General features: G+C 60.3%; 7 protein-coding genes and 1 pseudogene across 15 annotated transcripts; 2 read left to right on the plus strand and 6 right to left on the minus strand.

The window, feature by feature from the left end:
- Nucleotides 1-3,744: 3,744 nt before the first annotated feature.
- On the minus strand, nt 3,745-15,437 carry LOC140902202 (BAR/IMD domain-containing adapter protein 2). Of its 5 annotated transcripts, none has more exons than XM_078850181.1 (14): nt 15,329-15,437; nt 12,511-12,586; nt 12,231-12,317; nt 10,976-11,037; nt 10,517-10,588; nt 9,795-9,932; nt 7,808-7,960; nt 7,181-7,339; nt 6,565-6,802; nt 5,670-5,853; nt 5,311-5,382; nt 4,819-4,993; nt 4,198-4,241; nt 3,745-4,062 (listed from the first exon to the last, which is right to left on the minus strand). In XM_078850181.1, exons 1-14 carry the CDS (start codon nt 15,374-15,376, stop codon nt 3,990-3,992), a joined length of 1,581 nt encoding a protein of 526 aa, XP_078706307.1. In that variant the 5' UTR covers nt 15,377-15,437; the 3' UTR covers nt 3,745-3,989. The 5 variants fall into 5 exon arrangements, with proteins under 5 accessions (XP_078706307.1, XP_073178137.1, XP_073178140.1 ...); XM_073322036.1 differs by having other exon boundaries at nt 7,127-7,339; XM_073322039.1 differs by lacking the exon at nt 12,231-12,317 and having other exon boundaries at nt 7,127-7,339.
- Nucleotides 15,438-18,858: 3,421 nt separating this feature from the next.
- LOC140902183 (uncharacterized) lies at nt 18,859-23,086 on the plus strand. The gene is made up of 2 exons (XM_073321988.2): nt 18,859-21,688; nt 22,721-23,086. Exons 1-2 carry the CDS (start codon nt 19,005-19,007, stop codon nt 22,881-22,883), a joined length of 2,847 nt encoding a protein of 948 aa, XP_073178089.2. The 5' UTR covers nt 18,859-19,004; the 3' UTR covers nt 22,884-23,086.
- A 900-nt stretch (nt 23,087-23,986) lies between these two features.
- On the plus strand, nt 23,987-34,062 carry LOC140902211 (neuronal pentraxin-1-like; annotated as a pseudogene). The gene is made up of 5 exons (XR_013634936.1): nt 23,987-24,606; nt 31,899-32,112; nt 33,016-33,263; nt 33,479-33,658; nt 33,780-34,062. The product of XR_013634936.1 is annotated as a neuronal pentraxin-1-like (transcript).
- Nucleotides 34,063-35,452: 1,390 nt separating this feature from the next.
- On the minus strand, nt 35,453-45,328 carry CYTH2 (cytohesin 2). The gene is made up of 12 exons (XM_073322077.1): nt 45,193-45,328; nt 43,722-43,869; nt 43,450-43,516; nt 43,086-43,204; nt 42,726-42,806; nt 42,195-42,307; nt 41,794-41,942; nt 41,454-41,565; nt 39,138-39,214; nt 38,702-38,773; nt 37,479-37,633; nt 35,453-37,142 (listed from the first exon to the last, which is right to left on the minus strand). Exons 1-12 carry the CDS (start codon nt 45,209-45,211, stop codon nt 37,055-37,057), a joined length of 1,200 nt encoding a protein of 399 aa, XP_073178178.1. The 5' UTR covers nt 45,212-45,328; the 3' UTR covers nt 35,453-37,054.
- Nucleotides 45,329-53,907: 8,579 nt separating this feature from the next.
- On the minus strand, nt 53,908-61,972 carry KCNJ14 (potassium inwardly rectifying channel subfamily J member 14). Its single transcript, XM_078850370.1, has 3 exons — nt 61,913-61,972; nt 54,995-55,720; nt 53,908-54,435 (listed from the first exon to the last, which is right to left on the minus strand). The coding sequence occupies exons 2-3, from the start codon at nt 55,619-55,621 to the stop codon at nt 53,908-53,910; spliced, it is 1,155 nt and encodes a 384-aa protein (XP_078706496.1). The 5' UTR covers nt 55,622-55,720; nt 61,913-61,972.
- Nucleotides 61,973-64,689: 2,717 nt separating this feature from the next.
- LOC144929742 (uncharacterized) lies at nt 64,690-76,092 on the minus strand. 4 transcript variants are annotated; one of them, XM_078850206.1, is made up of 6 exons: nt 75,915-76,092; nt 69,182-69,300; nt 68,678-68,796; nt 68,329-68,356; nt 68,053-68,142; nt 64,690-67,878 (listed from the first exon to the last, which is right to left on the minus strand). In XM_078850206.1, the coding sequence occupies exons 2-6, from the start codon at nt 69,264-69,266 to the stop codon at nt 67,823-67,825; spliced, it is 378 nt and encodes a 125-aa protein (XP_078706332.1). In that variant the 5' UTR covers nt 69,267-69,300; nt 75,915-76,092; the 3' UTR covers nt 64,690-67,822. The 4 variants fall into 4 exon arrangements, with proteins under 4 accessions (XP_078706332.1, XP_078706331.1, XP_078706333.1 ...); XM_078850205.1 differs by lacking the exon at nt 75,915-76,092 and adding an exon at nt 73,439-73,789; XM_078850207.1 differs by lacking the exon at nt 69,182-69,300.
- A 195-nt stretch (nt 76,093-76,287) lies between these two features.
- LOC144929796 (osteoclast-associated immunoglobulin-like receptor) lies at nt 76,288-86,916 on the minus strand. Its single transcript, XM_078850371.1, has 8 exons — nt 86,801-86,916; nt 83,590-83,625; nt 82,891-83,175; nt 78,563-78,844; nt 78,095-78,181; nt 77,812-77,926; nt 76,841-77,316; nt 76,288-76,307 (listed from the first exon to the last, which is right to left on the minus strand). Exons 1-8 carry the CDS (start codon nt 86,832-86,834, stop codon nt 76,288-76,290), a joined length of 1,335 nt encoding a protein of 444 aa, XP_078706497.1. The 5' UTR covers nt 86,835-86,916.
- Nucleotides 86,917-89,182: 2,266 nt separating this feature from the next.
- On the minus strand, nt 89,183-97,189 carry LOC140901874 (alpha-1B-glycoprotein). Its single transcript, XM_078850190.1, has 10 exons — nt 97,099-97,189; nt 96,435-96,470; nt 95,134-95,424; nt 93,598-93,888; nt 91,942-92,232; nt 91,400-91,504; nt 90,804-90,831; nt 90,425-90,474; nt 89,860-89,897; nt 89,183-89,636 (listed from the first exon to the last, which is right to left on the minus strand). The coding sequence occupies exons 1-10, from the start codon at nt 97,127-97,129 to the stop codon at nt 89,487-89,489; spliced, it is 1,311 nt and encodes a 436-aa protein (XP_078706316.1). The 5' UTR covers nt 97,130-97,189; the 3' UTR covers nt 89,183-89,486.
- Nucleotides 97,190-128,031: the final 30,842 nt, after the last annotated feature.

Genomic DNA, 128,031 nt, shown 5'->3' on the forward strand with positions numbered 1-128,031 from the left:
GTTCAGCGAGGACTTGGGGAGGGATTTAAATTAAACTTTATTAATGGTGGGGTCAGAGGCAGCATTGTCCAAGCTACTGAAGGGCTTGCTCCAGCATCATCCCCCCCACCCCAGTGCAGGGCCCGGCCCTCCAGCAGGGGGCGCCAGGGACACACACGGCGCAGGACCCAGCCCCTCCAGCAGGGGGCACCAGGGACACACACACACACAGAGCGCAGGACCCGGCCCCTCCAGCAGGGGGCGCCAGGGACACACACACAGCACAGGACCCGGCCCCTCCAGCAGGGGGCACCAGGGACAGACACACACACACACACACACAGAGCACAGGAGCCGGCCCCTCCAGCAGGGGGCGCCAGGGACACACACAGAGCACAGGAGCCGGCCCCTCCAGCAGGGGGCGCCAGGGACACACACAGAGCACAGGAGCCGGCCCCTCCAGCAGGGGGCGCCAGGGACAGCCAGACGCACATGCAGTTTAATATCAGTCTAGGTGTAATTCCCACAGTAGCATCAAGGCTCTAACAGCCACCACCCCCCGCCCCAGCTCACAGCCTGGTGCTGCCCCCCCATGTGCCCAGCAGGGGGTGCTGCCCTCCCCCCAGGAGCGGGGGTCATCCATGGTTCCGTTTGATGCAGTTCTGAATACAGCATTCTCCAGCCATAGTCTTGGGGCGGGGGAGAAGAAGAGGGGTTATAGGGCTCAGCACCCCCCCCCCCAGCTGTGGGGCTAGGAACGGACAAGGCACTTTTCAGGGTGTCATGGGTTGTTCCCACCCCAGGCAACTTGTGTCAGCTGGAGAGGGCTGGACATAGAGCGGGGTGTGCTGGGATGGATGGATAGAGGGGGCAGGGGATGGACAGAGGGGGTGTGGAAGAAGGGATGGATGGATACAAGGGTGTGGGGGATGGATGAATAAGGGAGTAGGGGGGAAGATGGATGGATAGATAGATACAGGGGTGGGGGTGGATGAATAGAGGGGTTGGGGGATGTATGGATAGATACAGGGGTGGGGGATGGATGAATAGATAGAGGGGTTGGGGAGGGATGGATGGATGGATACAGGGGTGGGGGGAAAATGGATGGATGAATAGATAGAGGGGTTGGGGGATGGATGGATACATACAGGGGTGGGGGGAAGATGGATGGATGAATAGAGGGGTTGGAGGATGGATACAGGGGGGTGGGGATGAATAAGGGAGTGGGGGGAAGATGGATGGATAGATACGGGGTTGGGGGATGAATAGAGGGGTTGGGGGATGGATACAGGGGGTGGGGGATGGATGATTGAGGGAGTGGGGGAAAGATGGATGGATAGATACAGGAGTGGGGGATGGATGAATTAGGGGGTTGGGGGCAAAGATGGATGGATAGATACAGGGGCGGGGGATGGATGAATAAGGGAGTGGGGGGAAGATGGATAGATAGATACAGGGGTGGGGGATGGATGGATAGAGGGGTTGGGGGAAGATGGATGGATGAATAGATAGAGGGGTTGGGGGATGGATACAGGGGGGTGGGGGATGGATGAATAAGGGGGTGGGGGGGAAACAGATGGATAGAGACAGGGATGGATGGATAGAGGGGGTGTGGGGCGGAAGACGGAAACATACCTATGATCATATTGATGGATGGCATGAGGAAATGGGAATTTGCTGTAATATTTTTGAGGCCCATGTTTCCCTCTGTGCTTCGCGCTGCTCCCCTGTGGGGGCCGAAGGGTTACAGAGCCGGCGCCATGGGGGTGGGGCCACGGACCGCAGAGGGTGGGGTGAACGGGGTGTTAAAAGGGCAGCTGGAAGCGACCCCGATCGATGGAGGAACCACATAGCCAACGGGCCCCCGCAGAAGAACAGCAGCGCTGGGGCCAACAAAAGGTCCCGCTGGCCCAGTGGCTTGTTGCCACCAGTGGCCAGAGCCTGGTGCGTCACGGAGAAGGAACAGAACAAGGTGTCGCGTAAGCACCCCATCGACCGCTCCTGGCTTCGGGCAGGCAGAGGTTTAGGGACACCCAGAGCCTGGGTTGCCTCCCTGCCCCACCAGTGCTGGACCCACTCTCGAACCCTGTTCAACTTGTGCCCTTCCCAGCATCCCCCGGCAGGGAGTTCCCCAGGTTGACGGGGCTGCCCTTGGTTTGTTTTCAACCTGCTGCTTGGTCATTTCATCCGCTAAGCCCTGGTTCTCGCCTCATGTGAAGGGGTAAATAGCACGTCCCTGTTCCCCAGCTCCATCCCCGTCACGATTTCACAGCCCTCTCTCACATCCCCCCTTCGCCGTGTCTCCCCCAACCTGAACAGTGCCCGTCCTTTTCATCTCTCCTCAGCCAGAAGCTGTGCCAGCCCCACATCATTTCTCTGACCTTCTCCACACCTTTCCCAACGCTAACAGATCTCCTTGGAGCTGGGGCGACCCGAACTGCCTGCCGAATTCAAGGGCTGGGCGCGCCCTCAGTTTATAGAGCGGCATTAGGGTATTGTCGGTCCGATTCTCCCCCCTTTCCTCGTGGTCCCCAGCCTCCTCTTACATGGCGTTTGCTGAGACCGATCCTGACTCCACCATCTCTGCCTCGGCAACTCTAGAGCCCTTCCTCACGTGGGTACGGCTGGGACAACAGTTTCCCACGTCGCATTTATCAACGCCCCGTCCCCCTGTCTGTGAGATCTTTTGGGGGGCTCTTCACCGGGCGCTTTGGACTTAATGATCCGGAGTCATTTTCTCTCGTCTGCACGTGTTCGCTCAGCGTTCGCCCCTTTTGCCTTTTGCACAGCGCAGACTCCTGGGGGACCCCCCCGCTCGACTGTGCTCCGGTCTGAAAACGGCCCCTTTCCCCTTTGTCTCCTGTCTTTTCACCAGCCACTGCATCACCAGCCCCCTTCCCCCTGGGCCCGGCCTGCTTTGCTTCAGAGCCTTGTCCAAGGACGCTAGACCCACCCGCCCCCTTGGCCACATGTCAGGTGCCCCCCTCGGATTCCAGCCGCTGGGCGAGAGAGGGATTTCCCTTCCCCACTGACCCGCCTTCCCCTACCTCTCAGCGCCTTCTGCTCTGCCCTCGAGTTTCACCCCGTGGGCCTGGCATTGATGCTGGGCTTAAAAACCAGCCTCCCATTAGCCACCTGCCCCAGTTACATGTTGGACAATTAACCCCCAAGGAGGGGACGCTCCAGCCTGGAGCCCTGCAGGGACAATGGGCCGAGGCGGCGGTGGGTGGCGAACCTTGGGGCTCCCCACATCCGGGCAGCGCTGCCAGGGGGCACTGCAGAGGGTGAGGGTCTCCCCCCAGTGGCTGGCTTGGGCGGGCCGGCTGGGCAGGGCTCCTGGGAGGAAGCAGGGGGGCTGGAGCCCAGGGGCTCAGTCTCTGAACGGGGGAAGGGCACGGGGCCTGGCACTGACGGGTTGCTCCGAAGGACTGGCGAAAAGCTAGGGCACAGCAGCCCCCCTGGGGGAGCTGGGACCGATGGATAGGTGGGAGGGCAGGGGGGCGGATGTGTGCACAGGAGGACAGACAGATGGATGGGCGCATGGGGGGTAGACAGAGGGGATGGATGTGTGTAGGCGGATGATAGAGGGGTGCACGGGGGGATGGACAGATACACACCTAGCCCATAGAAGTGGTCGCTTTAGGGCAGGCAGAGCCCTCAGGAGGCATTTCTGTCTTGGGGGGAAGCCTCTCCCCCTCCCTTCTCTCTCCCTTCCCCCACCCCCACACACACACTGGCTCCCCAGGGCCCAGCTCCGTTCCTGCCTCCCCCTCCAGGCATCGCCGGCGGGATTCGAACCCCGACCCCCTCCCCTCCCTGGCCGCTGCGCAATACGGGGCCCGGCTTTTGGGATGCTCTTCTGCAAAGCAGCCACTAGAGAGAGCTGCAGGCTGCATTTGGGGGGGAGGCCCCCGCCAGCTCCCGAGTCCTTCCTGAGCGGGGGAGGGGGGGGCTCCTGGCATCTCTCCCCCAGGGGGCTGTCGGCGGGCGAGGCGGGCGCCCTCAGGGCCTCACTGGATCAGCGGGGCCGAGCGGTCATTGGTCACAGTCCGCTTCAGCCTGACGTGAGCGAAGGGGTTAGACCTGGGGGGGAAGGGGGGAGAGAGAGAGAGAGGGCAGGGGTCATGGGGCCTCCATGGCAGTTGTAGGGGGGATAAATCCAGGTGCTAGTTCCCACGGGGGGGGATCCTGATGGGTGGGGGGCCTCGCTGCTCTCACCTGGACGGGGAGGAGTTCAGGGGGCTCCCAAATTCGTTCGCTAACTGGGAAGAGGAAGGAGAGAATCACATTAGCCGGAAGGTGAGGTTGGAGGGGGGTGGTTGCAGGGGGCAGGGCACGTGGCAGTCACCAGGCTGGCCCTGCAATACACACACTTGCCCCCAGGTGGCAGCTGGCAAAGGGGCCTGCAGAAGAAATGTGGGGGGGGTTCCTCAGTGGGGCCCCCTTGGTGGCAATTTGGTGGCACTGGACAACCGACCAATTCGCTCCCTGCCTCGGTGCCATGCTGCCGGCCCCCTGCGCCCCCGGCCTGGCTGGCACCCTGGGGGCGGGCAGGCCAAGCGCCACCCACGGAGGGTCATCGAGGCGAAGTGCCCGGCCATTGCAATGGAGCGGCTCAGGAGGCTCCGGTGAGCTACTGCCCCTGGAGCGGTGGCTGGGTGCCGGGGAGGGGAGCGGGGGGGGGTCTCAAGGGTTGGGGCACGCTCAAGGCTGGGCAGCAGGCTTCAGGGGGGAGGAGACTGGGGGGAGGAGCTGTGCCCCGAGAGGAGCCGAGGGACCCCAGGTCCAGCAAGTGGCCAGCAGGGGGGCACTCACCTGGAAGCTCCTCCCCCAACTCACCTGTGACAGGTCAGGGTTCATCATGCTGTAGGGGCGCTGGCGGAAGGTGCTGGGGCGGGGGGAGGGGGTGTAGCGCAAGGCGTCCCCCCCATGGCCCCCCTCCGGGCTGGGGGCCACACACCCCGCTTTGTCCAGGGTCCCCGTGCTGCAGCTGTTGAGTTTGCTCAGGGGAAAACTGGGGGGGCAAGGGGGAGGAGAGGTGGGGGTTAAAACGAGGCCCTGGAGCTGCACAGGTCCCCCCAAAATACTTCCCCCCAGCCCCAATCTCCCCCTCTCTGTGCCCCGCATCCTGCCACCAGCTCAGCACCACCCTCTCCCCATCCCGCTCTGCCCCCTCTCGTCCCCCAGCTCAGTACCACTGCCAGCCCCCCATTTCCCCCCATCCCCTCCAAGCCCCCTGCCTCCCCAGTCCCAACCCCAGCCTCCTCCATCTGTCACCCCCTACTCCTCCTCTCCCCTCCCACCACGTGGCACACCCAGCCCCCAGCTCACCTGCCATGGGGTTTCTCAGGGGTCTCGGCAGGGGGGACAGGACGGGTGTACGAGAAGGGGAACCAGCCTTTCCTGGGGGTGGGGGGAGCAGAGGTCAGGCAGGACGGAGACACGCCCAGACCCTCCCCACAAAGGGCGGCTGAGGTCACAGCCCCACAGAGGCCGGCAAGGGCCCCGCTGGGACCCGGATCTGGGACTTAGAACCCAGGAGCCCGGATCCATCATCCCCGGGTCTGGGAGGGGAGTGGGGGCTAGTGGTGAGGGGGGGCTGGGAGCCAGGATTCCTGGGTTCTCTCCCCAGCTGTGGGAGGAGGGGAGGGGAGAGGGCTAATGGTTAACAAGGGGAGGGGAGCACTCACATGTGCGTGGCCTCGTTCTCCCCGTAATGCCAGCCGTCCCGGGCCTCGGCCACCAGCAGCGCAATGACGTCGCCCTCCTGGAAGTTGAGCAGGGTGCTGCTCTCACCGGGTGCGTGGGAGAACACGGCCTGCACCCGGCGCCGCTCGACCCACACCCCACTCCGCGGCAGGGTCCTGTTCTCTGCTGGGGGGTGGGAAAAGTGGGGGAGGTCAGGCTGGGGATTCCTTGCCTTCCTGCCTCTGGAGAGGGGCCAAGAGACTGAGAAAGGGGCACACGGGGGATATATGGTGGGGGTCTTATAGGGGGGCATCGGGTGGGGCTTGGGGTGTCCCAGGGTACACACAAGGAGCCTGGGGGGGGCACCAGCGGATAGAGATAAAAGCTGGATTGGGGGGAGAGGAGAACTCGGGGGGGGGCGCGTTGTGTGTAACTGGCCAGGAACCCGCAGAGCCCCCCACACAGCCCCAATCTCCCTCCCAGCCCCGGCCGGGTCAGCCCAGGGTATGAAATCTGAACAAGCCGCTCAGCGCTGGACTGTTAATTGGCTTAGTCTGGGCAAAGCGCCCAGACCTGGGGGGTGGGGGTGGGGCAGTTTCCCCCCAGAATGGGGTCACCCTCCCCCCCCCAACAACCCCCCACGGAGCCTGCATCATGTGCCAGGGAGGCTGGAAACCAGTGGGGGCTGGGACACCCCCATCTGGGGGCACATGTGAGACGAGCCGGTCAGGCTCAGCTCCAGTAGCAAATGTATCTGAGCTGGCCAGCTCAGACCAGGGCTGGGCTAGCAGGGGGCTGCGGGTCGGGAGTGAGGGGCACCGGCAGGGCTCGGGGGGGGGAAGGGGTGGGCTAGCAGGTGCTGCGGGTCGGCAGAGAGGGGCACCAACGGGCACTTACTCAGCGTGGCGAGGCGGGTCTCCGCAGAGGCTTTGCGGGGGATGGGCAGGGTACAGGAGTAGCTGTCGCTGGCCCTGGGCGGCGGGGGGGTCTGCGTGGCTGGTGCGGGCTGTGGGGCCGGCAGGCCTAGCGGGACAGTGAGGGGCTCTCTGGCAGGCGGGGGCCCCAGGTCACGGGAGCCCCGGGTGCGGTGAGAGTCGCCGTTGGGGAGCGGAGTCGCTTCCTGCAGTGAGACGCGCTGCGGAAGGAGAGACGGGGGGCAGGGGGAGGGGCTCTGCTCACTGGGGATCAGGGACACCCACCCAGCTGGGCTTGGGGACCCAGGAGTCCGAGTCACCCTCCCAGGGGCTCTGCCCTTGCAGAATGAACCCAGGAGTCCGGGTCACTGACCTAGCTGGGGATGAGGACCCAGGACACAAGGTCACTGCCAGGGGGACCCTACCCCTCTCCCGTAGTCCCCAAGTCACCATCCCTGTTCGGAAGGGGACCCAGGAGTCCGGGTCTCTCCCGAGGGGCCCCACCCCCTGGCGACAGCGGCCCTCCCCCGTGGGCAGAGACATACGTGGTTGAGGGCCAGCCCCCCACCCCCCAGCAGGGGCGCCAGCTCCGCGGGCACCTCCAGGGGCTGGGGGGCAGGCAGCGGGTCGGAGACGGCGGGCGCGGCGGGGCTGTTGGCCGTCTGCTTCACCAGGGCCAGAGCGCGGTCGGGCAGGCGGGTGGGCTGGACACAGGACTGCTGCCAGCCGGGCAGCTTGGCCCCCAGCAGCTCCTTCACCTGCGGGGTGGGGGGCAGAGATGAGTGAGGGGGGGCAGAATGGGGGGGCCTACACTGCCCCTCGTGCCCCACCCAGGGGACCCCCCACCCTCTACGGGGCTCCCACTCCCCCCCCACCCAGCCCACAGCGCGACCCCCAACCAGGGCCCCGTAGGAACTACACCACTCCCCCCCTCCGTCCCCCTAACATGGGGCCTGTGGGGGCGGAGGGATACGGGGCGGAAGGATATGGGGAGTGCGTGACCGCACCCCAGCGGGTGGAAGGATACAGAGAGTGCGTGACCTCTCCCCAGTGGGTGGAGGGATACGGGGCGGAAGGATATGGGGTGGAAAGCCCCCTCCCCAGCAGGCGGAGGGATACGGGGCGTGCGGCCCCCTCCCCAGCGGGTGGAAGGATACGGAGCGGAGGGATACGGCGTGTGCGTGCCCCGCCCCTGGGGGCGGAGGGATACGTGGAGGGCGGCTCACCTTGGCGTGGTAGGCACCGAAGTGCTTGGACACAGCGCACTGGCGATCCACCAGGAACGAGTACCGGCGGCGCTCCTCGGTCAGGGCACCCTTGTATCCCTCCGCCACAAAGCAGTCCAGCTCGCTCTGCTTGGCGCTCATCACCTCCACATACTGGGAGCGGGGGGAGAAAAGAGTCCCAAGGGGGTATCAGAGAATGGGGGGGCTGAATCACCCCTATATCAGACCTCACCACCTCAGAGTTGGGCCTAGATATCAACCCTGCATCTGACCACAGATAATCCCCCCCATATTGGCCTGACACCCCATATCAAACCCCATATAGCCCCCCACATCAGACCCTGACACCCCACATTGGACCCCAAATAACCCCCCACATCAGACTTGGACACCCCATATCAGACCCCAAAACCCCCCCACATCAGACCCTGACACCCCACATTGGACCCCAAATAACACCCCCCATCAGACTTGGACACCCCATATCAGACCCCAAAACCCCCCCACATCAGACCCCAAAACCCCCCCACATCAGACCCTGACACCCCATATTGGACCCCAAATAACCCCCCACATCAGACTTGGACACCCCATATCAGAACCCAACCCCCGCCCCACATCAGACCCTGACACCCCACATTGGACCCCAAATAACACCCCCCATCAGGCCCTGACTGGATTCGGTGGGGGAAGGGTTAACACCCCCCACACACTCCTCTGCCCCCCCCTCCCCGTAGCAGGCCCTGGTGGGGGGAAGGGTTACCACCATCCCCCCTTTGCCCGCCCCACTTCCCCCTCCTCCCCCTGGCAGCCTGTAGAATGGGGGCCGTGACCCCGAAGTAATGGTTCCCCAGGCAATGGGTGTCGACAAAGGGGGGCCTTCCGGAGCCAAGGCGGGGAGTGGGCAGGGGGGAGGGGAGGGAGCAGGCGCCTGACATGCTAATGAGGGGGGGAGGGGAGTGAGGGGGGGGACCCTTGAGCAGAGGCGAGGGGGGGCAGAGAACTACCGGGGGGGGGGGGCCCAGGAGACACTTGCCAGAAACTCTTCCACTCTGCATCCCCCAATTGTGTCTCCTCCCGCCCCCCATGTGGGCGCCCTCCCCAGCGTTCCCCCCCCCCCGTGTGCGTTCCACCCCCCACCCTCCCGAGTCCATCCACCCAAAGCCCCTTATGGAGATTAGGGTCCCAGGCACCAGCTGGCCAAAGAATGTTAAAACCCTTCGGAGCCGCGAGCCCCTCAGGTCCCCGATCCCACCCGCGCCCCGAGCCACCGTTCCCAAGACAGCAACGCCCGCCTCTGCCCGCCGGGGGCGCCAGAGAGAGCGGGGTGGGGGAGCTCCTGGCCTCCCCCCGCCTCCAGCGGGACATCCTGCTGCGGCTTCCGGCCGGACGTGACGGCCCCGTGTCTCCTGCGGGAGCCTGGCCGATCCCATTGTTTTCCCAAGCTCTGCCCCTAGCTGCCAGGGGCCCCTTGGGGGGCTGAGGGAGAGGGGGGGTTGAGGCCTGGGGTCCTTTCTGCCCCCCCCAAATCAGCCAGCCCTGGAGGTATCGAGGCTTTGGCCAGTGTCTGTGTGCCCAGGCATGTGCCCGCGGGTGGGTGTGGGTGTCTGTCACGTGTGTACCGTTCGTGACATTCCAGCCCGGGGACACCGTGTGTGCCACGTGTGTTAGCATTTCCCCGTGTTTGAGCGTGTCGGGCTCACGTGTGGGCGTGTTCGGGGCGTCTCCGCTACTGTCTAGCCCGGGCCGAGCACGCCGTGCGTGCGACTGGGCAGGAACATCACCACGTGGGGGGAAGGGGAGGGTCTCGGCCCTGTGGGGCAGACCCCTATCCCAGACCTTGCTCCCAGATTAAGTGCCCCCCCAACCAGATTTACAATCCCCAGCACCTCCTGGTTCCCACCCCCCTGAGAGCCCCTCCCCCTGCAGTCCCCCCCTCCCCTGCACCTCATGGTCCCCCCCACCCCAGCCCTACTCCCCCCCTCACCTGCACCTCGCGGTCCCCATATTTCTGGGGGTTCTTGCTGCTCTGGCATTTCTTGCGCAGTTTCTTCAGCTCAGCTTGACACTTCTCAATGGCCTCCACCTTGGCCCGGTGCTCGCTCTGGTACTTCTTCAGGGTAGCCTGCGGGGGCGCCGGAGAGCGGGGCGGGGGGGGGGGGAGTCAGCTCGCCCCAGGGATGGGGCAGGATGGGGGTGGGGAGAGAGGGAACGGGACTTCCCAGGACCCTCAGCAGGGCCAGCTCGGTCTGCACAGCGCCCGGTATGATAGAGACCCCCCCCACAGATCTCAGTCAGAGCGGTTCTATGCACCATGATGGGGACCTCCCCCAGTCCCGAGTCACTGGGGGGGGGGGGAGTACGGGTGAGTGCAGTAACCAGTGTGACAGGGACCCCAATCTGTGTCTGAACTTATGAATGGTGCAACTGGAGAAACTGAGGCAGGGAGAGGGCAAACGCCTTTCACGGCCACAATGGGCAGAACCCTTTGGTGGGGGTGGGAAATTGAAAAGGGGAAAATGGGGGGCACATGGGGGGGCTGGGTGGATTGGGGTGCAGGGAGGGGCAGATGCCGGGCTGGGGGGGAGTCAGGGGCACCGGGGTGGGTGCAGGGGGGCTGGCGGGCACGGGGGGAGCAGGAAGGGGCAGGCACCGACCTGGGGGGGCCCTGCAGGGCTGGGGGGAACCCTATGCTGGGGGGACTCTTACCAGCAGGTACTTGACATCCAGCTCCAGTTTCTGCTCCAGCTGGGCCAGCAGCTCCGAGTGAAAAAGTTTCAGCTACAAGCGGGCGGCGGGGGCACGGGGGGGGGGGGCAAGAGGGGGACAGTGAACGAGGGATCCCCTCCCCCTCAGTACATCTCCCCCATTATATCCCCCCCATGTCATCCCAACCCCCTTGATATCCCCCTCCTCCCCTGGTATCCCACCCCCCTACCCCGGCCTCGGCTGAGAATGCAGGGTCCCATCCCCGCCCCCAACTGTTCTCCGGGAATGAAAAGTTCTGGGTGCAGGGGGGGTCTCGTGTGTGGGGGGGGACTGAGAAGGCAGCAGGGCTGGAGGGGGAGGCGCCCCAGGGCTTTGGGGAGGTGGGGAGCTAGCTGGGGAGGGGAACCGATGGAGGGGGGGAAGAGATAACACGATGGGGGGCGGGAGGGAGATACTCACAGTTTCCTCCAGCTGCACCTGGATCTGCCGATGCACCTCAGCCATCTGGAACAGGGTGTCTCCTGCGGGACGGGGAAACGACAGGTGTGTGTATATGGGGGGGTGGGGGAGCGTTAATCCATCCCATAATCCCCCACGTGGCGAAAGGGCCCATCCCCGTCTGCCCCCCACACCCGAGGCCTCGTGCGCCATTTCCACACGTGTGTGAGCAGGGCCCCCCACCCGTTAACACACATGCCCGGTGCTCACACGCTAGCCGTGGCGAGTGGGGCCGGCTCCCTCCCCCACCGGGTCACACAATGTGGAGGCTCCCCGCGGTCACCCCCACGCTGCCCTACAACTCGCAGTCTGCCCGTTGGTGCACGCCCGCCTCCCGGTTCCTGCCCTCTGCGCGCACCCTCACACCCACAACCTGTGCACACCTGCCACGATTTGCACACACACAATCCCCTCTCCAAATTCCCAGACACTCCCCACTGGCTACACCCCCGCACGCCCCTCTTCACACGCTGCTCACCAGCCGCACACACCCCTGCTTGCACCCCCCCCTATTGTGCACACAACCCCCCATGCATGACACATGCCCCTCAGTGTGCACCCCATGGGCCCACGCCCCCAATGTGCCCCATGGCCCCCTCCCCCAGAGGCAGAGGGACACAATCCCCCCTTCAGCCCCCCTCACTCCACCCCACCACCTATTTGAGCCCCCCCTCCTCTCAACTCCCCCTTCCCTCCGCCCAGGCAGGTCACACCCTGGGGGAGGGGGAATTTGGGCTCTGGCAGCAAAGTGTGTGTGGGGGTTGAAAGGTGTGTGGGGGGAGCTGGCCCCCCAGGCCGTGAAGGGTTAAAACTGGAACCTTGGGCGGGGGGGGGGGGTTGCTAGGCAAGGCGAAGGGAGAGGAAAGGGGATGGCTGGGCCTTGAGCTATGGTAGTGGGGGGGGGGCATTTCTCAGGACACATATCTCCCCCCCCCACCCAGTCTGCAAGGCTGGCCCAGCCCCGGACAGGGGAGGGGAGACAGGAGGAAATCACAGCTTCCAGCAAGAAAACAGCAGCTTCCTGCAGCAGGAAGTCCCCAGCACGGAGACCTGGGGGGTGGGGTGGGATGCCAGGGGCGATGGGCCCATAGTTCTGATCCAGGCGGGCAGGGAGGAGGCACGACACCGGGGTAGATGGGCCTGTGGGTCTGACCTGGAGCAGACGGCCCAGCCCTCTCCCCCCGCCCCACAGCCATGTCCCCCAGGTATCACCTACCCAGTTCCTTGGACCCTTGGCTGTCGCTGGCCAATTCCCCCAGCTTCACCAGGGCGTCGAAATAACCCTTGGCCGCTACGGTCACCCCTGCTGGGACAGAGAGAGCAGGAGGGAGTGAATGACACGGGGCCTTTCCCCTCTAGGGGGTGCCGGCTCCCACCCGGCCCTAGGGCAGGGACCGGCTGGCACAGGGGAGCAGGGAATGGGGCATGGGGCCTTTCCCCTCTGGGGGGCGCTGGCTGGATGGGCTGGGGAGGTCCGTGGGAAAATCGCAGTTTACCTGAGAGCGCTCGTTGGTAACTCTTCCCCATTGTGACAAAACTCCTCAGGCCGGGGTTGAACTGGTCCAGAATCACCTGCACCAAACAGAGTGGTGATCACAGCTCGTGCTGTCACCAAGCGCTGGGATGTGGCCCCTCTGGGGTGGGGCGCAAGGGCTGGGTATACAGGGACCCCTCGCCTGGTGCTGGGATGCAACCCCTCTGGGGTGGGGCGCGGGGGTTGGGTATCCTGGGTGGGGGGGTGGCACAGGATTTACATTGCACTTGCATCTGAAGAAGTGGGGTATTCACCACGAAAGCTTAGGCCCAAATAAATCTGTTCGTCTTTAAGGTGCCAGCGGGCTCCTCGTTTTTGAAGATTTACATTGTTAGACACCAAGGTATTATATTCCTAAGCAAAGTGACACTTGGAGGGGTGAGTGGGGGGCTAGGAGGAGGAGCGAGGAACGGATCTGGGGAGTGTGTGGAGAGGGATGGATGGGGATGGACGGAGGAGCACATATGGGGATGGACAGATGGACAGGTGGGTGGAGGGGTGAGTGTGGGGATGGACAGGTGGGTGAATGGATGGATAGAGGGACAAATGAGGAGCTGTGTGGGCATGGATGGATAGAAGGGTGGAGGTACAGATGGATAGAGGGATGGATGGACGCATAGAGGGGTGGACGGACGGATGGAGAGAAGGATGTGTGTGAAGATGGATGGACAGATGGATGATGTGAGGGGGGGACAGACACCGTACTGAGCCCCAGGACTCTGGCACCCCTAATCCCCAGCAGGCGGCAGACGGGGGCCAGCTGAGGGCCGATCAGCACCAGGCCCAGCCCAGCAGGAGGGCGGCTGGCTGGGCGAAGGCTCCTGGGCGCTGGGCCGCGGCCGACTGCCCACCCTTCCCCGCCCGGCACACGGGAGCCCAGCACCAGCTCAGCCCGGATCAGTCGGCTCAGCCCGATGGCTTTGGGGTCAGCGGGTCGGGCGCAAAGACACTGTCCCCCGGGGCGGGGCGGTGGAGCCAGGACCCCTGGGTTCTCTCCCTGTCTCGGGGAGGGGAGGGGGAGGACTAGTGCTTAGAGCGGGGGGCAGAGAGGCTGGGAGCCAGGACTCCTGGGTTCCCAAGCAACCCTACAATGGTAAAGCAGCCTACAATAATGAAGCAGGACATGTAGCTATCGCTAGACATGTAGACGCGGACAGATGGACTGATACCCCTCATGGAAACACTGGAGCCAGAGGGGTGTAGCCGGGGGGCCCTGAGCTGGGGCTGTTCCCTGGCCCCCAGGCCCTGTGGGGGGAGGATCCAAGAGGCAGCTGGAGCCCAGCCCGATTTCTCTCGGCTCCCACAGGCTGTTTCCCCGGGAACGAGTTAGCCTTTTAAAAGAATCTGATCCAGCCAGAAATTGCAGTCCCCCCCTGCCCCCGCACATTTAATCCCCAGTCAGCTGGGACAGGGGGCTGGGAATCCACACAAGATGCAGCCCCCCCGCAACAGTGCTCTGCACCCTGGCCCTTTGGGGGGGTCACATCCCATCCTGGGGGGGACCCCCGATTGGGGGCTGCATGGAGGGGAATGGAACGAGGGGTCCCAGGGCCGGAGCCGTGGCTGGCATAACTGGGGGGAGGACAGAGTGATTAGATTGGGGGATGGAGAGGTGCAGACAGGGATGGAAGGGTGCATGGGAGGATGGATGGATGGATAGAAAGGAGCCGAGACCCCAGCGCCCGACCCTCCCCACGGATGCCAGATGAACCCCTCAGCGACATGGGCAGGAAACCATCCCCCCGACCCCCTCCCGCGCCCCAGCATTTGCGGGTTCATTTTTCCCCTTCGCTCCCTGCTGAGCAGGAACGAGTCCAAGCTCCTGGGGGAATCCTCCGGGCGGAGCTGGGTGACTGAGATCAGAACCTGGCCCTGCTGCAAACAGGGGTGACTCCGGATTGACCCTGAGAGGGAGCTGGGATCAGAACCCGGTGCCATTGCAATCAGGGTTCACTCCGGATTGACACCAGAGGGTCTGAGATCAGAATCCGGCCGCGCTGCAATCAGGGGTGACTCCAGTTTGACGCTGGGATCAGAACCTGGCCCTGTTGCAATCAGGGGTGACTCCAGATTGACCCCACCCCCTCAGGGCTGCCCCATGGGCTGGGGTTAAAACCCATAGCCCCAGAAAGAGCCAGAAGCTGAGGGGACCAGACCCTGGCAACCGACCCATCCCCATCGCTCAGTGGAAGTCTGGGTGAGCGGCAGGGCCCCCAGCACCCCAACCCCCACGGGGAGGCGGAGCAAACGGGGGACAACGGAATCTCAGGCCCCCCACCCCCTCAGGCCCCACTCCCCCCTCACCATCTACCTCCACACATGCACCCTCCACCGCAACCCCCCTCCCCAAAACACTTCCCCAGACGTTTCCCTGCCAGGCTAACAAAGGGGCTCCAGACTCCAGGGGGAGTATAGAGAAAAGCTCCAGGCCAGGGAGATGGAGGGAATGCGGGGGGGGGGGGGTATGGCCGGGGCCAGGGAGTAGAATAACTGCGCAGGCAAGGGGGCGCAGAGGAGGCGGGGGGAGCAGGGAAGGGACTAGAGGAGTGGGGGGGACCGACGGGGGGAGCAGGGAAGGGACCGGCGCGGGGGGGGGGGGCGGGAGCCGGCGGTGGAGCAGGGAAGGTGCCGGGAAGGGACCGGCAGGGGAGACCCGGAGGGGGAAACTGGTGGGGGGAGCAGAGAAGGGACCTGCAAGGGGGGGGGAGCCGGCGGGAGGAGGAGAGAAGGGACCGGCGGGGGAAGGGGGGAGACCGACGGGGGGGGCCGGTAGGGCTCACCCTATAGACACTCTCCGTGAGCCGGTTGACCTCGTCCGAGCGGGACATGCTGGCGCCGGGGACCGGCCGGGAGCTGGGACGCAGCGAGCCCCGAGGCAGGGACCGGAGGGCGGGGTGGGCAGCACCAGCGGGTGGGGGAGGGCGGAGTTGGGGCTGGGGGGCCAGGGGCTGGGGGGGGCAGAGTTTATGGGGGAGGTGTGGGAGGGATTCTAGGAGGGGGAGGAGGAGTTGCGGGGAAGAGGGGGCTTCTGGGGGGCGGGGTGCTGCGGGGGAGGAGTTATGGGGGGTGCGGTGGGGGGCCACTGAGAGAGACAGACAGGAAAAGGTCCTGCCAAAACGCCAGCCTGAAAATAAACTTTCCAGCCAATCAGGAGTCGCCCGTGACCGCCCCATCCTTCCCCTCCCCTCGAAATCTGGGCCACTTTAGCATGAATGGGCGTGGCCTCTTTGGCTCATTTCCATATTTAAAGAGACAGGCTAACGCGCCCCCTCCCCCCACCCCGTGAAATACGCCCCGCCCCGGACGAGGCGCGTTGGCTTCACTGGAACCAGCTCCATAGTTGGACCCAGCGGCGCTGGGCTGCGGGGAGCGGGGAGGGGGGCTCTGCAGGGGGCGCTGGGCTGCGGGGAGGGGGGCTCTGCAGGGGGCGCTGGTGAGCGGGGTGGGGGGGTAGTAGGGGGCGCTGGGCTGCGGGCTCTGCAGGGGGCGCTGATCTGCGGGGAGCGGGGCGGGGGAGCAGCAGGGGGCGCTGGGCTGTGGGGAGCGGGGCGGGGGGGCTCTGCAGGGGGCGCTCTGCCTTCTAAGTACTAAGGTCAGTGGCCAAATATGAATGGTCATTGTAACATATGTCTCAGATGTGCAATGGGGACTGGGGGTCAGGAGTGACGGGCACCGCCAGGACTGGGGTGGGGGAGCCCAGGGCTGGGCTGGCAGGGGGCTGCGGGTCGGGAGTGAGGGGCACGGGCAGGGCTCTGCCCTCACCCTCTCTTCCCCCATCTCCACTCCCTGGGTTCCCTGACCCGGTTCCAGACGCCAAGACGTGTCTGCTGAAGCCTCCACTTCCCTGGATTCCTGGTGCCCACCTCACCCCCAGGTCTGCGTGACCCCCCCCCCCCGGACCTGGCGTTAGCAGCATCTCCCCTCCCTCTCCCCCCCGGGGCTGGCTGGGCTCCCAGGCACGTCCACGGTGCTCTGGGCTTCCCGTTCCCATGGGACTGCGGCCAGCATCTCTCCGGCACCGCAATCTCACAGCCCGGATTTGGATGGTCTCGGGCTCAGCCCGGAGCCTGGGCTCAGACTGCCCCCTGCTGCCCACCCCCTGCCACTGCAGCTCCCCAGCAGTCAGGGTTGGCCTCAATGCCCCAGCATGGTGCGAGGGGCCACTGGGCTGAAGGGAGCAGGGCAGGGGGCTCAGCAGGGGGCGCTGGGTTGCGGGGAGCGGGGCGGGGGACTCAGCGGGGGGCGCTGGGCTGAGGGGAGCAGGGCGGGTGGCTCAGCAGGGGGCGCTGGGTTGCGGGGAGCAGGGCGGGGGGCTCAGCGGGGGGCGCTGGGCTGCGGGGAGCGGGGCGGGGGGCTCAGCGGGGGGCGCTGGGCTGCGGGGAGCGGGGCGGGGGGCTCAGCGGGGGGCGCTGGGCTGCGGGGAGCGGGGCGGGGGGGCGCTGGGCTGCGGGGAGCGGGGCCGGGGGCTCAGCAGGGGGCGCTGGGCTGCGGGGAGCGGGGCGGGGGGCTCAGCGGGGGGCGCAGGGCTGCGGGGAGCGGGGCGGGGGGCTCAGCGGGGGGCGCTGGGCTGCGGGGAGCGGGGCGGGGGGCTCTGCAGGGGGCGCAGGGCTGCGGGGAGCGGGGCGGGGGGCAGCAGGGCGGGGAGAGGCTCAGTGGGGGTCAGTGACCCCTGTGGGGGAGGGCGCCCCCTTTTGCACACCCTGCGCATACGCCTGGGTGCTGCAATTTCCGCAGCAAGTTTCTGATGGTGTCGGCGCGTTGCACAGGGAGGAAGTAGCGGCCAGCGACGCCCGAAGACAAGTTTTGACTCATCCCAGGAGTCGGGACAGGTGGTGCCGAAAGTCTGAGCTCTGAGACAGCAGGTGAGAGAGAGGCAGGAGGCTGCGGGTCGGGAGTGAGGGGCACCAGCAGAGCTGGGGGGGGGGGGCTGGGGGGGGGCAGGAGCTCAGGGCTGGGCTAGCAGGGGGCTGCGGGTCGGGAGTGAGGGGCACCAGCCAAGTTGGGGGTCTGGTCACATAGACATCCCCCCTCCCACCATGCACTTGCAGGCCCCTAGATGCTCCCAATCCCCCCGGCAGCCCTCAGCAAGGATGGGACAGCTTCAACCCAGACCACGAAGGCCCCTGGGGAGCCCATCCCCCAGCTGAGACACCCCCCCCGACTCACTCCCCCCGACGGCATCCCGGCTGACAGTGTCCCTCGGGGTGCTGGGTCAGAGCCCTGGCGGCAGGGGGGGGGGGGGGTGACGGCTCAGTTCCCAGAGCTGGTTTCATTTGCAACCACAAGAAAGGTAGAGCGAAGAGTGGCGGGGGGGGGGATCAGCAGCTGCGATTTCCTGCCACTAGGGGGCACAATTGCATCCAAAGACACCCCCCCCCCCGAACCCCTCCAGCCTGGCCAGGAGGCAACCATTATCTATGCCCCCCCCCCCAACAGCCCCTGCTCTGGGACCGGATGGGAGCCGGTGCCCCCTAGAGGGAAAGGCCCCGTGCCCCATTCCCCACCCGCCTGAGCCAGCCAGTCCCCGCCCTGGGGCGGCTGCCAATACTGCCCCTGCTTAGCCCGGATTTAAGCCCTTTCCGGTCATTAGCTCCCTGAGTCCACGGACCTCCGGGCTGCAGAGCGAATTTCCTGTGCCCGGCTTTGCAGAAGGGAAGTGAAATGGAGAAATTACGTCTGACCCCGTGAGGTCACATACAGTTGGTGTTAGCTGAGGGAACAGGACCCAGTCCCCCTCTAACCACTAGCCCACCCCTCCTCTCCCTGAGCTGGGGAGAGAACCCAGGAGTCCGGGCTCCCAGCCTCCCCCCTCTAATCACTAGACCCCCACTCTCCTCCCTGAGCTGGGGAGAGAACCCAGGAGTCCGGGCTCCCAGCCTCCCCCCTCTAATCACTAGACCCCACTCTCCTCCCTGAGCTGGGGAGAGAACCCAGGAGTCCGGGCTCCCAGCCTCCCCCCTCTAATCACTAGACCCCACTCTCCTCCCTGAGCTGGGGAGAGAACCCAGGAGTCAGGGCTTCCAGCCTCCCCCCTCTAATCACTAGACCCCACTCTCCTCCCTGAGCTGGGGAGAGAACCCAGGAGTCCGGGCTTCCAGCCCCCCCCCCCCCCGCACAACTCTAACCACTAGTGACGGGAGTGCAATTTGTTTTTCTCGTTGCAGGTGTCTGTGTGCCGGGTCGCTCGGCTCAGCCCCAGCCGGGGCAGGAAACGGGGGCTCTTTTAAGGCGCCTGCCATCGGATAGGGGAGGCAATCCTTGGGAGTGGGGGGGGGGTGTAGCTAGAAGCCCCGGCCCCAGGTCACTCGCTGCCGGGAGTGGGTGGAGGTCACTGGGTGCGGGGGTCAGCGGGTGGGGTGGGGGGCGTAAGCGGGGCGTGTTCTGTGCTGTGCCAGTCCCAGGCGTGCACACACACAACCAGCAGAGGGCAGCACACACAGCCCCCCCCCCCCCGCCATGCCCCTGGCTCTGCCCCTCTGGCTCCTTGCAGCCGTCCTCTGTGCCCGCCATGCCAGTGCCTTCGGCTTTGCCTGGTGCCAGCTGCCCTACGAGCTGCCAGGCTACGCCAGCTGCGCCGGGCACGGCATCACCCAGCTGGGCCCGGCCATCGCCCCGCTGCCCAACTCCACCCTCTGGCTCAACGCCTCCCAGAACGCCCTGCAGGACCTGGCGCCCGCCACCTTCGCCCACCTGCCCCGCCTGCGGGAGCTGCGGCTCGACCTCAACCGCCTCCGCGCCCTGCAGATCGGCGCCTTCCAGGGCCTGCAGGAGCTGGAGCTGCTGGACCTCAGCCAGAACCGGCTGGCGGCCCTGGGCCCCGCGGCGCTGGCGGGGCTGACGGGCCTGCGGGTCCTGCTTCTGAGGGGCAACGCCCTGGCCGCCCTCCACCCTGCCGCCCTGGCGGCCCAGCCCGGTCTGCAGGAGCTCCATCTGCCCCACAATCGGCTCTCCCGGCTCCAGGAGGTGGCCGCGGTCGCCAGCGGCTTGGCCAACCTCTCCCTCCTCGACCTGGACTCCAACCGGATCTCCGCCCCGTGCCCTGGGCCCGGCCTGCTCTCTATGCCCTTCCTGCGGGACCTCAACCTGCGGAATAACAGCATCGCCTGGCTGGACCTCGCCCACTGCTCCCTGCCCGGCCTGCGCTCTCTCAACCTGACCCACAACAACATGAGTCGGCTGGAGGCCGCTTCCTTCGGCGCCGTGCCCGGCCTGGAGGAGCTGAGTTTGGACGAAAACCCCCTCAACATCTCCTACCTCCTGGACCTGCCGCTGCCCAACCTCACAGCCCTGCACTGGTCCAGCATGCGCCCGGTGCTGGACGCGGACCTCGGGCTGGCCTGCCAGGTCTTGGGGAGCCTGCCGGCGCTGACCACCCTGGACATCAAACACTCCAAGCTCCCGCCGTCCCGGCTGGGCCAACTGGGCGCTTGCACCAACCTGACCTGGCTGGACCTGTCCACCACCCCGCTGAGCCAGCTGGAGGGGGGCGTCTTCCGCTCGTTCCCCCGCCTGGAGTCCCTCTCGCTGGACAAGTGCAAGGTCAAGCGGCTGAAGCAGAGTGCCTGGGGCGGGTCGCTGCCCTGGCTCCGGGTCCTCGTCCTGCGACGCAACCACCTCACCAAGCTGGAAGACCGCGTCTTCCGGCCCCTCGGCAGCTTGGCCCACCTGGACCTGTCCAGGAACCGCCTGACCTACGTCTACAAGGGGTCCTTTCTGGGCATGACCTCCCTGAGGACCTTGCTTCTGCAGGGCTGCCAGCTGGCGGCCGTCACCCGCGACACCTTCGCCTACACCCGCAAGCTGGAGACCCTGGACCTGAGCGACAACAACCTCCAGTACATCAAGACCTCTGCCTTCCTGAGCCTCCACCGTCTCCGCACCCTGCTGCTCTCCGGCAACCGCATCCTCACCCTCCAGAAAGGGGCCTTCAAGGGCCTCACCTCCCTCCGCCACCTCTCGCTGGCCCAGAACGGCCTCTACAAACTCTCCCAGGGCTCCTTCCTGGGCCTGAAGGCCCTGGAGACCCTGGACCTCAGCCGCAACCGCCTCCTGGCCTACTGCAAGTACGACTCGCCTGCCCCCTTTGCCGGCCTGCCGGCCCTGCGGGGCCTGGATCTCAGCTCGCAGGAGGCCCGGCCCCCCGTCCGGCTGCCCTCCAATCTCTTCCAAGGGCTGGGGAACCTCCAGGAGCTCAGCCTGAGGGACAACCCCAGCGGCGTCTTCCTCAACCTCTCGCTGGCTCCCTTGGCCAGCCTCCACTCCCTGGATCTCTCCGACATCTACCCGGGCCGGGAAGGGCTCTTCAGCCTCCGCCCGGGGCTCTTCCGAGGCCTGGGCGGCCTGCGGCGGCTCCGGCTGGACGGCAGCTCCCTCCGGGACCTGCCCGGCGAGGTCTTCTCCAGCCTGGCCTCCCTGGAGTGGCTCTCGCTGCGGGAGAACGGGCTGCGGAACGTGAGCCGGGCCCCGCTGGCCCACCTGCCCGCGCTGCGCTACCTGGACGTGGCCGGCAACCCCTTGGCCTGCTGCTGCGAGAACGTCTGGTTCCAGAACTGGTCGGCGGCGGAGCCGGGGGTCCAGGTGGCCCTGCTGGGCTCCTACCTCTGCCTGGGGCCCGGCGTGAGCCAGGGGCTCTTCCAAGCCCACGATCTCGCCTTCTGCTGGGCGGACCTGGGCGCGGTCTTCTTCGCGGGGTCGTTCGCCGCCACCTTCCTGGCGCTGGCGGGGTCCCTGGCCGGGGCCAAGCTGGGCTGGACCCTGCGCTACGGCTACTACCTGCTGCGGGCCTGGGGCCGGGGCCGGCTGCGGCGGGGCCGGCGGGGCTACCAGTATGACGCCTACGTCTCCTGCTGCCCCGAGGACGAGGCCTGGGCGGTGCGCACGCTGCTGGCCAAGCTGGAGGAGGAAGGGCGGCCCCGGCTCCGGCTCTGCTTCGGGCCCCGCGACTTCGCCCCCGGGGCCTATTACCTGGACAACGTGCAGCAGGGCGTGAGCAGCAGCCGCAAGGCCCTGTGCCTGCTGAGTGCCCGCGCCCTGGAGAGTGAGTGGTGCTCGCTGGAGATCCAGCTGGCCTGCGCCCGCACCTACGACCAGGGCCACGACCCGCTGGTCGTCGTCTTCCTCGAGGACATCCCCAACTACCGGTGAGGCTCCCCCGGCGGGGGGCACGCGGCTAGCCTGGCCCCGCCTCTCCCAGCTGGGGGCGCTGTGGGGAGCCGGGAGGGGGGAGCTGGCTGCGGGGGGAGCTCCCGGGGGCGCTGTGGGGAGTGGGAGGGGGGTTGGCTGTGGGGGGAGCTCCCGGGGGTGCTGTGGGGAATAGGGGGGAGCTGGCTGTGGGGGGAGCTCCCGGGGGCGCTGTGGGGAGTGGGAGGGGGGTTGGCTGTGGGGGGAGCTCCCGGGGGTGCTGTGGGGAATAGGGGGGAGCTGGCTGCGGGGGGAGCTCCCGGGGGTGCTGTGGGGAACAGGGGGAGCTGGCTGTGGGGGGAGCTCCCGGGGGTGCTGTGGGGAGTGGGAGGGGGGTTGGCTGCGGGGGGAGCTCCCAGGGGTGCTGTGGGGAGCCGTGGGGGGGGGCTGGCTGTGGGGGAGCTCCTGGGGGCGCGTGGGGAACGGGAGGGGTGCTGGCTGCGGGGGAGCTGTGGGGAGTGGGAGAGAGCTGGCTGCGGGGGGAGCTCCCGGGGGAGCTGTGAGGAGCCGGGGCGGGGGGGTGCTGGCTGTGGGGGGAGCTCCCGGGGGCGCTGTGGGGAACGGGAGGGAGCTGGTTGTGGGGGGAGCTCCTGGACTCTGAGATAGCGCGTTCCAGGGGGGGGCGCCGGCTGCGGGGAGAGCTCCCGCGGGCGCTGTGGGGAGCAGGAGGGGGCACTGGCCTGCGGGGGGAGCTCCTGTGGGCACCGTGGGGAGCGGGAGGGGCACTGGCTGTGGGGGGAGCTCCCGGTGGCGCTGTGGGGAGCGGGAGGGGGGGCTGGCTGCGGGGGGAGCACCTGCAGGCGCCGTGGGGGAGCGGGGGGGGCGCTGGCCTTGGGGAGCAGGAGGGTGGGCGCTGGCTGCGGGGGGAGCTCCCGGGGGCACTGTGGGGAGCAGGAGAGTGGGCGCTGGCTGCGGGGTTTGCTCCTGGGGGCGCCGTGGGGAGCGGGTGCCATGGGCCCTGGGGCTCAGATCTCGGCCTCTTGCCCCCGCAGCCTCTCCCCCTACCACCGCCTGCGGAGGCTGGTGAAGCAGGGCAGCTACCTGCACTGGCCGGAGCAGCCCGAGGCCCAGGACGTCTTCTGGACCCAGCTGCGGGAGGCCCTGGGGGCCAGCGAGGAAGCCGGGGGGATGGTGCAGTTCAACCTGGCCGAGTAACCCCAGCCGGGGGCTGTGGGGAGAGAACCACACCCCAGCCTCTGCAGCCGGTGCAGTCTGAGACTCCCCCTCAGCCTGGAGCGGTACGAGGACGATGACACAGCGGCGTGCGGGGCTTGTTCCAGCCAGCAGGAGGCAGCGACCCCCACCACAATGTATGTAGGCGCTCTACAGAATAAAGCTGGATTGTTTCCTGTGTTATAGCCAACAGCCCATGGCTTGGGGGGGGCATGGGGGGAGGGCTTAACTGGCCCATGGCCCCCTGGTGCAAATCTGGACTACCTCCAGTGCAGTCAGGGGTGACTCTGGATTGACTCCAGGGGGCTGAGAGCAGAACCCAACCCTGCCCCCCGTGCAGTCAGGTGTGACTCCGGATCGACCCTGGGATAGCAGAGATCAGAACCCGGTGCTGTCCCCACTGCAATCGGGGTGACAATGGATCGACCCCCAGGGGGCTGAGATCAGAACCCGACCCTGCATCCTGTGCAGTAAGGGGTGACTCCGGATCGACCCTGGGATAGCAGAGATCAGAACCCGGTGCTGTCCCCACTGCAATCGGGGTGACAATGGATCGACTCCAGGGGGCTGAGATCAGAACCCGACCCTGCCCCCCTTTGCAGTCAGGGGTGACTCCGGATCGACCCTGGGATAGCAGAGATCAGAACCCGGTGCCGTCCCCACTGCAGTCAGGGGTGACTCCAGATCGATCCCCGGGAAGCTGCGCTTGAGTCTGGGCGTGCACCCCCTCCCGCGCCGTGCTGGGGGCTCATCCCCGCTGTCCCGGCGTGTCACTTCCCCTCCCTAAATCCCTCCCAGTTCGTTAGCATCCTTTGAGCTGCCAAAAGCCCCTGACCCCTGCCAGCTTGGCTGTAGGACGCCTGGGTCCCGTTGCCAGAGGCGGAGGGGTGGGGGGAGCTTTGCCACGACTCCTTAAGCCCATTAACCTGCCTGTCTAATTCCCCCGTCTCCGGGGAGACGGGCACCCTCCGCCCATCACCAGGGGATTTGGGAAATCAAGGCGGACGGGACAGTAGCGGGGGGGGGGGGGGGTGGCGAGAAAAAGAAAAGTCCCAGCTGCTCGCCGAGCCAAGTGGCTGCAGGCACAGATCGTCCGGGCGCCTCCGTGGGAGGAAGGCTGGGGCGGTGGCGAGGGGTCCGGCGGGTGCCGGGATGCGGCTGGCCTGGGCTCTCCTCTGGGCCCTCTGCTGGGTGCCCGGCGGCAGGGGGGAGTATGCCCTGCCCAAATTCGTCTGCAGCCCCATGCCCCTGGAGCCGGAGACGGGCTGCCAGCAGGCCCCGCAGCCGCGGGCCGGGGGGCACTGGCGGGCACGCTGGAGGAGGCCAAAGAGACCATCCTGCACCTGCGGGAGACGGTGGTGCACCAGAAGGAGACCATCCTGGACCAGCGGGAGACGGTGCGGGAGCTGACGGCCAAGCTGAGCCGGTGCGAGGGCCGGGCGGGCGGGGGAGCCCGGGCTGGATGGGCACGAGGACAACCTGAGCCACGGGCACCGGGAGGGGGCCGGCCGGGAGAACGAGTACCCCCCACTTCGGGCCCCGTGAGCACCCCGAGTCCCTGGGTGGTGCCGGGAGCGAGGCCGCCTTCCGCAAGGCCAGCGCCACCCCCAACACCATGGAGGACCCCCCCCGGGAGGTGCCCGCCGGCCCCCCCCAGCTGGAACGCATGCTGGAGTCGCTCAAGGAGAGGCTGGAGCACCTCCAGGTAAGGGGGGGATTGGCCCCCCCCCAGCCAACAACCCCCCCGCTAACCCCCACCAACCCAACCCTCCCATCAACCCCCTCCTCGCTGACCCCCAGCCCCCCCACCATCGATCCCCCTCCTCACTGACCCCCGCCCCCAACCCTCTCATCCACCCCCCTCCTCACTGACCCCCAGGCCCCCCAACCCTCTCTTCAACCCTTCTCCTCACTGACCGCCAGCACCCCCAGCCATTGACTCCCCCTCCTCACTGACCCCCAGTCCCCTCTCCCATTTACCCCCTCCTCCCAACCCTCCCATCAACCCCCCTCCTGACTGACCCCCAGCCCTCCCGACCACTCCCACTGACCCTCACTGACCCCCAGCTCCCCCCACACCCCAACCATTGACCCCCATCCCCTTCCCATGGACCCATCCCACCTCTTTGCCTCCCCCTCTTACCTTCCCCAGCGACCCCAGGCCCTGCCTATTAACCTCTCCCCTTTGCCCACTGACCCCTATCATCTGCCCCCCCCACCAGTGCCCCCCCTCCACACCCCTGGACTCATTCTAGGAGGGCTGGAGCATCAGCAGATACTGTGGGGCCCCATTCACCCCACGCCCCAGCCACCTCCTCCCTAAATGCTGCAGTGCTCAATGAGCAGCCCCCTCCCCCCCACCCCACCCTACCCTACCCTATCAGTCCCCAGCTGTCACCCCCATAACCTCCCTTCTCACCCTGCGGCAGGATCACCCCCTATGATAGGGTAGGGTCAGCCCCCTACCCCATCCCCCTGCATCCTTGGCCATTGCTTGCCCAGCCCCTCCCCCATTACCTCAGTTTACACCCCCCACCCCTTCCTCCATCTCAACCTCTCTTATCCCTCCCCCAATTAGGAACCTCATGGCCTGCTGCCCCCACCCCCCTGTGATCACTAGCCCCCACCCCCCTCCCAGAGCCAGAGATAGAACCCAGGAGTCCAGGCTCCCAGCCCCCTGCCTCCGCTTTAACTAATTAAGTAGAAACAGCCCCCAAATCCGAGCCCGGAGGAATTACCTGATTGATCCTATTTCAAGACCATCTGCCAAGACCCCAGTTAAGACCCCTTTGCCCTTGAATTACTGGGACCGTTCTGGAAGACTAACGTATTCCATGGGGTCCTGGGATGCAGCCAGCCAGTCCCTGCCCTGGGGCCGGGTGGGAGCCGGCGCCCCCTAGAGGGGACGGGCCCCAAGCCCCATTCCCCGCCCCCCCCTGAGCCAGCCCACCTGCCCTGGAGCAAATCAGAGCTGGCGCCCCCAGAGGGCAAAGGCCCCGTGCCCCATTCCTCAAGGCGCAAGAGACGGGAGTGGGGTCTAGTGGTTAGAGTCGTAGCTCCAAGGCCAGCAGGGACTGTTGTGGTCAGGTGGTCTGAACTCCTGCACAGCACAGGCCCGAGGCCCGGCCCCCAGCTGTTCCCAGGGCCAGCGTTCAGAGGAACAGCCCAACGCTGCCGGTGAGGGAGAATCCACCGCCCGCCCGGCCCGTCGTCCCGCTGGTTAATGCCTCTCCCCGTGAGAAATGTGCACATTGTTTCCCGCGGAATGTGTCTCGCTTCAACATCCAGCCCTGGGATCAGGCTCGACCTTCCTCTGCTACAGGGGAGAGTCCGTTACTGAATATTCATGCCCCACGTAGAGGAAGGGCAGCTGGGAGTCAGGACTCCTGGGGTCTCTCCTTGGCTCTGGGAGGGGAGTAGGGTCTAAATGAGGATCAGGCTGCCTGCCCCCCAGCACCGTACAAAGGCTGCTCAGGGGGCATCAGTGGGTTTGGGGCATCTGCGTGGGAGGAGGGGGATGGATTAGCGGGAGCAGCTCGGGTCCCAGACGGAGCATTCAGCTAAATATAAACCCCCTTGGCTTCTTCCTTCCTGCTTGTCCCTTCTTAGCGCGTCTGGGAAACGTAAACAGCCTGGCTCGTGGGGGGTAGGGGTCAGATCCCCCCCCCATGACAGGGGTGTTGGGGGAGGAGATCAGGGCCTCAGCTGGGCACTGGGCCTAAATACCAGGCCAGGCGGGTCTGGGGGGGTCTCCCTTAATGTTGCGTCCAGCTGGGTTAGATCTCGGCTTGACGGCTCTGGCCGGCCTGCCCCCCACAGCATGGTGGGAGGGGGAGTGGGGCCTAGCGGAGGAGCTTCTCCCAAAATCAGGATTCTGAGGGAAAAAATAATGAAGCAAAGGCTGTGAGGGGAGAAAAAGCCTTGAGTTGCCTGTATAGCAAAGCTCGGCGCCTGGGTAACAACCAAGAGGCTTTGGCCTTGCTCGCATGTGGGTAATCTAGCTGGTATCACTGAAACCTGGTGGATGAAAGGGAAATCCACGCCACCAATGGCACGCCCTGTTTCCGCCTCAACACGGAAGGAAATGATCTACGCTTTGGGATCAATGGCCTAACAGATAAAGAACAAGAAGGGTTATTAGTTGGAGTCTGCTACAGGCCCCTCAAATCACACTAGGGACCAGAGTGAACAACAACTTATGCCCCCTATAATGTATAGGAACAAAAGCTGCATGATCACTGGGGCTTCAATTTGGGTAATATACTTTGGAGGCCATGTGCTGCCAACACAAAATCATTCTGGGAATTTCTCAACATCTTAGTTGACAATTTCCTATCTCAAATGCTGTAGCCACTGACATGGGGGAATTCTGGATAAAATTTCATCCTAACAGAGAATGAGGAACTGATCACGACATTAATGATGGCTCTGGTACAAGGGACCCAGGCTTTATGGTATTCATAATGTGCAAACAGAGTAAAGTCCAGAGTCCAAAGCTGAATATAATTATAAGCCAAATGAGCTGGAAGGAAGAATTTAATCAGAAAAATGTGAATGATCATTGGAAATTGCCTAAGAACACTAAATCAGAAGGCCAAAAACCACAGCTGAGAAAGAAGGCTGTGCTGGTTAACAACACAACCTTAGAGCGGAAGTGAAGGCAGATAGCGAGATTGATAGGTATAACAACTAGAAGATAGGGGAAGCTCATAGTAATGAATATAAATCAGAAGCAACGGGGAAGTTGATAGTAATGAATATAAATCAGAAGCAACGGGGAAGTTGATAGTAATGAATATAAATCAGAAGCAAAGGAGAAGCTGACAGTAATGAATATAAATCAGAAACTATGAATTGTAGAAAATTGATAAGGGAAGCAAAGAGACAGAAGTAGCTGTCTATGTCCAGCAGAGTTAGGTGCAAAAAGAAGGAAGGTTTTTTTAAGTATATTAAATATAAAAAGAATCCTGGCAATGGAATTGGTCCATTTCTAGATGGAAATGGTAGAATTATGAACAATAAAGCAGAAAAGGTAGAATTGTTCAACAAATATTTCTGTTGTGTATTTGAGGAAAAATAGATGATGGCCTATCATATGATACCATACTTTCCATTCCACTAGTATCTCAGGAGGATGGTAAACAGCAGCAACTACAGTTAGACTTTTAAAATCAGCAGGTCCAGATAACTTGCAACCAAGAGTTTTAAAAGAGCTAGCTGAGGTGCTCTCTGCGCCATTAATGTTGATTTCCAGTAAGTCTTGGAGCACTGGGAAAGTTGCATAAGACTGGAAGAAACCTAATGTGCCACTATTTAAAAAGCATAAAGCATATGACCCCGGGCAGTTCCAGGCCTGTCGATCTGACATCAATCCCTAGCAAGTTAATGGAGTCAAGTATCAGAGGGGTAGCTATGTTAGTCTGGATCTGTAAAAGCGGCAAAGAGTCCTGTGGCACCTTATAGACTAATAGACATATTGGAGCATAAGCTTTTATGGGTGAATACCCACTTCGTCAGATGCATGTAGTGGAAATTTCCAGAGGCAGCTATAAATATGCAAGCAAGACTCAGGCGAGGGATAACGAGGTTAGTTCAATCAGGGAGGATGAGGCCCTCTTCTAGCAGTTGAGGTGTGAATACCAAGGGAGGAGAAACTGCTTTTGTAGTTGGCGAGCCAGTCACCGTCTTTGTTTAATCCTGATCTGATGGTGTCAAGTTAATGGAGTGACTGATACAAGACTCAATAAAGAATTGAAGGAGGGCAATGTACTTAAAGCCAATCAGCACGGGTTTATGGGAAATAGATCCTGTCAAACTGACTTGATCTCGCTTTTGGCTGAGCCGACAAGTTTGGGTGCTAACGATAACCGAGTTGCTGTAATATACCGCCACTGCTGGGCGGCGTTTCGCGCGGGAGCACACGGCATTTTGATTAAAAACTCCAGACCGCTATAAACCCGCACGGCCCACACAGACGTGGACTAAAAACCGGCCAACGCTAGGTCTCAAAACATGACTGCAAACAGGGCGTCGCCATCGAGCGGGCGTGTTTCTACTGGAGTCATAGAATCATAGAATCATAGAATATCAGGGTTGGAAGGGACCCCTGAAGGTCATCTAGTCCAACCCCCTGCTCAAAGCAGGACCAATTCCCAGTTAAATCATCCCAGCCAGGGCTTTGTCAAGCCTGACCTTAAAAACCTCTAAGGAAGGAGATTCTACCACCTCCCTAGGTAACGCATTCCAGTGTTTCACCACCCTCTTAGTGAAAAAGTTTTTCCTAATATCCAATCTAAACCTCCCCCACTGCAACTTGAGACCATTACTCCTCGTTCTGTCATCTGCTACCATTGAGAACAGTCTAGAGCCATCCTCTTTGGAACCCCCTTTCAGGTAGTTGAAAGCAGCTATCAAATCCCCCCTCATTCTTCTCTTCTGCAGGCTAAACAATCCCAGCTCCCTCAGCCTCTCCTCATAACTCATGTGTTCCAGACCCCTAATCATTTTTGTTGCCCTTCGCTGGACTCTCTCCAATTTATCCACATCCTTCTTGAAGTGTGGGGCCCAAAACTGGACACAGTACTCCAGATGAGGCCTCACCAATGTCGAATAGAGGGGAACGATCACGTCCCTCGATCTGCTCGCTATGCCCCTACTTATACATCCCAAAATGCCATTGGCCTTCTTGGCAACAAGGGCACACTGCTGACTCATATCCAGCTTCTCGTCCACTGTCACCCCTAGGTCCTTTTCTGCAGAACTGCTGCCTAGCCATTCGGTCCCTAGTCTGTAGCTGTGCATTGGGTTCTTCCGTCCTAAGTGCAGGACCCTGCACTTATCCTTATTGAACCTCATCAGATTCCTTTTGGCCCAATCTTCCAATTGGTCTAGGTCCTTCTGTATCCTATCCCTCCCCTCCAGCGTATCTACCACTCCTCCCAGTTTAGTATCATCCGCAAATTTGCTGAGAGTGCAATCCACACCATCCTCCAGATCATTTATGAAGATATTGAATAAAACCGGCCCCAGGACCGACCCTTGGGGCACTCCACTTGATACCGGCTGCCAACTAGACATGGAGCCATTGATCACTACCCGTTGAGCCCGACAATTTAGCCAGCTTTCTACCCACCTTATAGTGCATTCTTCCAGCCCATACTTCCTTAACTTGCTGACAAGAATACTATGGGAGACCGTGTCAAAAGCTTTGCTAAAGTCAAGAAACAATACATCCACTGCTTTCCCTTCATCCACAGAACCAGTAATCTCATCATAAAAGGCGATTAGATTAGTCAGGCATGACCTTCCCTTGGTGAATCCATGCTGGCTGTTCCTGATCACTTTCCTCTCATGCAAGTGCTTCAGGATTGATTCTTTGAGGACCTGCTCCATGATTTTTCCAGGGACTGAGGTGAGGCTGACTGGTCTGTAGTTCCCAGGATCTTCCTTCTTCCCTTTTTTAAAGATTGGCACTACATTAGCCTTTTTCCAGTCATCCGGGACTTCCCCGGTTCGCCACGAGTTTTCAAAGATAATGGCCAGTGGCTCTGCAATCACAGCCGCCAATTCCTTCAGCACTCTCGGATGCAACTCGTCCGGCCCCATGGACTTGTGCACGTCCAGCTTTTCTAAATAGTCCCTAACCGCCTCTATCTCCACAGAGGGCTGGCCATCTCTTCCGCATTTTGTGATGCCCAGCGCAAGGATTGGCCCTGGTCCTGAGGCGAGTTAACGTTTTCGACCTGGAAGAAAATGTGAAATTGTCACTGGTGACTTTTACACAGGACACGACAGCTGAGGATGGGGGTTAACTTCGTAAAGGACAGGGCGCAGCTACAGAGCTGGCTGGATTACTTGGTAAACTGGCCGCAAGCAATGTGGGTTTTCACATGGCTCAATGTCCCTGTATCCATCTAGGAACAAATGCTGGCCGGACTCCCAGGATGGGGCAGGGGGCTCTCTTCTGGGAAGCAGGAACTCTGGAAAAGATTTGGGGGTGGGTCGTAGCAGCCAATCAGTTGAACCTGAGCTACCCTGTGTGATGCAAAGGTTAAAAGGGCTAATGGGAACCTGGGAAGCATCCCCAGGGGAATCTCGAGTAGGAGCAGAGAGGTGGTTTGGCCCTGGGGCGATGCTGCGGGGCTCCTGCATCCGGTTCTGGTGCCCCCCCCGTCCAAGGAGAGCGTTGCTCGGTTGGCGAGGGGGCAGAGAAGAGCCACGGGGGTGATTAAAGGATTAGAAAACCCGCCTTAGAGCAAGAGGCGCCAGGAGTTCCAGCTATTTAGCTCGACAACGAGAAGGGGAAGGCGGGACTTGATCCCAATATGGAGGGGGAACAAATATTTAATAATGGGCTCTTCCATCTAGCTGAGGACCCGATCTGTTGGCTGGAGGTTGAACCAAGACCCAATTGGACTGGAAATAAGGTGACAGTGAGCGCCATTTACCCAGGAGCGTGGTGGTTTCTCCATCACGGCCACGTTTTCAGTCGAGCGGGGCAATTTCTCTGAAAGGTCTTCCATAGGAATTATTGCAGGGCAGGTCTCTGGCCTGTATGATACAGGTCAGACTAGGTGAGCACACTGGCCCTTCCTGGCTTTGGGATTTATGACTCTATGATCCAGGAGGGTGGCAGGGGGTGGGATGCTGGGCTAGATGGGCCTATGGGGCTAATCCAGGGTAGCAGGGACGGGGCGGGATACCAGGGTAGATGGGCCCACGGGGCTGATCCAGGGTAGCAGGTATGGGTGGGATACCAAGGTGGATGGGCCCATGGGGCTGATCCAGAGTAGCAGGGATGGGGCGGGATACCAGGGTAGATGGGCCCATGGGGATGATCCAGAGTAGCAGGGATGGGGCAGGATACCAGGGTAGATGGGCCCACGGGGATGATCCAGGGTAGCAGGGATGGGGCGGGATACCAAGGTAGATGGGCACCGAGAGGATGATGGGTCTTGCTCACAGTCCCCTCCTCCCACCCCCACCCCCACCCCCCAGCGCAGCCGCAACAGTTCCCTGTTCTCCATCTCCCTGCGTGACGCCCTGCAGAAGAAAATCAGCATTTTGGAGCATCAGATCCAAGAGAAACTCAACGCCACCAAGCACCATCACCACAGCCACGAGGAGCCGCACCATGGCCACGGGGAGCCGCACCATGGTCACGAGGAGCTGCGGTGGCACAAGAACAGGGTCCACGGGCCTCATGAGAAGGGTGAGGGGCAGGGTTGCAGGGGCATCGACAGATGGATAGCGGGTGGTGGTGGGCAGCAAAGGATCCAGACTGCAGCTGTGGATGGATGAATAGGACTCGCGGCAGGGATGGACGGGGGATAACGGAATAGACAGATGGGTGGAATTGTAGCTACAAAGCGAGATAGTTGCATGGATGGACTTATGGATGGCTGAATTGATAATTGAATGGATGGATGGAATCACTGATGGGTGAAGCTATGGATGGAGTGTTGAATGGATGGAGGAAATGGTACCTGGATGGATGGATGGATGGAGCATTGAATGGGTGGATGAAATGGTACATGGATGGATGGATGGATGGAGGAAATGAGGGATGGATCGATGGATGGAGCACTGAATGGATGGATGAACTGGTACCTGGATGGATGGATGGAAGGAGGAAATGAGGAATGGATCAATGGATGGATGGAGGAAATGAGGGATGGGTCGATGGATGGAGCGTTGAATGGATGGATGAACTGGTACCTGGATGGATGGATGGAGCATTGAATGGGTGAATGAAATGATACATGGATGGATGGATGGAGGAAATGAGGGATGGATCGATGGATGGAGCGTTGAATGGGTGGATTAAATGGTACATGGATGGATGGATGGATGGAGGAAATGAGGGATGGATCAATGGATGGAGCACTGAATGCATGGATGAAATGGTACCTGGATAGATGGATGGATGGATGGATGGATGGATGGATGGATGGATGAAATGAGGGCTGGCTACTTGAAGGAACAGCTGGAAGGAATGATGATTTGATGGATGTAGCAGTGCATGGGGAGATGACTGACTGGCTATTGGCCAGAGTCCCCTCTCCCCCGGGGCTGGTTGTGTCTGGCCGCCCTGGCACTGACCTTGTCCCTCTAGGGCACAAGGCGGAGAAGCCAGACGAGGTTTTCCGTGTGGGCTTCCCCCTCCGCACCAACTACATGTACGTCAAGGTGAAGAGGACACTGCATCACGAGATCTTCGCCTTCACTGTCTGCCTCTGGCTCAAGTCCAGCTCGGCGCCTGGTGTTGGCACTCCCTTCTCCTACTCCGTGCCTGGCCAGGCCAACGAGCTGGTGCTCATTGAGTGGGGCAATAACCCCATGGAGCTGCTCATCAATGACAAGGTGTGGGGCTGGGGACTGCCATGGTCAGCAGAGGATGCGATGCTGCAGGGAGCTCAGCAGGGGGGCACTGGGCTGTAGGGAGCAGGACAGGGGGTTCAGCAGGGAGTGCTCAGCTGCAGGGAGCTGGGCGGGGGGGGCTCCCATCGTGGGTGGGGTTGGTGGGGGAGAGGCGAGCACTGCCCTTAACCCTTTCCCCCCCACGCCCCAACCCCCAGGCTGCCACCTTGCCCCTGGCCATCCACGACGCCAAGTGGCATCACATCTGCGTGACCTGGTCGACGCGGGACGGCGTCTGGGAGAGCTACCAGGACGGGGTGCGACGGGGCAGCGGCGAGAACCTGGCCCCCTGGCACCCCATCAAGCCAGGGGGCATCTTCATCCTGGGGCAGGAGCAGGTAAGAGACCCCCCCACACACACCCCAGGGCAAGAGCATCCGCTCCAGGGTTAGCCCCCTTGTTGGGTGGCTTGTGCCCTCCCTAATCTACCCCTGGCCTCTCTGCTCTCCCCCTCCCCAGGACACGCTGGGCGGCCGGTTCGATGCCACGCAGGCTTTCATCGGGGAGCTGGCAGACTTCCACGTGTGGAGCCACGTCCTGGCGCCGGGCGAGGTCTACAGGCTGGCCACCTGCGCTGGCCACGCCCATGGGGACATTGTGGCCTGGGCTGAGGGCACCATGGAGCTGCACGGGGGGGTGGCCAAGCTGCCCTTCAATGCCTGCCACTGAGCCCTGGCCCACAGGGGGCTGGAGGCCCGGATGCCTGGGTTCTCTTCAGCTCAGGAAGAGGAGTGGGGGCGAGTGATGACAGCGGGGGAAGGATGGGGGGCTGGAAGCCAGGGCTCCTGGGTTCTATCCTTGCCTTTGGGAGAGAGGGGAGTGGAGTCTAGTTGTGTGAGGGGCTGGGAGGACGCCTGGGTTCTTTCCCCAAGTCTGGGAGAGGAGTGGGGTCTAGTGGTTAGAGCAGGGGGGCTGGGAGACCCCCTTCCTCTCCTGTTGTATATAGCTGTGGCTGTTGGCCTGCGGCTGGCGGTACATACGCGGTGTCCCGTGTCGCGTAGCTCGGCGCTGTTTTATGTAGGATTCGATGCTATTTTCTTCCTCGGAAAGGACAGAATAAACCTGCCAAGGGAGCAGCAGCCGCCCCAGCGCTGTGAGTCAGTGCTTTGTCTGAGTGCGCCAAATACCCAACACGCCCCACCCCAGAAGTGGCCGCATCCCACCAGCGGGCAAGGGGTCCCCCAGTGTTCCCTCTACTTTTTTACCTCAATCTGCAGAATGAACTACAAAACTCATGCGGCAGGGGTGGGCCTGAAGGGTTTGGAGCATGGTGGGAGGCTCAGGGCTGGGGCAGAGGGTTGGAGTGTGTGGGGGGTGCAGGCTCTGGGGTGGGGCCAGGGATGAAGGGGTTGGGGTGCAGGAGGGAGCTCAGGGCTGGAGTGCTGCAGGCTCCAGGAGCGAGTTTAGGTGCAGGAGGGGGCTCCAGGCTGGAGCCGGGGGTTAGGTGGGGCATGAAGGCTCCAGTTGGGGGTGCAGGATTTGGGGTGGGGCCGGAGATGAGGGGTTTGGGGTATAGGAGGGGCCTCAGGGCTGGGGGTGTGTGAGGGCTCCAGGCTGGGGCAGGGGGTGTGAGGGCTCCAGCTGGGACTGCAGACTCTGTGGTGGGGCCAGGGATGAGGGATTTGGGGTGCAGGCTGCCCCAAGGAGAGAGGACTCCCCCCAGCCCTGTCTCGCCACAACAGCTGAGGGCCGGGGAGAGGCCCTTGAGAGTCTGCTGCCCGCGCAGCTTAGAGGGAACGTAGGTCCCTGGCTAAAGAGCCCCACGCCCCAGCACCCGGCCCCCGCCGCTGGCTAGAGGCAGGGGGGACGGACAGAGGTCAGCCAAGCTCACGGTGCCACGGGGTGCTCAAATCCTGCGCCAGAAGCCACCTGCATCATCCAGCCCCCCAGCTCAGTGTAACAGAACCCAGGAGTCCTGGCTCCCCGCCACCCCCTGCTCTAGCCACTAGGCCCCACTCCCCTCCCAGAGCCAGGATAGAACCCAGGAGTCCTGGCTCCCAGCCCCAAACAGAGTTTAAGCTGCTGCTGGTGCCAGGCCAGTTCGGTGCTCCTTCCCCATGCTGGCCCTGGGTGTTTGATGCCCTGAGTGGATACCCCCCCGCCCGCCCCCAGACACCCAGCGGCCCCCTGGCTGTACTCAAGACTGTAGTGTTTTTATTCCGTTGAAAGTTGCATCCATTAAATCCTTAAATAACAATTACAAAAACCTGAACCCGCCCTGGAATCCCGTGGCAGGCCCGGGGCTGGCGCCTGCCCCTCTCTGTCCACACCAGCGCCTGGGGTGGGGTGAAATCCCCCTGCGTCGGGAGGAGGCAGCAAGTCCAGGGGGTCCCAGGTGTGGGAGGAGATGGGTCCCACCGGCTTGGTCCTGTTGCCACGCGGTTGCCTCTGGGAGCCGACGATCCGGGGGTTCCTCCCAGGACGCCCTGCGGGGGCTGAGCCAGAAAGGTGGGGAGGGGGCCCAGGGATTGGTCCCGGTGCGGGGGCCCCACATCTGCTCCCGGCGGCGCCAGGCCAGGCTTTCCGACGGCGCCTCGCGCTCGTGGCAGGAGAGTAATCAGAAGGACGGGATTCCACAGCAGGCGAAAGCAAAGGGCTTTCAACCTCGGGGGGCGCTCCCCAGCCCCCTCCCAGTCCGTAGTGTACGTTCCTGGAGCCCAGAGGGGGTGCATGGAAATAGAGGGGCTCCAGATGGACCCCCAGCTCTAGAGCCAATAGTGTATACATGGGGGTGGGGGGGCTACCCCCCGTTGGGGAGATTTAAAGATGAGCTGGTGAGGGGCAGGCCACGGGGCGGGCTAAAACTCCCCCTCCGCTAGCTGCCCCGAGGAGGGAAGAACTTCAGTTCCCCCTGCTGGCTGCCAGGGGGCGCTGCAGAGGGCCCGTCGGCATTGCCGGTGGGGGGAGGGGGGGAGGAATGCCCCCCACCCCATGCCTGGCATTGCTGGAATACGCGGGGGGGGGGGGGGGGAAGACCCCAAAGACAGCAGCGCATCTGCACCAGTGCACCATAGGACCCCGCTAGCCCCTGGTGCTGAGTGCCATGGTGGGAGCATAGCATGGGGGGGAAATTCCCAGCCAGCTGGAAGGGAAGGGGCGGCTGTCTCAGGGGCTGCTAGGCAAGAGCTTATTGCATCTCGGGGCTAATTAGTGTAGATAGGAGCTTGGCGTCAGCCAGTGAAAATCCAGAGACCCGTGAAGGAAAGTGCTGAGGATACGGAGTCAGGGCCAAACCGGAGTCACTCCTGTTTGCAGTGGGGGCAGGGCCAGATTCCAGAGTCCCTCCTAATTGCAATGGGGGCAGGGTCAGATTCCAGAGTCCCTCCTAATTGCAATGGGGGCAGGGTCGGATTCTGATCTCGGCTCCCTCAGGGTGGATCTGGAGTCACTCCTGATCACAACCTGCTGCAAGGTCCTGAGCCCAGGGCATGGCAGAGGCCCCTGGCCCAGGCTGCAGCCCCCACGGGCGAGGAAGGGGTTGCTGGCCCATGGTACCCAGTGGCTCCTGGAGAGGGGCTGTATCCCAAAGTAGGGTCCCTGGGGGGAGTAGGGGTGGGGAAGACAGATCCGGCTGGCGGTGCACACAGATGCTGGGGGAGGGGAAGTCAGTGCTGCTCTGTCCGTCTGTCTGTCCGTGGCTGGGCCCCCCCGGCCCAGGGGGGTGTCAGTTTTAGAGGCGCCCAGGGAGGTGGGTTAGGGGGGGCACGGAAAGGCAGCCTGCTGGCCAGCCCAGCTCACGCCTGCTCCTGTTTCTTCTTGACTGAGATGCGCTTCTTGCGGGCGGCCAGCATCTCGTAGAAGGGGTCCACGCTGACGGCAGCCCTGCGGGGAGCGGGGGGTCAGTGGTGGGCAGGGAATCTCGCTGCAGCCAGGTGCCTGAGAGGGGGAGGCTGAGACAGACCCCTGGGCTTGGGGGAGTCACACCATGGGGGCCGCACGGCCCCTCCACCCTTGCTGGGAACGCCCCTGCCCGCACATGCCCTGTCTCTCCCCCCCGCCACCAAATGGGATGGATCAGACTTCACCTGCCACCCCCCCCCCCCATCACAAGCTGGAACCATCCACCCACAATACCCTGGGAGGGGGTTGGGAGCCAGGACCCCTGGGTTCTATCCCCAGCTCTGGGAGGGGGTGGGGGCAGGTGGGGGTGCTCCTCACTTGATGGATTTGATCCACTCGTCCTTCTCCTCCTGCGTGGGGGCCGAGATGCGATAGACCAGGTGGTTCCCTTCCACCACCCGCCCGTCGGCCTCCGTCTTGCAGGCCTTGATCAGCTGGCCCTTGTTGTTGGGAATGTACAGCTCAAAGCAGTTCTGGGGGGAACGGGGGCGGGGGGGGAGACAGAATCAGCCATGGGCTCAGGTTGCGTCGATTCCCTCCCCCCCCAGCCCCAGGAACGATTTGCCTCCCCCAACACACCCAGGGATGGGCTCAAGCTCTCAGCGGGCTCAGGCCACATCGGTGACACCCAGGGATGATTCCCCCCAACCCGCAACGATGGGCTCAGGCTCTCGGCAAACTCAGGCAACGTCAAGTCATTTTTGCTTGAAATGAAAGGTTGGAGTTGAGAGCACAATGTGAGTGGAGCCTGATCTACAAGGGTCAAAAGCTGCAGGAATGGATGGAGGAAAGAAGGGGGATGCGGATGGAGGCGGGGGGTGCATGCATGGAGGGATGGAGGGAGGGATGGGGGGAAGGTGCGTAGGATGGACAGGGGGTGTATGAATGGATGGAGGGAGCGAGGGAAGGCGGGGAAGGTGTGTGGATGGATGGAGCGAGGAGGGAGGGATGGGGAAGATGCGTGGATGGATGGAGTGAAGGGTGTGGATGGATGGAGGGGTCAGGTGCGCAGATCGATGGGGGGAGGGAGGGATGGGTAGGATGCACGGATGGAGGGAGGAGTAAGATGCATGGATGGATGGAGCAAGGGAGGGAGGGATGGGGAAGACGTGTGGATGGATGGATGGAGGGGGCAGGTGCATGGATGGAGGGAGGAGGAAGATGCGTGGACGGATGGAGGGGGCGGGTGCGTGGATGGAGGGAGGGAGGGGGAAGATGCGTGGATGGATGGATGGAGGGATGGATGGAGGGGGAAGATGCGTGGATGGATGGATGGAGGGGGAAGATGCGTGGATGGATGGATGGAGGGATGAATGGAGGGGGCGGGGATGGATGGAGCGGAGGAGGGATGGGGAAGATGCGCGGAGGGATGGAGGGGTGGATGTGGATGGATGGAGGGGGCGGCCGCGCGGATGGATAGACAGGAGGAGGAGGGCGGCCATGAAGGAGAGGATAAGGACAGGCTGACGAAGGACAGACAAGGTGAACATCGGGGGCAAGAAGGCCCTGAGGGGTGGGGGAGCACGGGGCGCTGCGCTCACCGGCTTGCGGGGGTCCTCCACCTCCCGGATGCTCAGGTTCTCCAGTGGGATGATCCCCCGCGGCTCCTTGTCCTGAGTGGGGAACAAAGCTGGAGTCAGGGGAGATGAGGAGCGGCCTGCGGGACTCCCTGCCACTGGCTACGGAGCTAAGTGGGGAGAGCCAGGGAGCCCCAGGCCCAGAAGGGCGAGTGGCAGAAGCCCCTGGGTTCCTGCAGGGGCTGTCTGTGGGGCCCAGCCCAACCCCATAGTGACTGGGGGCAGGGGGCTCACGCAAGGGGCAGGCGATTCCATCACTGACCACTAGGGGAGCGCTTGGGTCTTCCTCTGAAGCCGGCAGCGCTGGGCATTGTCAGAAACCAGGTACCAAGGCGGGGGGGGGGGGGGGGCCTTGTGGGCGGACCCCGTGGGGGCTGCTCCGGGGGGCTGGGGGGCTCACCGTGGTGTACTCGAAATAGTACAGGCAGTTGTCCGTCAGAATGAACCAGCGTCTTTTCCATGTTTTCACGCGCCCGCCTGCAGGGGAAGCAGAGATTGGGGGCTCAGTGACGGGGGCTTCTGGGGGGGCAGCTATCGATCCTGTTGGGCCGGTCCACTCAGGGGCAGCGTGAGAAGAGGACCAGGCCTGCCCCAGGGCATGCTGGGATAGACACAGTACCCTCGCCTGGGCACATGTGGGGGGGGGACAATTTCAGGCATAAGACCCCACGCAGCTGCCCCTTGACTCCAAGCGGGTGACCCGCGGGGCGGAGGGAAGCCTGAGAAACTGTTGTCACTGGCAGAACTCTCCTCCCAGAGCTGGGGAGAGAACCCAGGAGTCCTGGCTCCCAGCCCCCGCCCCCCCGCTCTAACCACCAGGTCCCATTTGGGGGGACCCCGTGTGGCACGACTGTCCCTGAGACAATCCCTCATCCGGGACCTTTGCAACCTGTGCGGAGATTCCAGGGGGCTTCCGGCAACCCCCTGCCCTCAAGGGGCCAGACCCGCCCCCCCGCACCCAGTTCCAACACTCCGGGGGGTCAGGTGTTGGGGCGAATCTCTACTGCGGTGATGCGGCCCTAACGGGGCGAGGCGCTATTTGGGGCTGGGATCCCCACCCCCCATTCCAGCAGCGGCTTCCCCCTCCGTTACCTACCTCCTGGGGAGGAACGGTGAGACCCGAGCACAAGTGGCATCAGCGGCGTGGGGGTGGGGGTGGGGGGGCCGTGGGGGGCGGGAAGGAAAACGGGGGAGGGAGAGAAAGAAAGAGGGGAGCGGGGGGAAGAGAAGAGAGAAGAGAGAGAAAGAGGAAAAATCAGTTATATCCATGTGAGGAGGAAAAAACACGGTCAAATAACACCCCTGCCGCAGGGATCAGCGCGGAGGGGGGGAATCTCAGGGAGGGGGGAGGGAATGTCCTTTTTGCTGGCTGTGGGGGGCCACAGGGGTTTGATACACAAAGCGAGGGAGTGGGGGGGCGGGGGGGCTCTGTCCAGCTTTTCCCTGCGAGGGACAGCACCCATCGTCCCGGATGGCCATTCCCTGCCCCGGGGGCTGGGGATAAGATTAAATAGGACCCAGGAGTCCTGGAGCCCGGCGCTCACCTCTAACCCGCAGCTCTAACCACTAGCCCCCCACTATCCTCCCAGAGATGGGAGAGAACCCAGACGTCCTGGCTCCCAGCCCCCTGCTCTAACCACTAGCCCCCACTCCCTTCCCAGAGCGATGATGGAACCCAGGCGTCCTGATCCCCAGCCCCCTTCCTGGCTCCTGGGAGCTGATCCCTGCTCACCCCCCTCCCAATAGCTCTCTGCTGCCCCCTAGAGGCAGCAAGGGAGTCAGGCCTCAACCAAGGTCCATCCAGGTCTGTACCCACCTCCCTTCCCCATCACCCCCCATAGATCCCTCCGCCTACCCCCCCACCGCAGCAACCCTCCCAGTCTCCAGAACAACCCCACCCAGCTTTGGACACCTCCCCCTTACCCACCTGTGACCCCAATCCCCCCAAATCCAGCCTGTGCTTCTGACTGAGCTGCCATGGGGTCCGTGTGACCCCCATCCTGACCCCTCATGGCCCCGCTAGTCTGGGAGGCACCTGCGTTGAACCTGGGGGTGCTGTGAACTGGGATCCCAATGCCTTGGGGGTGGGGGGCTCCCCCTATAGCTGTGTAGCGCCCCCCCCGGAACACTCAACCCTGGGCGGGGGAATTGAGGGGCGGGGTGGTGCCCTCAAAGGCCCCGTGGGGAAGGAAGCAGAGTCAGACTCAGGTGGCCTAGGGGAGGCCCAGCGAGCGGGGCAGGGACAGACGGACACAGACAGGGGCCAACTGAAGGCTGGAGGGGTGGGGGGAGGGGACCCAGGAGCCCTAGCTGAGGCCGGGGTAGGGGGCAGACCCAGGAGCCCTAGCCGGGGGAGATGGGGGGGCGGACCCAGGAACACGAGCCAAGGCCGGGAGGGAGCAGGCGGACCCAGGAGCCCTAGCCGAGGCTGGAGTCTGCGGCGGGGATGGACTCAGGAGTCCTAGCCGAGGCTTGGGAGGGGATGGATCCAGGAGCCCTAGCCGGGGTGGGGGGACGGACCCAGGCATCCTAGCCCGGGCTGGGCGGGGTTGGGGGGCGGGTATTATTCCTGGAGCTGCGGAAGGAAGGTCGGTGCTTTGAGGACACAGCGGGAGGTCGGTGGGACACAGAGAGAGGAGAGCGCAGAGGCATGCAGAGATCGCGGAGGTGGGGATGGGGAGTGTAGAGGTTCGGGGAGGGGGGTCCCTGCTCTCACCCAGCTTCAGCAGCCAGCCCTCCCGGTCTGGATTGAAGAACGTGTGGGTCAGGTCGTTCCCATCGTCCTCCGGGATCTTGAACGGCTCGTTCCGGATGCTGTCGTACAGGTTCTGGGGGGGGAAGGGGGTGGAGTCAAAAGAGGCCACGCCCCACTCAAGGGGTGCGGTCAGAATAAGGCCATACCCCCAACGACAACAGTCAGAGCCCATACCCCTTTTCCTGAGGGGTGGAGTAAGACAAGCTACACCCCGTCCTCACCAGCAGGCCAGACCCATGGGCCCATGTACCCCAGTATCCCGCCCCCCGGATCAGACCCCTGCCCGGTATCCCGCCCTCACCCGCAGCAGCTCCTCGGGCAGGTCGCCCCCGTCGTTGATGCCCCGGTTCATGGTGATGAATCTCTCCACCGTGGGTTTGTCTCGCACGTTGGGGTTGTGCAGACTGGTGTTCAGCATGATGACGGCGAAGGAGAGCACGTAGCAGGTGTCTGGGGGAGGAAGGGGGGACGGTAGGAGGAATGCACCCACTAGACCCCACCCTCATCCCAGAACAGGGAGAGAACCCAGGCGTCCTGGCTCCTAGCCCTCCCCTCACTCTAACCACTAGCCCCCACTCCCCTCCCTGAGCTGGCGAGAGAATCCAGGCGTCCTGGCTATGAGCCTCCCCCTGCTCTAACCATTACGCCCTACCCCCTTCCCCGGGTTGGGGAGAGAACCCAGGCGTCCGGGCCCCGCGGTACCTGTGGACTGGAAGACGCCGGGGTTGCAGAGACAGTAACGCTGGGCGAAGGCCTCCATCATGCGGTCGATCTTCTGGGCCTCCCCGGGCAGGCGGAAGCTCCATAGGAACTGCCTGGGGGGGGGGGGGCACGTAAGTAGGGGACCCGCACCAGCCTCCCCACCCCTGGGATAAAGGGGAGGGTGAGCTGCCCCCCGAGCCCCCTCCCCCCGATCCCGCTCTGCCCCCAAACCTTCCCACCCTCCCCCTCCACATCCCCCTCCCCCAGCCCCCCGATCCCGCTCTGCCCCCAAACCTTCCCACCCTCCCCCTCCCCCTCCACATCCCCCTCCCCCAGCCCCCTGATCCCTCTCTGCCCCCAAACCTTCCCACCCTCCCCCTCCACATCCCCCTCCCCCAGCCCCCTGATCCCTCTCTGCCCCCAAACCTTCCCACCCTCCCCCTCCACATCCCCCTCCCCCAGCCCCCTGATCCCTCTCTGCCCCCAAACCTTCCCATCTTCCCCCTCCACATCCCCGCCCCCCCAGCTCACCGCAGCGCCTGCACCAGGTTGAGGTCAGTGAACTCGTGCAGGTCGACGAAGGCGTGCAGCACCGCGATGTTAAAGTCCTCCCTGCGGGGGGCGGGGCCGGGGTCAGAGGCGAAATACCCTCCCCCACCCCGGTCTGTCCCCCTCCCCATGAGACAGAACTCCCAGAGCTCCCATCCCTGGCGGAGCCCAATGGCTGCAGCCCCTACCCACAGGCCCGCACCCCCCTGGCTAGTCCCTGATGCCCCCCCCACAGCTAGTCCCCAATGGCTCCACCCCCGCCCATCTCCCCCCGGCTAGTCCCCAATGGCCCCAGCCCTTCCCTTCTCACCCAGCTAGCCCCCGATGGTCCCGCCCCCTCACCTCTCCCCCAGGTAGTCCCCGATGGCCGTCTTGTTGAGCCCCTCCCCCTTGTAGAGGAACCGGGCGATCTCCTCCGGCGTGTTGTGCAGCAGCTCATTCTCCACCAGGAACTGGATGCCCTGTGCCAAGGACCGAGCGAGTGGAGTCAGGTGCCTGACCGCACCCCTTGGCTCCCAGCCCCCCGCCCCAGCCATCACCTCCCCTTCCACCGGGGAAACTGATGCACACGGAGGGAAAGGGACGAGACATATAGCTCAGGAGTCCTGGCTCCCAGCCCCCGCTGCTTTGCCCACTGGCCCCCACTCCCCTCCCAGAGCTGGGATAGAACCCAGGCGTCCTAGCTCCCAGCCCCCTCCCCTCTTACCTTTTTAGGATCCATGTTGAATTTCTTGCGGCCCATCCCTATCTTCCGGTTCCTCTGAAGGGTTTTGCTGTGGGTTGGATGGAGAAAAACCACAGGATTCAGCACTTGGAATAGCCCCAGCAGCGTACAAGACCATGGTGGGGCAGGGGCTTGGTATACAGGGGCCCAACACTGAGATGCGACCCTTCTGGGGTGGGACATGGGGGCTGGGTATACGGGGATCCCTCGCCCAGCGCTGGGACACAGCTCCTCAGGATCAGCACATTCATTACCTGCCCTCATTCGCCTCCAGACCTTCCACCTCATTCATGGCCTCGCTCAGCTCATCCCGCAGCCGCTGGATTTCCACCAGCAGCTCTTGTTTCCGCCGCCGGATGTTCTCCAGCTCCAGCCGCTCCTCGGGGGTCAGGTCCGGGGGCACTGGGATGGAAATCAGAGGTTAGCCTGAGGCAGGAACCCCCTGTTCTAGGAGCGAGGGAGGAAGCGGGATGCATGTGAGTGTTTCTTGAATTTCATGTGACACCTGCAGGGTGAGGTGGGCAGAGGGGCTGTTTATACAGGGATCCCCTGCCCAGTGCAGAGACGCAGCTGCCATAGGGGGCAGATGGGGGGCATGGCCAGGGTGCCCTGCACTGCAGCTATTTCCTGCCCCTGCAGGGCCCATAGGGAGAGGTATTTTTACCAACATGGTTAGACCAGCACAAAATCTGTGCAAGTTCCAGGCCTTAGCTGTGGCAGGAGGCTGAGAGCTCAGGTTTAGTTGCCTTCCGATGTGACGTCCCAGGGCCTTCCAGGATACCAGCCCTGTCCCATTGTTTATTTGCAGTGCAGGACCACTGCAAGCCCCAGCCCCGGGCCCCACGGCGCCAGGAGCTGTACACGGGTATGTATTATTTGAATCCTGTCGGCCCCTGGGAGCTCCAGCCCCGGATCAGGCCCCACGGCGCCAGGAGCTGTACAGGGGTATGTATTAGTTGGATCCTGTCAGCCAGGGATTGTACAAACACAGAACAAAGCCCCCTGCCCCAAGGAGCTTCCAATTCATAAATGCTGCTAACAATCCGGGGGGCGGGCGAAGGACAAGGCCGGGGGGGGGGCAGGGGAGTCAATGGAGAGGGGTGGGCAGGTGAGGAGCAAGTGGTAATGGTTCAGTCCGACACCACCCTCCCCATAGGGGAATAAATGGTTCAGCCCAACCCTTTCCTCCCCACCTCCCCCCAAAAGGGAGCCCACTCTCCATTATGAGCATTAATACAACCCAGCTCCTCCATGAGCAAGAGAATGGTATCGCCCAAACACCGGGAATGGTTCAGCCCAACCCCCCTCTTCATTTCCGGAATGGCACAGCCCAACCCTCTCCTCATTCCCCCTCTGGGAGGGAATGGTTGAGCCCAACCCCCTCCTCAACCCCTCCCGCTCTCCATTATGGGAAGCAATGGTACAGCTCACGCCCCATAAGGAAAAGAATGGCACAGTCCAGCCCTACACTGTAAGGGGGCAAGCTACCCATTCGGGGTGGGAATGGTTCAGGCCACCCTTCCCCCCCCCATTAAGGGGAGGAATGGTACAGCCCTGCCACCTCCCGACCAGCAAGAGAATGGTGCAGCCCAAACACCCCTACAAAGGCGGGAATGGTTCGGTTCAGCCCAACCCAGCCCCGCCCCCCCGACAGCCAGCCGTGAATGGGCGGGGCCCCGCAATAGTATGGCCCGCCCCGAGAGTGGTACAGTCCCAGGCCCCTACCATAGACTCCGTCCTCCATGGCGCCCGCACCGGCCGCCGGGGCTGCTCCGGCCCCTCGGCTCGTCCCGTCTCTCCTGCCGCGGCGGCGGCTGCTTCCTCCTCCCGCAGCCGCCCGGCCCGGCACTGAGGAGAACGTCCCGCCTCCTTCCCCAGAACCAACCAATGGGGGAGCGGAATGCCAAGAAACCCGACCCCTGCCCGCTGGGGACAACCAATGGGAGGAGGCAACTCCCGTATGAACCCGTCAGCTTGTAAGAATGATAGATAGAACAACCAATGGACTCCAGAGGTTTGGTTAAACTCCGCCCCACTTCCGAGATTGAGATGTAGATTGACCAATGAGACCACGCAACGAGTTCAACAGCCTGCCCTATTAGTAATTGACATTCAGACCGGCCAATCAATGCCTAAGATCCAACAGGCTCACCCCCTTGGTTAGATCGACAGCTCAAGCAGCCAATGGGAGTACGAATAGTCATAATTCACTCACTTTGGCTGTCAATCACTATAAATGACAGACAAGCCAGCCAACAGAAGATCGAATCAGCCATTCCTTGGCCTCCGTCCCTAACAGTGTCCAGATGACAGATTTGAAAGAGAACAATCTGTTACTAAGGGCCTACTGGGGCCTTGGCCGTTGCTAAGGGCCTATCTTTATGAATAATTAATCAGTGTATCGTGAATATTAATGATCCCTTATTAATATTCAGCGTACAGGTGGCATGAGCCCTGCCCCCCCGACCATCCAGGGACCCCGTCACCAGGGCAACCCGGTGTCCCCCTGCGCCCCCCCGGGCCCGGCCCCCCCGGCTACACGGACAGAGACAGACCCCCCCAGTGACACCCCATAACCCCCTCTGCCCCATAGACACCCCCAGGGACACCCCCATAGCCCCCCTCTGCCCCATAGACACCCCCAGTGACACCCCCATAGCCTCTCCCTCTGCCCCATAGACACCCCCAGTGACACCCCCAGTGACACCCCCATAGCCCCCCTCTGCCCCATAGAAACCCCCAGGGACACCACCAGTGACACCCCCTCTGCCCCATAGATACCCCCAGTGACACCCCCTCCCACCTCCTCCCCCTCTGCTCCATACACACCCCCCGTGACACCCCCATAGCCGCCCCTCTGCCCCATAGACACCCCCAGTGACACCCCCATAGCCTCCCCCTCTGCCCCATAGACACCCCCAGTGACACCCCCAGTGACACCCCCTCTGCCCCATAGATACCCCCAGTGACACCCCCTCCCACCTCCTCCCCCTCTGCTCCATACACCCCCCCATGACACCCCCATAGCCGCCCCTCTGCCCCATAGACACCCCCAGTGACACCCCCTCTGCCCTATAGACACCCCCAGTGACACCCCCTCCCACCTCCTCCCCCTCTGCTCCATACACCCCCCGTGACACCCCCATAGCCGCCCCTCTGCCCCATAGACACCCCCAGTGACACCCCCATAGCCCCCCTCCCCCACAAACACCCCCAGTGACACCCCGTAGTCGCCCCCCTGCCCCATAGACACCCCCAGTGACACCCCCATAGCCCCCCCTCCCCCACAAACACCCCCAGTGACACCCCATAGTCGCCCCCCTGCCCCATAGACACCCCCAGTGACACCCCCTCCCACCTCCTCCCCCTCTCCTCCATACACACCCCCCGTGACACCCCCATAGCCGCCCCTCTGCCCCATAGACACCCCCATAGACACCCCCAGTGACACCCCCTCTGCCCCATAGACACCCCCAGTGACACCCCCTCCCACCTCCTCCCCCTCTGCTCCATACACCCCCCCATGACACCCCCATAGCCGCCCCTCTGCCCCATAGACACTCCCAGTGACACCCCCTCTGCCCCATAGACACCCCCAGTGACACCCCCTCCCACCTCCTCCCCCTCTGCTCCATACACCCCCCGTGACACCCCCATAGCCGCCCCTCTGCCCCATAGACACCCCCAGTGACACCCCCTCCCACCTCCTCCCCCTCTGCTCCATACACACCCCCCGTGACACCCCCATAGCCGCCCCTCCGCCCCATAGACACCCCCAGTGACACCCCCATAGCCTCTCCCTCTGCCCCATAGACACCCCCAGTGACACCCCCAGTGACACCCCCTCTGCCCCATAGATACCCCCAGTGACACACCCTCCCACCTCCTCCCCCTCTGCTCCATACACACCCCCCGCGACACCCCCATAGCCGCCCCTCTGCCCCATAGACACCCCCATAGACACCCCCAGTGACACCCCCTCTGCCCCATACACACCCCCCGTGACACCCCCATAGCCGCCCCTCTGCCCCATAGACACCCCCAGTGACACCCCCTCTGCCCCATAGACACCCCCAGTGACACCCCCTCCCACCTCCTCCCCCTCTGCTCCATACACCCCCCCGTGACACCCCCATAGCCGCCCCTCTGCCCCATAGACACCCCCAGTGACACCCCCATAGCCTCCCCCTCTGCCCCATAGACACCCCCAGTGACACCCCCAGTGACACCCCCTCTGCCCCATAGACACCCCCAGTGACACCCCCTCCCACCTCCTCCCCCTCTGCTCCATACACCCCCCCCTGACAACCCCATAGCCGCCCCTCTGCCCCATAGACACCCCCAGTGACACCCCCCCTCTGCCCTATAGACACCCCCAGTGACACCCCCTCCCACCTCCTCCCCCTCTGCTCCATACACCCCCCGTGACACCCCCATAGCCGCCCCTCTGCCCCATAGACACCCCCAGTGACACCCCCATAGCCGCCCCTCCCCCACAAACACCCCCAGTGACACCCCGTAGTCGCCCCCATGCCCCATAGACACCCCCAGTGACACCCCTTCCCACCTCCTCCCCCTCTGCTCCATACACCCCCCGTGACACCCCCATAGCCGCCCCTCTGCCCCATAGACACCCCGAGGGACACCCCCTCCCACCTCCTCCCCCTCTGCTCCATACACACCCCCAGTGACACCCCGTAGTCGCCCCCTCTGCCCCATAGACACCCCCAGTGACACCCCCTCCCACCTCCTCCCCCTCTGCTCCATACACACCCCTCGTGACACCCCCATAGCCGCCCCTCTGCCCCATAGACACCCCCAGTGACACCCCCATAGCCTCTCCCTCTGCCCCATAGACACCCCCAGTGACACCCCCAGTGACACCCCCTCTGCCCCATAGACACCCCCAGGGACACCCCCAGTGACACCCCCTCCCCCACAAACACCCCCAGTGACACCCCCGTAGTCGCCCCCTCTGCCCCATAGACACCCCCAGTGACACCCCCTCCCACCTCCTCCCCCTCTGCTCCATACACCCCCCGTGACACCCCCATAGCCGCCCCTCTGCCCCATAGACACCCCCAGTGACACCCCCTCCCACCTCCTCCCCCTCTGCTCCATACACACCCCCCGTGACACCCCCATAGCTGCCCCTCTGCCCCATAGACACCCCCAGTGACACCCCCTCTGCCCTATAGACACCCCCAGTGACACCCCCTCCCACCTCCTCCCCCTCTGCTCCATACACCCCCCGTGACACCCCCATAGCCGCCCCTCTGCCCCATAGACACCCCCAGTGACACCCCCTCTGCCCCATAGACACCCCCAGTGACACCCCCTCCCACCTCCTCCCCCTCTGCTCCATACACCCCCCCGTGACACCCCCATAGCCGCCCCTCTGCCCCATAGACACCCCCAGTGACACCCCCATAGCCTCCCCCTCTGCCCCATAGACACCCCCAGTGACACCCCCAGTGACACCCCCATAGCCCCCCTCTGCCCCATAGAAACCCCCAGGGACACCACCAGTGACACCCCCTCTGCCCCATAGACACCCCCAGTGACACCCCCAGTGACACCCCCTCTGCCCCATAGATACCCCCAGTGACACACCCTCCCACCTCCTCCCCCTCTGCTCCATACACACCCCCCGTGACACCCCCATAGCCGCCCCTCTGTCCCATAGACACCCCCATAGACACCCCCAGTGACACCCCCTCTGCCCCATAGACACCCCCAGTGACACCCCCTCCCACCTCCTCCCCCTCTGCTCCATACACCCCCCCATGACACCCCCATAGCCGCCCCTCTGCCCCATAGACACCCCCAGTGACACCCCCTCCCACCTCCTCCCCCTCTGCTCCATACACACCCCCCGTGACACCCCCATAGCCGCCCCTCTGCCCCATAGACACCCCCAGTGACACCCCCTCTGCCCCATAGACACCCCCAGTGACACCCCCTCCCACCTCCTCCCCCTCTGCTCCATACACCCCCCCGTGACACCCCCATAGCCGCCCCTCTGCCCCATAGACACCCCCAGTGACACCCCCCCTCTGCCCTATAGACACCCCCAGTGACACCCCCTCCCACCTCCTCCCCCTCTGCTCCATACACCCCCCGTGACACCCCCATAGCCGCCCCTCTGCCCCATAGACACCCCCAGTGACACCCCCATAGCCCCCCCTCCCCCACAAACACCCCCAGTGACACCCCGTAGTCGCCCCCCTGCCCCATAGACACCCCCAGTGACACCCCCTCCCACCTCCTCCCCCTCTGCTCCATACACACCCCCCGTGACACCCCCATAGCCGCCCCTCTGCCCCATAGACACCCCCAGTGACACCCCCTCTGCCCTATAGACACCCCCAGTGACACCCCCTCCCACCTCCATCCCCTCTGCTCCATACACCCCCCGTGACACCCCCATAGCCGCCCCTCTGCCCCATAGACACCCCCAGTGACACCCCCATAGCCCCCCCTTCCCCACAAACACCCCCAGTGACACCCCGTAGTCGCCCCCCTGCCCCATAGACACCCCCAGTGACACCCCCATAGCCCCCCCTCCCCCACAAACACCCCCAGTGACACCCCGTAGTCGCCCCCCTGCCCCATAGACACCCCCAGTGACACCCCCTCCCACCTCCTCCCCCTCTGCTCCATACACACCCCCCGTGACACCCCCATAGCCGCCCCTCTGCCCCATAGACACCCCCATAGACACCCCCAGTGACACCCCCTCTGCCCCATAGACACCCCCAGTGACACCCCCTCCCACCTCCTCCCCCTCTGCTCCATACACCCCCCCATGACACCCCCATAGCCGCCCCTCTGCCCCATAGACACCCCCAGTGACACCCCCTCCCACCTCCTCCCCCTCTGCTCCATACACACCCCCCGTGACACCCCCATAGCCGCCCCTCTGCCCCATAGACACCCCCAGTGACACCCCCTCTGCCCCATAGACACCCCCAGTGACACCCCCTCCCACCTCCTCCCCCTCTGCTCCATACACCCCCCGTGACACCCCCATAGCTGCCCCTCTGCCCCATAGACACCCCCAGTGACACCCCCATAGCCCCCCCTCCCCCACAAACACCCCCAGTGACACCCCGTAGTCGCCCCCCTGCCCCATAGACACCCCCAGTGACACCCCCATAACCCCCCCTCCCCCACAAACACCCCCAGTGACACCCCGTAGTCGCCCCCCTGCCCCATAGACACCCCCAGTGACACCCCCTCCCACCTCCTCCCCCTCTGCTCCATACACACCCCCCGTGACACCCCCATAGCCGCCCCTCTGCCCCATAGACACCCCCAGTGACACCCCCTCTGCCCCATAGACACCCCCATAGACACCCCCATAGCCTCCCCCTCTGCCCCATAGACACCCCCAGTGACACCCCCTCCCACCTCCTCCCCCTCTGCTCCATACACCCCCTGTGACACCCCCATAGCCGCCCCTCTGCCCCATAGACACCCCCAGTGACACCCCCATAGCCTCCCCCTCTGCCCCATAGACACCCCCAGTGACACTCCCATAGCTGCCCCCCCATCCCATAGACACCCCAATGAAACCCCAGTGACATCCCCTCCCCCATAGCCACCCCCTCCTCCATCCTCCACCCCATAGACACCCCCATGGACACCCCCTCCTCTGACCCATAGACACACTCCCAATAACACCCCCTCCCTCCTCTGCCCCATAGCCACTCCCTCTGCCCCATAGACACGCCTCCCTCCTCCACCCTCTCTGTCCCATAGAAACCCCCATAGCCACAGTCTCCCTCCTCCACCCCATAGCCACCCCCTCTTCCCCATAGCCAGCCCCATAACCACCCCCTCCTCCCTTCTCCACCCCGTCTGCCCCATAGACACCCCCATGGACAGTCCCATAGACAGCCCTGCCATGTGCCCGTGAGGCCACCAGGGGGCGATCTGATCTCACTTGCGGGGGTCTCTGCGGGCTCCAAGGGGACCAGCCGGGAACCTAGCTTAGATCCAGGGGCCCCGTCTACCCCCTGGGCTGGGAAAATGGGGGTGAACCCCCCCCAGCTGCAGCTGTCTGTCCCTGGGCTATTCTGAGAAATGGCTATTTTGTGGGGGGAGGCAGAGCTCCCAGGGGTCTGAAATGACTCGGGGCTGGGGGGGGGGGGGCGGGGAGGACCACTGGCAGAGCTTTGGGGTGGGGAAGGGCTGGCCTAGAGGGGGGCTGTGGATCGGGAGTGAGGGGCACCTCCAGGGCTGGGGGGGTGGGACTAGCGGGGGGCTGGGGGTCGGCAGTGATGGGCTCCGGCAGAGCTGGAGAGGTGGCCTAGCGGGGGGCTGTGGGTGGGATTGAGGGGCACCGGCAGAGCTGGGGGGGCCTAGCGGGGGGCTGTGGGTCGGGAGTGAAGGGCACTGGCAGGGGCAGCTGGCAGCATCTGGCTGGCAGCCTGTGCCCCCATCGCCCTGCCAAGCCCTGTGTCCCTGATGACGAGGGAAGGACCAGGCTGGATGCCCAGGGATGGAATTAGCAGCTGGGGCTGGGGGGGGCTGGGGGAACAGCTGGCCGTGTCACCCCCCCACACACACACACTAATCCCCATCTCTGATCTCCTGCCCTCGGGCTCAGGAGGGGGGAGGGCTGGATTTGGACCGGGCCCCTTTCCCCGGGGTCACCCCTTGTTGCGGGGTGGGCCCGATCAGACAGCGCCGCCCCTCCCCCCATCCCATGACCCAAGATTAGGGGCACTCGAGGGGTTATTTTGGGCCTGCCCCTTATCGCCCGGACAAGGTGTGAGAGAGATGCCCGCGGCAGCGCCGGGCAGGGGCTGGAGTGGGTGCTGAGCACCGAGGTCCCCACACCCTGCCCCATGGATAGCCCAGGCTGGGGGAGGGGGATTGGCCCGGGCTGGGGGGACGGCGGGGGGGTGGTGGAAGGAGCCAGGCTGGGCGGTGTTAATAGGGCGCACTCTCCCCGGCTCGGGGGCCGGGATTAGTGATTGAAACTCTGTCAGCTTTAGCTGAGCTCCCAGACCTCCTCCAGCTTCCCTGAAACCCTCCATCAGCCCTCCCTGCATCCCTCCATCATCCCTCCTTCCCTCTCTCCCTCTCTCCATCATCCCTGCGTCCCTCCCTCCATCCCTCTATCAAACCTCTCTCCATCCATCATCCCTCCATCCCTCTGTCATCCCTCCATCATCCCTCCATCCCTCTGTCCATTATCCCTCTATCATTCCTCCCTCCCTCCCTTTATCATCCCTCTATCATCCCTCCATCCCTCCGTCCATCCCTCTATCATCTCTCCATCCCCCCTCCATCCTGTCTGTCATCCCTCCTCCATCCCTCAACTCTCTCCAAACTTTCCATCACCCGCCCCCCCCCCCCGCCGGGAATCTCTATTTCTAGTAAATGGGTTCTGCTGCTGGTTATTTTGGGCATCTGAGTCCTGGCCAGGAACCACCTGAACAGCCCCCGCCCGCCCGCTGCAGGGCTGGGGAGAGTGGGGGTCCCTGGGGTGGGGCTTCCGGGGGGGCAGCGTTGGCTGATGGCGTGGGAGGGACCCTGTGGGGGCAGCGTTGGCTGACAGGGGAATGCAGGGGGGCAGCGTTGGATGACAGGGTTTGGGGAGTCCCTGGGGGGTAGCATTGGCTGATGGGATGGAGGGGTCCCCGGGGGGCAGCATTAGCTGACGGGGTGGGGAGGGTCCGGGGGGGGCAGTGACACCCACCAAACCCCGTTCACCACCCAATAATCAGACGGAGCCAATTTCCCTCTCCAAATCCTCTTTATTTCTGTGTCACCAGTTGTCGCTTTGGGGCCATGTGGGGGGACAGACAGGTGGATGGACAGACAGGCGGAGTCAGGATCTGCCCAGTCAAGCTGGGGCTGCTCCTTCCATCCCAGCCCCAACAACCAGCCCCCAACGTCTGCCCCTCCAGCCCCCCAGGAACGGACCCCCCCCCAACAAACACCACCCGGGAACTGACCCCTCCCACACCCCAAGGAACTGACTCCCCCAAAACCCAGCTCACCAGGAACAACCTCCCGCCCAACAACCAGGCCCCCAGGACCTTCCCAAAACCCAGCCCCGAGAAACTGCCCCCCAACACCCAGCCCCCTAGGAATGGACCCCCCAACAACCAACCCCGGGAACTGCCTCCCCACCCCCCCAAGAACTGAACCCCCCTGACACCCAGCCCCCCAGGAACTGCCTCCCAGCCCCCCACCAAGAACTGACCCCCAATAGCACCCAGGAGCCAACCTCCAACCCCCAAGGGAACTGCCCCCCAGCCCTTCCAACACCCAGAAACTGACTCCCCCAACCTCGCCTCCCCCCCAGGAACTGACCCCCAACCCCAACCTCGCCTCCCCCCCAGGAACTAACCCCCAACCCCTCCCCATCCAGCCCCACGGAGCGGCGCCCAATGAGCCCCCTTCCCCGCAGGGGCCGTCCCATCACATCTCCGTGGCCCTGTGGCCGCCCGTGGCCCCGTCCTCCTCCTCCTCCTCCTCCGGCTGCTGCTCGCGCAGGGCCAGCTCGTTGACGTAGCAGAAGGAGGCGCGGGGGGCGCCGGCGGGGCCGGGGCTCTGCTGCCCCAGCTCCCGGGCGCTGCAGCGGGGGGTGCCGGGCACCGGGTAGGTGCGGTGGAAGTGGTGGAAGTCGACCTGGTAGCGCCCGCGGTGGCAACGGGCCAGGACGGGGGCGAAGCAGTGGCCCCAGAGCAGCTCGCCGGGCAGGTAGGAGGTGCGGCACTGCGTGGTCATGGCTGTGGCCTCCACCATGCCTTCCAGGATGGCCACCAGCTCGAAGTCGGCCCGGGCCAGCTGGGCCGGCCCCAGCCCGTAGAAGGGGCTGGTGTCGTCGATCCGGTGCACCACGGTGAGGGGCGAGACCAGGAAGAGGCGGTCGGTGCCGCTGTCGAAGCCCACGTCCACGTCCCGCTGGTCCAGGGGCAGGAACTCGCCCTCGGGGGTCACGCGGGGCTGCGGGGTGGCGACGGGGCGGGGGGGTTAGTGATGGGACGGAAGCGGGGAGACCCACCCCCCACCCTGTCAGCTCCCCGTCCTCGGCCACTGGAGCCGTATCCCTGCCCGCTTCGGCCCCCTGACCCCACTCCTCTCCCAGAGCCGGGGAGAGAACCCAGGAGTCCTGGCTCCCAGCCCCCTACCACTCCAACCACTAGACCCCACTCCGCTCTCAGAGCCGGGGAGAGAACCCAGGAGTCCTGGCTCCCAGCCCCCTCCCGCTCCAACCACTAGACCCCACTCCCCTCTCAGAGCTGGGGAGAGAACCCTGGTGTCCTGGCTCCCAGCCCCCTCCTGCTCTAACCACTAGACCCCACTCCCCTCCCAGAGCTGGGGAGAGAACCCAGGAGTCCTGGCTCCCAGCCCCCTCCCGCTCCAACCACTAGACCCCACTCCCCTCCCAGAGCTGGGGAGAGAACCCAGGAGTCCCGGCTCCCAGCCCCCCCCCCGGCTCTAACCACTAGGCCCCACTCCCCTCCCCGAGCCCTCGCCCCCCCCCGCGCCCGCCGGCCCCCACCTGCAGCAGCTGGGCGCGGACGTGGGCCTCCACCAGGTGGCTGTGGCGCAGGTTGGCCACGCGCCACATGAGGCAGAGCTCGCCGTCCCGCAGGGCCACCACGGCGCAGCGGCTGAACAGCAGCGTCTGGTTGCGCTTCTTGGGCCTGGCCACCTTGGCCACGATGGCCCCCAGCAGGAAGGCGTCCAGCAGGCAGCCGGCCACGCACTGCAGCCCCACGGCCAGCACGGCCGCCGGGCACGCCTCGGTCACGCTGCGCGAGCCGTAGCCAATGGAGGTCTGGGTTTCCAGCGAGAGCAGGAAGGCGCCCAGCAGGCCGGTGACCTGGGTGAAGCAGGGCGGGCGCGGGGCGGGCGCGGGGCCCAGGTCGCCGTGCAGGGCGGCCACCAGCCAGAAGGCCAGGCCGAAGAGCAGCCAGGAGAGCACGAAGGCCAGGGAGAAGAGCAGGGCCAGCCAGTGCCAGCGGGCGTCCACGCAGGTGGTGAACAGGTCGCCCAGGTACCGCTGGCTCCTCTCCCCCAGGTTGACGAACTCCACATTGCAGTGCCCGTCCTTCCTCACGAAGCGGCTGCGGCGGGGGGGCCCCCCGTCCTCCTCCTCCTCCTCCCGCAGGGGCTCCGGCCCCATGGCCCGGGAGGCCCCCCCCGCCCCGGCTCGGTGCCTCGGCGGGCGCGGGGCGGTTAGCGGGAGACGGCGGCTCGGGGCGGCCCCGGGGTCCTGCCCAGCCTGGAGGGGGCGGGGGAGAGAGAGATGGAGGGGCAGGGTTGAGGAGAGGGGGGTCGTGGGGCTCTGGGGGGGGATGGCAGGTGGCCAGGGCAGGGGTGTGACATGGGGCACGGTGCCCCGCTCTCCCGGATCAGCCCCATCTATCCCGGTATCCTGCCTGCCAGACCCATGGGCCCATCTACCCCGGTATCCCGCCCCATCGCTGCCCCCCTGGATCAGTCCTCTGGGCCCATCTACCGCAGTGTCCTGCCCCCTCCGTGCCCCCTGGATTAGATCCACGGGGTCATCTATCCCGATATCCCACCCCATCCCTGCCCCCCTGGATCAGTCACACAGGCCCATCTGCCCTGGTATCCTGCCCCCCTGAATCTGGTCCATGGGCCCATCTACCCCAGTATCCCGCCCCTTCCCTTGTCTAAGAGGGAATCAACAGACAGAGCCAGGGAGAGAGGTGTGGGGTGGGCTTAAACAGGAGTTTGCGGGTGCACAGAATAGTCCCTGGGGGGTTCTGAGAGCTGTGGAGGGAAAGAGGCCCCAGAAAAGGGAGGGGTTTTGAGAGACACCCCCCGCCTCAGGACCCCATGCTCAGGTCTGGCTTCCTAGGGTGTGTCTTCCCACAAAAGGCAAATTTATCCCCACCATCGCCATCACCAAGCAGGGACATGGTTCAGTATAACGTCCCCATTCTCCACAAGGGGAAACTGAGGCAGGGATTTGCCTAACACCATACAGCAAGGGAGCCAGAAGTGTCCTGGCTCCCAGCCACACCCCCCCTCCACTGTCCTAACCCCACTCCCCTCCCCAAGCTAGAGGTCAGGCCCAGGATATGACTCTGCAATGAGAATTTGGCAGGGGAGAGGGGCGGACACGTGTCTAGAGACCCCCCGCCCCCCTAGCAGGGACCTGGAATTGCCCTGAGCCATTCCCCCGATCCCACAGCCGCCACCACCCCGTCCCGTCCCCCACACTAGCTTTCGCACAGCAGAGGGGAGGGGGAGGGTTGTAAGTGGCATTTCACAACAAAGTCAGTATCTAATCTCTGGCAAGGGATCCAGCCCCTGCCAGCCCCCTCCCCCAGTCAGTCAGTCCCCTGCCCTGGGGTCAGTGCCCCCTAGAGGAGAAAGGCCCCATGCCCCATTCCCTGCCCCCTGAGCCAGCCAGTCCCTGCCCTGGGGCCGGTACCCCCTATTGGGGAACATAAGAACGGCTATACTGGGTCAGACCAAAGGTCCATCTAGCCCAGTATCCTTTCTGATGACAGTGGCCAATGCCAGGTGCCCCAGAGTGAATGAACAGAACAGGGAATCATCAAGTGATCCATCCCCTGTCACCCATTCCCAGCTTCTGGCAAACAGAGGCTAGGGACACCATCCCTGCCCAGCCTGGCTAATAGCCATTGATGGACCCATCCTCCATGAACTTATCTAGCTCTTTATTGAACCCTGTTACAGTCTTGACCTTCACAACATCCTGTGGCAAGGAGTTCCACAGGTTGACTGTGTGTTGTGTTAAGAAATACTTTCTTTTGTTTGTTTTAAACCTGCTGCCTATTCATTTCATTGGGTGACCCCTAGTTCTCGTGTTACGAGAAGGAGTAAATAACACTTCCTCATTTACTTTCTCTACATCCGTCGTGATTTTATAGACCTCAATCATATCCCCCCTTAGTCGTCTCATTTCCAAGCTGAAAAGTCCCAGTCTTATTAATCTCTCCTCATTTGAAAGCCATTCCAGACCCCTTATCATTTTTGTTGCCCTTCTCTGAACCTTTTCCAATTCCAAAATATCTTTTTTGAGATGGGGCGACCACATCTGTACGCAGTATTCAAGGTGTGGGCGTACCATGGATTTACATAGAGACGATATGAGATTTTCTGTCTTATCATCTAGCCCTTTCTTGATGATTCCCAACACTCTGTTCACTTCTTTGACAGCTGCTGCACATTGAGTGGATGATTTCAGAGAACTCTCCACAATGACTCCATCATCTGGACCCATGGAAAAGAAGCCCTTGAGGAATTCCACCATGATTTCAACAATTTCCATCCCACCATCGACCTCAGCCTGGACCAGTCCACACAAGAGATCCACTTCCTGGACACTTCTGTGCTAATAAGCAATGGTCACATAAACACCACCCTGTACCGAAAACCTACTGACCGCTATGCCTACCTACATGCCTCCAGCTTCCATCCAGGACATACCACATGATCCATTGTCTACAGCCAAGCTCTACGATACAACTGCATTTGCTCCAACCTCTCAGACAGAGACAAACACCTACAAGATCTCTATCAAGCGTTCTTAAAACTACAATACCCACCTGCTGAAGTGAAAAAAACAGATTGACAGAGCCAGAAGAGTTCCCAGAAGTCACCTACTACAGGACAGGCCCAACAAAAAAAATAACAGAACGCCACTAGCCGTCACCTTCAGCCCCCAACTAAAACCTCTCCAGTGCATCATCAAAGATTTACAACCTATCCTGAAGGATGACCCATCACTCTCACAGATCTTGGGGGACAGGCCAGTCCTCGCTTACAGACAGCCCCCCAACCTGAAGCAAATACTCACCAGCAACCAGGCACCACACAACAAAAACACTAACCCAGGAACCTAGCCTTGCAACAAAGCCCGATGCCAGCTCTGTCCACATATTTATTCACGTAACACCATCATAGGACCTAAGCACATCAGCCACGCCATCAGGGGCTCATTCACCTGCACATCTACCAATGTGATATAGGCCATCATGTGCCAGCAATGCCCCTCTGCCATGTACATTGGCCAAACTGGACAGTCTCTATGCAAAGGAATAAATGGACACACATCTGACATCAGGAATCATAACATTCAAAAACCAGTCGGAGAACACTTCAACCTCCCTGGCCACTCAGTAACAGACTTAAAGGTGGCAATTTTGCAACAGAAAAGCTTCAAAAACAGACTCCAAAGAGAAACTGCTGAGCTTGAATTAATATGGAAACGAGAGCCCATTAACTTGGGTTTGAATAGAGACTGGGAGTGGCTGGGTCATTACACATATTGACTCTATTTCCCCATGTTAAGTGTCCTCACACCTTCTTGTCAACTGTCTAAATGGGCCATCTTGATTATCACTACAAACGTTTTTTTCTCCTGCTGATAATAGCTTCTCTTAATTAATTAGCCTCTTACTCCACCTTTTCATGTTCTCTGTGTGTATATATCTATCTTCTGACTATATGTTCCATTCTATGCATCTGATGAAGTGGGTTCTAGCCCACGAAAGTTTATGCCCAAATAAATGTTAGTCTGTAAGATGCCAGAAGTACTCCTCGTTCTTTTTGCTGATACAGATGCAGCCGCTGAAGTGGGCTGTAGCTCATGAAAGCTCATGCTCAAATAAATTTGTTCGTCTGTAAGGTGCCAAAAGTCCTCCTTTTCTTTTTGTGGATACAGACTAACACGGCTGCTACTCTGAAACCTTTCTTGAGGGGTAACAGGTAATTTAGACCCCATCATTTTTATATGCATAGTTGGAATTAAGCTTTCCAACGAGCATTACTTTGCATTGATCAACATGGAATTTCATCTGCCGGTTTGTTGCCCAGTCACCCAGTTTCGGGAGATCCCTTTGTAGCTCTTCGCCGTCCGCCTGCGACTTAACTCTCTTCAGTAGTTTTGTATCATCTGCAAATTTTGCCACCTCACTGTTTACCCCTTTTTCCATGGGGTCCCCCCTGTCCCATTCCCCACCCCTCTGAGGCAGCCGGTCCCCTCCTTGGCCCCCACATTGAGTTTAATCTGGCTAAACTTTCTCCCTGGGCCCATCTTCCCCCACCCCCCCAGCTCCCAGGCCAGGGCTGAGCGCCCCATAGGTGGGAGGAGGGCAGGAGGGATGGAGCAGGGGCCAGTCTATGTCCCCCCACCCACTGCAGGAGCTTGTGGCCTGAAGCAACGGCTCTGATCAGCCGCCCCGAGTGACCAGGGCAGGGCACCTCCCCCTGGCCAGCCCAGATCTGATGGGTGAGCTAGAGGGGAGCACTTACGCTGGCATGGCTGAGGAAGGTGGGGTGCCCAGAGCCTCTGGCGTGGGGAGGGGGGACCCTGGTGTGGGAGAACAGGAGGGGGGCTGGGCATGGCGAGCACCAGCCTCACGGGCCCATCTACCTGGTACCCCACCCCCTCTCCTGGCCCCCTGGGATCAGCCCCATTGGCCCATCCACCCTGGTACTCCGCCTCCCAGGGAACCTTCTAGCCTGGGATCCCTGCCAGTGGGGCTGACCCCCGCCCCGCCAGGCCCCATAACCCCCGCAGTGCTGGGGAATTGGTTACGTGAGCAGTCCCCAGATAAGCCGGGCAAGTGCCCCGCGCCCCACAGCAAACGAGAACCCCACAGAGTCTCTGCTGGTCTGAGCTGGGGGGAGCCTTTCCCTGCCCCACATGTGGTGGCTGCTGGGACTGTGAGGGGCTGGGCAAGGAGCAACTGGCACTGCAGCACCCCCTCACAGCCTCCCCCGCCCCTCTCATTCAGCCAGCGCCCCCCCAGAACTGCCGCGGAGGGGCGGGGGCGGGGCAGTGCCAGGAGCGGCCTCCAGGCTCTGTCCTTGAGCTGCCGGCTGAAGGACATTTAGCGAAACCAGGCCGGTCCCTGCCGGATCTAGGAGGCCCTGCCCGGCGCAGTGGGGGGTCGCGTCACGGGAGGGAGGCCCCAGGCCCCTGCCCCATCTTGAGGCTGGGGGCAGCAGCACGTTGGTGGCCACACTAAATTGGTGGTTGTATCCCCCTCCCCTGCCCCCCTGCTGGCACCCCATTGGCCTCCTGTTCCCTTCTCCCCACGGGGATCCCTCCCATTGGCCCCCAACCCCCAGCCTGCCCAGTGGATCCCTCTCCCCCCCCCACCCTCATTGGCTCCCAATCCCTGCTCCCCCATTGTCCATCCACACCCCCACCCCCCGCCTCAGCCATCCATCTATCTCCATCCACCCCTCATCCATCTATCCCCACACACCCCTCATCCATCTATCCCCATCCACCCTCATCCATCTATCCCCACACACCCCTCATCCATCTATCCCCACACCCCTCATCCATCTATCCCTATCCACCCCCATCCATCTATCTCCACACACCCCTCATCCATCTATCCCCATCCACCCTCATCCATCTATCTCCATCCACCCCTCATCCATCTATCCCTACACATCCCTCATCCATCTATCCCCATCCACCCTCATCCATCTATCCCCACACACCCCTCATCCATCTATCCCCATCCACCCTCATCCATCTATCCCCACACACCCCTCATCCATCTATCCCTATCCACCCCCATCCATCTATCTCCATCCATCCCCATCCATCTATCCCCATCCACCCCTCATCCATCAAGCCCCATACTCCTCTGTCGAGCTAGCTATAAAACCTTCCTCCCATCAAAAACCTATAGTCCATCCATCCCCCCACATCTCCCATATCCATCCGTCCCCACACACCTCATCCATAGATCCATCCACCCTCCCCACACATCTTCTACCTCTCCATCCATACATCCATCCCCCAGACCTGATCCATCCGTCCCCCTCCACACCTCATCTGTCCATCCATCCATCCCCCACATCTCCCATATCCATCCACCCCCACACAACCCTCTAGCTCTCCATCCATCCATCTGCCACACCTCATCCATCTCCCATATCCATCCACCCCCACACAACCCTCTAGCTCTCCATCCATCCATCTGCCACACCTCATCCATCCATCTATCCATCCATCTATCCATCATCCCCCACACACCTCAACCATCCATCCATCCATCCTCCACACACCTCATCCGTCCATCCATCCCCCACACCTCTCCATCCACCCCCACATACCTCATCCATACATCCATCCACCCTCCCCACAAACTCCTTCTAGTTCCCCATCCATCCTTCCCCCAGACCTCATCCATCCATCCCCCCACACCGCTCCCTCTAGCCATCCATCCATCCCCACACACCCCTGTGTCCATCTCTCTTGGGCATTTATACCTGCCTGGTCCCTGGTGGTCTCCTTGTCATCCCCAGTGGGGACGGCTCCGATCCTGCCCCACGCCCTGGGGCAGCGATGGACCTGGCAGGGGCACGGGGGGTCAGGACACCCGATGGAGTGGAACCAGCCCCAGTGCCCCTGTTTCTACCACAGGCTCCCCAGCCAGGATCCCCTTACCTGTCCGAGATCAGACTTCCCTTCATCTCTCCGCTGGTGCTGATCCCTTCCCTTCTTTCTTGCTCTCCCTCCTTCCCCCCCCTTTCCCCTTTCCTTGCTTTTCTCTCACTCCTTCCAGAGACTTTCTCGCTCCCTTCTTCTTGTTGAAGTCGGATGGTCTGGCTGGGTCTTGCTCTCTATCGCTGTGTCACACTCACTCGTTCCTCCCCCCGCCCCCCACCCCCCCACACACACGTGGGAGTTGCAGACACTTGGCCCCTGGCCCGGCCCTGGGATGAGCTCGCTAAGCTGGGGGGTGGAAGGGTGCGGCTGGGGGGGGGGGGGGGGAAGAGAGGGAAGCTGCCAAGTCCCACCCCCAGCTTGAGCAGGATTGGCCACGCCAGCTGCCAGTCTGCATCTGGAATCTGGTTGTAGGGTCGCTAGAGTGAGTGAATGTGTCAGAAGAAAGAAAGAAAGAAAGAAAGAAAGAAAGAAAGAAAGAAAATAAATTCCTCCTTCCCTTCCAACCTTTATCACTTCTTTCTTTCCATCCCTAGCTCTTTTTTTGTTCTTTTCCTATCCCCAATTTATCTTTCTTTCTTTCTTTCTTTCTTTCTTTCTTTCTTTCTTTCTTTCTTTCTTTCTTTCTTTCTTTCTTTCTTTCTTTCTTTCTTTCTTTCTTTCTCTCTCTCTCTCTCTCTCTCTCTCCCCCCCCCCCCCCTGCTGCTGCTCTGGCTGCCCGGCTGAGAGCAAAAGGCGAATCAATGGATGGAAAGTGCTCCCAGGGGACGGGCTGCATCCTGCGTCGGCTAAACGTCCCAGGCCCCGCTCACTCCTCGGATCGATGAATCGCGGCCCACGGCCTCGCTGCTACCAGAGCCCCACGCCCTGCCTGGCGCCGAGAGGCTTCTGGGGTGGGGCGTGGGGGCTGGGTATCCGGGGACCCCTCGCCCGGCGCTGAGATGCGGCCCCCTCTGGGGTGTGACGCGGGGGCTGGTTATCCGGGGACCCCTCGCCCGGCGCTGAGATGCGGCCCCCTCTGGGGTGGGACGCGGGGGCTGGGTATCCGGGGACCCCTCGCCCGGCGCTGAGATGCGGCCCCCTCTGGGGTGGGGCGCGGGGGCTGGGTATCCGGGGACCCCTCGCCCGGCGCTGAGATGCGGCCCCCTCTGGGGTGGGGCGCGGGGGCTGGGTATCCGGGGACCCCTCGCCCGGCGCTGAGATGCGGCCCCCTCTGGGGTGGGGCGCGGGGGCTGGGTATCCGGGGACCCCTCGCCCGGCGCTGAGATGCGGCCCCCTCTGGGGTGGGGCGCGGGGGCTGGGTATCCGGGGACCCCTCGCCCGGCGCTGAGATGCGGCCCCCTCTGGGGTGGGGCGCGGGGGCTGGGTATCCGGGGACCCCTCGCCCGGCGCTGAGATGCGGCCCCCTCTGGGGTGGGACGCGGGGGCTGGGTATCCGGGGACCCCTCGCCCGGCGCTGAGATGCGGCCCCCTCTGGGGTGGGACGCGGGGGCTGGGTATCCGGGGACCCCTCGCCCGGCGCTGAGATGCGGCCCCCTCTGGGGTGGGACGCGGGGGCTGGGTATCCGGGGACCCCTCGCCCGGCGCTGAGATGCGGCCCCCTCTGGGGTGTGACGCGGGGGCTGGGTATCCGGGGACCCCTCGCCCGGCGCTGAGATGCGGACCCCTCTGGGGTGGAGCATGGGGGAATACTGGGGCCAATAAACGCTCCCCTCTCTTTTTCTCTCTTTCTCTGACCCTCACGCTTTGACTCCCGCCGGAGCCAGGCCTGCAGCTCTGCAGGGGGCCCGGCGTGGCCCAAACCTGCTCCCGAGACCCAGGCAGTGCAAGGCCCTAAGTCTCTGCCCTGGGTTGTGCCCGGAGCCCTGCGGTCAGCAGGCGGCTGTCTCCCTCCTGTGGGCAGATGGGGGATTGGCAGCCACCTGGGTGGGCAGCTTCCCCCTTCTCCTCCCTGCGCCCCATTTCCTAAGGGGAGGGGGCGGGGGTTAATTTCCCCCCCTTGCAGAGTGGGGGCTCATAGGAGTTGTAGTTTTAGTCTGGGGGGGGGGTGGGCTGAATTAGAGTCTGGCTTCCTTGTGAACCCACAGCCCCACACCCATAGAGCCCCCCCCCACACCCATACAGCCCCCTCCCCATGCCCATACATCTTCCCAGGGAGTGGATCTGGACAGGCTGCTAGGAGATGGCTGGGGGGACCCTACAATAACAAACCGGCATGTGTGTATCCCCCTGTCTCCAAGAGACCCTACAATGACAAAACAGTCTGTACAATCCCTTGCTCCCAAGAGAACCTGCAATAACAAAGCAGCCCGTGGGAGACCCTACAATAACAACCCAAAAGCTCCAAACCCCCCGCAATAAGAAACCATTCTGTACACAAACCTAGGCTCCTGAAAGACCCTACAATAACAAACCAAACTGTGAGCAACTCCCGTGCTTCTGAGTGACCCTACAATAACAAATCGGTCTGGGAGCAAGTCCAGTGTCTCTGAGAGACCCTACAATAACAAATCGGTCTGGGAGCAAGTCCAGTGTCTCTGAGTGACCCTACAATAACAAATCGGTCTGGGAGCAAGTCCAGTGTCTCTGAGAGACCCTACAATAACAAATCGGTCTGGGAGCAAGTCCAGTGTCTCTGAGAGACCCTACAATAACAAATCGGTCTGGGAGCAAGTCCAGTGCTCTGAGAGACCCTACAATAACAGACCAGAGTGCACAACCAAGAGCCCATGGGAACCCCTGCCAAAATACAGTGTCAATGCAATCCAGCGACTTGGTTTGGTTTCAAGCATCCGGCCATTTTATTATGAGCACCACAGATGAGCGTTGCAACGGCACCGTATTATGCAGCCACAAAGTCACGTGCAGGCGAAGACAATGCTTGCGAAGCGCTGGCCGAGAAAGGGTGAACTACATCGCTGTGGGGGGAGGGGGCTCAGAGGTGCCCCGGTTAATCCTTATTTACCCTTCCCACCAACAGGAGGAGAGGGGCGGCATTCCAGGAACTCAGAAGGCGGCAGGTTTCAAGCGGAGTCACTGGGGCGTGGCATGCGCCCGGCCTGCGGAACTCACCGCCACATGATATAGCCAAGGTGCCAGAGCTTAGCAGGATTCCAGCGAGGAGCCGGCATTTATTACGAGTATCCACGTGTTGCCATAGCGCCCGGGAGACCCCAGCCACGGAGCGGGACCCCCTTTTGCGGGGCACGATACAGACGCTGAGCTATTTATATGGGCCCCGAACACCTCCCGAGTTCCACCCATCGGAGCTGCGAGGCAGCTGTAAGTCATGAGAGAGAGAAACAAACTCCCCCCCTCCCCCCCAGGGCAGGTTACCCCCTCATCCGCCACGAGGTGTGGGTGGCCGCCCCTGAGGGGGCCGCCCCTTGACACTGCCAGAGACGGGCTACCAGATGCGATGGGCCCCCGGGCTGGCCAGCGAGACCTACTGGCGATCCAACACAGGGGTAGGGTTTGTAACCGGGTTTGGGGGGGGCCCTGTTCCGCTGGGTGTTGCACAGACACCCCAAAATGAGGTCAGCACCCCCCCATGAGATCATGCCAGGTGTGCACTGACCCCCCCCACCCCTCGCTTGACCGAGAGCGGGCCCCCATCCTGCGCTGACCGCCCCCCAGTGAGAGACAGTCCCCGCCTGGGGAGCTCACGGACGGACGATTCTCCCCATTATACAGAGGGGAAAACTGAGACACGGGGCTATGAAGCGACTTTCCCAAGGCAACACGGGAAATCTGTGGCCCAGCCAGGAAGGGCAGAGCAGACCCCACCTCGCCCAGGGATGGCTCAATGCCAGCCCCAAAATACCAGGGTATCAGGGTCACGCCTGGATCCAAGATCACGGGGCAACCCTATCATTAGTCATAATTATTATTCATTATTAATTAATTCATTAACCTGGGCCTCCACAGTGCTGGGGGCTGAGACGCAGCTGCCTTTGGGGACTAGGTATACAGGGACCCACTCGCCTGACACTGAGATGCGTCCACCCCTGAGGTGGGGCATCGGGGCTGTTTATACTCACTTTCACGCTGAACTTCCAGTGGGACTAGAACCCACAACTCCCCCTCTGCTGCTAAAGAACCTCCTGGAGGATCCCCGCCTGCTCCTGGCAGTGCGGGGCCAATGACACACAACAGGCAGTGCCGAGGGTGTCCAGCAGGGGGCATCCACGCCCCTCCAGCTGGTCCCCCCTCATGGCACTCCAGTGCATCACAGGGCAATGGAGCCAGGTCTAGCATAGTGTGGGGGCGTCGCCCCCCTGTGGTAAGTGAGGGTTGGGCTGCTCCCATGCGGACATCACCAGATGCAGCTGCTGGTGCTTCAGACCCACAAGTTTGGGGTGGGGGGTCACCTCCTGCTGCTGCTAGTACATCTGTGATGTGGGGTGGGGGACAGGCCGCCCCCTTCTGCCCCCCTCCCCCGGCGGACCAGGGTTTTAAACTCTTTTAATATATGAATTAAAATGGATATAAAATAATATTAAAATTCTGTCTAAGGGGCTGCAGGGACTCAGGGTGGGCCACAGAGTCACACAGCAGGTTGAGTGGAGTCCTGGCTCCCATCCCTGCCCTGCCCTAACCATTAGACCCCACTCCCCTCCCAGAGTCAGGGACAGAACCCAGGAGTCCTGGCTCCCAGCCCCATGGCCTATCCACAGGACCACTCGGCTCCTCTATTAATGAAACATACGTGTGTCTGACCCTCCCTTCAAATCTCCAGCTTTTTGACCCAGCCCCATCCAGTGGCAGGGAGTTCTGCAGGTTAATTCCATGTTGCCGTGAAATGCTAATTACTGGCTCTGGGCCCAGCCATCTGCCTGCTCAGGCAGTGGTAGCTCAGCAGGGAAAAGGCCGCCCGGACGCCTGGGTTCTGTGCCGGGGCAGGGGGGTATATAGACCCCCATCTGCAGCCTCCACACTGCATGGGGAGAGAGGGGGGAATGAGATTGAGCCCCAAAGGGTTGAGGGGCTGCTGCCCTTGTGCCACCTGCAGCCTGCAGTACCCTCTGCTGCCACACGAGGGCACCACGTGGCAGGGACAAGGGTGCGCAGGTGTCATGCCGGAGGGGTGGGGGGGCGATGCTCCACGTCCCGGCACCTTCACTGGGCCGGGGCCCAGAGCTGGGGGAAGGGAGAGAGGAAAGGGTGGGTTCAGAACATCCCTGAGACATGCCAACATGCTTAGAACACGCCTAAAACATGTGAACATTTCCCCCCTCCCCTCAACCATTCCAGGCAGGCCATCGACCCAAAACCCCTGCGGCATCTTTGGCTGCGTCCCCACAGGCCCGGGGGTCAGGGCTTGGGCTCGGGCTCGGTCCAGCTGTCCTGGGCTCTGCACCATCACTCAGACAATCAGCACAGCTGGGGACGTGGGGGCGGGCAGGGCTGGGCTAGCAGGGGGCTGCGGGTCGGGGGTGTGGGGCACTGGTGGAGCTGGGGGAGGGGGGAAGCTGGGGGCTGGGCTAGCAGGGGGCTGCGGGTCAGGGGTGTGGGGCACCAGTGGAGCTGGGGGAGGGGGGAAGTTGGGGGCTGGGCTTGCAGGGGGCTGTGGGTTGGGGGTGAGGGGCACCGGTGGAGCTGTGGGAGGGAGGAAGCCGGGGGCTGGGCTTGCAGGGGGCTGTGGGTCGGGGGTGAGGGGCACTGGTGGGGCTGTGGGAGGGGGGAAGCCGGGGGCTGGGCTAGCAGGGGGCTGTGGGTGGGCGGTGAGGGGCACCGGTGGAGCTGTGGGAGGGAGGAAGCCGGGGGCTGGGCTTGCAGGGGGCTGTGGGTCGGGGGTGAGGGGCACTGGTGGGGCTGTGGGAGGGGGGAAGCCGGGGGCTGGGCTGGCAGGGGGCTGTGGGTCGGGGGTGAGGGGCACCGGTGGGGCTGAGTTCTGTTCTGCAGACTCAGCTAGGAGAGGAGATAACGGGTCAGCAGAGAAATCAGGAGGGTTGCCCCGAATCCACCTGCAACACAAAGACACCATGGGAGAGGAAAACATTACTGCTCTCGCCCTCTTCCCCTCCCCGAGCCGGGGAGAGAACCCAGGAGTCCTGGCTCCCAGCCCCCCCTGCGCTCACCACTAGCCCCCACTGGCTCTGGGCTCCGAGCTGAGTCAGCTGCTGCTCTGAGCCACCTACCCGAGTTGCCGGGGGGTTGTCTCCAGGCGCTGCTGGGGTCAGAGCGCTGCCCGTCACTCTGGTTCCTGACCAGGAGGTTCCCAGGACTAGCTGTAGGTGAAAAGCAAGCGTGTGAGAGAGGCCCCATTTGGACAGGGTCAATCCTCCGGTCATTCAGCAGGGGGCGCTCTCTCCCGGGCTGGCCCCAATTCCCCAGGGGGGCGCTGGGCTACAGGGGGAGGAAACAACCAGGAACCACTGGGACAAATTCAAAGAGCTAAACCAAGTGAGGCTCACCTGTGTAGTGCGTCCTTCTCTCCTTACCCTGGGGAACAAGGAGAATATAATCAGGATTGACATCCCCGCCCGCTCTAACCACTAGTCCCCACTCCCCTCCCAGAGCCAGGGAGAGAACCCAGGAGTTCTGGCTCCTAGCGCCCCCCCCCCAACCACTTGTCCACACTCCCCTCCAGAGCCAGGGAGCGAACCCAGGAGTCCTGGCTCCTAGCCCCCCCGGCTCTAAACACTAGTCCCCATTCCCCTCCCAGAGCCAGGGAGCGAACCCAGGAGTCCTGACTCCCAGCCTCCCAGCTCTAACCCACTACAGCTTCCCCATTTTCTATCTGCTGCCCCCTATCCCCCTCACCGTTGCGTCGAACACAAGCAGGGTGAGATTCATGCAGCTTGTCACAGAGATTCCCCATTCGCCACGTCCAGCACGGAGGGGAGATGCTGGCTGGGCGGGTAGGTGGCGATCGTCGTGTTCTGGGGGGGCAGAGATGGACCCAGTCAGTGATCAGGGACCTGCCTCCCTCTACATGTCGTGGCCACGTCCCCGTGGACAATGGGCTGCCGTTCATGACCTCTCCCTGGAGTCAACGGGGAATCGCTCTCCTCTGGTTGAGGTCTGGGGGGCTCTGACACACAGCTGGGCAGTTCTGGATCCATCCAGTAGGGGCAGCAGGGACACACACACACAGAGACACACAAACACAGACACTCTTTTGTCCCATGTTAGATGCTGCTGCCCCATGCTCCACCCCAGAGACAGCTGCATCTCAGCACCGGGTGAAGGGTTCCCGTATAACCCACCCCTGCCACACCCCAGAGAGGCCGCGGCTCATCAGCTTCGTGCTCCGGAAAAGCTCACCCCATACACCCATTGCATCTTCCTGTCTCCTTCCCCGGCGTCCGGCGGGAGGTCGATCCGGTGCGAGGGAGCGCCGGCCTCGCATGGGTAGCTGCGCGTCTCCTCCTGGACCGTAGCCACTGCAAGGGCGAAGAAGCCCAGGCGTCGTGGGGGGGCCCTCAAAAGCGATCATGCAGCAGGGAAAGGGGTAAGAAAGCAGGCCAGGGCGCCCCCAGGGACGAGCAGCCAATGGGCATCTCTCCTGATGACTCCCCGGGCGATGCTCTGGATCTGCTCCCCATGAAGCCAGGCAGGACTCTGGGGAAGTCTCCTCTCTGGGAGCAGCCTGTCTGCAGGACACACAGCTCCCCCGGCTCCACCTTCCTGGGTCTGACCTCGGAGCATTCAGCCTCCCCTGCCCCTCCGTGCGCTTCCCCCAGCGAGTCCGCTCAGGCGGGGTCCTGGGGAAGCCAGAGGGTCCTGCCCCCCAACTCCGCAGTCAGACGTGACTCTCAGCCAGCCAGTAAAACAGAGGTTTATTAGATGACAGGAACATGGTCTAACACAGAGCTTGTGGGTGCAGAGAACAGGACCCCTCAGCCGGGTCCATTTTGGGGGGGCAATGAGCCAGACAACCACGTCTGCCCTTCACTCCATGTCCCAGCCAGCCCCAAACTGAAACTCCCTCCAGCTCCCCATCTTCTGGGCTTTGTTCCTTTCCCAGGGCCAGGAGGTCACCTGATCCCTTTGTTCTCCAACCCTTTAGCTCTCACCTCGCAGTGGGGAAGGGCCCAGGCCATCAGTTGCCAAGAAACAGGGTGTCGGCCATTCTCTGTGTCCAGACCCCTGCACACACCTGCCCTCTAGGGCTCTGCAAAGATCATACACCCTTATCCCACCCCCTAGATACTTAAAAACTGCATAGGGGAAACTGAGGCACCCCCACACTATTCAGAGGAAACATTAAGAACAGTCCCACTCGTCACATCTCTCCCTCCTTCGAGATCGAACTGAGCAGGGTCACTTTAGCCAGTGACCTGGGGAAGTTCGAAGCCACCAACGTTCCCATGGATGCCCCAGCATCTCTCCCATTCCTTGGTAGGAGTTACACTAGGCCCTTCCAGTTTCACGCCCTCCCTTAGGTCGGGGGTGGTCGATAGCACTCGCAGGCCGCATGTGGGAAGGTTTATGCGGCCCGTGCCCTTTGGCCACCCCAAAACCCCAGGGGGTCAAACTGGGATAGGGTTTTCTCCCCAACAAGCTGGCCAAACACAGCCACTTGGTTATAGGACTATTTAACTTTCTTAACAGCTTTCACCCTGTCTGAGACCTTCTCAAAGCTCTCCACACTGGATCTTTCAACATGACAGTCAGTGGATCCATTCACAACAGAAAATTTCTGGCTGTTAGGAACTGAAACTTTCTTGATTAAATCACTTTCACACCCTTCAGTTGCAGTAAACTGCTTGCAAAGACTCCATGAGGATTCCTTTCCCTAGGGTTTTTCTATGCAACAATTCACCACCCCCCCCCCCCAGAAATTCTGCTCTTACCCTCTTCACCTAGGGCTTCCTCTAGAGGGACACTTTCCTGAGCAACAACAGACTCTTTCTGGGTCTCCCTTACATCCAGAATTACCTCTGGCCCATCCGGCGGATTCCTACACAATCCCCCTTCAGGCAAACTTACAGACTTTTAGATAAAATGTCAGAAGCATTCTCCTTCCCTTTGCCACACACAAGTTCAGGAATCTTTTCCTTCTTGCTACAGGTTTCCACACCCTCAGTAGGTAACACAATCACATCACCTTCATGCTCTCTTTGTGCCCTTGCTAGGATCTCACCCTGATCAGACAGAGTTGCTCCACCCTTTCCAACAACACATTAGCAACAGGCAAAATACAAGCACCTGAATTATCTGGTCTCTGGGGTTTTACATAGACCGTAACTGGATGCGACCTAGTTACAGGGCCATTCTCCTGAGCAGACACAAACTTAGGACCCTTCCCTCCTGGGCTTTAGCTGAATCCAGAACCAGATCTGAGACAACTGCACGACCCTCGACCATCACAGGCTGAAAGGCCCCTTCTGTCTGCTCCACAGACCAAGAAGAGCCGGACACACTTTCTCCTTTACCAGACACCCAGCTTGGGATCTCATTCCCCTTGTCCCAGCACACAAGGCTGGTCGCAGACAACTGCTTGGAGATCAGGGTAGCTCCCTCCACAGGCAAGTCAATACCCCTGACAGACACAGGCACGTTTCCTTCACTGTCCCAATTCTCCACCCAGCTAACAGGTCAGGTACGGTCCAGGGACACTCATCTTCCACTCTCCTCGCCTTCCCACCCTGCTGACTAGACACAGCCATCAGCTCACAAGGCTGCCTAGGCTCATCCAGACTTTCCTTACCGAGCACCTTGCCACTCCCCAAAGATCCCCTGCCCTGCCTGTGTCCTCCCCCCACTCAGCTGGGGTCTCAGCTCCCTCTGTGCTCAGCGCTGCCCTTGCTGTCCCAGTGGGGGTAGGCAGCGAGCTCGCTGCTTTCCTCACTGCATCAGAGCCAGCGTGAGCCCCCTCTCTGGTGTACAAGGGGGGCGGGGAGCCCCAGGGGTCTGGTTACAGGCAGGCAGGTAGCCTGAGCCTAGCAGCTCCTCCCTGCTGCCAGCCAGGTCATCTGCATTTTCACTGACCATTTCTCTCTCCGCTGATTGGTTCCCTGGATTCAAATTCAAACCCTTGGCCGTTACAGGAGCAGGGCCTGGATCCTGTCCCAAAGAGACACAGTCACCCCACAACAGGGTCTCACAGCTGGTGTCCTGGAGCACCCCAACAACCAGCCAGCCCCACCCCTCCTGGGTCTGCACAGGGATCTGGGCCATACGCAGGGCGAGGGGCTTCATCCCTGGGACCCTCACCCAGTTCACCCAGCCCCTCAGCATCTGAGGCTGCACCACCCAGGGCCTGACACCAGTTCTCTCTGTCCCCGGATCTCGCCACCCCAGGAATGTCTCCCCATTGACCATCACCTTCCGCTCCCACTGGAGGTCCGAGGGGCCTGGCCCCAGGAGACATATAGGTTGGGGTCAGGAGTGGGAGCCTGTCCTCATCCCCACCCATCTGGCTGACGGAGTCGATGGCCTTGGGACCCAGCAAGGGAGCTAGACACCGGGGCTTTTCCGCAGGGTCCCCCCTGGTTCAAATCTCCAGCCTGCTCAAAGGCAGTGAGGTGGCATCCACATCCCCCGCCTCCTTAACCAGGGGCAGCAATTTACTCTCGAGGTTCCCTGCGGAACTGGCCCCCCGGGGTCTATCCCCACTCACCCCGGGGAGGTCCCCTAGGCCTCTCCGCTCCCCCACCGCCAGTTTATGCTGCTGCTGCTTCTGCAGCTCTTTCTCGGGCTCTCGCTGTCTCTCACAGTCCTCTTGCTCTCTCGGACTCAGCTCCAATCCCGTCCGTCTCCGATCCCCCGATGGGGAACCCGATCGTGAAGACCCTTGTCTGGTCAGGGACAGGAGTCTTGGGGGTGCCTGGCTCCCACTCCAGCTGCTCCCAGATCCTGCTATAGCCCCATTTGGGGTCAGGAATCTGTCCCTGAGAGCGGTCATCCTCCTCCAGCTTGCACGATTAACTGTGCTTTGGTGAACTTTCCAACGCTCAACCCTCTCTTTCTGCACAGGGTTACAATGTCCTTCTTAAGGAGATGGTGATAGGCCGTCACTCCGCTCTTCCCAAGTTGTTGTGGACTCACAGGCCTGGGTGTCTCAGCTCCCCACGGTTTCCAGGGAGAACCCCTCGTGTGCCAGCCCTTCTCGAGGTCACCACCTCTTTGCCAGGGTCGAGCTGCAGACTCCTCCGCCCCTGGGACCGCTCGCTGCAATCCCCCGGGGGACCCTGTTACTGCAAAAGTCCTTCTCTGTCCCAGAGCCAAGCTGCAGGCTCCTCCGCCCCTGAGACTGCTCACTGCAGTCCCCAGGGGGACCCCATTACTGCACAGTCCTTCTCGCTGGTCACACACTCCCAGGGGTTAACCGCTCCCTGAAACCACTCCTCTCTGAGCCTTCAGCACGCCTGGTCCTCGTCAATCCCCCTTCGTTTTACTGCTCCCCAGTCACTTACTGCAGGAAGCGCCATCCGCGGGGTGCAGTACATCCCACCGCTGCCACCAGTTGTCACGGAGTCCCCGGGCGATGCTCTGGAACTGCTCCCATGAAGCCAGGCAGGACTCTGGGGAAGTCTCCTTTCTGTGAGCAGCCTGTCTGCAGGACACACAGCTCACCCGGCTCCACCTTCCTGGGTCTGACCTCGGAGCATTCAGCATCCTCTGCCTCCCCATGCGCTTCCCCCAGCGAGTCCGCCCAGGCGGGGTCTTGGGGAAGCCAGAGGGTCCTGCCCCCCAACTCCGCAGTCAGTCGTGATTCTCAGCCAGCCAGTAAAACAGAGGTTTATTAGATGACAGGAACATGGTCTAACACAGAGCTTGTGGGTGCAGAGAACAGGACCCCTCAGCTGGGTCCACTTTGGGGGGCAGTGAGCCAGACAACCCCGTCTGCCCTTCACTCCATATCCCAGGCAGCCCCAATCTGAAACTCCCTCCAGCCCCTCCTCCTCTGGGCTTTGTTACCTGATTACTCTGAGATAGCGCGTTCCAACCCTTTAGCTCTCACCTTGCAGGGGGGAAGGGCCCAGGCCATCACTGGCCAGGAAACAGGGTGTCGGCCATTCTCTGTGTCCAGCCCCCTGCACACACCTGCCCTCTAGGGCTCTGCAATGATCATACACCCTTACCCCACCCCCTAGATACTTAAGAACTGCATAGGGGAAACTGAGGCACCCCCACACTATTCAGAGGAAACATTAAGAACAGTCCTGCTTCATCACGACACAGCCCCCAGTTCAGCTGGCATTTCATTGGCTGCGTGCACGGTCACAGGGCAAGCGGTGGGAGGGGGTGGGAGCATGCACCAGGCCCGAGCAAAACCTTGTGCACAAACTCTGAGATAGCGCGTAAGCCGGGGGGAGGAGGCTGCGCAGAGTGTCCCTCCCAGCTCTGCCAGTGCCCCTCACTCCCGACCCGCAGACCCCTGCCAGCCCAGCTCTGACCCCCTCACCAGCCCTGTCGGTGCCCCTCACTCCCTACCCACAGCCCTCTGTTCGCCCAGCCCTGGGCTCCCCTGTTGAGTGTGCGGACGTGCGAGTGGGCGCACGTGGGTGCCTAGCTCTGCAGGGCCCTGGCCCGACATCCGGGTGCCGAGGCCGGGGAAGGGGGGAGAAGCAGCCGAGCAGCTGTGGGTTGGCTGGGTGCAGGGTGGGACACTGCCCGTCTAATCCGAGGCCCCTCATGTGTGTTTCCGTGACACAGACACGCCCGGGGCCCAGGGCTCAGCTTTGGGGCTCTGCTCCGAGCTGCACTTTCAAACCGCCCGCAGGATTTGCATGAGGTGTTGCAGAATGAATCACTTTCCTCTGCCAGGCTGAGCCCTGGGCACCCCAGAACAGGGGCAGGGAGGGAGAGCTCCCCGAAATACATGCACCCCGAGCCAGCCAGTCCCTGCCCTGGGGCCAGGTGGGAGCCGGCACCCCCTAGAGGGGACAGGCCCCGTGCCCCATTCCCTGCCCCCCTGAGCCAGCCAGTCCCTGCCCTGGGGCCAGGTGGGAGCCGGCGCCCCCTAGAGGGGACAGGCCCCGTGCCCCATTCCCTGCCCCCCTGAGCCAGCCAGTCCCTGCCCTGGGGCCAGGTGGGAGCCGGCGCCCCCTAGAGGGGACAGGACCTGTGCCCCATTCCCTGCCCCCCTGAGCCAGCCAGTCCCTGCCCTGGGGCCGGGTGGGAGCCGGCACCCCCTAGAGGGGACAGGCCCCATGCCCCATTCCCTGCCCCCCTGAGCCAGCCAGTCCCTGCCCTGGGGCCGGGTGGGAGCCAGAAAGGCCCCGGATCCCATTCCCCAGAGGCTCCTTCAGCCCCCAGGGTGGGGGTCGGTGATAGTTCCTCCCACGCACTCTGGGGTGGGGGCGGGGGAAGGAGTTACGGGGAGCAGAGACGGGGCTGCAGAGGGGCAGGTTGCAAGTCCCGCAGCAGGAAGGGGGGCGCTGCACCCAGGTCTGGGGTGGCGCACCCAGCTGGCTGCAAGGGGCTGAGGCTGAGCAGTGCACAAGCCGGCTGCCAGCTACAGGCAAGGCCCTGGGACATGTTCAGACTTGAACTGATCATGACCCTGACATCCCACAGGCCCGGCCCCACCCACCTGCTCCAGAGCTGGGGATGGAACCCAGGAGTCCTGGCTCCCAGCCCCCCCCTGCCCTCTACCCGCTAGACCCCACTCCCCTCCCAGAGCCGGGGATAGAACCCCGGCGTCCTGGACCCCACCCCACCCCCGCTCTAACCACTAGACCCCACTCCCCCCAGAGCCGGGGATAGAACCCAGGCGTCCTGGACCCCACCCCACCCCCGCTGTAACCACTAGACCCCACTCCCCCCAGAGCCGGGGATAGAATCCCGGCGTCCTGGACCCCACCCCACACCCGCTCTAACCACTAGACCCCACTCCCCCCAGAGCCGGGGATAGAACCCAGGCATCCTGGACCCCACCCCACCCCCGCTGTAACCACTAGACCCCACTCCCCCCAGAGCCGGGAATAGAACCCAGGCATCCTGGCTCCCTAGGACTCCACCCAGCATCCTCTTTGACGGGAGACCCCACATCCACTGGGGGCTGCACCTTCCCCCCTCCCGCAGGTCTGGCAGGGCTGGTGCTTACCCCTGGTCACGCCTGAGCAACCCAGAACCACCAGCCACAACAGCGTCGTGGGCCCCATGGTCCCCCAGCGCGGTGGGGCCCGGTGGCGGATTTCGGGGGGGCTCAGGGGGTTTCCTGCTCTGCTTGCAAGAGCTGGGAATCAATGCGAGGGGCGACCTCTCGCAGCTAAGCACAGATTAGACTTACTTCCCCGTCCCGTGATGATTTACATCACATACGCAGGCTGGAAATTGCATCACTTTCCTCCCCCCCCGGGGCGGGGGGCCAAGTCCAGGCCTGCCTAGAGGAGCAGGCGGGGCCCGGCTTGGCTCCCGGCACTTACAAAACATAAACCACGGTTCAGGAAAAGGGGAAACTGAGGCACAGGGGTGAGCTATTTATCCACTCCCAGAGCTGGGAATAGAACCCAGAAGTCCTGACTTGCCCCTCCCCGAACCACTAGCCCCCACTCCTCTTCCAGAGCTGGGGAGAGAACCCAGGAGTCCGGCAGAAGTGCTCCCTCGTCCGTCAGTTCTGTTTATTAGTGAGGCTGAAGAGGTGAGAGACAGAGTCCAGGGACGGCGCAGGATCCTTGCTGGTCGGCCAAGCAGGGGGTTTAACGGAGGCTGCTCGGTATTAACGTCCCCTCCTGTCGAGAGACCCCGGGGCAGCCACTCTGGGCTGGAGGCAAGTACTAGAGCTAGGTGAGCCCGTGGGTCTGACTTGTGGGGCAGGGGCGGGGGTGGGGAGTGGGGTGGGGATACCAGGCTGGATGGGCCCATGGATCTGATCTGGGGGGGCGGGGATACGGGTGTGGATGGGCCCATGGATCTGATCTAGAGGGGCAGGGATGGGGGTGGGGAGTTGGGCAGGGATACTGGTGTGGATGGGCTCATGGATCTGATCTGGGGGGGCGGGGACGGGGGTGGGGAGTGGGGTGGGGATACCGGTGTGGATGGGCCCGTGGATCTGATCTGGGGGGGTGGGGACGGGGGTGGGGAGTGGGGCGGGGATACCAGTGTGGATGCACCCATGGATCTGATCTGGGGGGGCGGGGATGGGGGTGGGGAGTGGGGCGGGGATACCAGTGTGGATGAGCCCATGGATCTGATCTGGGGGGGGCGGGGACGGGGGTGGGGAGTGGGGCGGGGATACTGGTGTGGATGGGCCCATGGATCTGATCTGAGGGGGCAGGGGCGGGGGTGGGGGTGGGGAGTGGGGTGCGGATACCAGGCTGGATGGGCCCGTGGGTCCGATAGCCTCCACCCGTCCCCCCTGGTGTGTGTGTCCTGCTATCCCTGTCCCCAGTGACCGGGCAGGAATTTGGGGGGGCTGCAGGTCCAACACAAGCGTCTCCGTCTGTCCCTTGGGCTGCCGGCTCTGCTCCCTGCTGGGCCGTGGGGGGGTCAGCGGGTGGGGGGTCCTGGGGACGAAGCCCAGAAGTCTCCTCAGCAACAGGGGTCTTTAGCCACCACCCCCATCACCCCAACCCCCCAGGGCCCTGCCTGCCCCCACCCCCGTCCATCGACTCCCCCAGGTTGCCCACCAGACACCCCCCCATTCCAGCCCCTCCCCTCCGGGTGGGGGTGTGGGGGAGGCCTGGTCCCATGGCCTGGGGTGCCCCGCAGGACACCGGGGTTCAATCCCAGTCTCTTGCTCTCCGGAGCCTGGCGCTGGGTCTCTGGAGCCCGCCCAGGTCTGGCTCCTGGTTCCCTCGGGTGGGAGCCATGCGCCGGCTGGGCCCGATCCTGGTTTGACCCCGATACCAGCCTCCCCAGGGGAGATGGCCCTATCCAGGGCTCAAGGGCTCAAGGTGCCGTCTGGGGGATCAGTGGGGTCACCCCCCCACCCCCAGGGACACAGCAGTGAGGTGAGAGGAGCCCCCCATGTGCAAGGTCATCTCGTCTCGAGTCCTCACCTCTTCCAGCTGTACGCGGCTTCGGCCAGAATCAGCACCAGGGCCAGCAGGACCCCGACGGCCAGGGACAGACGGACGATGGCAAACGGGGTATAATCCTGACTTGGGGGGGCCCCTAGAGGGAGGACAGGGGCAGGAGGTGAATGCACCATGCTGGGCGGGGGGGGTTGTGTCCCCCCAACTCCCTATGGGAGAGATGGGCCGTCCCCCCCCAATAACGTCTCTCCCCCCACCCAAATCTATAGAGAGCCAGTTTGATCTGCCAGCCCAGAGACCCCCGTACCTGGCCGCGTGCTACCCAGGCAGGTGGGAGCCAGTGTGACTCCACGCTGAGTCGGGTCGGATCCCCCTGTGGGGCCAGAACCAGCATCTGTCAGGGATGAGGCGGGTTAGGGGGAGAAACAGCAACACCCCCCCCCCCCGCCGCCTGTCACTGTCATTCTCAGTGGGGGAGAGTCCGGGGGAGGGATTTTAGTGCCTGGCAATGGTGCCAGCTGGGCATCCCCTGGATCCTGACTGCCTTGTGCATCCCCAGAGCTGGGGCGTCCCCCTATGGCTCTGCAGCTCTCCCAGGGGCAGGGATCCCCCCACCCTCCGCCCCGAACCTCCAGCAGCTGGGAACCCCCCAGTGACGCTGCTGGGACGCCGGGCTCAGGGCAAGGCCTGGCTCTGAGCGTCCCCTCGGTGCAGAGCCCCCCCCCGAGGGTCGGGCTGGGGGTGGGAACGGAGATGCCGAACCGGGCCCCCTCACCTGCTATCACCAGCTGCACGGGGTCGCTGCGGGGGGAGCTGACGGGCGGCTCCCCCAGGCTCTCGTAGCTGCAGGTGTAGGTGCCCCCGTCCTCCCGCCGGACGTTGGGGATGTGGAATTCGGCTGTCAAGCCGGCCGGCTCCGTGTGCCACCGCGCGACCCCCGCCCGGTACATCTTGAACCGCATGCCCAGCCGGGGCCCGTGGCAGGAGATGGAGACGCCCGTCCCCGGCGCGATCTCCCCGCTGGGGCTGAGGGAGATGGAGGGCTTGGAGAAGTGCACTGGGTTCAGGGAACGAGAGAGAATCGGCATCAGACCCCACGTTTGCGGGGACCCTATAGCCTCGTCCCAGCCCACCTGACCTGCCATCGTCGGGGCGACGTCCTTGCAGAGCCCTAGAGGGCAGGTGTGTGCAAGGGGCTGGACACAGAGAATGGAGGGAGAGATGTGACGAGTGGGACTGTTCTTAATGTTTCCTCTGAATAGTGTGGGGGTGCCTCAGTTTCCCCTGTGCAGTTCTTAAGTATCTAGGGGGTGGGGTAAGGGTGTATGATCTTTGCAGAGCCCTAGAGGGCAGGTGTGTGCAGGGGTCTGGACACAGAGAATGGCCGACACCCTGTTTCTTGGCAACTGATGGCCTGGGCCCTTCCCCACTGCAAGGTGAGAGCTGAAGGGCTGGAGAACAAAGGAATCAGGTGACCTCCTGGCCCAGGAAAGGGACAAAGCCCAGAGGATGGGGGGCTGGAGGGAGTTTCAGTTGGGGGCTGGCTGGGGACATGGAGTGAAGGGCAGACGTGGTTGTCTGGCTCACTGCCCCCCAAAATGGACCCAGCTGAGGGGTCCCGTTCTCTGCACCTGCAAGCTCTGTTTTAGACCATGTTCCTGTCGTCTAATAAACCTTCTGTGTTACTGGCTGGCTGAGAGTCACGTCTGGCTGCGGAGTCGGGGGGCAGGACCCTCTGGCCCCCCCAGGACCCCACCTGGGCGGACTCGCTGGGGGAAGCGCCCGGAGGGGCAGAGGAGGCTGAATGCTCCGGGGTCAGCCCCAGGAAGGTGGAGCCGGGGGAGCTGTGTGCCCTGCAGACAGGCTGCTCCCGGAGAGGAGACTTCCCCAGAGTCCTGCCTGGCTGCGTGGGGAGCAGATCCAGAGCATCGCCCAGGGACTCCATGACAGCTCCGTCCCTAGCTATTCTGGGGCCCTATGCAGCCCCCCCGGGGGGGGGGTCTGGCAGGCCTCTGCGGGGCGGAGCTGGGGGGCTGCACTTCCAGCCACCGGTGAGAGCAGGCCCGGACCTGCTGCCGAGCTCAGGAGAGTGGGGGTGGAGCAGGGGTCGGGAAGGGGCAGGGGCGGGGCTTTGGGGAAGGGGTGGGGTGGGGGCGGGGCTGGGGCAGAGCAGGGGTGGAGCAGGGGCGGGGCTTTGGGGAAGGGGTGGAGTGGGAGCAGGGCAGGGGCGGAGCAGGGGCGGGGCTTTGGGGCCGGGGGAGTGGGGGCAGGGCTGGGGTGGAGCAGGGGCAGGGAAGAGGCAGGGACTGAGCTTTGGGGAAGGGGCGGGGTGGGGCGGGGCAGGAAGAGGCAGGGTGGGCGGAGCAGGCTGGGGCTTTGGGGAAGGGGCGGGGTGGGGCGGGGCAGGAAGAGGCAGGGTGGGCGGAGCAGGCTGGGGCTTTGGGGAAGGGGTGGAGCGGGGCGCTGGGGGGGGAGCAGAGCAGGGACGGGGGCCCTGGGGAAGAGGTGAGGCCGGGCCCGGAGCACCAGGCCGCTGCGCAAGGCACCAGGAAATGTGGTGCCCACATTTCCTGGGGCCCCCGCAGCTGCGCGCTTTGCGTGTGGGCAGCGAGGGCCCCGGCGAGAGGCTTCCCCTCAGGCCGCCCACTTCCCTGGGTCTTGTCTCGCAGACGGGACGCCCGAGGCGCAGACAACGTGACGTTTATTGGGGTTACTTTCCAAGCCAGCTTATTCTGAAGCCCTTCACACCCGTCGGGCTGATCTCAATTCGCTGAGAGAATCTGTTCCCCCGCGCCCCCTCCCCGGCCCCCACGCCGCAGAGCGTTTCCCCCGCGCTCCCTCCCCGGCTCCCACGCCGCAGAGCGTTTACCCCGCGCCCCCTCCCCGGCTCCCACGCCGCAGAGCGTTTACCCCGCGCCCCCTCCCCGGCTCCCGCGCCGCAGAGCGTTTACCCCGCGCCCCCTCCCCGGCTCCCGCGCCGCAGAGCGTTTACCCCGCGCCCCCTCCCCGGCTCCCGCGCCGCAGAGCGTTTATCCCGCGCCCCCTCCCCGGCTCCCGCGCCGCAGAGCGTTTACCCCGCGCCCCCCTCCCCGGCTCCCGCGCCGCAGAGCGTTTACCCCGCGCCCCCCTCCCCGGCTCCCGCGCCGCAGAGCGTTTACCCCGCGCCCCCCTCCCCGGCTCCCGCGCCGCAGAGCGTTTATCCCGCGCCCCCCTCCCCGGCTCCCGCGCCGCAGAGCGTTTATCCCGCGCCCCCCTCCCCGGCTCCCGCGCCGCAGAGCGTTTACCCCGCGCCCCCTCCCCGGCTCCCGCGCCGCAGAGCGTTTACCCCGCGCTCCCTCCCTGGCTCCCACGCCGCAGAGCCTTTACTCCGCTCCCCCTTCCTGGCTCCCACGCCGCAGAGCCTTGCCGGTGTCCCTGCTCCCCCTTTCCTGTTCCCATCCCCGACCCCCATCAAACATGATTCCATGTTTGACCCCAGTTGATATCGTAATATTCTCAGCTGCACCTTAACTCACCTTGTACTGAAATTTAACTAACCAATCCTAACATTGTAACATAGTCCTCTAACCAATTAGATCCCACAGCCCTAATCAACTGACACCTAGCAAAATTAATTACCTAGCAGACAGAAACCATTAGAGAACCAGACAGATGAACAATAGGAAAGTGTTTCAGAGGTTTTCTCTCCCCCTACCCCACTCTCCTGCTGGTAATAGCTCATCTTAAGTGCTCACCCTCCTTACAATGTGTATGGTAAACATCCATTTTTGCATGGTCTGTGTGTATATAAATCTCCTCACTGTATTTTTCACTTTATGCATCCGATGAAGCGAGCTGTAGCTCACGAAAGCTCATGCTCAAATAAATTGGTTAGTCTCTAAGGTGCCCCAAGTCCTCCTTTTCTAATAGGAAAGCCGGGGCCATGAAGATAAAACAGTACAGGAAAGAGGATTTCACAACCCCAGCCATTGAGAAGTGATTTCTGGCCAGACAGGATGCTGGCAAACTAACAGGTTTCAGAGCGGCAGCCGTGTTCGTCTGTATCCGCACAAGGAACCGGAGGACTTGGGGCACCTCAGAGACTAACAAATTTATTAGAGCATAAGCTTTCGTGGGCTACAGCTGCATCCGATGAAGTGGGCTGTAGCTCACGAAAGCTTACGCTCCGCTAAATTTGTTAGTCTCTAAGGTGCCCCAAGTCCTCCGGTTCTTTTAAAGTTTTCTTTAACCGTCTTTATCCGGTGGTGACGGGCACTATGAGGGCAGGCTCGTCTTCCTGACAGCCCAGTGGCACCTTATTTCAGTGTGACGGGTTTGGGATGTGAGGAGGTGACTGCTCGCTTCCCGGCTTATGGCTGCCCGTGCTGCCTAGCCAGAGGCCTCAGCCCAAGATCCAGGCCTCAGGCAGTCCTAGTGAGAGACGATCCATACACAGGCAGACCGTGATTTTGATTCTTTGTTTTATATCTATACCTAGCTAACTGATCAAAAATACACCTAAATTCTGAAAGTATCAGCCTGAATATCCATATCCTAACACCCGTGTCCATTAATTTGGAATAAACTAGGGAAATAAAATAATTTTAAAAATTGTACGTTCGCACGCGATATATTTTGCAATGGAAGAAAGAAATACGTTTTACATGAACGGTTTCATACGTTTTTGAAATCCAACGTGTGTCTCCTTCATTAAAACCAGTTTGACAACATTCGGAAAGGAAATGAACGGTTTTTGAAAGACAGTTTTCGCAAGGCTTTCCTAAACTCTGAAACCGAATAAATAATTCGACTAAAAGCGGCGATAAAACCTTCTTGTTACAAACGAGCGCACGTTGTATTTGAAAATATCACGCCACAAGTGTAATATGGGAAGTGGGGTCAAATGGGTTAGAGCAGAGGGGGCTGGGAGCCAGGATTCCTGGTTCTCTCCCCAGCTCTGGAAGGGGAGTGGGGTCCAGTAGTTAAAGCAGGGGGGCTCGGCGCCCGGACTCCTGGGTTCTCTCCACAGCTCTGGAAGGGGAGTGGGGTGTAGTGGTTAGAGCGGGGGGGGGGGGGCACAGACCCAGGACTCCTGGTACTAGGCTATAGCAGACACCCCCTCACCTGCTATCACCAGCTGCACGGGGTCGCTGCGGGGGGAGCTGACGGGCGGCTCCCCCAGGCTCTCGTAGCTGCAGGTGTAGGTGCCCCCGTCCTCCCGCCGGACGTTGGGGATGTGGAATTCGGCTGTCAAGCCGGCCGGCTCCGTGTGCCACCGCGCGACCCCCGCCCGGTACATCTTGAACCGCATGCCCAGCCGGGGCCCGTGGCAGGAGATGGAGACGTCCGTCCCCGGCGCGATCTCCCCGCTGGGGCTGAGGGAGATGGAGGGCTTGGAGTAGGGGGATTCTGCAGAGGGGAGGGATAGCTCAGTGGTTTGAGCATTGGCCTGCTAAACCCAGGGTTGTGAGTTCAATCCTTGAGGGGGCCATTGAGGGATCTGGGGCAGAAATTGGGGATCGGTCCTGCTTTGAGCAGGAGGTTGGACTAGATACCTCCTGAGGTCCCTTCCAACCCTGATATTCTATGATTCTATGGACACAGGCTGTGAGGCAGAGCGGCCCCTGGAGGGGACAGGTCCCATTCCCCACCCCCCTGAGCCAGCCAGCCCCGGCCCTGGGGCCCACTGCCTGACCATCATCCCCTAACCTCCAATCTACCCCTCCATCCTGTTGCCCCTTTCTTCTGAGACAGGGTGTCCCACCCCTCATCATATCTCCCAGACCCCTCCTTGGACAAAGCTAGTTTCTGCAGGCGACTCACGAGCAGCAGCAAATGGGAGGCGGGTCCAGATGACACCTGTAATGAGAAGTGGGTGTTTGATGTGGGGGACGGGAGACGCGGGGACGACGACGATGAGATCACATCCTACCCAGCCCCGTGTGACATCATCGGGGCCAGAGTCATGTGCCAGCCCATGGTAGTTCGCAGCCATTGCTGGCCAGAGTTTGCAGCCAGCCTGCATCAGATGTGGGTCGCTACCATGGGTGTTAACTCTGAACCCTAATGATGATGCACCAAATGCTGCGGCTGGCAGCTATTTCCCTGGGGAAAGCAAGAGTTTTAACCCTTGCTCCACTGTGCACCTGCAGCCTGAGGGGGATGCAGAATCTGGGAATCTAGCCCCGGATGCCGGGGTCCGTGCACGAGCTAGGGCTCTCGCTGGGGAATTTGCACCCCACTAGCTGAGGAATCAGGGGTCCGGCTGTTGACTGAGGGTTGCTGTGCCTAGCCCACAATCCACAGGGCTTTGGGTGTGGGCCGGAGAGGGGACGGGGGCCACCGTGGGAAGAGTTGCCCAGCTGGCGGGGGGGAGGCGGTGCTGGGAGGCAGATTCCAACCTGGGGGCATAGACTAGGTTGTTGCGGGGGAAGCGGGGGCAGGACACTGCTTGTGCAATAGGGAGCCACCGCCGGTCTCATGCTGCCAACTTCCCCAAGCGCTGGGGGAAGGGACAGTCCAGCAGGCCCCCCCATGTCTGCCCTACCCAGGCACTGTCCTATGGGGGCAGCTAACACAAGGGGCTGGTGGTTGGGGCAGGGTGTGAAGGAGGACAGGGTCTGGTTGTGGGGGGCAGGGTGTGTGTTGGGAGCTGTGGGGGAGGACTGGGGCTGGTTGTGGGGGGCAGGGTGTGTGTTGGGGGTTGTGGGGGGAGGACAGGGTCTGGTTGTGGGGGGCAGGGTGTGTGTTGGGAGCTGTGGGGGAGGACTGGGGCTGGTTGTGGGGGGCAGGGTGTGTGTTGGGGGTTGTGGGGGGAGGACAGGGTCTGGTTGTGGGGGGCAGGGTGTGTGTTGGGAGCTGTGGGGGAGGACTGGGGCTGGTTGTGGGGGGCAGGGTGTGTGTTGGGGGTTGTGGGGGGAGGACAGGGGCTGGTTGTGGGGGGCAGGGTGTGTGTTGGGGCTGTGTGGGGGGAGGACAGGGGCTGGTTGTGAGGGGCAGGGTGTGTGTTGGGCCTGTGTGGGGGGAGGACAGGGGCTGGTTGGGGGGGCAGGGTGTGTGTTGGGGGTTGTGGGGGGAGGACAGGGGCTGGTTGTGGGGGGCAGGGTGTGTGTTGGGCCTGTGTGGGGGGAGGACAGGGGCTGGTTGGGGGGGCAGGGTGTGTGTTGGGGGTTGTGGGGGGAGGACAGGGGCTGGTTGTGGGGGGCAGGGTGTGTGTTGGGAGCTGTGGGGGGAGGACAGGGGCTGGTTGGGGGGGCAGGGTGTGTGTTGGGGGCTGTGGGGGGAGGACCGGGGCTGGTTGGGGGGCAGGGTGTGTGTTGGGGGCTGTGGGGGGAGGACCGGGGCTGGTTGGGGGGCAGGGTGTGTGTTGGGGGCTGTGGGGGGAGGACCGGGGCTGGTTGGGGGGCAGGGTGTGTGTTGGGGCTGTGTGGGGGGAGGACAGGGGCTGGTTGGGGGGGCAGGGTGTGTGTTGGGGGCTGTGTGGGGGGAGGACAGGGGCTGGTTGTGGGGGGCAGGGTGTGTGTTGGGCCTGTGTGGGGGGAGGACAGGGGCTGGTTGAGGGGGCAGGGTGTGTGTTGGGCCTGTGTGGGGGGAGGACAGGGGCTGGTTGGGGGGGGCAGGGTGTTTGTTGGGGCTGTGTGGGGGGAGGACAGGGTCTGGTTGTGGGGGGCAGGGTGTGTGTTGGGGGCTGTGGGGGGAGGACCGGGGCTGGTTGGGGGGCAGGGTGTGTGTTGGGGGCTGTGGGGGGAGGACCGGGGCTGGTTGGGGGGCAGGGTGTGTGTTGGGGCTGTGTGGGGGGAGGACAGGGGCTGGTTGGGGGGGCAGGGTGTGTGTTGGGGGCTGTGTGGGGGGAGGACAGGGTCTGGTTGTGGGGGGCAGGGTGTGTGTTGGGAGCTGTGGGGGGAGGACCGGGGCTGGTTGGGGGGCAGGGTGTGTGTTGGGGCTGTGGGGGGAGGACCGGGGCTGGTTGGGGGGGCAGGGTGTGTGTTGGGGCTGTGGGGGGAGGACAGGGGCTGGTTGGGGGGGCAGGGTGTGTGTTGGGGCTGTGGGGGGAGGACAGGGGCTGGTTGGGGGGGCAGGGTGTGTGTTGGGGGCTGTGGGGGGAGGACCGGGGCTGGTTGGGGGGGCAGGGTGTGTGTTGGGGCTGTGGGGGGAGGACAGGGGCTGGTTGGGGGGCAGGGTGTGTGTTGGGAGCTGTGGGGGGAGGACCGGGGCTGGTTGGGGGGCAGGGTGTGTGTTGGGGGCTGTGTGGGGGGAGGACAGGGGCTGGTTGTGGGGGGCAGGGTGTGTGTTGGGCCTGTGTGGGGGGAGGACAGGGGCTGGTTGGGGGGGCAGGGTGTTTGTTGGGGCTGTGTGGGGGGAGGACAGGGTCTGGTTGTGGGGGGCAGGGTGTGTGTTGGGGGCTGTGGGGGGAGGACCGGGGCTGGTTGGGGGGGCAGGGTGTGTGTTGGGCCTGTGTGGGGGGAGGACAGGGGCTGGTTGGGGGGGCAGGGTGTTTGTTGGGGCTGTGTGGGGGGAGGACAGGGTCTGGTTGTGGGGGGCAGGGTGTGTGTTGGGGGCTGTGGGGGGAGGACAGGGTCTGGTTGTGGGGGGCAGGGTGTGTGTTGGGCCTGTGTGGGGGGAGGACAGGGGCTGGTTGGGGGGGCAGGGTGTTTGTTGGGGCTGTGTGGGGGGAGGACAGGGTCTGGTTGTGGGGGGCAGGGTGTGTGTTGGGGGCTGTGGGGGGAGGACCGGGGCTGATTGTGGGGAGCAGGGGGTGTGTTGGGGCTGTGTGGGGGGACGACAGGGACTGGTTGTGGGGGCAAGGTGTGTGTTGGGAGGCTGTGGGGGGGGGAGGACCGCGGCTGGTTGTGGGGGGGCAGGCTGTGTGTGGGTTAGGGGACTCTCCCTGGCTCCCCGCTCGCCATGGGGACCTACCAAGGACTCAGGGAGTCTGAGCCAACCCTGTCCCACCCCCTTGGGGAGGGGAGAAGAGCCCCAAGGGGGGCGCAGGGAGGGGAGAAGAGCCCCGAGGGGGGCGCAGGGACCCACTCACCCAGAGCGAGGAGCAGGGCAGGAGAGGGGCCCATGGCGCTGGGGCCCCAGAGGAGCAAGCGGCACCTGGGGAGCGACGCACGGTGCGACTGACTCTGGGGAGGAAGTGCCCGGCTCGGTGTCTCAACAGGAAAAACTTTTCCTGGGGCTTCCCACCACCCACAGTCTGGGTTTCACAAGAGCCTCCAGGCGAAGACCGCATGGCAGGGACTGGCTGGCTCAAGGGGGTGGGGGAAGGGGGCACGGGGCGTTTCCCCTCTCGGGGGTGTCAGCTCTGATCTGGCCCCCAGGCAGGGACTAGCAGGATCAGGGGGGCTCTTTAAGCAGGAGTTAAGGGAAACTGAGGCAACAGGGAGACAGACGATTTCAGAGCGCCCAGGGGCAGGCGGTCATGGGTCAGACGCGTCGCTCCAGGCCGATCTGTGGGTCCAGAGGCTGAAGGGGCCAAGATCTCAGGAGTGGGGGGCATCTCATGCAGGGGCCAAAATCTCAGGGTAGGGGGAGCATCTCATGGATTCACCAAGGGAAGGTCATGCCTGACTAATCTAATCGCCTTTTATGATGAGATTACTGGTTCTGTGGATGAAGGGAAAGCAGTGGATGTATTGTTTCTTGACTTTAGCAAAGCTTTTGACACGGTCTCCCACAGTATTCTTGTCAGCAAGTTAAAGAAGTACAGGCTGGATGAATGCACTATAAGGTGGGTAGAAAGCTGGCTAGATTGTCGGGCTCAACGGGTAGTGATCAATGGCTCCATGTCTAGTTGGCAGCCGATGTCAAGTGGAGTGCCCCAAGGGTCGGTCCTGGGGCCGGTTTTGTTCAGTATCTTCATAAATGATCTGGAGGATGGTGTGGATTGCACTCTCAGCAAATTTGCGGATGATACTAAACTGGGAGGAGTGGTAGATACGCTGGAGGGCAGGGATAGGATACAGAAGGACCTAGACAAATTGGAGGATTGGACCAAAAGAAATCTGATGAGGTTCAATAAGGATAAGTGCAGGGTCCTGCACTTAGGACGGACGAACCCAATGCACCGCTACAGACTAGGGACCGAATGGCTTGGCAGCAGTTCTGCGGAAAAGGACCTAGGGGTGACAGTGGACGAGAAGCTGGATATGAGTCAGCAGTGTGCCCTTGTTGCCAAGAAGGCCAATGGCATTTTGGGATGTATAAGTAGGGGCATAGCGAGCAGATGGAGGGACGTGATCGTTCCCCTCTATTCGACATTGGTGAGGCCTCATCTGGAGTACTGTGTCCAGTTTTGGGCCCCACACTACAAGAAGGATGTGGATAAATTGGAGAGAGTCCAGCGAAGGGCAACAAAAATGATTAGGGGTCTGGAATACATGAGTTATGAGGAGAGGCTGAGGGAGCTGGGATTGTTTAGCCTGCAGAAGAGAAGAATGAGGGGGGATTTGATAGCTGCTTTCAACTACCTGAAAGGGGGTTCCAGAGAGGATGGCTCTAGACTGTTCTCAATGGTAGCAGATGACAGAACGAGGAGTAATGGTCTCAAGTTGCAGTGGGGGAGGTTTAGATTGGATATTAGGAAAAACTTTTTCACTAGGAGGGTGGTGAAACACTGGAATGCGTTACCTAGGGAGGTGGTGGAATCTCCTTCCTTAGAAGTTTTTAAGGTCAGGCTTGACAAAGCCCTGGCTGGGATGATTTAACTGGGAATTGGTCCTGCTTCGAGCAGGGAGTGGGACTAGATACCTCCTGAGGTCCCTTCCAACCCTGATATTCTATGATTCTATGATTCATGCAGGGGCCAGTATGGGGGAGCTGAGGGGACATTTTCCTCCGCACACGGCTGAATGGCAGCAAAGCTTCGTTCAGTGGAAAACAGCCCCCACCCCCCCGGGCCCCCCTGCAGGGGGGATGCAGAACTGCCCTGCTCTGTATCCTAGCAGCCGCACTGCTTCCCACAAGTGGTGATTCCCACGTCACCCAAGGGGCCCTTCCGGGGAAGTCGCAAGGGGGGGATTAGCTGTGGGGCTCTCCATGTGCCCACGTTATCCGGCCCAGGGTCCCGAGGAGGGGAACATCGGGGTCACAGGGTGATGCCCCCCCAATCTCTCGTACAGGCTTCCCCTTTCCCCCCACCCGGCTCACGGCGATGGATCCCCCAGCAAAGTGGGGAAGGGACGTCCCCATGGAGGGGATGTAAACAGCCAGCGCCAATTGGTCACAGGCATCAGACCCCTCTGCAGCTTTGTCCAGAGTCAGGCCGCGAACCATGGCGTCCTGGCCAATTGACGCCCTTCCCCAGAATGGCTGCAACCCAGCGCGGGGTGATGGGTCCAGGTATAACCAGCCCCTGCACCCCCCCCATCTCCCCCAGGTGTTACACACATTCCCGGCACAGGGGGGCTGTGGGGTGCCCAGGTTGGGCTGGTTTGTGGTTCTGTCTTTATTACAAATCTGGAAATTAACAGGATGCAAAATAACATAAAATCTGTCTCAATGTGTCCCCAACCCCTCCCAGTGCTGAGCCCCCCACACTTGCCCCCCACACGTGCGTCTGGGTGGGGCAGGGGGACAGCAGCTCAGTGGGATGGGGCCGCAGCAGGGGGAGGGCAGGGTCCCCCCTAAATCTTCCCTGGAAGCAGAGTTCTCGGGGCAGGTGCTGCAGGGGGGGTGAGTCTGTTGTCCCCTGGGGGCCCCATGGCTGCGGGGGGCTCTCACTGCAGGGCCCCCTGGCTCACGTTGATTGCAGCGTACATGCTGGGCTGGGCGGGCTCGGGGGCTGGGGCCAGAGCCCCCCGCTTGGCCTGCAGTGCCTGGCCGTCCAGCTTGGCGTAGGTGACTTCGTCAGCGCCGGGGTCGGGCTCCTGGGACACACAAAGCACAGGGTACACACACAGACAGACACACACCCCCCCCCATGGGGATCCCGTAAGCCCACCCCCCTCCCAGCAGCCCAACCCCCACCCCAAACCACCGAGTGTGCCAGGAAAGGTGTATGTGTGTGGGGGGAGGCTGTGAGGGGGCTGCTGGGGCCCATGTGGGGCAAGGTTGGGGGTCAGGCCCCATGGGGAAACAGGGGACACTTACCAGGGTCTGCGGCTCTTTCCCCTCGTCGATAGAGGCGTCTGCAGAACAGAGACACCCGCTGAGCTGCACCCCCGGACGGCCCAGAGCAGGACCCCACACCCAGCTCTGACCCCCCCCACCCAGCCAGGGGGGTCAGAGACCGGCACAGCCACTCCTCCCCCCAACCCACAGCATGGGCCATGGTCATTAGCCCCGAGTGACAGAGAGGAAAACTGAGTCACAAAGATGTCGAGGGGGTTACAGCGGGGGCTGGGGGCTGGGAGTCAGAAGGCCTGGGTTCTCGCCCTGGCTCAGGAGGAGAGTGGGGTCTAGACTAGTGGTTAGAGCAGGGGGCTGGGAGCCAGGAGTGGACGGGGAACTAGAGCGGGAAAGGAGGGTGGCCCCAGGGAGATCTTGGGAGTCCAACACTCTCAGCTGACACCGGCTACCTCTGGGACCCCCTCCTTAGTCCCGCCCAGCAGCAGCTGCAAATCAGACCCTGCCCCATATGGGTGGAGCCCCCACAAGCCCCGTCCCTCCCTGGGGTCCTGCCCCACCCTGGTACCCCCTTGGGTGTGTTACTCACAGACGGGGCCTTGCTGAGCCGATGCCTTTAATGCCCCCATAGGGCTGGTGCTAAAAGAGAAAATCCCCTTGTAAATGTCATATCCCCCCACCCGCGGGGAGATTCCTCAACACATCCAGAGAGCGCCCCCAGGCTGCCTCACACTGAACCCAGTTCCCTGAGCCCCCCTTGCCCCAACCACCAGACCCCACCCCACCCCGCCCTAACCACTAGACTCCACTCCCCTCCCAGAGGCAGATACAGAACCCAGGATTTCTGGTCACCGCCCACTCCCGGCTCTAACCACTAGCCCCACTCCCCTCTCTGAGCCGAGGAGAGAACCCAGGAGTCCTGTGACCCAGGCAAGTGGATCCGGAGCGGGAGGGGCCGGAGTTCCTACCTGCTGGGTCTCGGTGCGGCTCCTTTTCCTGCCGAGGGACACAAACAAGAAACCTCCATGAGCCGATCGGGATCCCCCGGTCTCAGTGCCTGGCCACTCACCCCCCACAGGGCAGCAGGGATGGAGGGTCTGGGGGGGTCCCCTCTGCTGCTGGGGCTGAGCCTGGATCCCTGCTGGGCTGAGCTGGACCAGCAGGGGGCAGCGTAACACTGTAGCATGTGCCGGGGGGAGGGGCAGATTAACTCGCTGGGCGGGGGGGGGGCAGGAAGGGGGCCTTTCCTGTTCCCAATCCTTCCTCTTTAGTGACTTGTGATAACGAACCTGATCCAGGCCGGTTGGCTCCTCTGTCACCCCAGGTACCGGAGAGGCATGGTGCCGGCAGCTCGTTATACGGGGACCCCTCGCCCGGCGCTGAGATGCGGCCACCTCTGGGGTGGGACAGCTGCGGTGTACAGGGGTTACACACGCAACAGCACCCTCTGCTGCGCCCCCCTGCTCCTGGGCTTTCCCGGCACAGTCCCCCATCCAAGCCGTGACCCCATCCCGCCCTGCTTAGCGGCAGGTTTAACCCTTCCCTCGCTGGGCGGGGCACTTACTGGCTCGGGTTTTTCTGAAGCAGACGAAGGCCACAAGGAGGAGGAGGAGGACAGCGGCTGCCGCGCTCACCCCGGCGATGATGGGCGAAGTCAGCAACTCTGTTCCTGCGGGAATAGAACCAGGGTCCGTCAGGGCTGGGGGAGGGGCTGAAATAGTGCCTCAGTGGTCGCCCCACCCCCACCCCGCAACTCAGCATCGATTGTCAGGGTCATTCTGGGTGCGGAGAGGGAGATTGTTTGTGGCTGGGGCCGGTGCCGGCTGGGCAGCCCCTGAGCCCCAACTCCTCTGTGCGTCCCCAGAGCAGGGGCAGCCCGGGGAAGCATCCCCTGGCAAAAGCCCCCCTGCTCTGCAGCTCCCCCTGGGAGCAGGGATCCCCCCTCCCTCAGCCTTGAACCTCCAGCAGCTGCTCCCCAGCCAGATGTCCCCACCTCTGAGCCCAGGGCAGAGCCTGGCTCCGAGCACGTCCCATCAGTGCGGAGTCCCCCCGAGGATCCGGCTGGGGGTGGGGCTGGGAGCGGGGACACTGAGCCGGGCCCCTCACCTGCTACCACGAGCTCCACGGGGTGGCTGGGCTGCGAGGAGACGAAGGGCTCTGACCGGGGCCGGTAGCTGCAGCCGTAGCTCCCTCCGTGCTGCCGGCCCACGGTGGGGATGTGGAACTCGGCCCCGTCCCCAGCAGGGTCCATGTGTCGCGGCGGGTTCAGGTCTCCAGCCTTGTGCAGGAAGAACCTCACGTCCCGGCGCTGCCCCCGACACCGGATGGTGACGTCTGCCCCTGGGGCGGTGACCCCAGTGGGGCTCAGAGAGATGGAGGGTCTGGGCAGGCTGGGATCTGCGCACGGGAGACAGGCTGTGAGAGTCAAGCCCCCCAGGGCGCCGGGTGCACACGCGAGTGGCTAGTCCTGCCCGGCCACGGCTCCATTGCTATTTTCAGCTCCATCAGAGCTAGCCCGGCTGCCGCCCGCCGGCCCCCCGCTGCAGGGCAGACACCCCACAACAGCCCACAGCTCTGGGGTGACCCTGGGGGGATGGCTCCCTGCCTCCGGCCTGGCCTCAATCAGGGCCACGCTCGTCTGGGCAGGGGACAGAACTTCCTCCGGTGCCGGACCCAGGGTGCAGGACGAGCTCTCCCAGCACCCAGGGACCCCCCAAACCTCCCCTTGTATAAGTACTTGTATAAGTAGGGGCATAGCAAGCAGATCGAGGGACGTGATCGTTCCCCTCTATTCGACATTGGTGAGGCCTCATCTGGAGTACTGTGCCCAGTTTTGGGCCCCACACTTCAAGAAGGATGTGGATAAATTGGAGAGAGTCCAGCGAAGGGCAACAAAAATGATGAGGGGACTGGAACACATGAGTTATGAGGAGAGGCTGAGGGAGCTGGGATTGTTTAGCCTGCAGAAGAGAAGAATGAGGGGGGATTTGATAGCTGCTTTCAACTACCTGAAAGGGGGGTCCAAAGAGGATGGCTCTAGACTGTTCTCAATGGTAGCAGATGACAGAACGAGGAGTAATGGTCTCAAGTTGCAGTGGGGAAGGTTTAGATTGGATATTAGGAAAAACTTTTTCACTAAGAGGGTGGTGAAACACTGGAATGAGTTACCTAGGGAGGTGGTAGAATCTCCTTCCTTAGAGGTTTTTAAGGTCAGGCTTGACAAAGCCCTGGCTGGGATGATTTAACTGGGAATTGGTCCCGCTTCAAGCAGGGGGTTGGACTAGATGACCTTCAGGGGTCCCTTCCAACCCTGATATTCTATGATTCTATGATTCCCCACCTCTGGCTCCAAGGCCAGGCGCCCTCCTCCGGCCGGCCTGCTCCCTTGTCGACCCGGGGCAGCGCGGCCATTGACCCCCCCAAACCGACCCTCCGCGGTGGGCACAGACCTGCCCCGGGGAGAGGACGAGAGAGAACGACCCACCCGTGACAGCCGGGGCCCCGTCGCTTAACGCTCGACTGGCAGGAGCCCCCACACCGCGGTGACCAGGGCAGCGTCAGACCACGTGCAGGGTAGGAGGCTGCTCCCCCCTAGCTGGGAACCCCCCAGTGACTCCGTCCCCGCTCCCCGGCCGGGCGTCCCCTCTGCTGGGCCCAGGGCTCAGGGCAGAGCCTGGCTCTGAGTGGTTCATTGGCGTGGAGCCCCCAAGTATCCAGCTGGGTGTGGGGCTGGCAGCGGGGACACTGAGCCGGGCCCCTCACCTGCTACCACCAGCTGCACGGGGTGGCTGGGCTGCGAGGAGACGAAGGGCTCTGACCGGGGCCGGTAGCTGCAGCCGTAGCTCCCTCCGTGCTGCCGGCCCACGGTGGGGATGCGGAACTCGGCCCCGTCCCCAGCAGGGTCCATGTGTCGCGGCGGGTTCAGGTCTCCAGCCTTGTGCAGGAAGAACCTCACGTCCCGGGGCTGCCCCCGACACCGGATGGTGACGTCTGCCCCTGGGGCGGTGACCCCAGTGGGGCTCAGAGAGATGGAGGGTCTGGGCAGGCTGGGATCTGCGCACGGGAGACAGGCTGTGAGAGTCAAGCCCCCCAGGGCGCCGGGTGCACACGCGAGCGGCTAGTCCGGCCCGGCCACGGCTCCATTGCTATTTTCAGCTCCATCAGAGCTAGCCCGGCTGCCGCCCGCCGGCCCCCCGCTGCAGGGCAGACACCCCACAACAGCCCACAGCTCTGGGGTGACCCCGGGGTGATGGCTCCCTGCCTCCGGCCCGGCCACAATCAGGGCCACGCTCGTCTGGGCAGGGGACAGAACTTCGTCCGGGGCCGGACCCAGGGTGCAGGACGAGCTCCCCCAGCACCCAGGGGCCCCCCAAACCTCCCCACCTCTGGCTTCAAGGCCAGGCGCCCTCCTCCGGCCGGCCTCCTCCCTTATTGACCCGGGGCAGCGCGGCCATTGACCCCCCCAAACCGACCCTCTGCGGTGGGCACAGACCTGCCCCGGGGAGGGGACGAGAGAGAACGACCCGCCCGTGACAGCCGGGGCCCCGTCGCTTAACGCTCGACTGGCAGGAGCCCCCACACCGCGGTGACCAGGGCAGTGTCAGACCATGTGCAGGGTAGGAGGCTGCTCCCCCCTGGCTGGGAACCCCCCAGTGACTCCGTCCCCGCTCCCCGGCCGGGCGTCCCCTCTGCTGGGCCCAGGGCTCAGGGCAGAGCCTGGCTCTGAGTGGTTCATTGGCGTGGAGCCCCCAAGTATCCAGCTGGGTGTGGGGCTGGCAGCGGGGACACTGAGCCGGGCCCCTCACCTGCTACCACCAGCTGCACGGGGTGGCTGGGCTCCACCCAGGTCTTCGGATCTGAGTCGGGGGGATAATAGCAGGTGTAGCTGCCTCCCTCTGCCTGGCTTACTTTGGGGATGGGAAATATGACCCCTGCCCTCACCCCGGCCCCCTCCCCGCTGGGGCTCAGGGAGATGGAGAGTTTGGGGGAGCTGAGATCTGGAGTGGGAGGGAGACGGGGCGTGAGACAGACCCCGGCACGGCCACTGCACCCCGTCCCCAGCATGGAGCTTCAGCGACAGGGCAGAGACAGGGTCAGGGTCTCCCCTGGGGTCCAGGCCACTAAGGCACCAGCCCAAGATCTCCTCCCTCCCCATCTTTGGGTGGCTGAGATCTCCTCCCCAACCCAACCTTCACTGGCTGGACGTCCCATCCGCTGGGCACCAGGGCTCGCTGAGACCCCCCCGGGGTTTGGCTGGGGGTGGGGCTGGGAGCCGAGGTGCTGGGCTGGGCCCCTCACCGGTTACAATGATCTGCACAGGGTCGCTGGGCTCCGAGTAGGCAGCTGATCCTGTTGTGTAGCTATAACGACAGGTATAGTTGCCCCCGTGTTCCCGTCTGGTGCTAGTGATGGGAAATTCAGCCTCAGAGCCAGCAGGGTCCATGTAATTCACATAGTTCTCCTTTCCAGCCTTGTAGAGGACGAACCTCATGCCCTGGCCCTGATGCCAACACCAGATGGTGACGTTTCCCCCCACGGGGATCACCCCACCGGAGCTGACGGAGATGGACGGTTTGGGGTAGGACCCCTCTGGATTCACAAACAAACAGGCAGTAAGTCGGGGTGACACAAACCGCGTCCGTCTGACACAGCAAGGGGGGAAGGAGATTTCCAGTCTCGGATTCCTTCAGTTCTCCAGGGTCAATTCAGCCCTGCCCCCGCTGCAGTCAGGAGTGACTCCGGATTGACCCCGGGGGCTGAGATCAGAATCACCCTCCTGTTTCTCTAACTTTGTAGCCCAGCGGCAGCTCTGCTGGGGTTGGGCTGAACATGGATTATTCTTTAAAATATTCTAAAAACCACATTTCCTCCAATTGTCCGGCAATGTGCTGTACACCGGGGGAGAGGAGGGCGGGGGTGCTGGGATCATGGGACACATTTGGGTCCTTTGAGCAAGAGGCTCCCAGAACAGGCCCCCCAAAAAAACATGTGTTTGCAAAATCCCCCGATTGTTCTAACATTTTCCGGCCCATCCCTGGGGCCCAAACTCTGGCTCTGCTCCGGCCCAAACCGCTCTCAGCCGCTGGGAGCTCTGCTCTGCCCGGTGCCGGGGGCCCCTTTGGGGACGGGATATTTCCAAAGCCATTCAGGGGACGTTCCGAACGCCAGGTCGGGCTGAGCCTGACCCACGAGCAAAGCGGTGACAGGTGCGTGTGCAGCAAGCCGAGGGTGAGACACAACAAGTGCCTTGCTCCAGTCCCGCTGTGTGTCCCCTTCTTACAGCCCTGCTCTGACTGACCCATTCCCCGGGGCTACGGCCAGCTCCCTGGGCACAGTTCGGGGGCGCTGTGGGGTGGCTGGTGCCTTCACTCTGTATTTCCTGGGGGGCAGAGCTTTGAGTGCAGGCAAATTCTCCCTGTGTGGTGCCCATCCCTGTAATGAGAGGGGTGAGGTCTCAGTCCCCACCTCTGGGTGTGGGAGGGAGCACAGGTCAGACAGGATCATCCCTTTAGGGGATCTTTGCCCCTCAACCCCGATCCACGTCCCTCATCATTAATGTGGAAATTCCCCCAGCTGCCCCATTCCCCAAAGATACTCACCTCCCGACACCCCACTCCGGCCGACCAGCCAGCAGCCTGGAAAGGAGACGGGCCATTAGGGACCAGATCCTAGAGTGACTGGATCCTACACCCTGGACTCAGATCCCCACATGGGCACACGCCAGGGTCTCGGATCCCCCTTCCCCCATGGGGAACTGTGACGCAGCAGGGAGGGGGGAGTGTTGCCCTGGGAATGTGGCAGGGGAGTTTCACTGGGGATGGGAGACCTGAGAGCCTGTCACCTGAGCCAGGAGGGGGAGGGGGAGGTAACACCTCTGCCCGGGAATGTGGACAGAGGCTACAGGATGGAGCCTGCAGGGGGGGGAAGGGGGTTTGGTTTCAGTTTGGGGCTGGGTGGAGGAACGCAGGGAACCCCAGGGCTGGGGTCTGAGCTCCCTGCTCCCCCAGAAGGACTGGACTGAGGGGTCCTGGTTGTACCCACAAGCTCTGTTGTGGACTGTGTTCCTGTTCTCCAATAAACCTTCCGCTTTACTGGCTGGCTGAGAGTCACAGTGAATCCCAGGAAGAGGGGTACAGGCCCCGGACTCCCCCACACTCCATGACAGGAACATACCCTGGTCTCAGATTCACCCTCCTGTGGGCACACGCCCTGGTCTCAGATACCCCCCCATAGGCACACACCCTGGGTGTGTCTGATACTCACCGAGGAAGAGGACGGTGAGAGCAGACGCCATGATGGGGCAGTGGGGGGCCCCTCAGCTCTCCCACAACACCCCACTGCTGAGCTCCACTGAGCCTGAGACCCGAGTGTGAGCGGAATGAGGAACTGCGCCGGGGGCTGCAGCCCCAGGAAGCCCGTGATGTGCTTGGCCCCTTTCTTCCCATCAGATGGTTCCTCTGCAATCTCCAGCCCAAATCTACTGCTGTCAGAGCAAAGCCAGCTCCCTGCAACACCCACCAAACCACATCCCCTCCTGCAGCTGCCTGGTCCCCCCCGCACCCCACATCACCTCCCAGCCCCACATGGGAGCTGCCCAGTCCGGGGACCAGCTGGGAACGGGGGAATCTCAAGTGGTGCCCAGGCTGCCCTGACCTTTTCCAACAGGCCCGTCTAGCCTCCCTGGAGCCGCAGATCAGAGCAGAGGAGGGATCCCCCCCACACACACACAGTGCCCCCCACGGAGTGACCCTCTCCCGTGGAGCAGGGCAGAGGTTCCTTCCTGACCAGGCTGGTGCCAGTGCCTGCCCTGGAGCATGAGGGTGGAGGGACCTGCCCAACCTCCCTTCCAGGTAGTGGCGCTGCAGACGGGACAGAGGGCTGGAAGTCTGGGGGGTGGTTTTGGGCCCCTGTGAGGTGGGGAGGGACGGATACATTTAGATCCTAAGTTGCTGAAGCAGCAGCTGAAAAATCCATGAAAAGGGGAAGTGTGTCCAGAGCCGGCGCTCACTTTCTTTTTCTGTTACTGCCACTGCCAGTGAAACTCAGCATCAACTTGATTCCCTGGCAGCGACCCTGTAATATACCCCGGCTCTGGGAGGGGACTGGGGTCTAGTGGTTAGAGCAGGAAGGGCCCAGCACTCCCCCACAAACAATCCCATCTCCCCTAGGTGTGACATACACTCCCGGCGCAGGGAGAGGGGGGCTGTGGCTACCTGGGGGGGCTGGTTTGTGGTTCAGTGTTTATTACAAATCTGGAGACTAACAGGATGCAAAATCACATAAAAGCTGCCTCAATGTGTCCCCTCCCTGTCCCGGTGCTGAGCCGTCCCCCAGGTCCCTAAATATTGTTCTGGGAGGGGAAGGGGGACAGCAGCTCAATGGGATGGGCCTGCAGCGGGGGGAGGGCAGCCTGGGGCATCCCCCCTAAATCTTCCCTAGAAGCAGAGTTCTCTGGGGCTGTCGCTGCAGGAGGGTAAGTCTGTTGCCCCCTGGGGTCTGGTGCCCCATGGCTACGGGGGGCTCTCACTGCGGGGTCCCCCAGCTCACATTGATCGCGGCGTACAGGCTGGGCTGGGCAGGCTCATGGGCAAGGGCCGGGCTCCCCGGCTTGGCCTGCAGCACCGGGCCGTCCAGCTCGGCGTAAGTGAGTCCGTCGGCTGCGGGGTCGGGCTCCTGGGGCTGGGAGGGGAGAGAGTCACTGGGGCGTGTGTGAGTGTGTGTGAATCCACCAACACCCCAACACACCCACCCCTGCAACCATAGAAGATCAGGGTTGGAAGAGACCTCAGGAGGTTCTAATCCAACCCCCTGCTCAAAGCAGGAGCAACTAAATCATCCCAGCCGGGAGCCACCTTAAAAACCCTCGAAGGAAGGAGATTCCACCACCTCCCTAGGGAACCCCTTCCAGTGCCTCACCGCCCTCCTAGTGACATAGTTTTTGCTAATAAACTCCCCCCACCTTACCCTCAAAAATGCAATTTGAGGCGTTCAAAAAGAAAACCGACTGCCTTTTTTGCTTCGGGCGGTGCAGTTGCGTGCACCGCATGTCATGACGTTTCAGATTTGGAGCTCCATTCTGCAAGAGGGGTCAGCATCTCTCCAAAGCGGGCCTCTTGTGAAATAGCCTCGTACGGAAAGAATAAAGAGACAGAGAGGCCCTCCCGTCACAGACAAATAAATGAACATAAGAAATCTGCAGCTCACATGGCGGCTGAAAAAATTCAAGCCAGGGCTAAGAGAGAAACTCTTTTTCCTCTGACTGCTAAAAGCGAAGAAGCAGCATTTGAAACTACTGCTCGTGTATTCCGAAGAGCCGACTACATTGCCAAAACGAATCGACCCCACAGTGGCCACGAGAGCCTCACTGACCTACAGCAAGTCAACGGATCGGAAATGGGGCGTTTGTTGCATAGTAGAATAGTTTGTGTAGACATCATCAATCACGTAGCCACTGAAATGAAAAAGAGAATTGCCAACACAATCATCGACCATAAGGGGAAAAAGACAGTACTTGTCGACGAATCGGCTACTCTCGCTGGCAACTCGACTCTCATCATTTTTTTGAAACCCAGCAGAGATGGGATCATGAGGCCTCTTACGTTTCCTCCGGACTTGATCGAGCTCCAAGCGCAAGAGCAGCAGCCATTAAAGGGGAAGTCTTGAAATGCTTGCTGCATTGCGGGTTCACTAAAGAACTGTTATTGGAAGTGAGGGTCAGCTTTTGTGGTGACGGTGGAAATGTGACATTTGGAGTCAAAGCTGGTGTTGGAGAACTACGACAAACGGACTTTCCTAAAGTGATATTGTGGCATTGTCTCAACCACAGACTGGAACTTGCTGTTGATGAAGCTTGTTCAGACCCTGGGTCTGTGTTTGCAGCAGGCTTGAGTGTCTGGCTTAACAAGGCAGGGTTCTGGAGGCCCAACTGGCAGAGAAAAAGGGCTCAGAGGTACTTTCAGCACATCAGGGGACAGTCCCAAGGGGATCTCTGTGACTGAACCCATCACACCACTGTCAGGTTGGGAGCTGTTTCAGGGGAGGGAATCTCTGAGGCAGGAGTGTTTGGGAGCCGAGGGGTTTGTGTCGGCATCTCAGCACCCCACAGGGAAGCCACTTGTCCCCCGGGGAGATTCTCTTCCCTGCACAGCCAGATCCAGGATCTTGGAGGCGCAGAGAGATGGCAGGTTAGAGGGGCCCGTGTTGGCCTGGGCCCAGCCCCTGGGGGGAGCAAGGAGCACAGAATGGGGGGGTCATCTCACCTAGGGTGCCCCCCTCGGGCGGCTGTAATAGGCCTCTGCCAGGATCAACCACAGGACGAGCAGGACCAAGGCACCCAGCCCCAGGTGGGCAATGTTGGTGTAGGAGAAATACGTGGGGGGCTGATGCAGGGGGAAGGGAAGAGTCACTTGGTGGCTCGGACGGGGAGTTCAGCAGCTGGCTCTGCCCCAGGAGTGGAGCCCCCAACCCCCTGTCCAGCAGATCCGGCTCAGCCCCCCTCTTGGGGTTTCCCAGACACTGTGGCTCTGGGGCCTCCCTGGGGCTGGACCCCCAAAGGGGAGGCTGTGTCCTACTGCCCCAGGGGGCTAAGCCTCAGTTCCCCAGTGAAGGGGACTCCCAGGTGGACCAACTGCCCCCTGAAACACCGGGCACTCCAGCCCCGGGCCAGGGGATGGGGACAATCAGAGCCTCAGGGTCTTAGCCCCTAACAACAGGGAACCACCTCAGCTCCCTCTCCCCACAGAACCCCTCTGTCCACCCCCACAGGTACCTCTGCCCCAGCCTGTCTGCTGCGCAGTGAGCCCATCCCCAGGGTATCTTGGCTGCTGCCAAACACAGCCAGGCAGTGCGCGGGGGGAGGCTGGAACATCACCCGCTGCCCCCCACAGTTGGGCGGTGGCCAGGGCCCTGGGGACCAGGGCGCAGCCAGAGGCAGAACATCTATTCGGGGGAAGGTCAGGGGGTCCCCTGACACCCCAGAAGGGCTCTGTTCGGGGCCGGTAGCTGCAGCCGTAGCTCCCTCCGTGCTGCCGGCCCACGGTGGGGATGCGGAACTCGGCCCCGTCCCCAGCAGGGTCCATGTGTCGCGGCGGGTTCAGGTCTCCAGCCTTGTACAGGAAGAACCTCACGTCCCGGCTCTGCCCCCTGACACCGGATGGTGACGTCTGCCCCTGGGGCGGTGATCTCAGTGGGATGGAGGGTCTGGGTAAGATGGGATCTGCACACAGGAGACAGGCTGTGAGAGCCAGACCCGGGGACTCACCCAGCCCCAGTCTCCCCAGCCCGGGCAGATCCAGGGGTCCTGGACAGAGATTCTCTCCCAGATCCCAGAGTCCCCCTGACCCAGAATCCCGGCCCTGCAAGCTGCGCTCCCAGCCCCACAGACACCGAGCCTCAGCTCCCTCGTACTTGGGATCCTCATATGCCCGTGTCTGGCCCTGCCTCATTCCCTGAGTGCAGCCTGCCCTGAACACAGAGCGACTCACAAGCTTGTCTCTGGCGTCCGGCTCCGCAGAGCACATGCTCCACACAGGAAGGGAGTCAGCCCCCTGGGAGGCAGGAAGGGGTCTTTATCCCCATTCTACACAGAGGGAAACTGAGTCACAGACAGATTCACTTTCCTTCGTGAGTTCCCAGGGGCGGGGACTGTCTTTTCACTCTATGTTTATGCCGCGCCTGGCAAAATGGGGCCCTGATCATGGGGGGGGGCCCCTACATGCGCCCCTAACACAAGGGATCCAGCACTATTGAGGCCAGCATTTGCAGAAATCTCCACTAACTGTGGGCGTCCCGGTTTGTGGGCACTCGGCCTGAGATCCCCCAAGATTGAGTCGTCCCCGTCCCCCCCCTCAAGGAAGGACACTTTTGAAAACTGTGATGTGCTCCCATCACACAGAGTCTGTGGCTGCGCCAGGAGCTGGGCCAGATCTCCTGGGTCCCAGCCCAGAGCCGTGTCCACCAAGCCCCCGCTTCTCCTGCAGCCCCTGCCTCATTCAGCCCCGGCTGGGGCCTGGAGAACAGAGGGGATGCCATCACGGGATTAAATAGCGACTCACGGTTCCTACGCACAAGGGGCAGCGTTAAAGTCGCCTCCCTGCCCCGAGCCTCCAGGGGCTGCTGCTCCTCCCTGGCTGGGGAACCCCCCAGTGACTCTGTCCCCGCTCCCCGGCTGGGCGTCCCCACTGCGGGGTCAGGGCTCAGGGCACAGCCTGGCTCTGAGGGTCCCATTGGCACCGAGCCCCCGTGAGGGTCTGGCTGGGGGTGGGGCTGGGAATGGGGACACCGAGCCGGGCCCCTCACCTCTCACCGCCAGCTCCACGGGGTCGCTGGGGGATGACGCGGCAGCTGACCCCGATCTGCTGTGATAGGAGCAGCTGTATCTCCCGCCGTGCTCCCGGCTCACGTTGCTGATGAAAAACACAGCCCCAGACCCACTCGAATCCACAGCTGGGAAATGGCGTCCCTCTTTGTTCAGCACGAACCGCACGCCCTGGCGCTGCCCCCAACACCAGACGGACACGGCTCCCCCCAGGGAGACCCCCTCGCTGGGGCTCAGGGAGATGCTGGGTTTGGGGTAGCTGGGCTCTGCAGGGGGAAGCAGACAGGCCGTGAGACGCAGGCCCCGTCACCCAGTCCTGGGACCCGTCCTCACCACGCGGCCTCCATGGGGGTCAGACCTGGCAGCCCTGGGGACGGGCTCCTGGATGCCTTTCCACAGGGGCCCAGAGTTTCCTCTGAGCCCTGGGCTAACAGCATGAGACACGGAGCAACCCCAGCCCCTGGGGGCCCAAAGCTCTGCTCCCTAGCGGGTGACAGGCCAGTCCAGTCTCTAGTGTCCATTCACGCCCTGGCTTCTCTGCTGGGAGGGCTGGGAGCCAGGACTCCTGGGTTCTCTCCCCAGCTCTAGGAGGGGAATGGGGTCTAGTCAGTGAGAGCAGGGCAGATGGGGGCCAGGACTCCTGGGTTCTATGCTCAGTACCACCACTGACTTGTAGGGGACTGTGCAAGTCTCTACTATCCACTGAGGTTTATAACCTTCAGCTCCGCCCATCACCCCGTAACTGATGTGTTACCTGGAAAAAGCCCCCCTGCTCTGCAGCTCCCCCTGGAGGCAGGGATCCCCTCTTCCTCTGCCCCAGATCTCCAGTGGCTGCTTCTCCTCCCTGGCTGGGAACCCGCCAGTGACTCCATCCCCGGCTCCCCACGTCCGCTCTGCTGGGCCCAGGGCTCAGGGCAGAGCCTGGCTCTGAGCGTCCCATTGGTGCAGAGACCCTGAGGGTCTGGCTGGGTTTGGGGCTGGGAGCCGGGCCGCTGAGCCGGGCCCCTCCCTCACCTCCTACAATGATCTCAACGGGGTCGCTGGGATATGAGCAGCGATTCTGATCCGTCATGGAGCGATAGTCACAGGTGTAGGTCCCTCCATCTTCCCAGCCGACACTGGGGATGGGAAATTCAGCCACGGTCCCATCAGGCACCGTCTGCAGCTGCCGGTCAGGGTGTCCAGCTTTACGCAGAAAGAACTCCCAGCCCGGGTATGAACCCTCACAGCGGATGGTGACGCTTCCCCCGAGCGCCACCACCCGGCTGGGGCTCACCCAGACAGTGGGTTTGAGAAATTCACGCCCTGCTTTCAAGAAGAGACAGGAGTCAAACAGGAGAGACACCCCATTCCCTCCTCCCCCCAGCCCCAATTCAGTCCATCCATCATTCAGCCTCTTTAGGAGTCTGCCCCTACCCGGGTTGGCACTGCCTGCCCATGGGGCTCGGGGGCAGGGGGTTCACCCTTTGTAGCTCAGGACCCGGCTGCATGAGAGATCACCCGCCACTCCAGCCCCACCCGAGGCCAGCCAGGGAGCCTGACCTGTGGGCCCCCTGGAACTCTGCCCCCAACCCCGGGGTTGGAAATACAGTCTGTGACCGTCAGGAGTCACACAAGACCCACCTTTCCCCAGGCCTTGGGAAGGGGGGGGGGGCTGGGCTGTGAGTGCAGGGGAGGGAGCTGTGGGGGGTGGATCTGGGGGCAGGGATGGATCTGGGGGGTTCTCCCCCACGACTGCACTGACCATGAATGTTTTGGTTCCCCTGAGGGGATCTAGAGTCCACGGACGGGCGCTGTTAGTGTTTGTATGAGCTGAAATAAATCCACGTGTTGTCCCCCACAGCCTGTGGGGGCAGGACATTGAACCAGGGGATGGTTCCCGTCTGCTTCGTCAGACCCCGGGAGCCAGATTCTGCTTCTAGTGACTCCATGGGGTTGGAGGCGGGGTGCACAGAAGAACAGGGCTGGGTCTGAGCTGACAGGGGGAGTTTGGGTTGAGTTTTGGGGAAGGGCTCAGTTGTTCTTTTCCCCACCTCATGCATCCCCTCTCCCGTCCCTGGTGTTATCGTCTTCCCCACAGACCAAAACTCACCTCCCCGCACCTCGCTGTGCCCGGCCAGCCAGCAGCCTGGAAAGCAAAGTGGAGTTAGGGGTCACATCCCAGAGAAAGTGGATCCTATACGTTGGTCCCAGATCCCCCACATGGTTATCCGCCCTCGTCTCAGATTCCCACCCCCGCATAGACACACGCCCTGTTCTCAGATCCCCACCATGGGCACACGCTCTGGCTGTCTCCGATACTCACCGAGGAGGAGGAGCGTGAGAGCAGATGTCATAATGGGGCAGTGGGGGGCCCTTCAGGGCTGCCTCTTACACCCCGGTGTCCAGCTCCACTGAGCCTGAGGCCCGAGTGCGAGCGGAATGAGGAACTGCGCCGGGGGCTGCAGCCCCAGGAAGCCCGTGATGCGCTTGGCCCCTTTCTTCCCATCAGATGGTTTCTCTGCAATTCCAGGCCAAATCTACCACGGTCAGAGCAAAGCCAGCTCCCTGCAACGCCCAGCAAACCACATCCCCTCCTACAGATGCCCGGTCCCGCCCCCCCATCACCTCCCAGCCCCACATGGGAACTGCCCCATATGGGAGCTGCCCCATCCGGGGACAAGCTGGGAAAGGAGCAATCTCAAGAGGTCAAGAGGTGCCCAGGCTCAGGCTGCCCTGACCATTTCCAACAGGCCCATCTAGCCTCCCTGGAGCAGCAGCTCAGAGCAGAGAAGGGATCCCCCCGACACACACACAGTGCCCCCCCCCCCCCGCCATGGAGTGACTCTCTCCCATGGAACGGGGCAGAGGTTCCTTCCTGACCCGGCTGGGCCCAGCGCCTGCCCTGAAGCATGAGGGTGGAGGGCCCTGGCCAACTTCCTTCCCAGGTTGTGTCGCTGCAGATGCTATTCTTAGCCAAGTGGTGTGAGACAGAGACAGAGATGGGACAGAGGGGCCGTGGGTTCTGGCCCTGGGGAGGGAGGGATAACTTTAGATCCTAAATTGCTAAAGAAGCCACTGAAAAATCCATGAAAAGGGGAAGTGTGTCCAGAGCCAGCGCTCACTTTCTGTTTCTGTTATTGCCAGTGAAACTCAGCATAAACCCGACTTCCCGGCAGCGACCCGGTAATATATCCCAGTTCTGGGAGGGCACTGGGGTATAGTGGTTAGAGCAGGAGGGGCCCACTGCCGCGTCCATCCCCCCTGAGCAATCCCATCTCCCCTAGGTGTGACACACTCCCAGCGCAGGGAGAAGGGGCTGGGGGCTACCTGGGGGGGGTCTGGTTTGTGGTTCCGTGTTTATTACAAATCTGGAAATTAACAGGGTGCAAAATAATATAAAAGCTACCTCAATGTGTCCCCTCCCACTCCCGGTGCTGAGCTCCTCCTGGCCCCCCACATGTGGGCCTAGGCAGGGCAAGGGGACAGCAGCTAGATGGGAAGGGGCTGCAGTGGGGGGAGGGCAGCGTCCCCCCTGAATCTTCCCTAGAGGCAGAGTTCTCTGGGGCTGGCACTGCAGGGGGGTGAGTCTGTCGCCCCCTGGGGGCCGGCGCCCCATGGCTGCGGGGGGCTCTCACTGTGGGGCCCCCGGCTCATGGCGTACACGTGGGGCTGGGTGGGCTCGGGGGCTGGGGACGGACCCCCCGCTTGGCTTGCAGCACCTGGCCGTCCAGCTCGGCGTAGGTGAGTCCCTGGACACTGGGGTCGGGCTCCTGGGGCTGGGAGGGGAGTCACTGAGGTATTCGTGTGTGTGCACCAACCCCCCCCCCCCCGTCATAAATATAAAGGGAAGGGTAAACCCCTTTGAAATCCCTCCTGGTCAGAGGAAATCTCCTCTCACCTGTAAAGGGTTAAGAAGCTAAAGGTACCTGACCAAAATGACCAATGAGGAGACAAGATACTTTCAAAAGCTGGGAGGAGGGAGAGAAACAAAGGGTCTGTGTGTCTGTCTGTATGCTGGTTTCTGCTGGGGATAGACCAGGAATGGAGTCTTAGAACTTTTAGTAAGTAATCTAGCTAGGCATGTGTTAGATTATGATTTCTTTAAATGGCTGAGAAAAGAATTGTGCTGAATAGAATGACTATCCTTGTCTGTGTGTCTTTTTTGTAACTTAAGGTTTTGCCTAGAGGGGTTCTCTATGTTTCTGAATCTAATTACCCTGTAAGATATCTACCATCCTGATTTTACAGTGGGGATTTCTTTATTTCCATTTACTTCTATTTTTTTATTAAAAGTCTTCTTGTAAGAAAACTGAATGCTTTTTCATTGTTCTCAGATCCAAGGGTTTGGGTCTGTGGTCACCTGTGCAAATTGGTGAGGCTTTTTATCCAACATTTCCCAGGAAAGGGGGGGTGCAAGTGTTGGGAGGATTGTTCATTGTCCTTAAGATCCAAGGGTCTGGGTCTGTAGTCACCTAGGCAAATTGGTGAGGCTTTTTACCAAACCTTGTCCAGGAAGTGGGGTGCAAGGTTTTGGGAAGTATTTTGGGGGGAAGGACGCGTCCAAACAGCTCTTCCCCAGTAACCAGTATTAGTTTGGTGGTGGTAGCGGCCAATCCAAGGACAAAGGGTGGAATATTTTGTACCTTGGGGAAGTTTTGACCTAAGCTGGTAAAGATAAGCTTAGGAGGTTTTTCATGCAGGTCCCCACATCTGTACCCGAGAGTTCAGAGTGGGGGAGGAACCTTGACACCCCCCAACACACACACACACACACTGCAATCCCAGCTGATGATCCCATAAGCCCACCCCCCTCCCAGCAGCCCAACCCCAAAGGGGGGGGAGGTTTCGATGTGAGGGGGTTCCTGGGGTCCATGTGGGTCAAAGTTGGGGTCAGGGGAACAGGAGACACTTAACCGGGGTCTGCGTCCGTTTCCCTTCGTGGATGGACAGAGACACCCGCTGAGCTGCGCCCCCGGCCGGCCCAGAGCAGGACCCCACACCCAGCTCTGACCCCTCTGTCCAGCCAGGGGGCTCAGAGATGGGCACAGCCACCCCTCCCCCACCCCACAGCAACGGAGACACAGAGATGGCAGCAGAGTCTAGGGGCTAGGGCGGGGGAGGGGGGCTGGGAGTCAGGACTCCTGGGTTCTCACCCTGGCTCTGGGAGGGGAGTGGGGTCTAGTGAGCCAGGAGTGGGTGGGGATTTCCTGCAGGTCACTGGCTGGGAAGGTCTGATGGAGAAGTGAAGGGGAGACACACAAAGCCCCAGGCCTGGGAAGGGAGAATGGGGGGGCACACAGAGGGAGTCCCTGAACTAGAGGGGGAGGGGAGGTGAGTGTCCCCCAGGGAGCAGATGGGGAGGGAGGCAAGAAGCTCAGCTGACACTAGCTACCTCTGGGACCTTCTCCTTAGTCCTGCCCAGCAGCAGCTGTCAATCAGGCCCTGCTCCATGTGGGTGGAGCCCCCACAAGCTCCACCCCTCCCCAGGGATCCTGCCCCACTGTTAGCCGACGGCCAAGGATGTTTGGTGAGGTGCCAGCTATGCCCGTTTATACCATCCGTGACTTTAACCGCTAGGACGCACTGTCCCTTCGCGGCGGGCAGCCCGGGCTAGGCTGACGGATGCCCCAAGGTCCTAACCACCCGTGACTTTAACTGCTAGAGCTCAGAGCTCCTTCGCAGCGGGCAGCCAGGATTGACTGACAGGTGCCCCAAGAGTTTGCCCCGTGGAGGCGGCACAACTCAACGCTAGGCTCTTAGTACTCTCACCTAATGGCCAGGCTTTAGAGCCAAAACGGCTGAGGTTCTTTAATTGTGTTGGCTGCTTTACAGTAAACCAGAGAAAACAAGTCAGGCTTATGCATAAATGGTTACCAAAATTTATTAAGCTAGATTCTAATCATGTGGTTACAAAATTGCTAGTGCCTACTTATTTAAATGTAGAGATGTTACACACACAAACAAGTTACAAAACTGAAGCCACAATCCCAAAGAAAGAAAACAAAGTATAGAGCTCTATTTCAAAATATGTGTACACTAAAGATAGGAGATCAGGTGTGGGTGCTTCTTACCCTCCTTGCATCTCTCGATTCCAGCGGTGCCAAGCCAGGATCGGTCACTCAATTCCGCGGAAAGACGAATAAGGGACAAGGCGTAGGGACCCTCTTAGCTGCAGAAGCCTTGGGAGGCTGTCACTTATCTGACCAGCAGATAGATAGTGAAAAGCACTCAAAAATCATGGTGCTGTAGGTCCCCTACTTATACCTCTGTACTCCTTTATTCTCTTTCTCCTTTCTTATGCCAAATTGAGGCTGGTCTGTCGGGGTGACGCCAGCTTTCGCAAGAGTAGTTTACACTTGCAAAGGAGAGAAACAATAAGTGTCGACTACTGGACATTTCTTTTATCAGGGTAAATATTTTCCCAACTAGGATGTTGGTGTGTGTGCATCACGCTATTTAGTTGGGGCTAAGAGCCATGTCTGTCACAGGGCCTCTGCCTGCTGTGAGCTTAATCGTCGTATCTGTTCCCAGAGGCACATTGTAGCAGCACACCTGTGCTTTCACAGCTTCAAAGGCTGTGCTGGAATATATGTTAAGTGCCCTGTTCCTGCTTCCTCCTGTGTTTCCAGCAATGCTGGTCTGAGGGGGGGCGGGGGCTGGCTGTCTGGCTACACCTAGCTGATCACTGGTCCTGAGAACACCGGAGAGGAATGTCACAGACACAAACCAGAATCCCCCATGAGCTGATTGGGAACCCCTGGTACCAGCGCCCGGCCATCACCCCCTACAGGGCAGCAGGGATGAGGATACCTGGGGGTGTTCCCTCTGCGGCTGGTGCTGAGCCTGGATCCCTGCTGGGCTGGGCTGGACCAGCAGGGGGCAGCGCAACACCATAGCATGCACCAGGCAGGGGGCAGATTAACTCAGGAAGCTTTTCTTGTCCACAGTCCTCCCTTGTTAGTGAGTCGTTATAACGAACCTGATCCACAGGCCGGTGGCTCCCTTGGCATCCAAGGTACCTGAGAAGCATGGAGCCGGCGGCTCGTTATACAGGGACCCCTTGCCCAGTACTGCGATGCAGCCACCTCTGGGGTGGGGTGCGGGGGCTTGTTATATGGGGACCCCGCACCCAGCTCTGTCATGTGGCTATCTCTGGGATGGAACAGCTGTGTTTGTACAGGGATTACTCACACAGGGCCCCCTGCTGAGCCCCCACCCAGTTCGTTGGCTTTCCCGGCAAAGTCCCCCATCCAAGCCGTGACCCCATCCCACCCTGCTTAGCGGCAGGTTTAACCCTTCCCTCGCTGGGCAGAGCACTTACTGGCTCGGGTTTCTCTGAAGAAGACGAAGGCCACGAGGAAGAGGAGGCCGGCGGCTGCCACGCGCGCCCCGGTGACAATGGGGCTGGTCAGACCTAGAGCTGCCGGCGATTCCGATCCACCTGGGAAAGAGCAGCAGGCCGTGAGTGCCGGGAGCGGCTGGTCTGTTCCCACCCCCAGCCCCTCCCACCCCAGGCAGCACCCAAGGGGCTGGGACTCCGCAGGGCAGAGGCAGCAGAAAATTCTATGGGGAGGATGTCAGGGGGCTCCAGGGCACCAAGTGGGGTCAGAGCAAGGAAGATTTGGGGGATTTGTAGAGCTAGGGGGCGCTGGGCTGCAGGGTGGGGGGCTCGGTAGGGGGCACTCTCCCCACCAGTCAGGGCTGGCCCGACTAGCGCAGCGCTATGGGGCACTGTCTGATGCAGCCTGGCTGTCATTTCCAGCCCCCCCACCCCCAACAGTGCCATGGCACCGGCCAGGCCTGGCCGCACCGCCTCAGACCAACGGGCCCATCTAGCCTGGTATCCCGCCTCCCATACTGGTTGCTCCTGGCTGCTTTGCAGGGAGCTCCAGGGTACTGCTGTGACCACTGATGGGCCCAGCTGGCCCCAGAGGAAGCCTCCGGCTGCTCCTTTCGAGGCGGGTTCGTGTGTGAAGCAGGAGTCTTCGCTCCCCTCCCAGATCCATCGGTGCGGGAGATTCATTGGATTGATCATCAGGGTCATTTCCAGGGGGGAGGGGATGGATTTTCGTGGCTGGGGATGGTGCCAACTTGGCAGCCCCTGGGCCCCGACTCCTCTGTGTGTCCCCTGAGTGCGGGCAGCCCGGGGGAGCATCCCCCTGGGAAAAGCCCCCTGCTCTGCAGCTCCCCCTGGGGGCAGGGATCCCCCCTCCCTCTGCTCTGAATCTCCAGCGGCTGCTGCTGCCCCCAGGTTGGGGAACATACAAACACCCCACAGTGACTCCGTCCCTGCTCCCCGGCCGGGCTTCCCTGTGACAGAGTGGGAATTTGCTGTAAATAATTTGTACAAATACCATGTTTGCCTCAGTTTCTCCTCTATGTTGGATGGTTGTGACATTACGAGTGTAATATTAATATCTCATTGAAAGGTGACACAGGGCCAGAAAGAGTTAATTAACTCACAAACTGACATGACCCACGGCCGAACTTTAGAGACTGGTTCGGAAGAGATGTAAGGGAATAGAGTTTTGAAATGCCAGCCTGCATTGTTAGAGATGGAAGGGGAGATGTTTGCTCAGGTCTTGTGATGTGAGCAAACGAGTCTTGTCTATGGCTGTAGCTTTGATTCAAAGATCAAAAAAGGAATATTAACATTTAGGAAGACACTTGAGTGAAACAGTATTATTGTCTATATGTCTCTTTGAAGGTTGTGGTAACCTGTATCTGAACTGCTTAATGGATTCCCTCTGCTAATTACCCTATGTTAATTGCCATGACGTTTGGGAGAAGGAAAGTTAAGCCTACTGTTTTCTCAGGCCAAGAGGCTGCTGGAAATGTATAAAAACCCCCGGGGACACGATCCTTCTTCATCACAGATCTCCTTTGGGTTTCAAGAAGGGGAAACCCTAAGCCAGTGGTCCCCAGCATTTCTGTGGAAATAGCATATTCCTGTTCCCAGAAGGCTGTGGCGGGTGCCAGACACCCCGCCGCGGAAATGCGTTTCGGCGGGCGGCTCTCCTCGGTGACGGCATTTCGGCAGTGCAGTGTCCTGCGGGAGCGCACAATTGCCCCGGCAGGCACCATTTCACCCGCTGGCCCTGCCTTGGGGAATTGAGAACTGAGAGCCCCTGTCGCTGACTGGAGTCACCCTGAATATGGACATTGGCCTATAACCTATGGACGATTTCTAAAAGGACTTTTGGCAACTATAAACTCACCGTCTTTGCTATGTATCTGGACCTCAAGAAATTGAACTCAAATCTGTCTGTATATTGATCTTTCAACCAACGCTCTCTCTTTTCTTTTTTAATAAATTTTAGTTTAATTAATAAGAATTGGCTATAAGTGTGTATTTGGGGTAAGATCTAAGTTATCATTTGACCTGGGTCTGGGGCTTGGTCCTTTGGGATCAGGGAAACCTTTTTTCTTTTACTGGGGTCTTGGTTTTCATAATCAGACATCCCCATAACAAGTGGCACTGGAGGTGATACTGGGAAAGAGGATCTGGGCTATGGGCCCAGCTTTGGAGCAGCCTCTAGGAGCCCTCGTCAATGCGCCAGACTCCCTGGGGGTCTCACTCTTCCTTCAGGGCAAGCCCCATGGCTCCCCCGCCTCCTTAGGCTGGACCCCTGGGCCAGCAGCCCCCTGGCTTCCCGTCACGAGCGCTGTTCGCCAAGTCCCACTGAAGCAGACCCTGAGGGAGCCTGGTTACAATCTTGGGGAGCAACGCGCCCCTCTGCCAGCCTCTGCAGGGCACCCCGCTGCACGGGCACACAGAAGGGGCTAGGAGGCCACTGCACCCACCACAGGAAGTCCTGGGTTTGCCCAGAGAGAAAAATGTTACATTCAGGTCCAGCCTGGCTCCCCAGAGCCCCAGCCAAGCGGTGCCCCCCTGTACCCCACTCTGTCCCTCTGCTCCCTCTTTGTTCAGGTTCCCCAGGCGAGCCCCTGCCTCCCACCCCTCCTCAGTCCTTGGCTGTCGGCTGGCTTCCTGCGAGGGCTGGACCATCCATGGTCGTTAGTTGGCCGCAGATAGCAAATGTCCCGGAGATGGGCTTTGCCCTGGGGCTACCAAACCGGGAGCAAAGAGCCTTTGTTCGCGACCTAGTTAACCATTGTAAGGATGCTGCCCTTGGTGGGACACAACTGAGAGTACCAATTCAGGACACATTGCTTAGAGCAAGGGCAGTTACAGCCCAAGGCTCGGGTTCCTCTGCAAACCAAACCAGCCAAACAGAGAAGACTTCGGTTTTTCAGGTCTGGAATGTCTTTTCTCCTGTGAAATCTCCAATACTGTTTACAGGCATTAACAGGTCAACATTAGCATTACAAGGCCTTTTAACATAAGGTGTCTTCGTAGATATCACTTTCAACATGTTCACGGGATTTTCCAAAAGATTAGGCACATTGTACATTTTTACAGTTTTTGGTTATAGCAAACCATTAGTTCTAAAAATCACCATTAGCAATAACAACAAATCCATTAAAAAGGAGGACTTGTGGCACCTTAGAGACTAACCAATTTATTTGAGCATGAGCTTTCGTGAGCTACAGCTCACTTCCTCAGATGCATATCGTGGAAACTGCAGCAGGCTTTATATATACACAGAGAATATGAACCAATACCTCCTCCCACCCCACTGTCCTGCTGGTAATAGCTTATCTAAAGTGATCATCAGGTGGGCCATTTCCAGCACAAATCCAGGTTTTCTCACCCTCCACCCCCCCACACAAATTCACTCTCCTGCTGGTGATAGCCCATCCAAAGTGACAACTCTTTACACAATGTGCATGACAATCAAGTTGGGCTATTTCCTGCACAAATCCAGGTTTTCTCACATCCCCCCCACCCCCATACACACACAAACTCACTCTCCTGCTGGTAATAGCTCATCCAAACTGACCACTCTTCAAGTTTAAATCCAAGTTAAACCAGAACATCTGAGGGGGGGGGGGGTTAGGAAAAAACAAGAGGAAACAGGCTACCTTGCATAATGACTTAGCCACTCCCAGTCTCTATTTAAGCCTAAATTAATAGTATCCAATTTGCAAATGAATTCCAATTCAGCAGTTTCTCGCTGGAGTCTGGATTTGAAGTTTTTTTGTTTTAAGATAGCGACCTTCATGTCTGTGATTGCGTGACCAGAGAGATTGAAGTGTTCTCCGACTGGTTTATGAATGTTATAATTCTTGACATCTGATTTGTGTCCATTTAGTCTTTTACGTAGAGACTGTCCAGTTTGACCAATGTATATGGCAGAGGGGCATTGCTGGCACATGATGGCCTATATCACATTGGTGGATGTGCAGGTGAACGAGCCTCTGATAGTGTGGCTGATGTGATTAGGCCCTGTGATGGTGTCCCCTGAATAGATATGTGGGCACAATTGGCAACGGGCTTTGTTGCAAGGATAAGTTCCTGGGTTAGTGGTTCTGTTGTGTGGTATGTGGTTGTTGGTGAGTATTTACTTCAGGTTGCGGGGCTGTCTGTAGGCAAGGACTGGCCTGTCTCCCAAGATTTGTGAGAGTGTTGGGTCATCCTTTATGATAGGTTGTAGATCCTTAATAATGTGTTGGAGGGGTTTTAGTTGGGGGCTGAAGGTGACGGCTAGTGGCGTTCTGTTATTTTCTTTGTTAGGCCTGTCCTGTAGTAGGTGACTTCTGGGAACTCTTCTGGCTCTATCAATCTGTTTCTTTACTTCTGCAGGTGGGTATTGTAGTTGTAAGAAAGCTTGACAGAGATCTTGTAGGTGTTTGTCTCTGTCTGAGGGGTTGGAGCAAATGCGGTTGTATCGCAGAGCTTGGCTGTAGACGATGGATCGTGTGGTGTGGTCAGGGTGAAAGCTGGAGGCATGCAGGTAGGAATAGCGGTCAGTAGGTTTCCGGTATAGGGTGGTGTTTATGTGACCATTGTTTATTAGCACTGTAGTGTCCAGGAAGTGGATCTCTTGTGTGGACTGGACCAGGCTGAGGTTGGTGATGGGATGGAAATTGTTGAAATCATGGTGGAATTCCTCAAGGGCTTCTTTTCCATGGGTCCAGATGATGAAGATGTCATCAATATAGCGCAAGTAGAGTAGGGGCTTTAGGGGACGAGAGCTGAGGAAGCGTTGTTCTAAATCAGCCATAAAAATGTTGGCATACTGTGGGGCCATGCGGGTACCCATAGCAGTGCCGCTGATCTGAAGGTATACATTGTCCCCAAATGTGAAGTAGTTACGGGTAAGGACAAAGTCACAAAGTTCAGCCACCAGGTTAGCCGTGACATTATCGGGGATAGTGTTCTTGACGGCTTGTAGTCCATCTTTGTGTGGAATGTTGGTGTAGAGGGCTTCTACATCCATAGTGGCCAGGATGGTGTTATCAGGAAGATCACCGATGGATTGAAGTTTCCTCAGGAAGTCAGTGGTGTCTCGAAGGTAGCTGGGAGTGCTGGTAGCGTAGGGCCTGAGGAGGGAGTCTACATAGCCAGACAATCCTGCTGTCAGGGTGCCAATGCCTGAGATGATGGGGCGCCCAGGATTTCCAGGTTTATGGATCTTGGGTAGTAGATAGAATATCCCAGGTCGGGGTTCCAGGGGTGTGTCTGTGCGGATTTGATCTTGTGCTTTTTCAGGAAGTTTCTTGAGCAAATGCTGTAGTTGCTTTTGGTAACTCTCAGTGGGATCAGAGGGTCATGGCTTGTAGAAACTCGTGTTGGAGAGCTGCCGAGCAGCCTCTTGTTCATATTCCGACCTATTCATGATGACAACAGCACCTCCTTTGTCAGCCTTTTTGATTATGATGTCAGAGTTGTTTCTGAGGCTGTGGATGGCATTGCGTTCCGCATGGCTGAGGTTATGGGGCAAGTGATGCTGCTTTAGATAAGCTATTACCAGCAGGACAGTGGGGTGGGAGGAGGTATTGGTTCATATTCTCTGTGTATATATAAAGCCTGCTGCAGTTTCCACGATATGCATCTGAGGAAGTGAGCTGTAGCTCACGAAAGCTCATGCTCTAATAAATTGGTTAGTCTCTAAGGTGCCACAAGTCCTCCTTTTCTTTTTGCGAATACAGACTAACACGGCTGCTACTCTGAAACAAATCCATTGTCCATTTACAATTGTTTTTGTCATGCCACACCTTTGGCTTAATACCATTGGGGTTTGGGCCTTTTAGGGTTAACCTGTGGCTCCCCTTTGCGAAATTAAGTTCTCTTTTTTTCTCCTTGTCCTGTAGGATCAAACCCGGATTTCTCTTGCTTAACAGAATTCACTGGCAGATTGGGCGTGCCTCTCTCTGCCATCAGCTATTCCCAAGTCTTTCTTCTTCCAGTCAGTCAGGTGATTTGCATCAACACAGACACTAGCTTTTAGATTCTCAGCTGCTACCAATTTGAATGCTGGACACTGTCTTAAAGAGTCTGAGCGTGAGCGTTTGCTTGCTCTCCCCTGCATCCTTAAGCATTCAGCCTTACAGCTGTTCTGTACTGAAACACCAGTAACCAATTTATTTGAGCATAAGCTTTCGTGAGCTACAGCTCACTTCATCGGATGCAATTCATCGGAGCTGTACCTCACGAAAGCTTATGCTCAAATAAATTGGTTAGTCTCTAAGGTGCCTGTTAGCCGACGGCCAAGGATGTTTGGTGAGATGCCAGCTATGCCCGTTTATACCATCCGTGACTTTAACCGCTAGGACGCACTGTCCCTTCGCGGCGGGCAGCCCGGGCTAGGCTGACGGATGCCCCAAGGTCCTAACCACCCATGACTTTAACTGCTAGAGCTCAGAGCTCCTTCGCAGCGGGCAGTCAATACTGACTGACAGGTGCCCCAATGGCAGCACTAAGAGCCTCTCCACACCCGTGACTTTAACTGCTAGAGCTCAGAGCTCCTTCGCAGCGGGCAGCCAGGATTGACTGACAGGTGCCCCAAGAGTTTGCCCCGTGGAGGCGGCACAACTCAACGCTAGGCTCTTAGTACTCTCACCTAATGGCCAGGCTTTAGAGCCAAAACGGCTGAGGTTCTTTAATTGTGTTGGCTGCTTTACAGTAAACCAGAGAAAACAAGTCAGGCTTATGCACAAATGGTTACCAAAATTTATTAAGCTAGATTCTAATCATGTGGTTACAAAATTGCTAGTGCCTACTTATTTAAATGTAGAGATGTTACACACACAAACAAGTTACAAAACTGAAGCCACAATCCCAAAGAAAGAAAACAAAGTATAGAGCTCTATTTCAAAATATGTGTACACTAAAGATAGGAGATCAGGTGTGGGTGCTTCTTACCCTCCTTGCATCTCTCGATTCCAGCGGTGCCAAGCCAGGATCGGTCACTCAATCCCGCGGAAAGACGAATAAGGGACAAGGCGTAGGGACCCTCTTAGCTGCAGAAGCCTTGGGAGGCTGTCACTTATCTGACCAGCAGATAGATAGTGAAAAGCACTCAAAAATCATGGTGCTGTAGGTCCCCTACTTATACCTCTGTACTCCTTTATTCTCTTTCTCCTTTCATATGCCAAATTGAAGCTGGTCTGTCGGGGTGACGCCAGCTTTCGCAAGAGTAGTTTACACTTGCAAGGGAGAGAAACAATAAGTGTCGACTACTGGACATTTCTTTTATCAGGGTAAATATTTTCCCACCTAGGATGTTGGGGTGTGTGCATCACGCTATTTAGTAGGGGCTAAGAGCCATGTCTGTCACAGGGCCTCTGCCTGCTGTGAGCTTAATCCTTGTATCTGTTCCCAGAGGCACATTGCAGCAGCACACCTGTGCTTTTCACAGCTTCAAAGGCTGTGCTGGAATATATGTTAAGTGCCCTGTTCCGGCTTTCTTCTGTGTTTCCAGCAATGCTGGTCTGAGGGGGGGGGGGGGCTGGCTGTCTGGCTACAGGTGCCTCCTTTTCTTTTTGCAAATACAGACTAACACGGCTGTTACTCTGAAACCTACCAGTAACCAAATCTGTCCTCAGACCCCGAAGCACAGACTGCTCACTCAAAGAATCAGAATGGAGACATTCCGTTCTCAGCAACCTCGTCTCCCCAACAGACTGGTTAAGCACCACCACTTGGATATAGGGCTGTTCAACTTCCCTAACAATTTTCGTTCCATCTCAGAGCTGTTGGGGACACTGGGGCATGGCCACTAGGTAACTCAAGGGGATGGAAGACCACGAGTGTCGATGAAGCCCCCTCGCACTAGGCCCAGGTGACCTTGGCCCCCCCTCCCGCCTGGAGGAACTCGCAGCAGCTCTGTGTACTAGGCCCAAGTGTCCTTGCCCCCCCCCCCCCCGCCTGGAGGCACTCGCAGCAGTTATGCTGAGGATCTGCAACAATATGCTGCGGAGTCAGACTGCCTGAAACTAAGCAAGGCCACACAGGGCAGATATGGAAGAACAATGCTGAATAAAGCAGCTTTATGCATAGTTTAACAAATGATACAGAGAACCAGGGAACTAGCTGGGAACTGGATTGGCTGGCTATATGGATACTTGGGGCAGCTTGCTATTGCATAAGTATGCTGGGAAAAAGGATGTATAAAAGCCTGTGTAACTTCCTGCTCTGGGTACAGGATTTGAGATTCAAATCTCCCTGTACCTATTTGAAGCTTCAAATAAACTTTTCTGCTTCTCCACCCCGTTGTGATTATTGGGTGTAGCACACCGGGTAACGAACCACTCAAGCTGTTGTTCAGCCTCTCGGCACTGGGTGCCGGCAACAGAGCTATCCACACTGGATCTTTTCAAAGCAAAGTCAATGAATTCACTCTTAGCAGAAAAGTTCTGTGAAGGGTTAATGTCTAGCTATTCCACCTGGAAGCAGGCGGGGCACACCCTGACTGTTTCCTAGGAGCAATGCACACATTGCTCTATCCAAGGACAAGGGCTAGATATGAATCCTGAGAACTTGATTGTTTGGACAGCAACTGTGGGAGGTTTCTTTAGCCTGGGCTCAAGGCCTGAGAACCAGGATCGTAGTAGATAGAGGATGGTAACTAAGCATATGAATCAACGTCATACATTCCTTTGTGTAGCAGTGTGTAATGCTTAGGGGGAGAAATATAATAAAAGGAGAAGGTGGAAGGCAGGGGGGGCAGAACAGCCCATCTCCGCTGACCAGCCTGTTTGCTTGCATAAAGCTGTGTTCTGTCTCATCACTGAACCGCAACAGTTCTGGCTATCAGGAACTGAAACTTCCTTGATTAAACCACTTCCACACCCTTCAGCTACAGCAAACTGCTTGCACAGATTACCATGAGGATTTCCTTCCCGAGGAGCTTCTCTAAGCAATAATTCACCCCTCACAGAAGTTCTGCCCTTACCGTCTTCACCTAGGGCTTGCTCTAAAGGAACACTTCCCTGAGCAACAACAGACTCTTTCTGGGTTTTACTTACATCCAGGATCATCTTTGGCTTATCAGGTGGATTCCTACACAATCCCCTTTCGGGCAAACTGCTAGATTTCATAGTCAAAGGGTCAGAAGCATTCTCCTTCCCTTTGCCACACACAAGCTTAGGAATCTTTTTCTTCTTGCTACAAGTTTCCAAACTATCAGTAGGTAACACAGTTAAATCACTTTTCTGCTCTCCTTGTGCCCTGGCTAGGAGATCGCCTTGATCGGACAGAGCTGATACACTAGCAACAGGCAAAATAGAAACACCAGAATTGTCTGGTCTCTGGGAAAGACACTAACTGGATGCAACCTAGTTACAGGGCCATTCTCCTGAGCAGACACAAACTTAGGACGCTTCCCTTCCTGGGCTTTAGCTGAATCCAGAACCAACTCTGAGACAACTGCAACCATCACAGGCTGAAAGGCACCTTCTGTCTGCTCCACAGACGAAAGAACAGTAGACACCTTCTCCTTTCCCAGACACCCAGCTTGGGATCTCCTTTCCCTTGTCCCCGCACACAGGGCTGTTCCCAGACAACTGCTTGGAGGCTGGGGTAGCTCCCTCCATAGGCAAGTCATTACCCCTTCAGACACAAGCACATTCCCTTCACTGTCACGATTCTCCTCACAGGTAACAGGTAAGGTATCGGGACACTGATCTTCCACTCTCCTCGCCTTCCAACCCTGCTGACTAGACACAGCCATCAGCTCACAAGGCTGCCTAGGCTCATCCAAACTTTCCTTCCCAGGCACATTGCGCCTCCCCACAGATCAACTGCTGCTCTTCTCATTACCCTGAGCTACTTCCAGCAAATCACAGTTACCCTTTTCAGGTTCCCTTTTATAAGCTGTACTCGCCAACAATCCATCATCTATCAAAAATCTACCCTTTTCTTCTTAGGGCTTTAACCTGATCATCCATTTTAATCTGCTCCAGAGAAACATTTTTCTGACCAATGGGATCTTTCTGTGCTTTATTTAATTCCAAATTCACTTCTGAGACATTAGACAGACATTCAGAAACTTCATTGACAGCCAAACAGCTCTTTCCCACAGACAAACCTTTGGAGAAACCCTCCCCAGGCAAATCACTGACCACAATAGACACAGGGTTTAAGATCATTCCCTTCCTGTGACTGGTTACCTGGACTGAACAAAGCTTTAATGTTTTCCCCAATCAAAAGATCCTTAGGCAATAACTTCCTTACACCAGCTACAACTTCATGTTTAGCGCCATTTAGCACAGACAGCTGCAGCGGCACAGGAGCTAGCAAACAGAGCTGTAAACAGGGGAGTTTGAGTGGGAGTTTGAAAGGGGAGTTTGTCTTGTGGTGCTTGTGTGGGGTTTGGTTTTGCTGTGGGTGGTGGTGTTTTGGTGTGGTTTGTGTTTCCCAGATTAACAGGATTTAGGTGGGAAGGCTATGACAGATTCAGAGGTGGCAGTGGGAGTGACCCATGTAGCCCCTCTGCCATGTACATTGGTCAAACTGGACAGTCTCTACGTAAAAGACTAAATGGACACAAATCAGATGTCAAGAATTATAACATTCATAAACCAGTCGGAGAACACTTCAATCTCTCTGGTCACGCAATCACAGACATGAAGGTCGCTATCTTAAAACAAAAAAACTTCAAATCCAGACTCCAGCGAGAAACTGCTGAATTGGAATTCATTTGCAAATTGGATACTATTAATTTAGGCTTAAATAGAGACTGGGAGTGGCTAAGTCATTATGCAAGGTAGCCTGTTTCCTCTTGCTTTTTCCTACCCCCCCCCCCAGATGTTCTGGTTTAACTTGGATTTAAACCTGGAGAATGGTCAGTTTAGATGAGCTATTACCAGCAGGAGAGTGAGTTTGTGTGTGTATGGGGGTGGGGGGGATGTGAGAAAACCTTGATCTATGCAGGAAATAGCCCGACTTGATTATGTAAAGAGTTGTCACTTTGGATGGGCTAGCACCAGCAGGAGAGTGAATTTGTGTGGGGGGGTGGAGGGTGAGAAAACCTGGATTTGTGCTGGAAATGGCCCACCTGTTGATCACTTTAGATAAGCTATTACCAGCAGGACAGTGGGGTGGGAGGAGGTATTGTTTCATGATTTCTGTGTGTATATAAAGTCTGCTGCAGTTTCCACGGTAAACATCTGATGAAGTGAGCTGTAGCTCACGAAAGCTCATGCTCAAATAAATTGGTTAGTCTCTAAGGTGCCACAAGTACTCCTTTTCTTTTTGCGAATACAGACTAACACGGCTGTTCCTCTGAAACCTGACACAATGAAGATGACTGGATGTGGAAGCTGTGGTATGTACATGATCCTGGAGGGGGCACCTGGTAAGAGTTTTGTCTGCATGAAATGCCGTCTGATAGAGCTGATGGAGGAAAAGATCAGAGGTTTGGAGATGCAGGTGGAAAGTCTGGTAGAGTTTAGGAAGGGGTTTGAGCAGATTATGGAGCAAAGACATGAGGTATCTGAAGGGAAAAGCTCAGACTTGCAGATGGAAGCAGGACTAGGGAATTCTGAGGGGAGACTGGGTGAGGAAAGTGGTCAGTGGAAGCATGTGACTAAAAGAACTAGGCAGAGGAAAAGACGGGCTAGTGAAGGAGAAATAGAGCTTCAGAATAGGTTTGCAGAGTTGGAAAATGAAGAAGGGGCTCAGCAGGTAGTCACTGAAGGTGATAGGGCAAGGAAGAAGAGAAGAGCGGTTAGTCCTATAGGAAAAGGGGAAGAGTTAATGGAGATTACACCAAATATGAGCCCCAGGAGGATACAGGATGGGTTAAAAAGGATTACAAGGGAGAATGGGAATGGAAAAAACTTGCAGCCAGAGGGAACAGGGGATAGACTGGAGAATAGCACCGTCACTAGGAAAAGGCAGGTCTATGTGATTGGGACTCTTTACTGAGAAGAATAGATAGGCCTGTAACCAGAGCTGATCCAGAAAATAGGAGGGTGTGCTGTCTTCCAGGTGCTAAGATACGGGATGTAGACCTGAGGTTGAAAAGGATTCTAAAGGGAGCGGGAAAGAATCCCCTAATTATCCTTCATGTGGGAACAAATGATACGGCTAGATTCTCGCTGGAAAGTATTAAGGGAGACTATGCTAGGCTGGGGAGGACGCTTAAGGAAATTGAGGCTCAGGTGATCTTTAGTGGGATTCTGCCTGTTCCTAGAGAAGGGCAACAAAGGTGTGACAAGATTATGACTATCAATAGATGGCTTAGGCAGTGGTGCTATAAGGAGGGCTTTGGGATGTATGGCCATTGGGAGGCATTCATGGATAGAGGACAGTTCTCTCGGGATGGACTTCATCTGAGTAGGGAAGGAAATAGACTTCTAGGATGGAGGCTGGCACAACTGATTAAGAGAGCTTTAAACTAGGAATTTGGGGGAGATGGTTGGGAGATGTCCAGGTAATCTCCACGCCAGAATTTAGCATAGAGTGGAAAGAAAATGAAGTAAGAGTGGATACAGCTGTAGGTAGGAGGAAGGGCAGTGTAGATACAAGTCTAATAGGTTATACTGGTAGTAAAATAACCGTGCCTAATAGGGTACAGAACATGAGTGAGGCCAAACAGCAAAAATTAAGATGTTTGTACACTAATGCAAGGAGCCTAGGTAACAAAATGGAGGAACTAGAGTTACTGGTGCAGGAAGTGAAACCAGATATTCTAGGTATAACAGAGACCTGGTGGAATAGTCGTCATGACTGGGCTACAGGTATTGAAGGGTCTGTGCTGTTTAGGAAAGACCGAAATAAAGGTAAAGGTGGTGGAGTAGCACTGTATATCAATGAGGAGATAGAATGTAAAGAAATAAGAAGCGATGAAATGGATATGACTGAGTCTGTCTGGGCAACAATTAAATTGGGGAAGAAAACTATTAGAGCCTCCCCTGGGATAGTGCTTGGGGTGTGCTATAGACCGCCGGGATCTAATTTGGATATGGATAGAGCCCTTTTTAATGTTTTTAATAAAGTAAATACTAATGGAAACTGTGTGATCATGGGAGACTTTAACTTCCCAGATATAGACTGGAGGATGAGTGCTAGTAATAATAATAGGGCTCAGATTTTCCTAGATGCGATAGCTGATGGATTCCTTCAGCAAGTAGTTGCTGAACCGACTAGAGGGGATGCCATTTTAGATTTGGTCTTGGTGAGTAATGAGGACCTCATAGAGGAAATGGTTGTAGGGGATAATCTTGGCTCAAGTGATCATGAGCTAATTCAGTTCAAACTGAATGGAAGGATTAACAAAAATAAATCTGCAACTAGGGTTTTTGATTTCAAAAGGGCTGACTTTCAAAAATTAAGGAAATTAGTTAGGGAAGTGGATTGGACTGAAGAATTTATGGGTTTAAAGGTAGAGGAGGCCTGGGATTATTTTAAATTAAAGCTGCAGAAGCTATCGGAAGCCTGCATCCCAAGAAAGGGGAAAAAATTCATAGGCAGGAGTTGTAGACCAAGCTGGATGAGCAAGCATCTTAGAGAGGTAATTAAGAAAAAGCAGAAAGCATATAGGGAGTGGAAGAAGGGAGGGATCAGTAAGGAAAGCTACCTTATTGAGGTCAGAATATGTAGGGATAAAGTGAGACAGGCTAAAAGTCAAGTAGAGTTGGACCTTGCAAAGGGAATTAAAACCAATAGTAAAAGGTTCTATAGTCATATAAATAGGAAGAAAACAAAGAAAGAAGAAGTGGGACCGCTAAAAACTGAGGATGGAGTGGAGGTCAAGGATAATCTAGGCATGGCCCAATATCTAAACAAATACTTTGCCTCAGTCTTTAATAAGACTAAAGAGGATCTTAGGGATAATGGTAGCATGATAAATGGGAATGAGGATATGGAGGTAGACATCACCATATCTGAGGTAGAAGCGAAACTCAAACAGCTTAATGGGACTAAATCGGGGGGCCCAGATAATCTTCATCCAAGAATATTAAAAGAATTGGCACAAGAAATTGCAAGCCCATTAGCAAGAATTTTTAATGAATCTGTAAACTCAGGGGTTGTACCGTATGATTGGAGAATTGCTAACATAGTTCCTATTTTTAAGAAAGGGAAAAAAAGTGATCCAAGTAATTATAGGCCTGTTAGTTTGACATCTGTAGTATGCAAGGTCTTGGAAAAAAATTTGAAGGAGAAGGTAGTTAAGGACATTGAAGTCAATGGTAAATGGGACAAAATACAACATGGTTTTACAAAAGGTAGATCGTGCCAAACCAACCTGATCTCCTTCTTTGAGAGAGTAACAGATTTTTTAGATAAAGGAAACGCAGTGGATCTAATTTACTTAGATTTTAGTAAGGCGTTTGATACTGTGCCACATGGGGAATTATTAGTTAAATTGGATAAGATGGGCATCAATAGGAAAATTGAAAGGTGGATAGGGAATTGGTTAAAGGGGAGACTACAATGGGTCCTACTGAAAGGTGAACTGTCAAGTTGGAGGGAGGTTACCAGTGGAGTTCCTCAAGGATCAGTTTTGGGACCAATCTTATTTAATCTTTTTATTACTGACCTGGGCACAAAAAGTGGGAGTGTGCTAATAAAGTTTGCAGATGATACAAAGCTGGGAGGTATTGCTAATTTAGAGAAGGACAGGGATACTCTACAGGAGGATCTGGATGACCTTGTAAACTGGAGTAATAGGAATAGGATGAAATTTAATAGTGAGAAGTGTAAGGTCATGCATTTAGGGATTAATAACAAGAATTTTAGTTATAAGCTAGGGACGCATCAACTAGAAGTAACGGAGGAGGAAAAGGACCTTGGAGTATTGGTTGATCATAGGATGACTATGAGCTGCCAATGTGATATGGCTGTGAAAAAAGCTAATGTCGTCTTGGGATGCATCAGGAGAGGTATTTCCAGTAGGGATAAGGAGGTTTTAGTACCGTTATATAAGGCACTGGTGAGACCTCACCTGGAATACTGTGTGCAGTTCTGGTCTCCCATGTTTAAGAAGGATGAATTCAAACTGGAACAGGTACAGAGAAGGGCTACTAGGATGATCCGAGGAATGGAAAACTTGTCTTATGAAAGGAGACTCAGGGAGCTTGGCTTGTTTAGCCTAACTAAAAGAAGGTTGAGGGGAGATATGATTGCTCTCTATAAATATATCAGAGGGATAAATACCAGAGAGGGAGAGGAATTATTTAAACTCAGTACCAATGTGGACACAAGAACAAATGGATATAAACTGGCCACTAGGAAATTTAGATTAGAAATTAGACGAAGGTTTCTAACCATCAGAGGAGTGAAGTTGTGGAATAGCCTTCCGAGGGAAGTAGTGGGGGCAAAAGATCTATCTTGCTTTAAGATTAAACTCGATAAGTTTATGGAGGAGATGGTATGATGGGATAACATGGTTTTGGTAATTAAATATTCATGGTAAATAGGCCCAATGGCCTGTGATGGGTTTGTAGATGGGGTAAGATCCAAGTTACCCGGGAAAGAATTTTCTGTAGTATCTGGCTGATGAATCTTGCCCATATGCTCAGGGTTTAGCTGATCGCCATATTTGGGGTCGGGAAGGAATTTTCCTCCAGGGCAGATTGGAAGGCCCTGGAGGTTTTTCGCCTTCCTCTGTAGCATGGGGCACGGGTCACTTGCTGGAGGATTCTCTGCTCCTTGAGGTCTTCAAACTACAATTTGAGGACTTCAATAGCACAGATATAGGTGTGAGGTCTTTTTTAGGAGTGGTGGGTGAAATTCTGTGGCCTGCATTGTGCAGGAGGTCAGACTAGATGATCATAATGGTCCCTTCTGACCTAAATATCTATGAATCTATGAATCTATGAACCATTCCATTCAAGGTGGATTCTGGCTAAAGGCACGCTTACAGTAAACTCTAGAGGACTACAAAAAAGAAAAGTTTCAGAGTAGCAGCCGTGTTAGTCTGTATTTGCAAAAAGAACAGGAGGACTTGTGGCACCTTAGAGACTAACCGATTTATTTGAGCATAAACTTTTGTGAGCTACAGCTCACTTCACCACTCACACTCTGATCTGGTAAGTAATCTTCCTCTTTGACAAGACCTGCTTTAACAAGAGCGACGTTAGAAGCTATAATTTGCCCTAAACAGCTTTTACCCTGGACTTTTACACTCTCTGTGAATTTTCCATTACCACTCCCATACATAGCACTGGCCCAATGTATGGGGTCACCTTCTATGAACTCCCAGTAACAGCATTTACATAAAAGGGGGCAGGCAGTGTTGGGGTACATTTGGCTACTCCCAGACAACTGCTCAGAGTTATGCGACAGACCAACATTGTTATAACCTGGACTATCAAGAGAATACAGTTTCTGCTGTTCTTCCCTTGCTTTTTTGACTTGGCGCCAAAGTCTGGCCACCTCCTGTTGCATTTGGTGAGTCTTCTGTTGCATCTGGCGTACCCTCTCCTCAGCAGCCAGCAGCTCAATAGGCTCCCTACAAGCCCTTTCCTCTCTCTCAGCTTCTCTTTCCAGTTCAGCCATTCTTTTGCTTTTCCAGCAATCAAATGTCTGCTAGTTTCTGTTCATGCTCAAGTTGCAGTTTATTTGCTGCCTTTTGCATTCTAATTGCTTCTGCAGCCCCTGTAGCATCAGGTGAGGACTGTGCTCCTGCCTCCTGATCACTGGCCGTTAACAGATCTTTCAGTTCTTGATTTGTAGATTTCTTTTTAAAGCTTATCCCCTTTTCTGAACACAAATCTTCCAGGGCTTTTTTGCCAAGGCTCTCATATGCTCTTTGCTCACCCGCTGTCACTGTTCTTTAACCAACCGAACTCTCACTACCAAAATTCAGATTTGGATAGGATGCTCTGGACCTGCTCCCCATGAAGCCAGGCAGGACTCTGGGGAAGTCTCCTTTCTGGGAGCAGCCTGTCTGCAGGACACACAGCTCACACGGCTCCACCTTCCTGGGTCTGACCTCGGAGCATTCAGCATCCTCTGCCCCTCCGTGTGTTTCCCACAACAAGTCCGCCCAGGCGGGGTCCTGGGGGGGCCAGAGGGTCCTGCCCCCCAACTCCGCAATCAGACGTGACTCTCAGCCAGCCAGTAACACAGAAATTTATTAGATGACAGGAACATGGTCTAAACCAGAGCTTGTGGGTGCAGAGAACAGGACCCCTCAGCTGGGTCCATTTTGGGGGGCAGTGAGCCAGACAACCCCGTCTGCCCTTCACTCCATGTCCCCAGCCAGCCCCAAACTGAAACTCCCTCCAGCCCCTCCTCCTCTGGGCTTTGTCCCTTTCCCGGGCCAGGAGGTCACCTGATTCCTTTGTTCTCCAACCCTTTAGCTCTCACCTGGCAGGGGGGAAGGGCCCAGGCCATCAGTTGGCAGGAAACAGGGTGTCGGCCATTCTCTGTGTCCAGACCCCTGCACACACCTGCCCTCTAGGGCTCTGCAAGGATCATACACCCTCACCCCGCCACCTAGATACTTAAGAACTGCCTAGGGGAAACTGAGGCACCCCCACACTATTCAGAGGAAACATTAAGAACAGTCCTACTTCGTCACAGTGGGCCTCTCCGCCCATCCCGCCCTTGCCCCCAATCAGTCCCCATGTCCCCTCAAATCCCCGTTATGTGCCCTCTCGACTTCCCCAACCTCAGCCTGTGTCCCCTCTTGCCTCCACCCACCCCACCCCACCCTCAGCCTGTCCCCCCAAACTCCCATACCCTGCTGCTCTTTGCAGAGGGTCTCACAGGCCCAGAGGGCTCAGGGGGGTTGGAAACTCCCTCCCTCGCCAGCGTCACACAGGCCAGGGGGGCTCCTTTCAAACTGAGCCCCTGGTTCTACTTGGCTCCTGGGCAAACCCTCAGCAGCAGCCGTTCAAAGGCAAAGCTTTCGGGTTAAACCCCCGGACGAGGAATCAAACCCGGCCTGTCTATTGAAACAGGGGCTGAGTGACCGTGGCCAACAGCCGGAGTCAGACCTGCTCCAAGTCCCTGCTCCTTCGGGAGTCACCGGAGCAGAGCCGCTAGTTTCCAGAATAGCCGGGCTTTGCGGGGAGGGACCGGTTCATTTCACTCTCCGGACAGACGGGCAGGGCGGCCGCTGACCTCCTTGTAGGGCCCGGAGCTCTCCCCTAGGCGCCCCGTGGCGCAGGCTCCCCATCCCGCTGCCATTAGCCATTTCAGCCACCGCCAGACGGAGGCCCTGGAACAGCCCCTCCCCCAGCCCCACACCAAGCCGGGCCCATCCAGACCCCTGGGGGCCAGACGGATTCGGCGGCACTGCTCCTTCCGGCTCCGTCCTGATGACACAGCGTCACGTCAAGGTTACGGTGACCCCACAGCCCTTCCCCCACACTCGGGCAGCCAGGCTGGAGTGGGGGGCAGCTCTTGGTGGGGGGGGGGGTCTCCTCAGCTAGCGTCTGCCCCACCTTCAGCCATTTACATCAGTCTGGGAAAGGGAAACAGCGCCAGATGGACCAATGGGGTTATCGTGAAGATACCAAAGAAAGGACCTCTCGGAGACTGTAATAACTGGCGTGGTATCACTCTTTGATCTGTGCCCAGCAAAGTAGTGTGT

The sequence above is a fragment of the Lepidochelys kempii genome, chromosome 23, assembly GCF_965140285.1.
Source record: "Lepidochelys kempii isolate rLepKem1 chromosome 23, rLepKem1.hap1, whole genome shotgun sequence".
Classification (NCBI taxonomy): domain Eukaryota; kingdom Metazoa; phylum Chordata; order Testudines; family Cheloniidae; genus Lepidochelys; species Lepidochelys kempii.

Coding starts and splice junctions, on each gene's coding strand:
- LOC140902202 (XM_073322036.1), bottom strand. CDS start 15,376: ATGTCCCGCTCGGACGAGGTCAACCGGCTCACGGAGAGTGTCTATAGG. Junction 7,340..7,807: donor TCGGTGCCTACCACGCCAAG/GTGAGCCGCCCT, acceptor CCCACCCCGCAG/GTGAAGGAGCTGCTGGGGGC. Junction 4,242..4,818: donor TGAACCCTGACCTGTCACAG/GTGAGTTGGGGG, acceptor TCCTCTTCCCAG/TTAGCGAACGAATTTGGGAG.
- LOC140902183 (XM_073321988.2), top strand. CDS start 19,005: ATGCCCCTGGCTCTGCCCCTCTGGCTCCTTGCAGCCGTCCTCTGTGCC. Junction 21,689..22,720: donor GAGGACATCCCCAACTACCG/GTGAGGCTCCCC, acceptor TTGCCCCCGCAG/CCTCTCCCCCTACCACCGCC.
- CYTH2 (XM_073322077.1), bottom strand. Junction 42,807..43,085: donor GGGGACTACCTGGGGGAGAG/GTGAGGGGGCGG, acceptor CGCCCCCCGCAG/GGAGGACTTTAACATCGCGG. Junction 38,774..39,137: donor ACTATTTCGAGTACACCACG/GTGAGCCCCCCA, acceptor TTCCCCACTCAG/GACAAGGAGCCGCGGGGGAT.
- KCNJ14 (XM_078850370.1), bottom strand. CDS start 55,621: ATGGGGCCGGAGCCCCTGCGGGAGGAGGAGGAGGAGGACGGGGGGCCC. Junction 54,436..54,994: donor TCCGCGCCCAGCTGCTGCAG/GTGGGGGCCGGC, acceptor GCCACCCCGCAG/CCCCGCGTGACCCCCGAGGG.
- LOC144929742 (XM_078850204.1), bottom strand. CDS start 69,353: ATGATCGCTTTTGAGGGCCCCCCCACGACGCCTGGGCTTCTTCGCCCT. Junction 68,797..69,181: donor AGATGCAATGGGTGTATGGG/GTGAGCTTTTCC, acceptor CTGCCCCCCCAG/AACACGACGATCGCCACCTA. Junction 68,143..68,328: donor GAGAAGGACGCACTACACAG/GTGAGCCTCACT, acceptor TTTCACCTACAG/CTAGTCCTGGGAACCTCCTG.
- LOC144929796 (XM_078850371.1), bottom strand. CDS start 86,834: ATGGGCCCCTCTCCTGCCCTGCTCCTCGCTCTGG. Junction 83,176..83,589: donor CCTCCCATTTGCTGCTGCTC/GTGAGTCGCCTG, acceptor TCCCCTCTGCAG/AATCCCCCTACTCCAAGCCC. Junction 76,308..76,840: donor CCACGGGCCCATCCACACCG/GTATCCCCACCC, acceptor TTCTATTCCCAG/CTCTGGGAGTGGATAAATAG.
- LOC140901874 (XM_078850190.1), bottom strand. CDS start 97,129: ATGGCGTCTGCTCTCACCGTCCTCTTCCTCG. Junction 90,832..91,399: donor CTTCAGAAAAACCCGAGCCA/GTAAGTGCCCCG, acceptor GTCCCTCGGCAG/GAAAAGGAGCCGCACCGAGA. Junction 90,475..90,803: donor GCCGCACCGAGACCCAGCAG/GTAGGAACTCCG, acceptor TTTCTCTTTTAG/CACCAGCCCTATGGGGGCAT.